The sequence below is a fragment of the Mustelus asterias genome, chromosome 13 (genome assembly GCF_964213995.1).
Source record: "Mustelus asterias chromosome 13, sMusAst1.hap1.1, whole genome shotgun sequence".
Lineage (NCBI taxonomy): Eukaryota > Metazoa > Chordata > Chondrichthyes > Carcharhiniformes > Triakidae > Mustelus > Mustelus asterias.
In genome coordinates, this window is record NC_135813.1 from 68812721 (window position 1) to 68934616 (window position 121896).

The window sequence follows — 121896 nt, forward strand, 5'->3', positions numbered from 1 at the left end:
ATATGGGTAAGTACGCTGGGAGTTAGATCCACTCAAATGCAAAGTATCGCACCCAAAATAAGCGAAATATTGCAGATCCCAGAACCTGAAACAAGAACAGAGAATGGTGGAAAAACTCGACAGCATCCGTAACGAGAGAAAACACAGTCAACATTTTGGGCGGAGTTTTACCGGTACGTCCGCCCAAGATTCGTACGATCCCACCTGAGGCCAACGGACAATGCCGTTTTCCGAGCCTCGCCCACCCCCAGAATCGGGGCGGGCATGCTGGGAAAATTCCGGCCTTTGAGTCCATTTAACTCTTCATCAGAACTGAAGAGAGGGAGAATGTGTTAGATATTACCCTGTCGCTGTGAGATATCAAATGCCCAAATGCCTGGCACACCTAGATCAATTTGTCCCCCTTTCACAGTCCCAACATTTGCACATTTTTGTATAATTGACAAATTTAGGGACCATTCACCCCAAATCCATATCTCTGTCTACTTTTGAAGATAATAAAAAGGAATGACCCGAACATCAATCCCCATGTGACACTAGTCCAAGCAGATCCACACTGTTTGTAACATGTTTCAATGAATACAGCCCATCTTTAAACCTTTCTCGCAACTTCCCACTGATTCCACAAATATTGTATTGTAAGTAATCCATAGTGAAGTAATAAAAGGCATTTTCCAAATCCAAGTAGATGGTGTTACTTGAACAATTCTAGCATATTGCTAAGACTCAGACATCTTGTCCACAAGTCATGTTGAGTGTCCATGATGGTCTTCTCAATCTAGAGCATTTTGTTTTCCTTATGGTCCCTTCAAACAGCTTAGCGGAAGCCAAAGTCAGATTTACAGTTCTAATAGTCCATGTCATCTCCTAGGCCGGCTTTGATCATCCGAGGTTAATGCGAATAAATTTCCCAGATTAGCTTTTCTCTTCATGGTAGGTCTCTCCCAGGAGATTACATGGTGGCAGGAGGAATTATCTAGTCATGATGCTCCAGCCATTTTGAGAGTGGGACAAGCAGATTGATTGACCAGTGAGTCTTTTCCTGTCCAAGAATTAATCATATTTCTAGTTACCCTAGATCTGACCAAATGAAACTCACAAGCAAATTGAACTTGATAATATTTAGATAATATTTTAAAATGGAAGTTGTGGTGAAAAAAATTTGTGACAGTTTTTTCCACACACTTACCCCTTAATTGCATGTTTAATTAACTGCGAATGGCTCTGGCAAGAAACATAACCAATAATTAACAGTGCAGGAAATAAATTCCAAACTGGTTGTAATGATGCTTTCAACACATTTACTGCAAAAGGGAACACTACAACTAGTGCAGAATCAGCTAATACATTAATGGTTTAAGATTGAGGGGCATGCTTTCTATAATGTACTGAGGTTATTGAAAAATTTATCATGATTATAAAGTGGATTACCTACAATGATCTATTTCACTTGCACAAGAAAATGAAGGAAATACTAATCTCTAATTTGAGAGCCGAGATATAACAGCAAAAAAGCAATGTTCAACTTTCAACATTAATAAAGCCAGAATTTCCTCCAATAAGCGATGAATGTTGGAGAATTTCCATCCCAATTCATGTTAAAATGGCTCTCTGACAGATCATTTCTACTTAACAGTATGTCAGTCAATTGCCTCAGTTTGTATCAGTCTTCCCTCTGAGACAGATGATTTGTTAGTCACCATCCCCTTGAAATTCTTGAACTCATGAGCTTGTTAGACCGTCTACTGCAGTGCTCAGTGAGTGCTGTCCGATCAAAAGTGGTAACTTACAGATGAGATGTTCGACTGGGACCATCGTGCCACAGCTCAGGTGAAGATGCTGTGCGCTCATTTCCTAAGTATCCTGACAGCCTTTCTCTCTCACCAACACCATCTGCCAGGGAACAGTGCTGGGGGTAGTGACAGAGGACAGTGCCAGGGGACAGTGCTGGGGCAGTGCCAGGGCAACGCCCAAGTAGTGTCGGGGACAATGCCGGGGACAGAGTCATGGGGCAGTGCCTGGACAGTGCTGGGGGCAGTACCAGGAGGAAGTGCCCAGGTAGACCCTGGGGCAGTGCCTAGGCAGTTCAGCGGGCAGTGCTGGGGCATATCCCTCTCACCCTTGAGCGATGCACTCACCTGGGCTCCTTCAATGGGTATGCCTACCAGTTGCACGCCATGGGAGACCAGTCATAATTCATGCCGGCGTGCCCTCACACCAACGTGAATGGATAATCTAACAGCAGGGGGTTTGATCAGGCATACAGGCCTGATAATTAGATTCAAATTTATTATAATGAGGCTCCTAACATTGAACATCAGGATTCCTGTTACGTCACTGGTAGGGGTGGGGGAGGGGGCAGGGACAATCATAGAACATATAGAACATAAAACATAGAACAGTACAGCACAGGAACAGGCCCTTTGGCCCATGATGTTGTGTCAAATAGGACACCAAATTAAACTAATCCCTTCTACCTGCCCTTGGTCCATATCCCTCTATTCCTTGCGTGTTCATGTGCGTATCTAAAAGCCCCTTAAACACCCCTATCATATCTGCCTCTACCACCACGCCTGGCAGCATGTTACAGACACCAACCACTCTCTATGTAAAAAAAAAATTGCCTCCCACATCTCCTTTGAACTTTCCCCCTCTCACTTCATGTGCACGTCCCCTAGTATTAGACACTTCAACTCTGGGAAAAAGATTTTGACTGTCAACCCTGTCTATGCCTCTCATAGTTTTATAGACTTCTATTAGGTCTCTCCTCAGCCTCCGCTGCTCCAGAGAAAACAACCGTAATTTGTGCAGCCTCTTCTTATAGCTCATACCCTCTAATCCAGGCAGCATCCTGGTAAACCTCTTCTGCACCCTCTCCAAAGCCTCCACATCCTTCCTGCAATGTGGCAACCAGAACTGAACGCAATACTCTAAGTGCAGCCTGACCAAAGTTTTATAAAGCTGCAACATGACATCCTGATTCTCGTACTCAATGCCCCGACCAACAAAGGCAAGCATGCCATATGCCTTCTTTACCACCCTATCTACTTGTCTGGCCACTTTCAAGGAGCTATAAACTTGAATCCCAAGATCCCCCTGTACATCAATGTTGTTCAGGGTCCTGCCATTAACTGTTAGCACTGCTGCCTCACAGCGCCAGGAACCCAGGTTCGATTCCTAGCTTGGGTCACTGTCTGTGCAGTTCTCTCCGTGTCAGTGTGGGTTTCCTCCAGATGCTCCAGTTTCCTCCCACAGTCCAAAAGACATGCAATTTAGGTGCATTGGCCATGCTAAATTCTCCCTCAGTGTACCCGAACAGGCGCTGGAGTGTCGCGACTAGAGGATTTTCACAGTAACTTCATTGCAGTGTTAATGTAAGCCTACTTGTGACACCAATAAATAAACATAAACTTAAAACTTATACTTACTCTTAACATTTGATCTCCCAAAATGCAGCACCTCACACATGCCCGGATTAAACTCCATCTGCCATTTCTCTGCCCATATCTGCAACTTATCTATATCCCGCTGTATCCTTTGACAACCTTCCACATTATCCACAGCTCCACCTAACTTTGTGTCATCTGCAAACTTACTAACCCACCCATCTACATTTTCTTCGAAGTCATTTATGTAAAGCACAAACAGCAGACATCCCGGTATGGATCCCTGTGGAACACTACTAGTCATGGACCTCTAGCCAAAAAGACACCCTTCCACCACTACTCTCTGACTTCTATGGGCAAGCCAATTCTGAATCCAAGCGGCCAAGTCACCGTGGATGCCATGCATCTTAACCTTCGGGATAAGCCTACCATGAGGGACCTTGTTGAAAGCCTCGCTAAAATACATTTAGACAGCATCCACTGCTCTATCCTCATCGATCACCTTTGTCATCTCCTCAAAAAAATCAATCAAGTTAGAAAGACGTGACCTGCCTTGCACAAAGACAAAGCACAAATCGCAGTGAGACTTTGCGCTGGCGTAAAACTCGATTTGGGCCTCTCATAAGATTTTCCAGTCATAGAATCCCTACAGTGCAGAAGGAGGCCATTCAGCCCATCGAGTCTGCACCGACCACAATCCCACCCAGTCCTATCCCCATAACCCCACATATTTACTCTACAAATCCCTCTGACACTAAGGTCAATACAGCATAGCCAATCAACCTAACCCACATGTCTTTGGAGTGTGGGAGGAAACCGGAGCACCCACGCAGACACGGGGAGAACATGCAAACTCCACACAGACAGTGACCCAAGGCCGGAATTAAACCCAGGTCCCTGGCGCTGTAAGGCAGCAGTGCAAACCACTGTGCCACCGTGCCGCCCTATATAGTCCCATTGTCAGTCACACCAAACAAAACACGAGTGGAAAATACCAGCCTATATGCATGTTTTCACTCTGTAAGGAATTAATTTTTTTTATTCGATTCTATCTAAACTATAGCATGAATAAGCTTTTCTCTTGGTGCCGATGTACTTTATCAAAGTTTGTTGAAGAAATCAGTTTTCCAACAGCAAGCAAACTTGGCTGATGAAATCATACAAAATCAGGAACTAATTTTCCGACTCCATCCTGGGGATTTCGGCTTTTTAAACTTATTCCATCTGAATATTCATAAAATTGTGCAAAAATTAACTCAGCAGATTCCTGGTACATCCATTACTGGACAAGATGATAAAGGTGATGAATGAAACTTGTGGAATATTGGAGCGGCCAAGAGGAAAATGGAACTCCTGTATGTTTTCTTTTTTATTTTGGTGTTTGTTACTTCATTTTCATGCATTAACCCCCACCAGGCATTCGGACCAATAAATTAGTGTTAATGTGGAGATGTCCAATTTCCTATAATGCTGTTTATTCAGCATGAAATGAAAATCATGCATCTCCATCATTCAGCTCATGTAGAGTAATGTTCCAAAGCCAAATGAGTTTCTGCAGTTTCTTTGTTTCAAATTTTCTGCAGAATTTTACCTCAAAGGTTCTCTTTCCTTCAGAAATGACATGGAGATACCCCATTGGACTGGAATGGGCACAATAAGAAGTCTCACAACACCAGCTTAAAGTCCAACAGGTTTATTTGGAATCACGAGCTTTCGAAACGCTTCCCCTTCATCAGCTGAGTGGACTTCAGAAACTATTGGAAGGTTAAAATAACACAGCTTTCACTGCCTATTATAAATGTTTTAAAAAACCTTTCTAAAGCATTGCAAGAGCTCCAAAATCTCCCTTATCTGACAGGCGTATTATAGAAGCTTCAATGGAATATCTCACCATCAAGCCCAGATTTTCACCACAGGCTCTCCGGCATGACAAAAATCCTGGAAGTGGCTGAAAATTCTAAGTTCTGTCACTGAACCTGGCATTTCCTATCTCCGCGGGGGCACGACTGGAGTTAGGCTGGGGTTCTCGCAGCCGAAGGCAGCTGACCATTTAAATAGCCAGCTGCCTCCACTGAAGTGGGCTGGTGGAAGAGGTATGGAATCCGAAGTGTGCAGAACGGAGCAGGTAACAGGAGGTCTGAACTTGTTAGATAAGATTGGATGACCAAGATAGGGGCCTGGGATACATTTAGGAAAGATAAGGCACCATCTGGGATAGTTAAAAGCGAACACCATTGTGCATTTCTCACACACAAATCATTTGGGAACTATCGAGCTGTCAAAAATCTGCCCAACTGTCAAGGAACTGTCAGAGTTCTCCAGCTGTTAAGTAACTGTCCAACTGTCAAGGAACTGTTAATGGGTTGTCCTGCTGTCAAACCTGTCAAAGCTTTCCAGTAAGTGTCAACATTACACCTCTGGAGTACTGTGTGCAGTTCTAGTCGCCACATTATAGGAAGGAAGTGAACCCACTGGTGGAGGTACAGAGGAGACTCACCAGGATGGGATGGAACATTTAAGTTATAAAGAGAGGTTGGATAGGCTTGGGTTGATTTCTCTGGAGCAGAGAAGACTGAGGGGCCACCTGATTGAGGTGTTCAAGATTATGAGAGGCATGGACAGGGTTGGTAGGGAGCAGCTGTTCCGCTGAGTTGAAGGGACAGTTACGAGGGGACACAAGTTTAAAGTGAGGGGTGGGAGGTTATGGGGGGATTTGAGGAAAAATGTTTTTACTCAGAGGGTGGTGACGGTCTGGAATGCGCTGCCTGGGAGGGTGGTGGAGGTGGGATGCCTCACATCCTTTAAAAAGTACCTGGATGAGTACTTGGCACGCCATAACATTCAAGGCTACAGGCCAAGTGCTGGCAAGTGGGATTAGGTGGGCAGGTCAGGGCATTTCATGCGTCAGTGCAGACTCAATGAGCTGAAGGGCTTCTTCTGCACTGTAGTATTCTGTGATTCTGTGACTGTCAAGGAACTGTCCAAGGATACTAAGTGAGTTGGCATGGGGCTGATAAGGGCAAATGGTGGGATGCATGGTTTTGCATGAATTAATATTAAGTTGCATGGTAGTATGGAAACATGGGGGTCAGCAGAGGGGAATTAAAATGGAATAAGGGGTATGAGGGCTATCAGGAGTGGACGTGGAGGATATGGGTTGGTAAAAGGAGTTTAGGAGCAAGAGGGGTGGGTGGGTGGCCTGATTTGGCATTGGTTGGCATGGATTGGGCATTGGGGTGGTGGGGCAGGTGAGGGCTGGAGGAACATTTTTCCTTTATTACTATTTCTTTAAACACAGCCCCAGGGCACAGAAGCAGGCCTTGAGTCCAGCCATCTCTGCACCCAGAAGCCTGAGCGTTCATTCTGAGGTCACCCATCCCCACCACTCCACCAAAAATCTGACCCACTGCAGACACTGTTAAAGGTTGGGTTTGCCAAACTGGAAATCTCCTGACTCAGTGAAAATCTGGGCCTCAGCTACTGAAATCTAATTTCTAGCTGCTGCCCAGGCTCTCTGTTGCCAAGATGATCTGAAAGATCCAGGAATAAAGAGTATACTGCACACAGACACTGGGCAGAATGTTCTCAGTCTGGTGGGGGCAGTTTCAGGAGAGCTAGTGATAGGAAAGTCCCACATTTTGACTCCCAGAGTTGGGGGTGGTCCTGCCCTGCTCTGATTTCCCCTGGTTGGGACTGAAGGAGAGTGAAGAACCTCCTTGAATATGTTGTAAATCGTTGAGAAATATTTGAGCTGTTTCAATCCTGGAACTGGTAGTGGGTGGGCTTGGATAAGATGCTCTTTTGGGGAGGCGGTGCAGATTTGATGGGCCTAATGGCCTCCTTTTGCACTGCAGGGATTCTATGATTTGCCAAGTGTTTGGAAAGCAGTTCACCTCTCTAGCATTTCACTTACCTTCAACTACACGTCCTCGCTGCCAGCCATCCCCATGGCACGAGAGCAGCTTACACAACTTTCACCTTTGTTAAGGGTCAAGAGCAGAGGCCGCACTACCGCCACTAACCACTGGCCTGCCAAGAGAGTCTGAGCCTCCTGAGGCACTGGTATTCGGAGTGTGGAGAGAGCGGATCCTCTGTCTGTAGACCCTGTGCTGGGATCTCACCTCCTTCCAGTTGGATCTTGGTTTCCATCCCCTCTATCCTGTGGAGGGGCTTGAGCTGAGAGTACAATGGGTGCTAGTGTTGCTATTATATGACCCTATAATATAAATATTCCAATGTGTATTAGTGGCTCAGTGCTTTGGTATCTCATGTAACTAAATGCACTGAGTCACATTTAACCCCTACTAATTCTTACTCACCAGTTCTAGGCAGGGCACTTCCTCATCTACTTTATTGAACAGACCAATAGTGCATTTAAACAGATGAACTTTAAAGTGGATGCCACATATGTTTTTTATACCTATATTTTAGAAACACTATTTAGAAACATTTAGAAACTGGGTGGCACGGTGGCACAGTGGCTAGCACTGCTGCCTCACAGCGTCAGGGACTCGGATTCAATTCCAGCCTCAGGTGACTGTGTGGAGTTCGCACTGTCTATGTGGGTTTGCTCCGGGTGCTCCAGTTTCCTCCCACCATCCAAACGATGTGCAGGTTAGGTGGATTGGCCATGTGTTGATGGGGTTAGTGAGATGGCCGGTACTGCCTTAACTTTAGACAATACAAGACTTACAAAGCAAGTGTCTCAGTTTAAAAACATAACTTTATTTAGACCAGCAGCTGCTAGGAGACCATCAAAGGGTTAGGGCAGCTCTGAGATAGAGCAGTTGGACCTCTCCGATGAAATCTGACGTATTCAATTCAAAACAGATCAATTATAGGTTTTTCTTATCAATTACGCCTGCTTTTCATTAGATTTAAATTCATCAACTTCAGTATAATAAATCAACAATAATGTCTGTCATATACCTTAGCCAATTGCATCTTACTGTCTGGTATTTGATTATTCCACAGAATCCGAAAGCTAACTCCTGTCTTGGCTGACCCCACTTCCCGTGTTACCTAGTAACCTCAGACGCTAGCCCAAAGTTCAAGTGAACATTCCCATGGGTTCCCTTAAAGGTCACTGCCAAACCAGATTAATGATGTGGAGATGCCGGCGTTGGACTGGAGTAAGCACAGTAAGAAGTCTCACAACACCAGGTTAAAGTCCAACAGGTTTATTTGGTAGCACGAGCTTTCAGAGCACTATCCCTTCATCAGCTGAGTGATGAAGGGGCAGTGCTCCGAAAGCTTGTGCTATCAAATAAACCTGTTGGACTTTAACCTGGTGTTGTGAAACCAGATTAACACATGACTCCACATCTGGGCATGAATCTGTCTTGACTGGATAGTGAATAAACCCTATTCATGAAATGTGATTAAGTGTTCAAAATGTTCTCTCCATCCGAAACTTTACTGATAAAACTCGTACGTTCTCAAGGCTTAAACATTCTCTTGGAATATGGCTTCATCCTAATGCCTTTTACCATGATGCTTAGCAGCAAATTGCTCTCGAATAAAGTGAACTATATACCTTAACAATGCATTAATACATTCAAAAGATCAGCATATGTGTTTTAAAATCATAATCACTTGTCTAAATCTCTTACTGCATCTCATATGTGTAAATTGCTTTCTTGTTAGCTTATAAGCTTGTTTTAAAAGTCATTTAGCTTAATACTGGTCTGTCAGTGCCTTAATGTCTAAGTTTAAAACTCTTACTAACCTATTAAGGTTCTCCCACTTACACCATGCAAAATTGCCCCTTATTATCCAAAGATGTGTAGATTAGCCATGGTAAATGTATGGGGTTATGGGGTAGCGTGAGGGAGAGGGATACTCTGTCAGAGAGTCGGTGCAGAATTGATGGGCTGAATGGCCTCTTCTGCACTGTAAGGATTCTATGATATGATATTTAAGTCATGAAAAGGGAATAAGAGACCCACCCCATCTCCTTCTGAAATATGACTTTGCAAGAAGGCCTGGAAAGAGATGCTGTTGTTTTTGCCAAGGTTCGCCCCAAGCAGCAGTGTTGCAGGACTATGTGCTATATGGGTTGTTCCCAGGGATGCACATTGATAGAAACACCGATTGTTGTTGGAGGACCATCAACTCAGTGAAAGAGCTCTCTGGTCAACCTGAAACGTATTGGTCAGAACTTATACAGAAGAAAGGCTGTTCACAACTAAGTGTTGGAGACTGGCACATTCTATGGTCCAGGACTAGGTACTGAGGGGTGCAGTAAAACCCGGGGCAGCCACTGCAGAGATTCAACATGGGAAAAGGCCACAGTCTAAGACCCTCCCTCTATCGTATACAAAGGAGCTGAAAACCATTGAAAGTCCTTTGGACTATGTATTTGACATGAAATAGTTCTTAGTCAAGCAGACGCAGCACGGATTCATGAAGGGAAAGTCACGTTTGACTAATTTACTGGAATTTTTCGAGGATATAACAAGTGCGGTTGACAGAGGGGAACCGGTGGATGTGATGTATTTAGATTTCCAGAAGGCATTCGAGAAGGTGCCTCACAAAAGGTTGCTGCATAAGATAAAGGTACATTGAGTTGGGGGTCAAGTGTTAGCGTGGATTGAGGATTGGCTATCTAATAGAAAGCAGAGAGTTGGAATAAATGGGTGCTTTTCCGGTTGGCAATCAGTGACTCGTGGCGTGCCGCAGGGATCGGTGCTGGGGCCTCAACTATCTGGAGGAGGGGACCGAGTGTAGGTAACAAAGTTTGCGGATGACACAAAGATGAGTGGGAAAGCAAATTGCGTGGAGGACACAGAGAGTCTGCAGAGAGATTTGGATAGGCTAAGTGAGTGGGCAAGGATCTGGCAGATGGAGTATAATGTTGGTAAGTGTGAGGTTATCCACTTTGGAAGGAATAATAGTAAAATGGACTATTATTTAAACGGTGAAAAATTACAACATGCTAGTGTGCAGAAGGACCTGGGGTCCTTGTGCATGAATCACAAAAACTCAGTTTGCAGGTGCAGCAGGTAATCAAGAAGGCAAATGGAATGTTGGCCTTTATCGCGAGAGGGATGGAGTATAAAAGCAGGGAGGTCATGCTGCAACTGTACAGGGTACTGGTGAGGCCGCACCTAGAGTACTGTGTACAATTTTGGTCCCCTTATTTAAGAAAGGATATATTAGCTTTGGAGGGGGGACAGAGAAGGTTCACCAGGTTGATTCTGGAGATGAGGGGGTTAGCTTATGAGGAGTGATTGAGTAGACTGGGCCTGTACTCATTGGAGTTTAGAAGGTTGAGGGGAGATCTTATAGAGACATATAAGATAATGAAGGGGCTAGACAGGGTAGAAGCAATGAGGTTATTTCCATTTACAATGAAAACAAGAACTAGGGGGCATAGCCTCAAAATACGGGGGAGTCAATTTAGAACAGAGTTGAGGAGGAACTTCTTCTCCCAGAGGGTAGTGAATCTTTGGAATTCTCTGCCCAATGAAGCAGTAGAGGCTACCTCACTAAATGTGTTTAAGTCACAGATAGATAGATTTTTAACCACTAAGGGAATTAAGGGTTATGGGGAGCGGGCGGGTAAGTGGAACTGAACCCACTATCAGATCAGCCATGAACTTATTGAATGGCAGAGCAGGCTTGAGGGGCTAGATGGCCTACTCCTGCTCCTATTTCTAATGCTCTTATGAAATGTATATTGTAAATGTAACCTGAAATTCTATGTGTAGCGAGGCAACTCAGAGAGTCAAATGCTGCATTGAAAGAAAGCAACTCATCCACAAACATTTGCTCTCTCCAACACTGATGCACAATGGCAGCAGTGTGTACCATTCACTAGCTAGACTGCAGGAACTCACTAAGCCTTCTTATAAACCCTTCCAAACCCATGACTGATACCATCTATCCGTGGGGCGACACAGTGGCAGAGTGGTTAGCACTGCTGCCTCACAGCACCAGGGACCCAGGTTCAATTCCGGCCTTGGTTGACTGTGTAGAGTTTGCACGTTCTCCCCATGTCTGTGTGGGTTTCCTCTGGGTGCTCTGGTTTCCTCCCACAGTTCAAAGACATGCAAGTTAGATGGATTGGCCATGCTAAATTGCTCCTTAGTGTTCCAAGATGTGTAGATTAAACGAATTAGTCATGATAAATGTGTGGGGTTATGGGGATAGGGTGGGGGAGAGGGGTTGGGTGAGATACTCTGTCAGAGATTCGGTGCAGACTTGATGGGCCGAATGGTCTCCTTCTGCACTGTAAGGATTCTATGATTCTATGGACAACGGCAGCAGACACATGGGGTGGAATTCTCCCATCAGGGTCTAACTCCTGTAGCAGGGACGGGAATGTGGTGTGTTTCCTGTGCTGTACTGTTCTATGTATCTATATGTATCTAAGAATCTACAGATGACCACGGAACCATTGTCAATTGTCAGGAAAACCCATCTGGTTCATTAATGTCCTTTAGGGAAGGAAATCTGCCGTCCTTACCTGGTCTGGCCTACATGTCACTCCAGGGCCGCAGCAATGTGGTTGACTCTCAACTGCCCTCGGGCAACTAGGAATGGGCAATAAATGCTGGCCAACCAGAGACACCCATGTCCCACAAATTAATTAAAAAATGTGTTCATTGCTTTACAGATGTCAGTTTTTTGGGACTGTCCATTTATACAGATTTCAGATTATACAAAATTCCTTTCAATTCATAACAGTGTAAGTAGCAATTAAATAACGTTGCTTCAAAACAAACCAAACTACTTTTTTCTTAATAATTCTGTTGTTTGGATGTAAACAGTGTGGATAGAGAGAGCCAGAAATTGTCTGAAGAAAAGGAGATTCTCTTTCTCAAAAGCATTACTTCCATACTTGGGAAGCACGGTATTGTAAAGTTGTGCAAAAGGACTTTTCAGCTTTCCAAATATAATATATTCCATGATTGCAATAATTATATTTCACATGCGGAAAGAAACAAATGACACAAATATGGGGAGATGTCTTTAACCCGTGCGCCATTTAACTGAATGCCTCATTTTTCACAGCTAATATGACACTGACCTTTGATTAAGAGTACTGGGTCTGCAAGATCCACGATAATAACTCTTTGAAAAGGCAGTGACTAAACCCCAATGGATGTTCCATCAGACCACATTAACCTTGAGCTTAAAGATCGATTTGAGTTCTCTGTTTAGTTTATGACAGCCAAGGTTCTCTGATCCTGACAAAATTTAGTCCAGAGTGGCTAAAAAGAGTGTAGAAGGCCAACTTTCACTGATACGGCTTGTGTGCACCAAAGCAGGAAATTTGGCAGACATTCACCCTACAGTTTATTTATTGTCGCAAGTGGGCTTACATTAACACTGCAATGAAGTTACTGTAAAAATCCCCTAGTTGCCACATTCCGGTGCCTGTTCGGGCACACTGAGGATGAAACTAGCATGGCCAATGCACCTAACCAGCACACCTTTCAGACTGTGGGAGGAAACTGCAGCACCCGGAGGAAACCCAAGCAGACACGGGGAGAACGTGCAGACTCCACACAGACAGTGACCCAAGCCGGGAATCGAACCCAGGTCCCTGGCGCTGTGAGGCAGCAGTACTAATCACTGTGTCACCGTGCCGCCCTCGGTTGCATTCGATGCACATTTCCACTGGCAAAGGAACTGGCCAGACCCTCACCAGACATGCTATGTATACAAATTCTGACATGGTACTCTTTATGCCATATATAATGGTCATCTAGGGCTACAAGGTGCTAAGCTGCATATGGAAGTACCCTTAAAGGGTGCACTGCTTTTCTCTTTGTTCTGCTGCCACTTTGGTTTTCAGGATCCTTTGGATGACTGTTTTGCTCTTTATTTTATCCTTTGTACAGCTCTGCTCGGGGTGGTAAATGGTTTTTTTGCATGCAAATTCCCATATACCTGAGGCTTTTAAATGAGGTGTTCTCTAACTACCTGTCAGTATCTCACACCTGTACCTGTAGACAGAGGTGCACATACTTTGCTATGACAGACAATCACTATGTGCAGAGCTTCTTAATGCTAAGAAAGGCAGTAACACTAGATTGGATGGCATAGATATTAAATATGAATGAAAGACTAACTATAATTCTGAATGCTTCCTTAGAAGTGCCCCAATTGTACAACGTTTGCACATTCAGTGGTAATTAGTGGATATTTGAAAATCTCGGCATTTTGATCTTGGTACTCTAGCCAAGTTGATAAGTATAATCCAAACAGTGTGCTTAGAATTCAATCTTTTTTGGGGGTTAGGAGACTCCACATAGTAGACAGAACTTGATTAATGTTAGTAACCTAGGCAACAAAGTATTAACTCACACAAAAGTTTTGATAATTAATCAGGAAGGTGAATAATTAGAAGACAGAAAATCTAATTCCGCAAGTGTGATCATTGATACAATTAAAATATTATAGGGCCTTATAGGCTCTCGTTACCCATTCTGAACGCAATATTTACTTTGTATAATATTTTTAAACTCCTGCCAAAGTTTTATTTTAACTTTCAAAAGGATGTATAAACACTGGACACATTGAAAACACAAAGTAAGTGTGATCAGAAGGTAAGGGTGCAAATTGACTATATGAGTGGGATTTTGCGCACAGGATTTCCGGCACGGTTTTCCTCACCGGCAATGTCACGAGATGCCTCAGTCTCAGTGGAGTCGGTCTTGCCGGGTTTATGAGGCCCTGCCTCGCCAGAGTGAAGGCGTAAACCACACCCACTCATTTTTGACTAAAAGGCTCAAAATCCGGAGAGAAAACTGGTCTGTGGAACTGGAGAGTCTCACTCCGGTTTTCTGCCTAAAGCTGACACTTAGAGAAATTCTGGTGAGATTCCACCCACCCCACCCCCACCTGGAGTCCTGAAATTGTTCCCTCAAGGGCCACCTTGTTCATTAGTGCTATTTGAAGCTTTCAGATGCAGTTTCAGAGTTCTGGTGTGAAATCTCCAGCAGATATTCTGTTCAGGAAGTAAGGCAGCAAAGCCTGGAATCTATTCAAACAACCATTCTCTGTGAAGCTTATTCTGGTTCAATAGATGAACTAAATAAATTTCAAAGGCTGAAGCTGTGCCTGGATTCCACTGAGTACATAATGTAGGAATGTTGATTATATTGATTATTGCCAGGTCCAGAATTTGACATTTGGTCATTTCTTACACCGCTTCCTACTGTATCACATTGCCAACATTTGTCCACTAACTACATTTAAAAACAACACATCTATAACAAATATATAGATATATGATGATACAAGTGCAACTAATATAAATATGTAAAATGTTTTTTCTTCTTGTTTAAGGGGAATGTTTAAAATTTCAGATTTATTCTGCCAGTAACCTGTGTGTCTCTGGAAAATATTTAGCTCAAGGCTGTGAAAGCAAGTTAAATAATTCATTTTCAGCCAGGAATTTGTTACTTAGATAGAGCTAATTGACTCTTGTTTGTACAAGACGTTCCCCTGGGATTTCTGATTAAAGTTGATTGACAGGGTCGTGTGATCAACTGGGCCTGTAGCAGAGAGAAAGGAGCTTTTGCAGATTTAGAGTTGCTGTTCTAGCTGGGAGTCTGCTGAAGATAGAAGTTTGCAAGTTGTCTAAAACTCATTTTTTCTCTGAAAGCTTCAAGGCTGATAATAGTCTTTTATAGCAAGTATATTTATGTTTGCTAACTGTATTTAAAGTGGCATTTAAAGCTTTAAGAGGAATGTTGCTTATTTGGAACTGAAACAGTCATAAGCGAGAAAGTAAAGTTGCTTCCTTTCACTTTTCCATATTGGTCAATTGTTAACAGTTAATCTGCTTCATTTGTTGGAATTAGATTTAAACTATGTCATTAGATAAAGTTTGTTTTACTATTTTTAAAAATCCCTACTTTATCATTGGAATCAATCCTGGAAGGAAGTATCTTTTCCTCACATTTATGCCTAAATAGAAATATTGTTGGGGGCTAGTCTGGGGTTCTGGTTCAGTACCCTAACAAAAGCCACTTTGATATTGGATACTATCTGGCTAAGCATGATGCACATAAAGTACTACAACATTAAATGTTCATTGTTTTCTGAAACGGTCATTGTAAAGCACCTTTAAAATAGGAAAGCACACCAAACATCTATCTCACCGGTGGGTCGATCGGGCATCAGGGCCGTGATGGGACATGACCAAGGTTGGTAAGATAGGTTTCAGGGAGGTTGTTGAAAGTGGGCAGTGAAGCAGAAATAACTTTTAAGATAGGGAATTCAAAAGTGGAGGGTATTGGTAATAGGAGGTTCTGTCAACAGTGCTGGAGCAGAGAGTGGACATGCAAGAATGGAGGGAGGAAGCACTTTATACAGGAGTCAAGAGTCTAAAGAGAAGATGCTGCTCACTGAGACTTAAGGCTGGAGTGCTTGGTAAACCAGTAACCTTTGTCATAACATACTCTTTAACCATTTTGTCTCAATATTTCTATAATCCCAGATCCAAAGCAAAATAATAGGAAAGGTGAACCAAGCTGGAGATAGCTGCCAGTAGTACAGACGAGTTAATTTGGAGGGTATTGGGGGTCGGGTGGAGTGGAGAGGGTTTACATAAAAGCACAAAAGAGGATTTATATGCTTGGCAACAATGAAGGTTGCTAGAACTGGGATGGGGGTACTGCAGTTTTGTAGCACAGGCAGCCCTCAGGGTTTGGTAAAGGAGGGGTCCTGTTTGTAATGGGATAGGGTGGGTTGATGGCAGGGTGTGAAAGGTCTGGGGGTTCTGGAAAAAATTAGGAATCGGATAGATGGGATCACTCATTTTTCCTGACCTCGCTCGTCCTGCAAACGTAAAATCCCGCCCGAGGTCAACAGATATTTCCATGGTTTGCCCCTCGGCCACTCCAATTCCCAAGACAGGCGGGATGGTAAAGTTCTGGCCCATGTGTGTCATTCTGTGAATATCTTTGAGTGGAGCGCAATGAGGAGAATATTAAATTAAAACCAAAAAAAGTCATGATTTATTAAAGTAAGTAATTTGCAAATTCCTTGTATCCAAATCATATGTGTTACAGTAATAAACCTTTTGGCTAGGTTCTTAATGTCTACTATCATTCTTCTCACATCGCTCACTGCAGGCCAAGTGTGTTGTGTCACTCAGTTTCTCAATGGTGCCTAAAGGGACCAAACTCTCCACGGCTCAGCAAGGCTTTCCTGATGATTCTCCTCCAGACCCTCCAAGAAAGGCCCACTCTCCTCAGGCTGGGAGACTGAGGACCTCCCACTTGACCAGCCTGGGAGGAGGTCACGGGGAGGCCAGTGCAGATGGCCAATAGAAAAGGAGACCCCTGTAGGAAAAGCATAAATGATCTGATACATCCCACCGGGGTATGCGAAACTACTCATTCCAAATGCACTCTTGTAAGGGCCTCAGGCAGTCTAAGATTTACCCAGAGGCATGTCACACATGACCAGCAGATAGAACATCAGCACTGCATGTCTGCCAGACATGTAAGCTCACCATCTCATGTAAAACTTTGAACAAGTGGTGTCTTAATCCCTTACTGAGGAGGGCTTAGCACACACAATAGGCACGCTTGTCTCTGAACTGCTCTTCCATCCATAGTACTTACAGTCAATTCATCTGTACTTATGCAGGGCACGATCACTCACAACAAAAGAGAGCTTGAAGACCAGAGGCAGTGGTGTTGGGAGGTGGTGGGGCGGGGGGGGGGGGGGGGGGGGTGTTGGGGGGTGCGGCAGTGTTGGGGGATGCAGAGTTGAGGACATTCTCCACTGCAAGGTACAGACTACAAAGCTGGCTGGAGAGGATAGAGATTGTTCCTGTGTGGAAGGTGAGAGAGAGACAGGGAGATGTATGGTGTGTGTTTGCGGTTGGGAGAGAGGGGTGGGTGGGTATTTGTGTGGTTGGGAGAGAGAAAGGATGAGTGTGTGTGTGGTTGGTTGAGGGAGAGAGAGGGGGTGAGCGCGTGTGTTCTTTGTTGGGAGAGAGAGAGGCTGATCAGCATGTGGAATGTTCTACTACAAATAGGACAGGATAATGCAAACTATTTTGGGTGAGTTGTTGGCTCAGTATTCCCTCACCTCTCATTTTCTCTCCACCTTTGATATTCGCTTGCTTTCCAAGGAGGGTGTGCTGCTCTTTATTTGGTTGCCTCAGTTGCAGCAATTCTGAGAAGAACTTCTCCCAGGAACCAAAGTGGTGCCGGTCCCAGACCGGACCCCCAAATTTAGTTAGCGCCCCAGACAACACCCGCAGTTTTGCCATGATGCAGTTAGGGATCAGTAACCTTTTTCTTTAGCCTCCATTGTAGAAGATCATTTATCCTTTGATAAACATAAAGTACTGCAGATGCTGGAATCTGAAACAAAAGCAGAAAAATGCTGGAAAATCTCAGCAGGTCCGACAGCATCTGTGGAGAAAGAGTACAGCCAATGTTTCAAGTCTAGATGACCCTCCATCCGAGCTCTGACGAAGGCTCGCATCATTTATCTTTTGCCTTACTCAGACCAAATTTCTCAGAACACTGATCCCTTCCTTCCAACAGTCGAAAGAGTCTCAAATAAAATCCTTTAGGTAAAGATTTGTCTGCTTGAGCGTCCATGTAATGACATAATAATGCTTCATTTTGAAAATCTAGATGCTATGCTCACCCTTCTCCTTTATTTATAACCTTTGCATTTTGTTCCCACTCCCTTACTGATGAGATGTATGCAAATACACTCTCAGGACGACTCTGTCGTTAGCTCAGTGAAATCTTTAATTGGAAGACTGAAATGTATTTAGGCAGCAGCTCCGTGAAACATTGTTTATTCCATAAAATACTCCGCTGATAATAACATGAAGCGTGGAAAATTTGCAGATATACAGATATGAAACCCCTTTGCTTAGTCAAAAGGTTGAATAGTTAAGAATAGGAGCTGCTGTGAAGTCTCCATAATGTGCTGGAAACCAGCTTATCACATGGACATGAAGGTTCTGTGTTTGAACAGATGTTTTGATTGTGTACAAAGAAGAACATCTGTAGCTTACTCCTGTCACAGAGAGACCCCAGTCTGTGGTGACTTTGACAATCATTCTAGTTGGAAATGTCTAGACATATGTATTAATGTTACATTAGTTACCAAGACACAAATAGCTTTAAAACTTGAGGGTTTTATCAGTGTCTATTTTATGAATATTTACGACACTCGGGGGAGAGGAGTGCAGGCTGATAAGTAGAAACATGCAGTTAAGAAAAATTGAGTGAAATCGTGAAGGCTTTGAGAAAAAGGTCAATCGACATCATAGCAGTCAGGAATAAAGAAAATATATGTATTCAAACAGCAAACACCTCATCACACCCTCGGTGTCCTGAATTATTTCACATCCAATTAATTAATTTTAGCAATGTAGTCATTGTAGGCAAATGCTGCAGCAGATTTTATCGACAGCAAGTGCAGAAAGCAAGAAATAAAAAGAATGACAATCTATTTTGGAAGATGCAGGCTCAGGGAAGACTATTGGTCAGGAGCTCAGAAGGGCTATATGATCATGAAGTGCAGGGAGCAGTTGTATCCACTTGGCGCTGTGAGGCACTGTTGCCTCACACTGCCAGGGAGCCGGGTTCAATTCCCGGCTTGGGTCACTGTCTGTGCGGAGTCTGCACATTCTCTCCATGTCTGCGTGGGTTTCCTCCGGTTGCTCCAGTTTTCTCCCACAGTCCAAAGACGTGCTGGTTAGGTGCATTGGCTATGCTACATTCACCCTCAGTGTACCCGAACAGGCACCGGAGTGTGGTGACTAGGGGATTTTCACAGTAACTTCATTGCATTGTTAATGTAAGCCTATTTGTGACACTAATAAATAATCTTAAAACTCAATTTATGTTGCATCCTAAAAGAAGAAAAAGAAAAGAGTTTTCATTAAAAAAAACACACAGCTTCTCTTAGGGAACTGTCTGAAGGTTTACCGTCCATGCCTGGGAATATTGCCTTAACCTGGTGTTGTGAGACTTCTTACAATATTGCCTGAGCCATTATAAGCCATAACATAAAATTCTGGCCTGTGTTACAGTAAATGTTAAGGTAGACAATGGAATCATGAACAAACTTCTTTTCAAACACTTATGCTAACATGATTTACTGGGCCTTAATACCAGAGAGAGTTGGGTATGTAAACTAAATTAGACATCTAGCAATCTGCAATTTCAAATATCAAATCTAGCTCTTTACCACAGGGTAGGCCTTGGAGCTGCTCCCACTCATGACATAACCTTTGTCTAAATAGCCACAGAAATTCCAAGAAAATTTCTACTTACTGGGCTCAATTGCCTGACGGGGAGAAGTTTACTTTGGGGTGGTTGTGTGGCACAATGGTTAGCACTGCTGCCTCACAGCACCAGGGACCAGGTTCAATTCTGGCCTCGGGTCACGGGCTGTGTGGAGTTTACATGTTCTCCCCGTGTCTGCGTGGGTTTCCTCTGGGTGCTCCAGTTTCCTTTCACAATCCAAAGATGTGCGGATTAGGTTGATTAGACATGGTAAATTGCCCCTTAGCATCAGGGAGATTAGCAGAGTAAATATGTGGGATTACGGAAGGGGACTTCTAACCAGTAATAAGATTTATAGGCAGAATGCAGTCTTTCAGTGGACAAGGGATCAGTAAAGAGTTAAATCATTATTGGGCAAGCTAACACAGACAGCTTACACATATGTGAATGCAATAAATGAACCAAAACAAATAATTATGATTTTAAAACATAATTTTAAATGTATTTTTAATGTATTGTACACTTTAGTCAAGCAAGGTTACTGAAAGACATGGTGATAAAAGTCAATAGTTTAAAGCCAAAGGTCTGGGAACAAGTTAGTCAGAAAGTCTTATTGGGTGTAATTCCTGAGAGGAGGCATATTATGCAACATTAATGAATAGATGTATTCATTGCCCAGACACAAGAATAGATAAGCCCCTGGACGCAGGAACACATGTCTATTCAACTTGTCAGTGAGCTGTTGGAAATGTCCATTTTGACCTTGTGGTAGTGTCTGCCGTTACCAGGCAACAGGAATGTAGTTAGTGCCAAGAGGGGAGAATATGTCTGGGATCAGTTGGATGATTAAGATATCACCATGCTATTAAGTATCTTATAGTTGGCTGAGGTACTTGACAGAGATTTGTATTGATGTATAACTGTTAAATGGAATTGATTTTAAGCGAATGAAAGGCAGAATTATTGATTAGAAAAGGTATAATTGATCTGTATTTGACTCTGTAATTCAGTTCTTTCAGAGAGATTCTTTCGCTCTGCTTGTGGAGCTATTTAACCCTTCATGAGACTCCATCAGTTGTACGCTTGTATTGTCTTGTTCTGTGTTTTATGTTAAATAAATTTTGTACAGCTTTGCACAGAGATATTTGCCTTGCAGGTTTTGAACTGTCTTAGTTTAAGACACAATTGCCATCTTTTGAAATTTCCCCACAACACGGGGATAGGGCCTGGGTCGGATTGTTGTCAGTGCAGACTCAATGGGCCAAGTAGCCACCTTCTACACTGTAGGGGTTCCATGATTCTAGTGTAGTCTATTATAAATGGAGAACATTTAATCCTGTCAAGGGGAAGGCTTATGTCTGGTGAAGAGAGTCTCCAACTGGTTTAGTTAGATGCCTTAAGGCTTCTTGGACACATCTACTTCTAAAATATCATTACTTTCTGTGGTGAACCATAGATGGTTACCACTATGGGTACTTGTACATATGTTACTCTTGTTACTGTTGGGGTTAGGGTTGGGGTGTTCCACCTGTTAGCATTGTTCTGTGGTACACTCCGTTTGGCTCCGCCTTCTTACAGGAGTATAAAGGTCACTGCTACTTCCTAGTGGCCCTTAGTCTGGGATAGTATTGTTAAGCAGTATGCTCTATTCTTGTTGCGAATAAAAGCCTTTATTCCCGGGTACGTCCTAGCCTCCCGAGTGAATTAATCGCGCATCAATTTTATTCGCAACAAAATACCAAAATTTTGTTCGGAAAAAAATGGAGCAGATGCTGAAACCCGATCGGCTAACCTTGGATCCGCGTGCCGCGGGAGCATCGAACACTTTCGACCATTGGTTGAAGTGTTTCCAGGATTACATCGACGCCTCGACAGCAGTCCAGACCGACGCCGACAGATTGCGGGTCCTCCACGCAAGGGTGAGCGACACTGTGTATGCAACAATCAGTGATTCCCAAGATTACAAAGAGGCCATCGAATTACTCAAGAAGCTGTACCATAAACCGCTGAACGAAATTCATGCTCGTCACCTATTAGCCACTCAATGGCGGCAACCCGGCGAAACGACGGGACAGTACCTGCGCGAACTTCAACAGCTAGCCAGAGCCTGCAATTGCAAGGAGGTGTCGGCTACTCAATACACCAACGATCTAATCCGAGATGCGTTCGTGGCGGGAATCGGCTCATCCTATATTCGCCTGCGGCTGCTAGAGCAGGGTAACTTGGACCTGGCTAAGACGGTAGAATTGGCCGAGGCAATGGAAACGGCCTCCAGCAGTCTTGAAATCTACCCCACCGACCACGTGGGAACATCATGGCAAGTACAGCCACCGCCTCAACTGTACCCGGCAGCTCCTCGGAACTGCGCGATAATGCTCTCAACTTCAGACCTGACGGCTGCGGCAGCTCCTGGAGGCCCACGGTGCTATTTCTGCGGATTGGCGAAGCACCCTCGTCAGAGATGTCCGGCCAGGACGGTGTTTTGCTCCGCCTGTGGGAAGAAAGGGCACTATGCAAAAGTGTGCCGAGCAAAGACCCCTTCCAAGCCCAGCAGTGCTGCGTGTGACTCCCCAGCATCCATCTCCTCATCTCCGGTCTCGTCGATGTCTTCAACCACGTGCGATTCACGGGCGCCGCCATTTCCGATGACGACGACGCAAGCCATGTGCGACCTGCGGGTGCCGCCGCTTTCAACATCTTCGACCACGTGCGATTCGTGAGCGCAGCCATTTTGGTTGACACCGGCCGCAGAAGACCAGCAGGGGTCCTCATCGTCGACTATCTCAGCTGCCTGCAGTTACACTTGGGATCCAACAGTGGCTTCAATCATCCTTGACCAGGCCAAGCCTCACAGACTCGACAAGTCCATGATGGACATAGAGGTAAACGGGCGCCTGACACATTGCTTGTTTGACAGCGGGAGCACGGAGAGTTTCATCCATCCAGATACAGTGAAACGGTGCTCTCTCCGTGTGCAAGCTGTCAGGCAGACAATCTCCATGGCGTCGAGGTCCCGATCTGTTATCGTTCTTGGGAGCTGTGTGCCAACCTTAACGGTGCAGGGCACAGTTTACGAGAACTTCAGGCTCCTCGTGTTACCGCACCTTTGCGCTCCGGTACTCCTGGGGCTAAACTTTATGGTCCACCTGAAGAGTGTGACCCTGCAGTACGATGGGCCACTCCCTCCACTTTCAGTGGGAGAACAGCAGCCTCCAAATTGTCCAGCGCGCTCCACATGCAGTCTCTCGACGCTCAAAATTACCCCGCCTTCCCTATTCAAAAATCTCGTGCCAGGCTGCAAGCCCATCGCGACTAAGAGCAGGCGTTACTGCGGTGAGGATCAGATCTTTATTCGATCTGAGGTTCAGCGGCTCCTCAGGGAAGGGGTCATTCAACCTAGCACTAGCCCATGGAGAGCACAAGTCGTGGTGGTCAAGACTGGAGACAAGCCCCGGATGGTCATAGACTATAGTCAGACCATTAATAGGTACACGCAGCTGGACCCGTACCCTCTCCTGCGCATATCTGACATGGTCAACCAGATTGCGCAGTACCGGGTGTTCTCCACCATCGACTTGAAGTCAGCCTACCACCAGCTCCCCATTCGCCCAGAGGACCGAAAATACACGGCCTTTGAAGCGGATGGCCGTCTCTACCACTTTTTAAGAGTCCCTTTCGGCGTCACTAATTCGGTCTCGGTCTTCCAGCGTGAGATGGACCGAATGGTGGACCAAAACGGGCTACGGGCTACCTTCCCATATCTGGACAACGTCACTATCTGCGGCCATGACCAGCAGGACCATGACGCCAACCTCCAGAAGTTTTTACGCACTGCGTCTCTCCTGAACCTGACCTATAACAGGGAGAAGTGCGTATTTAGCAAGCACCGCCTAGCAATCCTCGGATACGTGGTGGAAAACGGGGTCATCGGCCCCAATCCAGACTGTATGCAACCCCTCCTTGAACTTCCCCTACCCACTAGCATCAAAGCACTGAGAAGATGCTTAGGCTTCTTCTCGTACTATGCACAGTGGGTCCCCAATTACGCGGACAAAGCCCGTCCGCTCATAAAGTCTACCTCTTTTCCCCTGACAGCAGAGGCTCGCCTAGCCTTTGAAGGGATAAAAGCCGACATCGCGAAAGCCACGATGCACGCTGTCGATGAGTCCATCCCCTTTCAGGTGGAGAGTGATGCATCTGATTTCGCCCTGGCCGCCACACTTAACCAGGCGGGCAGGCCCGTCGCCTTTTTCTCTCGCACCCTCCAAGGCCCTGAAATTCGGCACTCCTCTGTGGATAAAGAGGCTCAGGCCATTGTGGAGGCCGTCCGGCATTGGCGCCATTATTTGCCTGGCAAACGATTTACCCTGCTCACGGACCAGCGGTCCGTGGCTTTCATGTTCAACAACACGTTAAGAGGAAAAATTAAGAATGATAAAATCTTGAGGTGGAGAATCGAACTCTCCACCTACAACTATGATATCATGTACCGTCCGGGGAAGCTCAATGAGCCCTCAGATGCCCTGTCGCGTGGAACATGTGCCAGTGTGCAGGAGGACCGGCTACAGGCCCTCCACAATGATCTCTGCCATCCGGGGATCACTCGGCTCTTCCATTTTGTAAAGGCCCGGAATCTGCCCTCCTCCATAGAGGACGTCAGGTCGATAACTCAAAGCTGCCAGGTATGTGCAGAGTGCAAGCCGCACTTCTACCGGCCTGACAGGGCACATCTCATTAAGGCCACTCGCCCTTTTGAACGACTGAGTGTCGATTTCAAGGGCCCCCTTCCTTCGACAGATCGGAATGTGTATTTCCTCAACGTGGTTGACGAGTACTCCCGATTCCCCTTTGCCATCCCCTGTTCTGACATGTCCTCTGCCACGGTCATCAAAGCCCTGCGGAGTCTTTTTACCCTGTTCGGCTACCCCAGTTATATCCACAGTGATAGGGGTTCGTCGTTTATGAGCGACGACTTGAGGCAATACCTGCTCTCTAAAGGAATTGCTTCAAGTAGGACTACGAGTTACAACCCCAGGGGTAACGGACAGGTCGAGAGAGAAAATGCTACAGTCTGGAAGGCTGTTTTACTGGTGTTAAGGTCTAAGGGTCTCCCAGTCTCCCGTTGGCAAGAGGTACTTTCTGATACGCTCCATTCAATCCGGTCCCTCCTGTGTACGGCAACCAACGCTACCCCACATGAACGGATGTTTACCTTCCCCAGGAAGTCTTCCTCTGGGACCTCACTGCCATCTTGGTTGACGTACTCAGGACCTGTCCTCCTGCGGCGGCATGTTAGGGCCCGCAAGTCCGACCCTTTGGTTGAACAGGTCCATCTCCTCCACGCCAACCCTCAATATGCCTATGTGGCATATCGTGATGGGCGAGAGGACACGGTCTCTATCAGAAATCTGGCGCCTGCAGGGGACCTGGAAACCCCCGTCACTCCCGCACCCCTGGTTAGGATTCCTTTGCCCATTCTCTCCCCTCCTGACACGGCGCGGGCAGCATCGGGACCTCCACTTAATCCTCTTACTCCCGTGTACAGCTTGCCTGAGTCCAGGAGATTGTCGCCACCTCGAGGTCCACAGGCGTGTGAGGAACTGGAGGAGTCACTGGACACCACCTCGGCGAGAGGGTCGTTACCACGGTCACCAGAACCAGCACTGGAGCCAGTGCTGCGGAGGTCGCAGAGACGGTGCGGACCTCCGATACGACTGAACTTGTGAATATATGGACAGCTCATATTGTCTCTTTACCCCACCGGCCTTTGTTTTTAAAGGAGAGGTGAATGTGGTGAACCATAGATGGTTACGTGACGTCAGAGGGAAGCTGTGATCTGATTGGTTGATAGCAAATCTGCCCCAAATTTAAAAAAAAACACAGCTAAACTCATAAACTTAAATTAAACTAATTAATTAATTAGAGATGGCTGGTCAGGTGATGTGCTTGAGCTGCTTGATGTGGGAGCTGGCAGATCCCATTGCGAGCAACAGCGACCACATCTGCAGTAAGTGTTGGCTGCTTGAAAAACTCCGGCTCAGAGTTGATGAGCTGGAGTCTGAGCTTCAAACACTGAGGCACATCCGGGAGGGGGAGACTTACCTGGACACTGTGTTTCAGGAGGCAGTCACACCTGTCAGAGTAAATAGTTTAAATCCTGCCAGTGGCCAGGGACAGCAGGGTGTGACTGCAAGTCAGGCAGGTAAAGGGAACCAGCAGTCAGGAACTCGGGAGCCTCAGCCCTTGACCCTGTCCAACAGGTACGAGGCACTTGCTCCCTGTGTGGATGGCAAACAGGGCTGCAGGAAGGATGAGTCAGCTGACCAAGGCACCATGGTTCAGCAGGCCATTCAAGGGGAGGAAGTAAATAGGCAAGTTGTAGTTGTAGGGGATTCTATTATCAGGGGGATAGATAGGATCCTTTGTGAGCAGGATAGAGTGTCCCGCATGGTATGTTGCCTGCCCGGTGCTAGGGTGCGGGACATCTCTGACCGGCTTGAAAGGATACTGGAGAGGGAGGGGGAGGATCCAGTTGTTGTGGTCCATGTTGGTACCAACAACATAGGCAAGTCTAGGAAAGAGGACCTGTTTAGAGATTATAAAGAGCTAGGATTCAAATTAAAAAACAGGTCCTCAAGGGTCATAATCTCCGGATTACTGCCCGAGCCACGTGCAAATTGGCATAGGGAGGCAAGAATAAGGGAAGTTAACACGTGGCTGAAAGAGTGGTGTGGGAAAGAAGGGTTCTTTTTCATGGGACACTGGCATCAGTTTTGGGGCAGGGGGGACCTATACCGTTGGGATGGTCTCCACCTGGACCGAGCTGGGATCAGTGTTCTGGCGAAGAGAGTAAATGGGGTGGTCAATAGGACTTTAAACTAGAGATTGGGGGGGAAGGGAAAGTCAGGGAACCAAGAGGTGAAGGAATCAGTGGGAAGCGTAGCTGCTTAGGATTACAAAAAATCACGAAAAGACAGCACTCAGGAGAGGTTACGATAGTCCCCATCTCACAAAATATGACACAGTGTCTGGAAAGGCTCAGTAGACCAAGGTCCACCACACTACGAAAACAAAAAGGGACGGTCAATAGGGAATTAAAGGTGCTATATTTAAATGCCCGCAGTGTCCGGAACAAGATAGATGAGCTTGTGGCCCAGATTGTGACTGGCAGGTATGATGTGGTAGGCATCACAGAGACGTGGTTGCAGGGGGTTCAGGACTGGCAGTTAAACATCCAGGGATTCACAACCTATCGAAAAGACAGAGGGGTGGGTAGAGGGGGCGGGGTTGCCTTGTTAATTAGAAATGAAATTAAATCAATAGCACTAAACGACATAGGGTCAGACGATGTGGAGTCTGTGTGGGTAGAGTTGAGGAACCACAAAGGCAAAAAAACCATAATGGGAGTTATGTACAGGCCTCCTGACAGTGGTCAGGACCAGGGGCACAAAATGCACCACGAAATAGAAAGGGCATGTCAGAAAGGCAAGGTCACAGTGATCATGGGGGATTTCAATATGCAGGTGGACTGGGTAAATAATGTTGCCAGTGGACCCAAAGAAAGGGAATTCATTGAATGTTTACAGGATGGCTTTTTGGAACAGCTTGTGATGGAGCCCACGAGGGAACAGGCTATTCTGGACTTAGTGTTATGTAATGAGCCAGACGTGATAAAAGATCTTAAAGTAAGGGAACACTTAGGAAGCAGTGATCATAATATGGTAGAATTCAGTCTGCAATTTGAAAGAAGGAAGGCAGAATCAGATGTGAAGGTTCTACAGTTAAATAAAGGTAATTACAGGCGCATGAGGGAGGAACTGACAAAAATCGACTGGAAGCAGAGCCTAATGGGAAAGACAGTAGAACAGCAATGGCAGGAGTTTCTGGGAGTAATTGAGGACACAGTGCAGAGGTTCATCCCAAACAAAAGAAAGGTTATCAGAGGGGGGATTAGGCAGCCATGGCTGACAAAGGAAGTCAGGGAATGCATCAAGGCAAAAGAGAGAGCCTATAATGTGGCAAAGAGTAGTGGGAAGTCAGAAGATTGGGAAGGCTATAAAAACAAACAGAGGATAACAAAGAGAGAAATAAGGAAGGAGAGGATCAAATATGAAGGTAGGCTAGCCAGTAACATTAGGAATGATAGTAAAAGTTTCTTTAAATACATTAAAAACAAACGGGAGGCAAAAGTAGACATTGGGCCGCTCCAAAATGACGCTGGTAATCTAGTGATGGGAGACAAGGAAATAGCTGAGGAACTTAATGAGTACTTTGCGTCAGTCTTCACAGTAGAAGACATGAGTAATATCCCAACAATTCAGGAAAGTCAGGGGGCAGAGTTGAATATGGTTGCCATCACAAAGGAGAAAGTGCTAGAGAAACTAAAAGGTCTGAAAATTGATAAATCTCCGGGCCCAGATGGGCTACATCCTAGAGTTCTAAAGGAGATAGCTGAAGAAATAGTGGAGGCGTTAGTTATGATCTTTCAAAAGTCACTGGAGTCAGGGAAAGTCCCAGAGGATTGGAAAGTCGCTGTTGTAACCCCACTGTTCAAGAAGGGAACAAGAAAAAAGATGGAAAATTATAGGCCAATTAGCCTAACCTCAGTTGTTGGCAAAATTCTAGAATCCATCGTTAAGGATGAGATTTCTAAATTCTTGGAAGTGCAGGGTCGGATTAAGACAAGTCAGCATGGATTTAGTAAGGGGAGGTCGTGCCTGACAAACCTGTTAGAGTTCTTTGAAGAGATAACAAATAGGTTAGACCAAGGAGAGCCAATGGATGTTATCTATCTTGACTTCCAAAAGGCCTTTGACAAGGTGCCTCATGGGAGACTGCTGAGTAAAATAAGGGCCCATGGTATTCGAGGCAAGGTACTAACATGGATTGACGATTGGCTGTCAGACAGAAGGCAGAGAGTTGGGATAAAAGGTTCTTTCTCAGAATGGCAACCGGTGACAAGTGGTGTCCCGCAGGGTTCAGTGTTGGGGCCACAGCTGTTCTCTTTATATATTAACGATCTAGATGACAGGACTGGGAGCATTCTGGCCAAGTTTGCCGATGATACAAAGATAGGTGGAGGGGCAGGTAGTATTGAGGAGGTGGGGAGGCTGCAGAAAGATTTAGACAGTTTAGGAGAGTGGTCCAAGAAGTGGCTGATGAAATTCAACGTGGGCAAGTGCGAGGTCGTACACTTTGGAAAAAAGAATAGAGGCATGGACTATTTTCTAAACGGTGACAAAATTCATAATGCTAAAGTGCAAAGGGACTTGGGAGTCCTAGTCCAGGATTCTCTAAAGGTAAACTTGCAGGTTGAGTCCGTAATTAAGAAAGCAAATGTAATGTTGTCATTTATCTCAAGAGGCTTGGAATACAAAAGCAGGGATGTACTTCTGAGGCTTTATAAAGCACTGGTTAGGCCCCATTTGGAGTACTGTGAGCAATTTTGGGCCCCACACCTCAGGAAGGACATACTGGCACTGGAGCGGGTCCAGCGGAGATTCACACGGATGATCCCAGGAATGGTAGGCCTGACATACGATGAACGTCTGAGGATCGTGGGATTATATTCATTGGAGTTTAGGAGGTTGAGGGGAGATCTGATAGAAACTTACAAGATAATGAACGGCTTAGATAGGATGGACGTAGGGAAGTTGTTTCCATTAACAGGGGAGACTAGGACGCGGGGGCACAGCCTTAGAATAAAAGGGAGTCACTTTAGAACAGAGATGAGGAGAAATTTCTTCAGCCAGAGAGTGGTGGGTCTGTGGAATTCATTGCCACAGAGGGCTGTGGAGGCCGAGACGTTGAGCGTCTTCAAGACAGAAATTGATAAATTCTTGATTTCTCGAGGAATTAAGGGCTATGGGGAGAGAGCGGGTAAATGGAGTTGAAATCAACCATGATTGAATGGTGGAGTGGACTCGATGGGCCGAATGGCCTTACTTCCGCTCCTATGTCTTATGGTCTTATGGTCTTATGGTTACCACTATGGGTACTTGTACATATGTTACTCTTGTTACTGTTGGGGTTAGGGTTGGGGTGTTCCACCTGTTAGCATTGTTCTGTGGTACACTCCGTTTGGCTCCGCCTTCTTATAGGAGTATAAAGGTCACTGCCACTTCCTAGTGGCCCTTAGTCTGGGATAGTATTATCAAGCAGTATGCTCTATTCTTGTTGCGAATAAAAGCCTTTATTCCCGGGTACGTCCTAGCCTCCCGAGTGAATTAATCGCGCATCACTTTCATCATGAACCTCTGAATGTTTTTATTTCCACAGGGTGCTTCAACAAGGTCTCCGCTTCTCAAAATAATTTATTTTGGCACAGAAATGGTTAACACACAAGAACTCACTCTAAATCCTATGCAAACCCAGTGAACTCAACACCTAGAGCATAAATTATGTTCCAGATGGAGAGAACGTTATTTAAAACATTTTACAGTTTTGCATGCTGCAATCTAAATGCCAGACAATTAGGCTATTTTATTTTATGCATAAAACGTTTGGGGTTTTCTTTTTGAGGATGCCTGAATCACAGATTTGACTGCAACTGAAGTGAGATCACTGGAACATTTAATTGTGCATCTCAATCTGTTCTTCCTCAACACAGAGGCACAGCGGTTAGCGCTGCTTCCTCACAGGCACCAGGGACCCGGGTTCAATTCCGGCCTCAGGTCACTGTCTGTGTGGGGTCTGCACATTCTCCCCATTTCTGGGTTTCCTCCGGGTGCTCCGGTTCTCTCTCTCTCTCTTCCCCCCCCCCCCCCCCCCCCCCCACCACTCCAAAGATGTGCGGGTAAGGTTGATTGGGCATGCTAAATTGTCCCTAATGTCAGGGGGATTGGCAGGGTAAATGAGGGTTACGGGAATAGGGCCTGGGTGGCCTTGTGGTCGGACAGACTCGATGGGCCAAATGGCCTCCTTCTGTACTGTAGGGACTCTATGAACATCATTGTAAGTAATGCTCCCTTACACTAGCAATTCTAAAAATTATGAACAGCAATTAGGATTAAACGAAAGCTAATAAGTGACCAAGATTTATGTTGCAAAACTCCAGTAGGAAGGATTTTCCCCTGTAGTAGCTGGCTTTGTACACACAGCAACCTCTGGGTAAAACCATTTTTTTTAAACAAATATGTATGAAGCCCAAAAATTCTGGCATGATTTAAGGAAGGAAAGAAATATGCATGATACTGAAACCCAACAGTTTCCCAGCTCCAACACTGTTGATAATACAATTCTTGAGAGAAATCACATTCTAGGTCTGAGACTGCGGTGTAATTTTGTGATCAAACTGGTCCTCATCATTAAAAATAACGTTTTATATGGCTTTATTCCTTGGATCATAAGAACCGAATCCATGCAGAACAATTTAATGATCAGACGTAATTTGAATATCAAAACAACTTTCATAACCACATATTTAAATTCTGCCATGATCTGTAATGCACAGAAATTTCAACACACCATTATTTTCTGATAATAATTAGCTCAATCAGTAAAGTGGCATCTTTTCACACAGTCTCAAACAAAAAATGATTATCATTAATAATCAGAGCCGATTTGATTCGGAACAAGGGCGGTATTATGTAACAGTGATTGTTGCAGATTCTCCACAAGGTTACGTGAAGATTTTTAGTTGAGGTCATCTCCTGAGAAAAAGCAGAATGACTCAGTTCACCTTCATTCTACTGCGTCATCGCCATTCTTCCTCCAGAAAGCAGCCAAGAATCACACAGGTCCAGAAACAGGTCATCTATCGATGCACCCTTCTGGCAGAGGGGGTGGGTGCACACATTTTGGGTAAGGAAATCAATAATTGAGAATGCAAGGGCAGGAGGTAGGGGACAGGTCAGCTTAAGACGTCAGCCGAAGATATTTTTTTATACAGCTTCGCAATTTCATACTGCACATAATGATGTAAAATCTACAGGAGCATAAAGACATCACATTGCCCAAAGCTGGCCAGATTCATAGGCATTTTAACGAAAGACACATCTATAATAAAAGAATTGCATCTGCCTATGCAGACTTGTCAAGCTGTCATTACACCCCACCACTGGTGGTTTAGCATCTCCCAGCTCCTCTGCCTGAAATCCAGGCACTGCTAAACCTCCAGGCAACTCTGCTTCCCAAATTGCCTCAAGTTTTGATATTTAATAATACAAAATATGTACAATTACATACAAATAAATTCAGCATGCATGATTTTAAAACGCAGACTGAATTATGTCAATTCTAATTATTTATTCGGTAGACAGGAAGGTGGGTTGAAGTGTGTCTACTTCAATGCAAGGAGCATCCGGTACAAGGTAGATGAACTTGGGGTGTGGATTGGTACTTGGGACTACGATGTTGTGGCCATTACGGAGACATGGGTAGAACAAGGACAGGAATGGTTGTTGGACATTCCGGGGTATAGATGTTTCAGTAAGTGTAGGGAAGCTGGTAAAAGAGGTGGAGGAGTAGCATTGTTAATCAAGGATAGTTTAACGGCTGCGGAAAGGCACTTCGAGGGGGATCTGCATACTGAGGTAATATGGGCTGAAGTTAGAAATAGGAAAGGAGTGGTCACGTTGTTAGGAGTTTACTATAGGCCCCCAAATAGTAATAGAGATGTGGAGGAAGAAATTGCTAAGCAGATTATGGATAGGTGTGGGGGTCACAGGGTAGTTGTCATGGGGGACTTTAACTTTCTAAATATTGATTGGAACCTTTGTAGGTCGAATAGTTCGGATGGGGCAGTTTTTGTGCAGTGTGTGCAGGAGGGTTTCCTGACACAATATGTGGATAGGCCGACGAGAGGTGGGGCTACACTGGATTTGGTACTGGGAAATGAACCGGGCCAAGTGATAGATTTGGTTGTGGTAGAGCACTTTGGAGATAGTGACCACAATTCGGTGTCTTTTGTTATTGCAGTGGAGAGGGATAGGGCCGTATGGCAGGGCAAGGTTTACAATTGGGGGAGAGGTAATTATGATGCGATTAGGCAAGAATTAGGGGGCATAAGATGGGAAGAGAAACTGTCAGGGAAAGGCACTAATGAAAAGTGAAACTTTTTCAAGGAACAAATACTGGGTGTCCTTGATAGGTATGTCCCTGTCAGGCAGGAAGGAAAAGGCCAAGTGAGGGAACCATGGTTCACAAAAGAGGTGGAATGTCTTGTGAAAAGGAAGAGGGAAACTTATGTAGGGATGAGGGAAACTTATGTAGGGATGAGGAAACAAGGTTCAGATGGCCCGATTGAGGGTTAGAAGTTAGCAAGGAATGAGCTGAAAAAGGGGCTTAGGAGAGCTAGGAGGGGACATGAGAAGTCCTTGGTGGGTCGGATCAGGGAAAACCCCAAAGCTTTTTACTCTTATGTGAGGAATAAAAGAATGACCAGGGTGAGGTTAGGGCCGGTCAAGGACAGTAGTGGGAACTTGTGTATGGAGTCAGTAGAGATAGGAGAGGCGATGAATGAATACTTTTTTTCAGTGTTCACCAAGGAGAGGGGCCATGTTTTTGAGGAAGAGAAGGTGTTACAGGCTAATAGGCTGGAGGAAGTAGATGTTCGGAGGGAGGATGTACCAACAGTTTTGAATAAACTGAAGGGTGATAAGTCCCCTGGGCCTGATGAAATATATCCTAGGATTCTTTGGGGCATAAGGGATGAGATTGCAGAGCCTTTGATCTTTGGGTCCTCACTGTCCACGGGGATGGTGCCAGAGGACTGGAGAGTGGCGAATGTTGTTCCTCTGTTTAAGAAAGGGAATAGAAATGACCCTGGTAATTATAGACCGGTTAGTCTTACTTCGGTGGTTGGTAAGTTGATGGAAAAGGTCCTTAGGGATGGGATTAACGACCATTTAGAAAGGTACAGATTAATCCAGGATAGTCAGCACGGATTTGTGAAGGGCAAGTTGTGCCTCACAAATTTGATAGAATTTTCTGAGGAGGTAACTAAGTGTGTTGATGAAGGTAGAGCAGTTGATGTCATATACATGGATTTTACTAAGGCGTTTGATAAGGTCCCCCATGGTCGGCTTATGATGAAAGTGAGGAGGTGTGAGATAGAGGGAAATTTGGCTGATTGGATAGGTAACTGGCTATCTGCTCAAAGACAGAGGGTGGTGGTTGATGGAAAATTTTCGGACTGGAGGCAGGTTGCTAGCGGAGTGCCACAGGGATCAGTGCTTGGTCCTCTGCTATTTGTGATTTTTATTAATGACTTAGAGGAGGGGGCTGAAGGGTGAATCAGTAAATTTGCTGATGACACCAAGATTGGTGGAGTAGTGGATGAGGTGGAGGGCTGTTGTAGACTGCAAAGAGACATAAATAGGATGCAAAGCTGGGCTGAAAAATGGCAGATGGAGTTTAACCCTGATAAATGTGAGGTGATTCATTTTGGTAGGACACATTTAAATGTGGATTACAGGGTCAAAGGTAGGGTTCTGAAGACTGTGGAGGAACAGAGAGATCTTGGGGTCCATATCCACAGGTCTCTGAAGGTTGCCACTCAAGTGGATAGAGCTGTGAAGAAGGCCTATAGTGTGTTAGCTTTTATTAACACGGGGTTGGAGTTTAAGAGCCGTGGGGTTATGCTGTACAGGACCTTGGTGAGACCACATTTGGAATATTGTGTGCAGTTCTGGTCACCTCACTATAAGAAGGATGTGGAAGCGCTGGAAAGAGTGCAATGGAGATTTACCAGGATGCTGCCTGGTTTGGAGGGTAGGTGTCATGAGGAAAGGTTGAGGGAGCTAGGGCTGTTCTCTCTGGAGCGGAGGAGGTTGAGGGGAGACTTAATAGAGGTTTATAAAATGATGAAGGGGATAGATAGAGTGAACGTTCAAAGACTATTTCCTCGGGTGGATGGAGCTATTACAAAGGGGCATAACTATAGGGTTCGTGGTGAGAGATGCAGGAAGGATATCAGAGGTAGGTTCTTTACGCAGAGAGTGGTTGGGGTGTGGAATGGACTGCCTGCAGTGATAGTGGAGTCAGACACTTTAGGAATATTTAAGCGGTTATTGGATAGGCACATGGAGCACACCAGGATGATAGGGAGTGGGATAGCTTGATCTTGGTTTCATATAAAGCTCTGCACAACATCGTGGGCCTATTCTGTGCTGTTCTGTTCTATGTTCTATTATTCCTTTTACCCTGCTTCACCAGAATTATAAACACTTAACATTTTGATCGTTCATACCACACCTCGACAGATTGACTAATAAAGTATTCAAAAGTATATAGTTGGCACTTCCTGGAACATGATCCTATCACTTTGTGAAAGTCAGCCCCGTTATTTTCAGTCACCATGAGAAATTACACAGGAAAGCAGCTAGTCCTCCCAGAAACATATAAACTACATGCTTGCGTTGGGCTGTGTGTGTGTGTGTGTGTGTGTGTGCGTGTGAGAGAATGAATGCATATGTATGTCATGGGTGGGAAGAGAGCTGGGCAAGAGAATAGAAAGGATGATTCCACAACATTTGGTAAATCTCCATTTGCAACATGCTTTACACAATTCACAAGTATTTTTCCCAATCATACTCCATCACACGATAAACTGTACTTGCTGAAAGCCGTCATGAGTTCAATAGTTCCTCCTGTGATGATATGTGCTTGCATGCGTTATAATGTAAAAGTGCTCGATTAACATGGAATGTGGATGGAGTGTGTGCACTATCCACAATGTGATGGTATGTAGTCGCATGGTCAAAGAACAGAACTCCGTAAGCAGTTAGCCTGCATGGTGAGCAACACCATGAAGACCATACCTGGAACTGCAAATAGTTAAGCCTACCAATAAAGGTACAGTGGAGCCCCATTATAACACGATGGTTGGGGTCCATAAAAGCGGGGTCGCGCTAAATTTGCCAATTATTAGCGGGGGAAAAAGGGTCCAATGACACCATCGTGTTATATGCGAATTTGCGCTAAATAGGGGCACGTTAAATCGGGGCTCCACTGTATTTACGTTTAAACACACAAGCCTCAAAGTCTCATCAATGAGCCACAACCACCGCAACATAAAGAATCCATATTATGGCATAGAACATTACAGCGCAGTACAGGCCCTTCGGCCCTCGATGTTGCGCCGACCAGTGGAACCAATCTAAAGCCCCTCTAATCTACGCTATTCCAATATCATCCATATGTTTATCCAATAACCATTTGAACGCTCTTAATGTTGACGAGTCCACTACTGCTGCAGGCAGGGCATTCCACGCCCTTATTACTCTCTGAGTAAAGAGCCTCTAACATATGTCCTACATCTCTCACCCCTCAATTTAAAGCTATGTCCCCTCGTGCTAGCCATCACCATGACACAGTGTCATAGAATCATAAAATTCTATAGTGCAGAAGGAGGCCATTCGGCCCATTGAGTCTGCACCGACCACAATCCCACCTGGGCCCTATCCTCAAAACCCCATGTATTTACCCTTGCTAGTCCCCTTGACACTAAGAGTCAATTTGGCATGGCCAATCAGCCTAACCCACACATCTTTCGATTGTGGGAGGAAACCGGAGCACCCGGAGGAAACCCACGCAGACACGGAGAATAAGTACAGATTCCACACAGACAGTGACCCAAGCTGGGAATTTAACCCAGGTCCCGAGGCAGCAGTGCTAACCACTGTGCCACCGGTGTCAGAATGGGATTTGGTGATAGCACGTTGGAGATCGGCAGTGGTGATCAATGGCGATAAGAAAGGTGACAACTAAATAAAGGCATGTCAAACAATATCCGAAGTTATGGAACACTGATGCCTAAATAGAGGGATGCGCACCCAAGAGGAGATACTGCCAGACCCCAGGTAATGTAGAGTCAAAGAAGGCAGTATGTAGATGAGCAATGGAGAGAACACTGCAAGAACGCTGATTTAGAATCTAGAAGAAGGGTGAGCAAAATGTATCTGTATTTATGTTGTAGACTAGATAGTGGGAAGAAGCTGAAGATAGGTGCAAAGAAACCTGCACCAAAAAAAAGCAGATAGAAATGAAAGACAACCTGTAAAACTGACCAGAGTCAAAAGTTTAAACTAGAAACAGGATTTTACGGCCTCGTTTGTCCCAAAATCGTAACGTGGTGGCACGGTGGCACAGTGGTTAGCACTGCTGTCTCACAGCACCAGGAACCTGGGTTCAATTCCCAGCTTGGGTGACTGTCTGTGTGGAGTCTGCACATTCTCCCCATATCTGCGTGGGTTTCCTTCGGGTGCTCCGGTTTCCTCCCACAGTTCAAAAGATGTGTGGGTTCGGTGGATTGGCTATGCTAAATTGCCCCTTAGCGTCAGGGGGACTAGCTAGGGTAAATACACAGGGTTATGGGATAGGGTCTGTGTTGAATTGTGGGTTTCCTCCAGTTTCCTCCCACAGTATGAAAGGTGTGCTGGTGAGGTGCATTGTCCATGCTAAATTCTCCCTCCTTGTACCCGATCAGGCGCCGGAGTGTGGCGACCAGGGGATTTTCACAGTAACTTCATTGCAGTGTTAATGTAAGCCTACTTGTGACTAATAAATAAACTTGAACTTTAACTTTTAAGGTCAACGGACCTTCCCAGTATCTGCCCCTTGCCTGCTTGAATACCCCGGGGAGGTAAAATTCCAGCCTAATTAAAGTCGAAAGAAAAAATAACCATGCGGAGATGATAGCTGGAAGAACTGTGGCTTGAAATTTTAAAAAGAAAAGTAAAAAAAATCAAACAGTTTCTGAAAAAAAACAGCCGCAGAAAGTGGTGCCACAACTTTAATTGTAAAAAAATGCCCCAATTGAACCAAAATAATGGCTCATTCAAACAAAACCTCTCCAAACAACCAGGAAAGGTTAAAAAAAAGCAGAGTCACTGCGATCGCCTTCCATTTGAAAATGTTTTAAAAATTCAGAAAGAGCAATCATGTTCCCGCCGAAACACCAAAGGGTTGGGAGAAACACAGACCCAACCGGCAGCTGCTAACAACAGTGAAAAAAATGGTGGAAGTCTTAAAGCAGCAATACATTTATCAAGAGGTAATACATTTAAAGTGGAAACACACACAAAGTGACAACCACGAGGAACAAACGGGCTACGGACGGGAAAATTGGAGAAGACCCATATAGAGGGCGACTCTCAAATAAAAGGTCCAGAGACAACAAAGACCTCAAAAAGAAAGGCAACAGACAATCCCACAAAGAGGGCAATGGAAGGCCCCAGAGTACAGGGTTGGGGGGGGGGGGGGGGTGCAATGAAAAACCCCAGAAAGGGGAGGCAATGAAAGACCTCAGAAGGTGAGGGGGTAGCGGGAGGGGGGGGGAGCAATGAACAAAATTAAGGCAATGAAAAAGACACCAAATGACAGACAACAAACAACCCCAGAAGGAGGGCACCAAATGGCAGGCAATGAGAAAATTATAGAATAGAAACAAGTCAACACTTCACCAGAGTCAGACCTGGCCCACAGTGAAGCCAGAAGGGTTCGGTTGAAGTTAAGACACGTGGAAAGGAAGGGTCCATTTGTGAAATGTAGATGTCCAGTAAGAACATGATTTCCCTCAGGAGAATCTAGAAATTATTGAACATCGAGGAATCCGCAAAAAGAATTAAAGTTCCAGAGAAGACATTGCTGTCAGCCATTTCATTTGATTTCAAACTTGGCAGAAAAAAAGTTGCAAAAATGTGCAAAATGAAGTTAAGGAGAATGAGAACTTAATGAGACAATGCAAATAAACTGAACTCTATGCAAAGCAACTAGAAAATAAGCAGTCCAGTGAGAATTGAATCAGGAGAATTCGAGCTTGAAGAAGAAATTTATAGAAGAAACTAAGCAGTGCAGTGCTTATAGAACTGAGTACGACTACCATTCCTTCACACGTGACAAACCCAGATGTGAAAGAACTGCCAAGACATAAGACCATTTTGTATTCTGATAGGGAAGTAAACATTGTCTTGCATTCTCTGTTAGAAAGCAGGAATGTTTTTGAAAAAGGGGGGTTGTGAGGATGTGCCTGCATGCATTAGAATATAAGAGGTGCTCAGCAGAGCAAGGGTTAATGTGGGGCTGGTGAGCAGCACCACCCAGTGTGATGATTGCAGTCACATGGTCAGAGAACAGTCTAGAACAGAATTTTAAGCAGCTATCCTACATGGTGAGTGACACCATGCAAGGCTACACTTGGAACTGTAAATAGTTAAAGCCTACTAATAAATGCATTTATGTTTAATGCACAAGCCTTGAGATCTCATCAATGAGCCACCATAAAGAACATGCAACATAGAGAACCCATATTATGACAGTTCCTAAGTAAGTGATTCAATTGAAATATTTCCCCTGAAGAAAATTCTTTTTTTTTAAAATGCCAAACTTTGAAATTGCGGCTGTGGAAAAGGGCTGTACAATTAATGTTGCAACAAGTTCCTTCCTATTCTAAAATTTCACAATGAAATAGTCCCAAAATACAGGAAAGACAGTGGGAGGTTTGAATAAAGAAAACATCTATGAGGTCACTTAAAAGCTTCCTGCACAACCCGAGATAAAAGGAATGCTTTTAAGAAGTATTGATCTGCATTTCCTAATGGGCCAATAACACCTTTGCAGGATTTACAAGTGCATACATAGAGCTGCATTTTGCCAGTGTATGCCACAGTTAAACAAAGCTATATAGCTTGAACATAGGAGATATTTATAATCATAATACAGGTTGAAAATGTGTCTGAGAGGCAGGTAAGCAGCATACACGTTGACAATCTATAAACATCAAGGAAAGACAATTATGATCTGTCTGTTTGGGCTGTTTAACATACCCCCATGACGTCTGGTTCAAAGCTCCATTAATTCTAATTACTTATTCTGAATCAAGACAAATGCGATCTCCTCGATTAGATTAGCGTGTTCCATTGTCATTTAAAGTAATTGCACATTAAGGATACTTCTGTCTTTCAAAGATTTACTGTTGATGCTTTTCTTCCAACCAACGATTTTGAATTCATTCAACAATTTTTACCAGAGGTGTCGTTTTGAAACTAAAAGATGCAATTAAGTCAAACATCATCGGTAATCACTGCTGAAGTTCAATACCGAGAAGTGTAAAGTGATCTATTTTTGTAGGAAGCACATGGAGAGATAATATAAACTACAGGGTATAACTCTAACGGGGGTACAGGAGCAGAGGGACCAGCGTAGATCTACATAAATCATTGGAAGTGGCAAGACAGCCTGACAGTAGTTAATAAAACAAATAGTATCCTTTATTAATATGGGTATAGAGTAGAAGAGCAAGAAGGCTATGTTGAATTCATATAAGTCACTAGATCAGCCTCAGCTGGAGCATCGCATCCAGTTCTTGGTGTCGCACTTTAGGAAGGATGTAGAAAAGTTTCATGAGAATGGTTCCAGGAATTAAGGAACTTCAGTTATGAAAATGGACTGGAAAAGTTGGGACTGTTTTCCTTCGAGGAGGCCAAGAGGAGATTTGATAGAGGTGTTCAAAATCATGAGGCGCCTGGACAGAGTAGATAGGGAGAACTAGTCCCATTCAAGCGAAAGGATCGAGAATGAGAGAGCAGGGTTTGAAAGTAATTAGTAAAAGAAGCAAAATAAGTGACACAAGGAAAACTTTTTTGCAGCAAATCGGCTTTAGTAGCCTGATGGAGGCAGGTTCAATTGAAGCATTCAAAAGGGGTTTAGACAATTATCTGAAAAGGAAGAATCCCCAGGGTTACTGGGAAAGGTACTAGGTGAGTTGCTTATTCAGAGAGCTGGTACAAACAATGGGCCAAATGGCCTCCCTTCTGCACCACAACGATTCTGTGATTCCGTGCAAAATATTCCAACTGATTAAAAGTAATGTCCACCTATATTTTCTGCAAAATCTTTCAAATTTATGAATATGTTGTCAAATTAGAAAAATTATAAAGCAGAAATGTCAGGGTCAGCCTCATTAGTGGGTAATATTCATCAAAATCATTGCCAATTGAGATGCTGAATGGTACCCAGTTGAATGTGGACTTTTAAAAACTTTACAGCAAGGAGGTCCTTTCCTCCATCAAACGTCTAAAAGCACTATTCACTCAGTCCCATTGCCCTGCTTTTTAAATGTTTATTTCTCAAATATTGCACTACTTTTTTTGTAAATATGATTATCAATTCTGCTCTAGCACTGTTTCTGGTAGGATTTTACATGTCCCAATAATATTAGCATAAAATATACTCATAAGCTCTATTCTTTTGGTGATCTTAAATTTATGGTCTCTAGTTAAGATTTCACTGACCAAAAGGAAATAGGTTTTTTCCCATTTCCTATATTACAATGACAACCTCTTTTCCAAAGCTCTCCATTGGCTATAAAGTGTTTTGGGACATCCTTTGATCTTGAAAGGCATTCTGTATGCAAGTCTTTCTGTCTTTCATTTGCTTTATCAAAACCCTTCATAATTTTGATATCAGATCTCCTCTTTACATTCTCTCCTTTAATAAAAAGAACCCGTTTCTCTAGTTTCCAGAATTACCCTCCCATTTGTGTTGTCCAGTGCAGACGGAGGGGTTAACAAGGTCTGCAATTCAAATTGTCTAAGATCCTGCATACCCAATAGCATGCAGCATAAACTATAATTTCTGAAAATATAATTCCAACCTAGTAAAGAAAGCATCAACTTGCAGCTCAATATAGCAGCTTTAACAATGGAAAGTGAACTTCATAAGAGTAATCAGACAAAAACTGACACTGATCCAGGAGGTGTTTGGGACAAACAGCTTCATCAAAGAACATAGAATTCCTGGTGCTGTAAAGCAGCAATGCCACTGTGCCAACATGCCACCCTAAAGGTAAGGTCGTCGTTGTCCCAGATTGAGGGGGAGAGCTGACTGGTGGTGATTTTAACTTAAAGATCACCATGCCTCAGGCAAGGGACAAGGTTTAGAAGGCAGGCATCCGTGAAGGACCTTAGCTGGGACAGCAATTGAATCCACGCTGTTGGCGTTGCTCAGCATCACAAACCAGCCGTCCAACCAACTGAGCTAACTGACCCCAAGAGGTCAATTGTAATCAGGGTCGTAAATGAGCAGGGAAAGTAGTAGAAATTTATCGGGGGGTGAATCCAAAGCTTAAACCACAGCCAGCAATTGTGGAGGTGGCACAAGGTCAAAATTAAAGAAATAGATTCCTTAAGAGGGTTGAAGGGCTGGAGGTTGCTGACAATGGGAGGGACAATGCCACATAGATTTGAATTTTAAAACTGAGCAAAATAATCAGTATTAATGATACTGATTAAAATTAAAAATTCTGAATACATCCAGTTCTCTAACTTGTAATTACTGACTTATAAAATTTATTCGCAGGATGAGTTTGTTGGCAAGGCCAGCATTTATTGTCTATCCCCAATTTCCCTTGCAGGTGGTTGTGAGTCACCTTGAATTGCTGCAGTCCATCTGGTATTTGGACTTGCCACAGAACTACTTCAGGCATCAGTTTCCTTATGTTTCAATATCCTAACTCTTGTAACATTAAGCCATTTTTATTAGTACTGACTAATGGTGCCAGGAACACCTACATGTTTCTGAGTGCTTTACCAGCGCTAGTTAGTCACAAACACATAATAGAAACTAGCAGCCCAACAATAATTGGGGCATTTAACTGATACTGCTCCAGGGACTGATGGGGTTCATTTTTCTGTACTTACTAAGATCCGCATCTAAACAAACGGTGCTAATAGATCATAGCCAAAATTTATAAATGCTATCTACAGCAGTACAGGTGGTCCGTAAGTTTAATGTAATGCCAGTACAACTGTAGAAATAAAAAAAATCCCCATAACCAATAGCCAGGATAAGCAGTAGTTATTATGGCTGGCTGTCATTACAATTGCAAGTTTAAAGTTTATTTATTATTGTCACAAGTAGGCTTACATTAACACTGCAATGAAGTTACTGCGAAAATCCCCTAGTCGCCACACTCCGACACCTGTTCAGGTACACTGAGGGAGAATTTAGCATGGCCAACGCACCTAACCAACACATATTTCGGACTGTTGGAGGAAACCGGAGCACCCGGAAGAAACCCACGCAGACACAGGGAGAACGTGCAGACTCCGCAAAGTGACCCAAGCTGGGAATCGAACCCGGGTTTCTGGCGCTGTGAGGCAGCTGTGCTAACCACCGTGCCACAAGCTTGGCCCAGTGATAGCATTCTTATCTCAGAACTTCAGCACAATCTAGTCTGAGGAATTCCTGCTTTGTTGGAGATACAGATGAGATATTAAAATGAGGTTTACCCATATTTACCCACTATTCAAAGATGACTTTGAGTTATAAACCTAAAGTCTGAAGCATTAACTATTTTTCTCATCACAGATGCTGCCTGATGTACTGAGTGTTCCCAAGAGTCTGTCTTTAGCAAATATTTTCAGAATCTGGAGCATTTTTTGGGCAGTTTCAGAGTCCTGGCTTACAACTATCCCTGAATCAATGTTATCTTCAAACAGATTAACTGATCATTTATTTCATAGTAAGAAGTCTCACATCAGGTTAAAGTCCAACCGGTTTATTTGGAATCACAAGCTTTCGGAGCGCTGCTCCTTCAGGAGCGGGATGAGTGGATGAAGGGGTAGCGCTCCGAAAGCTCGATTCCAAATAAACCTGTTTATTTGGAATCATGTTTAACCTGGTGTGAGACTTCTTACTGTGCCCATCCCAGTCCAATGTCGGCACCTCCACATCATTTATTTCATGCCACATCTGTCTCCTTGCAACAGTGATCATACTTCAAAAGCAACTAAAAAAACAAAAAATGCCAGAAATCATTGATCAGGCCAAGTAGCAACTGGAGGAAGAAAAGAGAGTTAATGTCTCAAGTCAATGACTTTGGTTGTGAAGCACTTTGGAATGCCCCGAGGACATGAAAGGTGCTATTTAATGCAGGTTTTTTCTTATGGTCATTTCAATTTTTATGTACACAGTGAAATAATACAACACTACACTATGTCAATAACCCAATAGTCCCACATGGTTGAACAGTATTTAAATTACACGCAAGGATATAAACTTAAATGGCAACTTTTCATAGATGTTGGTAATATTGTTAAACTTTAGAAAAAAATGCAGTTTTTAACTAGGAAGATCCTGTAGGCAAAGTATTCACTATTCTATAACATTCTGGTTGAATTATTTGGGATTCATAAGCAATATATCAATTTCTTGAGATACCTTTATCTGACAAAATATCAGTAAAAATTCAATAAGGACTTAAAAACAGCAGCATCTCCAAAGTTAGCAGGCATCTTGTTTGTTACACCATTTCAAAAATAAAGAACAAATTCCTTTGTTGTAATCAAAAATAGACTGTAAAGAATAGCATGAGCAGTACAAAAACTTTTTATTTTGATTGTTAAAGATGAATAAACGCAGTTGCAGTCTTAATTGTATTATTCATTGTACTGATGTAGCATGGTATCCCTCCATTATTTGTCAGTAATTGCATCTGTAACTCAAAAGTTCACCATGGGCCATATACGTACAGTAATTCCAATCTCCAACGTCCTATAAAAAAAGTCTAAATGGACATTTATGAAAATGATGCCATCACATTGATAAAAAAACAATTTGAGCAACACAACTACTAATAAACTGTGGGCTTTTAGAGTACGTACCCAGCCAAACAGAACAAGTTTTGTTGGACATATAATCAATTGAATTCCCTTATCTTGCATGGAGAATTCAAATGATTTCAGACTTAACATTATTTTGCTTTTGATAAATAGGATTTAGACACAGTGTCATCCTACTAAGAAAACTAATATGCTTTCAAGTTCTTTCGAGAGGTTGAAGCAAAACAAAAACTAAGTTTACTCGAGGTTTATTTCCCAAAATGAGGTTCGTATATCAAATGTCTTACTTGGATGATACTGCTGCTAAATCCTATTTGTCAAATAATGTCTAAAGCCCACAATTCGATTTTCCCAACTCAATAATGCCTCCATTCAATTGCAGAATTAAATGATAGCGAGGAAAGTGGAGGCAACAGCAAAAACTCCAACGGATGCTTTTTGCACAGCAGTTATAGAGATAATGCATTCGTTACTAGTTTTAGGGATCACTTGTGACTGCTTACAAAAGGTTTTTTTTTTATTTAATCTAATCTCCCAAATGTTGTTTCTGCAGGAGCAAAACACTTCAAGTATTTCAAACCCTTCTTGAAAGTCAAACCAAACGGAGGAGGCTCTAGGCTTATTGAATCACCTGTCATTTACCATGTGTCCTTAGGGACAACTTCAAAATATAGTTTGCACACCGGCAATCAGATTAATAGAATGAAATTAGAGCAGCATTTGACTGGATTCTGCTCCAATATTAAAGGCTATGAAATACTAATTTAGAGGAAAAGAGAATACAACTTGGTAATGTAGATCATAACACAGTGTTAACCATAATCAGGCTTTCACCACCTTTTTCAATTTTATTAAAGGTTACAGAATACTATAAAACATAAACTCAGGTTGATTTGTTCAAAGAAACAAGGTTATTTAATACACTTTTTAAAACAAAAAAAAATACATGTTTTTGGCCTGTGTCCAATAGTGACTATGGTAAAGTATTCTATTACAAAATAAACAGCATGTACAAAACATATTCCTCGCAAAAAAAAGTGACTGAATTGTTCAGATTCAGCTGTCCCAGATTGTCCAGCAAGGAAGCAAAACTGCTCGTCATCCTTGTTGTTCGGAATAAATGTAACAATCCACAAACTGGCAGTTTCCAGCTGTAAAGTATGGTCAACTTCATCTTGAAGGATGATGAAAATAAAGAAAATCCTTGAAAAGACAAATTTTATTCTTAAAAATATACACAATCGTCAGAACTGGCATTGGAAAGAGTCTTCAAATTGCACGTTCTCCAGTCTGTCACTAAGTTTGTATTAATACAGATTTCCATACAAAAACCAGGGAGGATTCACTCTCTGGGCAGAGAGACAACAGGAAGGTCTCAGTCTCCAACGTGTTTTGGCAAGAGTGCTAGGCAGCAGATCGTCTCCGTAAAATGAATACTCCTCTATGTAGCTGTCCCAGATATATACGCATCTTTGTGCTATCACTTGTCTTCCTCACCCATATCTGAAAGAAACATAAATACAACTGGATCAATAGATATGAAGGAGCCAAAAATGCAAAGTTTTAAAATTAAATACAATGTCTGACAGGTTAAAAAAGTTTTTTTTTAAAAAGTTGCTACCACATAAGATTAAGCATGCATGGAAAAACAGAATACTTTGGATGCTGGAAATTTGAAACGAACACAGAAAATTCTGGAAACACTCAGCAGGTTATGGCAGCATCTGTGGGGAGAAACAGAGTTAATGTTTCAGGTCTGTAAACCTTCATCAGAACTGCGAAAACTAAGAAATTTAATAGGGTTGGACTCAGGATGGAAGTGTGTCACGGAAGGAACAGTCCTTTCGTAATAAAGATGTTTTTGGTGATGGCTTCACACTGGAGGTAGCAGAAATAGCAGAAAATGATCTGTTAAATACGGAGGCTGGTGAGGTGGAGAACAAGGACAACAGAAACCCCGCTGGGTTTCTAGGAGATAGGGAAAGGGGTGAGAGCAGAAGTGCGGGAAATGTGGCGGATACGGTTGACGGCCTTTCAACCATAGCAGAGTGGATTCCTCAGTTGGGAAAAAAAAACAATTCAGAGGCACAGATTCCCTCCCTAACAGCACTGGGGATGTACCTACAACTCGGGGACTGCGGTTCAAGAAGGCAACTCACCACCACCTTCTCAAGGGTAATTAGGGATTTATAATGAATGCTGGCCTAGCCAGCAAAGCCTACTTCCTTCGAATAAATATAAAAAAACATAATGGAAAGTTGCATCAACAAAACATGCAATGGAGGTGGAAGAACTGGGAGAATGGAATGGAATCAATACAGGGTGTAGAGTTATAAGAAAATGTAGTTGAGGTAGCTGTGGGAGTCAGGGGAATATAAATTGAGATCGATCCTGCGGGGGCGATGGCCTAGTGGTATTATCGCTAGACTATTAATCCAGAAACTCAGCTAAAGCTCTGGGGGCCTGAGTTCGAATCCCGCCATGGCAGGTGGTGGAATTTGAATTCAATAAAAAAAAAATCTGGAAATACGAATCTACTGATGACCATGAAACTATTGTTGATTTTCAGAAAAACCCTTCTCGTTCACGAATGTCGTTGAGGGAAGGAAATCTGCCTCGTCTGGCCTACATGTGACTCCAGGGTCACAGCAATGTGATTGACTCTCAATTATCTTCTGGCAACCAGGGATGCACAATAAATGCTGGCCAGCCAGCGATGCCCATGTCCCACAGATGAATAAAAAAAGAAATCCCAGAAAGGGAGACAGAGAAGTCAAGGAAGGGAAGGGACAAGTCAGGTGGATCTTGTAAAACTAAAAGAAAAGTGGAAATTGGAATCAACATTGATGACTTTTTCTAATTGATTTTAATTCTTCACCTTGCTTTGACGTTGACATTTATGTCCTTGGTCAACTTATTGCAGTGAATCTCAACATAAGCTTGAAGAAAAGCACCTCATGATTAGGCACGTTATAGACTTTTGGACTTCTGCTCTGAGTTCAACAACTTCAGACCATCATCTGTGCTCCATTTTGTTTCCTTTCCCTTGGCATGTTTTATTCTTTTTTCAGTCAGCAACACAGCTGCTCTAGGTTCATCTTTTGGTTCTTTGCTACTTTTCTTGCTATGCTGGAAAACTAACTCTCCAGAATATCACAGGCCTTCCTTTTGTCCTTGTCCCATCCATCCCTTCCTCAAAACCTATTATTTCTCCAACTTTACCTAGTTCTCTGATGAGAGGTCACAGCCCTGAAACGTTAACTCTGTTTCTCTCCACAGATGGTGCCATAAGTTGCTGAATGTTTTCAGCATTTTCTGTTTTTAACTGAACATGCATGCTTAGATCCAGGGTATTTAGCTGGCAGTAGAAAAGTGAAATCCTTTAAAATTGCCAGAATATTAGAACATCCAAGTAAAAAAAAAATTTTGAGATACTATAGCTAGGAATGCAAGAACCCCAGAATGTGCAGATAAAACTTAATACATTCAAACATAAAACTGAACTTTCCAATGTATCATTCAACTACTAAGATGAAATATTGCTGTCACTCTGGCTTACGTTGCTCCCAACGATTCAACTTGCAAGCATCAGCCCTTATTATTTAAACGCCAGATTTTTTTTTCGTAGTTCTGCACAATTTATATCTGCTCTATTTAAATGATCAGACATCAGATTTTTGTAGCAAACTCCTAAAGGTCTGTAGAACATCCAGTCAATTCATGAAAACTATTCCCCCACATCCTCCCCCACCCCGCCTCAAAAAAAATCATTTAGTCACTGTTGTGATGTGGGAAAACATGGCAATCAATTTTCAAAAACAAGGCTCCATGAAGTAGGAATGAGATAATGACCTGCTATTTCTGTTTTCGGTGATACTGATAGAGGGATAAATGTTGGTCAAGGCAGCAGGCCTTTGAATAGTGCCTTAAGAGGTCAAATGTGGCCTCTTTTTAATATCTTATTCATTCCTGGGATGTGGTGTCACTGGCAAGACCAGTATTTATTGCCCACCTTTAACTCCCCTCAAAGAGGAGGTAGTGAGTCACCTTAGTGGTTTGCTAGGGCCATTTCACAGGACAATTATCAACTACATTGATACAGGTCTGGAGTCACAGAGACCAGACGGAATAAGGACAGCAGGTTTCCTAACCCGAAAGACATCATGAACTAGTTGAGGTTTTCCAATAACCCAATTTGGATTCAGAGTCATCATTACTTTTACTAGCTTTTTGGTCCAGATTTATTTAATTACTAGAATTCCTGTGAGTGTGATATGAAGGTAAACTTTCCCTTCTGGTTCTTCTCAACCCGTCTGTAGCCTTTGACATGGTTGAGCCTCGTTGAACACTTCTTCACTCTTGTCCAGTTGGGTGGGAGGCTCCATTCCTATCTACCTAATCATAGCAAGAGAATGACTTGCAATGCTGGGTCTTTTTGCTCCCGCACCATCACATCTGGTGTTTCCCAAAGAGTATTCTTGGTCCCCCCTCATATTTCTTATCTACGTGCTGTGCCTTGGTGACATCATCTGATGGCACAGCATTCTTTTCTTTGCGTGTGATGGCATCCAGAGCTTCCTCACCGCCACCACTCTTGACTCCTCCACTGTTGCTAAATTGTCAGACAGTTTATCCAACATCCAGTACTGAATGAGTCGATATTTCTTCCAATTAAATATCGGATAGACTGAAACCATTATTTTCGGTCTCAGCTTCATACTCTGGTCCCTAACTATCAACTTGAGCCTTCTTCCTGGCAACAGTCCGTTTCAACCTAGGTGTCACATTTGATCCCAAGATGGGCTTCCGACCACATGTTCTTCCCATGACTAAAACAGTCCATTTATTTCCACCTGCATAACATTGTCAAACTATGTCCAAGTCACTCCTCACCTTTTTTAGAAACCCTCAATCATGTCTTTGTTACTGCTAGACCACACTCCCGACAGGTTTCCTACATTCTATTCTCTGTACACAACAGGTCATCCAGAACTAGCTGCCCTTATCTTAACTAGCAGCAAGTCCCGTTCCCCTATCACCCGTGCTCATTGACCTACGCTGGCTCCTGATCAAGCAACGTCTTGATTTTAGAATTCTCATCCTTACCTTTAAATTCTTCCATTGCCTTGCTCCTCCCCTAACTTGTAATCTCCTCCAGCTCCACAACCCTCCAAGATATCTGCCCTCATCTACTCCAGGTCTCGTGCATCACCAATTTTAATTGCCCCACCACTGGTGGCCATGCCTTCAGTTGCCTAAGCCCATAACTCTGGACTCTTTCCTAACCTCTCTACTTTCCTTCCCTCTTTTAATTCACTCCATAAAACCTCTCTCTTTGACAAAGCTTGGCTATCTGACCCAATATCTATTTGTGTGGCTCAGCGTCATTCTTTTTTTTAACAACGCTCCTGATAATACAGCGTCTCAAGGTGCTTATGTTAAAATTGCTATACAAGTTATTCAACTCCCAAGCTGGAATTGTAGCTTTTGAACACATGCCTCTGGTTTTAGTAGTCAAGGCCTCTGCATTACTAATCCAGCAACATCACCATTATGTTATTGTACCCATATAACGCATGATTTAACGCCTTAACCAAACCGGGTGCTACACTTAAGTATCAGCCTAGATTCTGTGCTCAAGTCTCTGAAATGGGGCTTGAACCCACAACTCTCTGACTCAAGAGACAAGAGTGATCTTCTATAAGCTCTCAACAGAGATTGGTACAGCAAATAGGAACAGATACTAGGCAGGGATTTTCAAATCTGTGCTCACTGGTCGTGATTTTCATCCCAATGACTTTAATGGGTTAGAAAACACAGAAGCATTAAACTTTGATCATTACATTGAAAAACTCACCACAAACATTCAAAGTAATCAAGATCAGAAATGTATTGTATCAGCGTCTGAATATGATGCTTTCTTAAATGTAATAATTTCAGCTGATTACATCAGAGTTTTGTTCCAGCAAACAAGATTTTGCTGCGAAAGCCTACTCTGCATACCAATTGCATCAAGATGCATTTTTGAATCACAAAACAGCAATGAAACTGAACAGCAAGTGTCATGCTAATCTGAATTAATATATTTTATAGAAGAACTGAACAGTTGGACAAGTTTACATCCATTCAAAACTATTTCCAAACCTGTTAGTGTGAAATGTGAAATATTTAAAACAACACTAGATGGAAATGGTCAATAAAAGGTCAATTAATAAATAAATAAGATCTATTGATTAAAGTGAGGGCTTTAAAAATGTGACACCAGTTTACTTTATGGATTTTGCTATATAAAGGAAATGTCTGTTATTGAATTTTGACAATAAAATTGATGTAATTATTTATATGGATTAAAGATGCATAATGAGATTAAAGATTTGTTTTTCAACTGTAAATCATTTTGATATTTAAAAATTCTTTCACAGGATGTGGATGTCACTGGCTAGGCCAGCATTTATTCACCAGCCCTAACTGCCCTTGGAGAAGGTGGTTGTGAGCTGCCCTCTTGAACCACTACAGACCGTCTGCGGCAGGTACATCCATAGAGCTGTTAGGGAGGGTGTTGCAGGATTTTGATCCGCTGACTGATGGAACGGTAATATTGTTCCGGGTCAGGAAGGTGTGGGGCTTGAAAAAGAACTTGCAGTTGGTGGAGTTCCCATGCATCTGTTGCCCTTGTCCTTTTAGGTGATAAAGGTCACAGGTTTAGACAGTGCTATCAAAGGAGCCTTGATAAGTTGCTGCAGTGCATCTTGTGTATAGTACACATTGCTGTCACTGTGGGTCGATGATGGAGAGAGTGAATGTTTAAGTTAAGTTACCCAGATTGTGCTTTAAAGAGAAAATACCCAAATTAAAATATCTGCCAGAATGTTAAAACATCGCAGCACACTGGTTAGAAGAAGAAACAGTACCTCATTTGTTCCAACTGAGCTAATTACACAGCTGATCTTCGTATTATCCTTGGATTCCAGATAAATAGCTTGACTTTTATGATACCTAGAGAAGGAATGGTAACATTTGTAAGCATATCTCGAATTATTGCTTTCAACTGAAACCTCATTTCCAGGGCGGATTTCATTACTAAGGAAGTGCTGCACTTGTCATAGGTACGGTTCCTTTGGATGAGATGTTAAATCAAAGACTTTGTTTGTCTATTCTGCTTACTCAGATCAAGGGCAATGAGGATTTGCCCTCTCTTGCCAACATTTCCCCCCAGCTACCATTAAAAAAATGAACTGGTTATTCAATTCATTGCTGCTTGTATGCCAAAATGACAACAGTAACTGCACTTTAATCATGTCTCAGTGATTGAATATTTTAGAGTGCATCTAAATACAAGGCTCATTCTGCCTTGTTCTTTTACAAGTTTGATTGCAGAAACAGATGTCAGCCCAGTGTCCTACATGATCGAGTTTAACAAAAGTAATAACCGAAATTAATCATCCTTCACATAAATGGTACCATTTATTGAGGGAACATATTTAAAAGTAAGCACAGGCATGGGAAGTATCTGCCTCAGCCTCTGTCAGTTCAGGTTAGTAGAGTTTTAGATAAGTAATTTTACATTTCTGGGAATATTAAAATTCAGAAATGTACTTAAAACTATTAAGTCCCTTTGAATTTCATCCTTTGCTATTTCAATTCCATTAATGGAACACATGCATTGATAGGTTAGTTTTCACATTCAATGCTTAAGAATAATGAAAAAACGGTGACAGGGTCCAATAAAGAATGTCACAGAGCTGCACAGGGTGGGTGAAGCGCAATATCATAGAGAGCACCTTAGATACCTAGTCACAATACAAGGAAGCTACTCAAAGGCTCAAAGTCAGAGATGGACCAGAAGTACAGTACTTGATTTCTTCATCAAAAAAAGTGCATCTTTTTTTAAGTAGCTAAATTGAGTTAATGTTAAATGACTACCCTTGAGATTCTTCCACATTCCCAACCTCCAACATACATGATCAAAAGGAGATAACAGAGTTAAACTCTTTGAATTAAGCCATTGCCAGCCTCCAGCTAAATGCAAATTAGACTGGCTTACAAACTTTATCCTGTTCCTCTGATGTAGGTGAAATTAAGAATGTATGGACATAAACCTGCCTGCGTCCCACTACATGCTATGGTTCATTGGAACACCAGCAACACTTAAACAGATGTGTTTGTGTATCTCTCTACACCACCCATATAGTGGAGTTATTGTTGTGAAACTACAATATAATACTTCCACTTAAGGCTTAGATTTCATTCAATTTCACACAATGATACAGGGATGCCAAGGTTTTGAGTTAAAGTCCTCTCTTCAAATTTTGTCAGTGGAAATTCAAAAGGCAATGTATAATGATTAACAGTAGCCTTGTACTTCTTCAAATATTTCAAAGCCTTGGGTTTTGTTTTCATGCTGTGTAGTGCCTTACTGGTAACAATACCATCACAAAAAACAGGGTATGATACAAGTCTGACTCATAGCAGGCATTCAGCAAATATTGTTAGTTTGGTGCTCTTGATATTTGGAACATCCATCTCTCAATTCTCAATCAATGCCTTAAAGCAGTGTGGATATGAAGAACTTCAGTGATTTAAAACCAGAACACTTCTGAAGTCAAACCCAAATCAAATGTTTTTGAGGAAATATAATGGAATGGACAGTGCGGTGGCACGGTGGTTAGCACTGCTGCCTCACAGCCCCAGGGACCCGGTTCAATCCCAGCCTCGGCTGACTGTGTGTGCAATTTGCACATTCGTCCCATGTCTACATGGGTTTCCTCTGGGTGCTCTGGTTTCCTTCCACACTCCAAAGATATGCGGGTCAAGTTGATTGGCCATGCTAAATTACGCCTTAGTGTCAGGGAGATTAAAATCTTAGAAATCTTAGAAACCCTACAGCGCAGAAAGAGGCCATTCGGCCCATCGAGTCTGCACCGACCACAATCCCACCCAGGCCCTACCCCTATATACCTACATATTTACCTACTAATCCCTCTAACCTACGCATCCCAGGACACTAAGGGCAATTTTTTTATCTTGGCCAATCAACCTAACCTGCACATCTTTGACTGTGGGAGGAAACCGGAGCACCCGGAGGAAACCCACGCAGACACGAGGAGAATGTGCAAACTCCACACAGACAGTGACCCAAGCCGGGAATCGAACCCAGGTCCCTGGAGCTGTGAAGCAGCAGTGCTAACCACTGTGCTACCGTGCCGCCCACTGTGCTACCGTGCCGCCCACATATTAACAGAGTAAATATGTGGGGTTACGGGGATAGAGTCTGGGTGGGATTGTTGTCAGTGCAGGTTTGATAGGCCAAATAGCCTACTTCTGCACTGTAGGGATTCTATGAAAATTTGGAATTAATTAACATGGTTATTAAGGGGTCGCCATGCAGCCTGATGAGAGTTTTGGGGGGAATAAATAAGCAGGAGATGCTTCATTTGTACAAAGCCTTAGTCAGACCTCATCTGGAGAACTACTGCATTCAGTTCTGGGTACTGCGCCTCAGGATTGATAAAATGTCCTTGGACTAGACATATGCCTAAATTTAAAGGGTTAGACTGCTACATGAACTTGGATTGCATTCCTCCGAGTGCAGACAGTTAAGGGATGAGCTAATTAACTATTTAAAAAGATACAATAGAGTAAAACATATTAGCTATTCCCTGTAGCGGGAAAATCAAGAACCAGTGGTAACAACCTTAAAAATTAGAACGAGACAACTGTGGACTGAAATATAGTAACGGAGATGTGGAATTCTCTCTCTCGAAAAGCTGTGGAATTAGTGTCAATGAAAATTTTCAAAACTGAGAACACATTTTTAATCAGGCAAGATTACCAAGTGATAGAGATCAAAGACAGGTAATTGGAGTTAAGATGCAGATCAGTCATGATCTAATTCAGGGTTCAGAGGCTGCATAGCCTACGTTTTGCTCCCAACAATCAGCAGATAACTTTACCTTACCTTACACAGCATTGACAATTAACCTTTGGACTGCTACATATCCAAGAAAACCACTACCTTCCCAGGTCAGCCATCTTAGTAACCATTCCATTCGCAAACTTTATTACTGAAAAATATTACAGGAGCAGTTTTATACCTGTCATATTAATTTTGTTGTATCTTCTCATCTGAATTCTATTTTGGCTAGATAGTTCAATGTTCTTCAATATCGCTCTTCATTGGTTGGATTCATTGAGTGTCCCGTCTAAGATTATTAGACAAATCCCTTGCAATTTTATCCTTAGCTATTTCAACTTCATTAATGGAGTAGGCGTGTTGAGTTTTCACATTTAATGCTCAAGAGTAATGAAGGTAAGGTGGGAAGGCCCAATAAAGAGTGTCACAATGCTGCACAGGGTGGAGACTGGGGCAACATCACAAAAGTGTGACTTAGATGTCGAGCCACAATACAAGCAAGTTACTCAAGGGCTCAAAACCAGAAACGAGCAATCAGAATCCCACAAACAGAATTGCAGACAAAAGCAAACTTGCTGAAGAAAGACAGTGAAAGGTGTATGATGCGCGATTAAATCACTCGGGAGACTAGATCGTACCCGGGAAATAAAGGCTTTTATTAGTAACAAGAACGAAGCATACTACGTAACAATACAATCCCAGACTAAAGGGTCACCAGGCAGTGCAGTGACCTTTATACTCCTACAGGTAGGCGGAGCCGACCGGAGTGTACCACAGAACAATACCAACAGGTAGAACACCCCAACCCTAACCCCAACAGTGACAACAGTAACATATGTACAAGTACCCATAGTGTTAACCATCTATGGTTCAGTACCCATAGTGGTAACCATCTATGGTTCACCACATTCACCCCTCCTTTAAAAACAAAGGCCGGTGGGGCAAAAAAACAGTACGAACTGTCCATATATTCACAAGTTCAGTCGTATCAGAGGGCCGCACCGTCTCTGCGACCTCCTCAACACTGGCGGTAGCGCCGGTTCTGGTGACCGTGATGACCCTCTCTCCAAGGCAGTGTCCAGTGACTCCTCCAGTTCCTCACGGACAGGTGGACCACGAGGTGGCGACAATCTCCTGGACTCGAGCACGCCCCGAGGTGGCGACAATCTCCTGGACTCAGGCAAGCTGTACACGGGAGTAAGAGGATTAAGTGGTGGTCCCGATACTGCAGGCGCCGTGTCAGGAGGGGAGATAAAGGTCAAGGGGTCCCTAACCAGGGGTGCAGGAGCGACAGGGGTTTCCAAGTCCCCTGCAGGCGCCAGATCTCGAATAGAGTCCGTGTCCTCTCGCCCGTCAGGATATGCCACATAGGCATATTGAGGGTTGGCGTGGAGGAGATGGACCTGTTCAACCAAAGGGTCGGACTTGCGGGTCCTAACATGCCGCCGCAGGAGGACAGGTCCTGAGTACATCAACCAAGACGGCAGTGAGGTCCCAGAGGAAGACTTCCTAGGGAAGGTAAACATCCGCTCATGTGGGGTAGCGTTGGGTGCAGCACACAGGAGGGACCGGATTGAATGGAGTGCATCAGAAAGTACCTCTTGCCAACGGGAGACTGGAAGATCCTTAGACCTCAACGCCAGTAAGACAGCCTTCCAGACTGTAGCATTTTCTCTTTCAACCTGCCCGTTACCCCTGGGGTTGTAACTCGTAGTTCTACTTGAAGCAATCCCTTTTGAGAGCAGGTATTGCCTCAAGTCGTCACTCATAAACGACGAGCCCCTATCACTGTGGATATAGTTGAGGTAACCAAACAGGGTGAAAAGATCCCGCAATGCTTTGATAACCATGGCAGCGGTCATGTCTGAACAGGGAATGGCAAAAGGGAATCGGGAGTACTCGTCAATCACGTTGAGGAAGTACACATTCCGATCTGTCGAAGGAAGGGGGCCCTTGAAATCCACATTCAGTCTTTCAAAAGGGCGAGTGGCCTTAATGAGATGTGCCCTGTCAGGCCGGTAGAAGTGCGTCTTGCATTCAGCACATACCTGGCAGCTTCGGGTTATTGACCTGACCTCCTCTACTGAGTAGGGTAGATTCCGGGCCTTTACGAAATGGAAGAGCCGAGTGATCCCCGGATGGCAGAGATCATTGTGGAGGGCCTGTAACCGATCCTCCTGCACACTGGCACATGTTCCACGCGACAGGGCGTCTGAGGGCTCATTGAGCTTCCCCGGACGGTACATGATATCATAGTTGTAGGTGGAGAGTTCGATTCTCCACCTCAAGATTTTATCATTTTTGATCTTACCCCGTAACGTGTTGTTGAACATGAACGCCACGGACCACTGGTCCGTGAGCAGGGTGAATCGTTTTCCAGCCAAGTAATGGCGCCAATGCCGGACGGCCTCCACAATGGCCTGAGCCTCTTTTTCCACAGAGGAGTGCCGAATTTCAGGGCCTTGGAGGGTGCGAGAGAAAAAGGCGACGGGCCTGCCCGCCTGGTTAAGTGTGGCGGCCAGGGCGAAATCAGATGCATCACTCTCCACCTGAAAGGGGATGGACTCATCGACAGCGTGCATCGTGGCTTTCGCGATGTCAGCTTTTATCCCTTCAAAGGCTAAGCGAGCCTCTGCTGCCAGGGGAAAAGAGGTAGACTTTATGAGCGGACAGGCTTTGTCCGCATAATTGGGAACCCACTGTGCGTAATACGAGAAGAAGCCTAAGCGTCTTCTCAGTGCTTTGGTGCTAGTGGGCAGGGGAAGTTCAAGGAGGGGACGCATGCGGTCTGGATCAGGGCCAAGGACCCCGTTTTCCACCACGTATCCGAGAATTGCTAGGCGGCGTTTGCTAAATACACACTTCTCCCTGTTATAGGTCAGATTCAGGCGAGACACAGTGTGAAAATTTTTTAGGAGATTGGCATCGTCGTCCTGCTGGTCATGGCCGCAGATAGTGACGTTGTCCAGGTACGGGAAGGTAGCCCGTTTTGGTCCACCATTCGGCCCATTGCACGCTGGAAGACCAAGACCCCATTCGTGACGCCAAAGGGGACCCTTAAGAAGTGGTACAGACGACCATCCGCCTCAAAGGCCGTATATTTTCGGTCCTCTGGGCGAATGGGGAGCTGGTGGTAAGCTGACTTCAAGTCAATGGTGGAGAACACCCGGTACTGCGCAATCTGGTTGACCATGTCAGATATGCTCGGGAGAGGATACGCGTCCAGCTGCGTGTATCTATTAATGGTCTGACTATAGTCTATGACCATCCGGGGTTTGTCTCCAGTTTTAACCACCACGACTTGCGCTCTCCATGGACTAGTGCTAGGTTGAATGATCCCTTCCCTGAGGAGTCGCTGAACCTCAGATCGAATAAAGATCCGATCCTCAGCGCTGTAACGCCTGCTCTTAGTTGCGATGGGCTTGCAGCCTGGCACGAGATTCTCGAATAAAGATGGCGGGGTGATTCTGAGTGTCGAGAGACTGCACGTGGAGCGCGCTGGGCAATTTGGAGGCTGCTGTTCTCCCACTGAAAGTGGAGGGAGTGGCCCATCGTACTGCAGGGTTACACTCCTCAGGTGGACCATAAAGTCTAGTCCCAGGAGTATCGGAGCACAAAGGTGCGGTAACACGAGGAGCCTGAAGTTCTCATAAACTGTGCCCCGCACCATTAGATTGACCACGCAGCTCCCAAGAACGTAACAGCTCAGGACCTCGACGCCATAGAAATTGTCTGTCTGACAGTCTGTACTCGGAGACCGCACCGTTTCACGGTGTCAGGATGAATGAAACTCTCCATGCTCCCGCTGTCAAACAGACAATGTATTAGGCGTCCATTTACCTCTATGCCCATCATGGACTTGTCGAGTCTGTGAGGCTTGGCCTGGTCCAGGATGATTGACGCCACCGTTGAGTCTTGAGTGCAACTGCAGGCAGCTGAGATGGTTGATGATGATGACCCCTGCTAGTCGTCTGTGGTCGGTGCCGACCAAAATGACTGCGCCCATGGATCGCACGTGGTCGGCGGCGCAGAAAGTGGCGGCCCCTGCAGGTCGCATGTGTCTTGCGTCGTCGTCGTCAGGAATGGCGGCGCTCGTGAATCGCACGTGGTGGAAGACCTCGATGAAGCCGGAGACAAGGAGACAGGTTCTGGAGAATCACACGCCGCACTGCTAAGCTTCGAGAGTGGTTTAGCTCTGCATACTTTGGCATAGTGCCCTTTCTTCCCACACGCGGAGCAAAATACCGTTCTGGCCGGACATCGCTGCCAAGGGTGTTTCGCCAATCCACAGAAATAGCACCGCGGGCCTCCTGGAGCTGCCGCCGTCATCAGGTCCGAGGTTGAAAGCACAATCGCGCAGTTTTTCGGAGCCGCTGGGTAGAGTTGAGTCGGTGGCTGTACTTGCCACAATGTTCCCACGTGGTCGGTGGAGTAAGTTTCTGGACTTCTGGAGGCCGTTTCCATCGTGTCAGCCAATTCCACCGTCTTAGCTAGGTCTAAGTTACCCTGCTCTAGCAGCCGCAGGCGAATATAGAATGAGCCGATTCCCACCACGAATGCATCTCGGATCAAGTCGTTAGTGTATTGAGTAGCCGACACTGGCTTGCAATTGCAGGCTCTGGCTAGCTGCTGAAGTTCGCGCAGGTACTGTCCCGTCGTTTTGCCGGGCTGCCGCCGTCGAATGGCTAGAAGGTGTTGAGCATGAATCTCGTTTGGCGGTTTGTTGTACAGTTTCTTAAGTAGTTCGATGGCCCCTTTGTAGTTTTGGCATCGCAGATTGATGAGTATACAGTGTCGCTTACCCTTGCGTGGAGGACCCGCAGTCTATCGGCGTCGTTTTGAATGGCTGTTGAGGCATCGATATAGTCTTGAAAACACTTCAACCAATGATCGAAAGTGTTCGGCGCTCCAGCTGCACGTGGATCTAAAGTAAGCCGATCGGGTTTTAACATTTGCTCCATGGTTTTTTTTTGTTTTAACCAAAATTGTTACTAATAAAATTGATGCGCGATTAAATCACTCGGGAGGCTAGATCGTACCCGGGAAATAAAGACTTTTATTAGTAACAAGAACGGAGCATACTATATAACAATACAATCCCAGACTAAAGGGTCACCAGGCAGTGCAGTGACCTTTATACTCCTACAGGTAGGCGGAGCCAACCGGAGTGTACCACAGAACAATACCAACATGTAGAACACCCCAACCCTAACCCCAACAGTGACAACAGTAACATATGTACAAGTACCCATAGTGATAACCATCTATGGTTCAGTACCCATAGTGGTAACCATCTATGGTTCACCACAGTGTAGTAGATGCTTACTTTGAGGAGGAAGGTTTACATGTGTGGGCAGGGAAAGGGCTCTCTGCCATAAGTGGGCTATCTCACATGTTGTTTCTGACATGGAGATCCAAGTTAAAGTAAATCAACATCTTTATTATTAAAGGTCTGTTTATGAAAAACCTGAAAATTGCAGGGAACAAGCACAATTCTTAAAAGACATCCGATTGAATACCAGAAAGTTGATTACAGATTAAGGAAAAGAAAAGTCATTTGCTGCCCCCAACTGGAAAAGGAGCAGAATTACAACTTGAAGATTACCGAAGGAATGAGCAGGATAAAGTAAGATCTAGCACAAAAGGTTTCCAAACAGCTGCATGTGTGCAAGGACAACTCAGTGTGCACGGTACATCTGTTTATTGTATCTACTTATTAAGTTAGCCCTTACAGTATTAGTTTGGAGCATTTAAAATTGCTTAGCTTTAATTGCAAAAGTAAAATTAGTGTCTTATATCAGAAGGATATTTGCATGGGTCAGGACGTGATGGGTTGGTCAACATCCAAATTTATTTGCCCAACAAGCATAATGGTTCCCTTCACCCGTAAGGTTGTTCTCATGGGAAATTTTGCACTCCCAAATAACCCATTATCTACAATGTTAGCATACAAGTTTGGGTGCCAGATCAGAAACCTCAGGGTATATTATGAATCCAGACCAGAACCCAATAATTTTTCTACTCCACCATAAATGTGCGGAAAGAATACTTTATTCCAGGAGTAATTTTACTGACAAACTAGGGATCTTTATCAAAACAAGCTTTAGTCATAACACAGTTTAAGTGTAACTCTTAACAAAATGAAACAGTTTAACTCTTAACCATTGAACAATCTTTAAACATGAAGAAAAAACTCTGCTTTAACTTATTACTATTCAGTTCCAATGAAGCATTATTTCTCTTATAGACTTAAACCCCACTTTAAAAATAGTTAGCAAATCCAGGCATACTTGCTTAAACCTTTGTTAACAGCTTTGGAGCTTCCAGGGAGATTTTGTAGAGAGAACTGCTGGTAGGCTTCTATCTTTAAACAGCCCTCTCCAGCAACTGAACTCAGAAAGCTGTTTTTCTCAGCAACAAACCTCCAATTTCCAGTATCACATGACTAAATGACTCTGTATACCTAACTCACTCTTCCATTACTTTTATCAAGAAAACATCCCACGGGTCCTTCCTCCTCTTTGGTAAACAAAGACTCCTTAAGTCATCTTACATGGCTAAAATTAGTAATTATCCTGCTTTCCAGAATCTCACTCCAGATTAACTGACTGTTTGTAACAAAACACAATCTTGAAGCAGATCCACCCTTAAACATAAAATAGATTAATAGCACAGTATCATCACATACATACTTCTGATAGTCCCCAAGTCCCAGCATTGCCATTTGAAAATTAAGCTGACAACATCACTTTATCTGTGGAAATGCATCAGTCAATGGGAACAAGTTAAATTTGAGAGTAGCAATTTAGAGTGGAAGAGGATCAATGTTGTGCAGACCTCAAGCCGAGCCTCCCTCACAACCCAAAAGGGAAATGTAGTTGGATGCTGAATTTGCACCAAATAAATAAAGGCTGAAATTTTCCAGCTGTTCCAGCCGGCAGGATCTTCCAGTCCTGCAGGCACCCCAGTGGCAGAGGGTGCGAACAATGGGAAAACCCGCCAGCCAATAGTGGGCCGCCTCCACCGCCGCAAAACACATCGCAGAGAGAGCAAAAAATCCTACTCAAAATGTTTAAGGAAAGTGTAAAATAGACAGTGAAATCCATTCATAACAATTTGGATAAATAAATCTCGAGTACTTGTTTAAATACGTAACAATGAACCATAGATACAGGCATCTACTTTGAGAATTTCAGCAGAATAGCCATATAGTATATCTATGTTCTATCAGAAAAAAGAAAACATCTACTTTTTGTTTTATTTATGGAGGGGATGTGGCAAGATGGCTTGCGCCTTTTCTCCATGCCATGTACATATCTTTTAGACAACCAATCACATAACCTCCATGCCAAGAATATCACCCTTAAAACAGTCATTTTGTTCCTCTGTTGATGTTTTTATAATTTCCGATTCGTTTTTTTTTTAAAACTTGCATATAAAACTGGACCAGACAATTTAAACATTTCATCAAGGAAGCATATATTTGCAGAATGTTGCGCACGTAATCAATATTCCTAGAGAAAACAACTAGAGTATTTTTGGGCAATTGTTTCAAAGAATTTTAAGGGTGCACAGCAGTTAAAGATGCTCATGTTGAAAATTTGGAAATACTGGGCTTATACCACCATCTAGTGGCCTTTGAAGTTTACATACAGAAAGCATCAGATTTTTTTTAATTATCCAATTTAAAGGAAGATTAAATTTTTACAGGAATTAACATAGAACATTAGAATTTAGCTATGATCTTTCAAAGTTTTAAAAATATAGATTATTACAGTCCAGCAGTGGGACAAAAATGAGAATTCAGAATATCTGCTTGGTCATTTCTTCAGCAAATTCAAGAATCAATGGCCAGAAGCACCCCAAGTTTATATCACAAATATAAAGCTGTAGAACATCAAGAATGCATCTGTTAGTGACCAATTCTTATGCTGAATTATAGCCACAGCAGTAAGTGGTGAACAGGAAAAATAAAAAATCCTAACTCACCATCTCTTATCATAATACAACTTTCCATCTTCTATTCGTGCTTCATATCTCTGTGCTGGTGATTCAGCAGGAGTGCTAGGAAGGTGCTCAGGAGAAGATGGAGATGCTGTCCAAATAAAACATGCACATGGTTACAGGATAGACTGCATCAACTGTTGTTTCAAATTCTCTTGTTTTCTCTTGGAAGAATTATTTTGGAAAGAATGGTTCTGGAACCAGGTGGGAAACGATTAGAAGAAGCATAACTACCTGGTCTTTTTGGAGATTTGAGCTGCAGGGAATGAAAAGAAAAAAAAATTACTCTCCTTGAAAATCAAACTTTTTCAGACCCCTGTCACCTTCAGCAATTAATTAACAAGTGGGGACATGCATTTACAGTTATGTCACTGCATCGGGGTGTTTGTCTTATTCATTAGTAATCGCTTACCACTGCTGAAACAATAGTTAAAATATCCAAACTATCTTGCTGATTAAACCTTGTATGTCAGTGTGATCCACATCAAACACATCTCCAGCCTATATTGCGAGGGGGATAGAATATAAAAGCAGGGATGTCTTGATGCACCTGTACAGGGCATTGGTGAGGCCGCAGCTGGAATACTGTGTGCAGTATTGGTCCCCTTATATGAGGAAGGATATATTGGCATTGGAGGGAGTGCAGAGAAGGTTCACCAGGTTGATACCGGAGATGAGGGGTTTGGATTATGAGGAGAGGCTGAGGAGATTGGGTTTGTACTCGTTGGAGTTTAGAAGGATGAGGGGGGATCTTATGGAGACTTATAAGATAATGCGGGGGCTGGATAGGGTGGAGGCGGAGAGATTCTTTCCACTTAGTAAGGAAGTTAAAACTAGAGGACACAGCCTCAAAATAAAGGGGGGTCGGTTTAAGACAGAGTTGAGGAGGAACTTCTTCTCCCAGAGGGTGGTGAATCTCTGGAATTCTCTGCCCACTGAGGTGGTGGAGGCTACCTCGCTGAATATGTTTAAAGCGCGGATGGATGGATTCCTGATCGGTAAGGGAATTAAGGGTTATGGGGATCAGGCGGGTAAGTGGTACTGATCCACGTCAGATCAGCCATGATCTTATTGAATGGCGGGGCAGGCTCGAGGGGCTAGATGGCCTACTCCTGCTCCTATTTCTTATGTTCTTATGTTCTAAATGTCTACAGCTTAAGGAACTTCAGCTCAGAGTTAATGAGCTGGAGTCTGAGTTTCAGACACTGCAATACATCAGCGAAGGGGAAAGTCGTCTAGACACTTTGTTCAAGAAGGCAGTCAGACCCCTTAAGTTATGGTCTTCTTCAGTGGTCAGGGACATATGACTGTGACTGCACAGGTACAAGGTGGCAGAGGATAAGACTTTGCAATTGTCCAACAGAATTGAGGTTCTTACAGTTTGCACAGATGAGAGCAGCAACTGCAAGATGGATGAGTGATATGAAAATAGAAAATGCTGGAAAAACTCAATGTCTAGCACTATCTGTGGAGACAGAAACAGAGTTAATATTCCAAGTTAAATATGACTCTTTTTTGAAACTAGGAACTCAGTTCCAAAGAAGTGTCATATTGGGCTCGAAAAACTAACCGTTCCTCTCTCCACAGATGCTGCCAGACCTGCTGAGTTTTCCCAGCACTCTACTTTGAATTTCAGATTCCCAGCAAAAGCAGTAATTTGCTTTTATAGTAAGGTGAATGAGTGAACTGACTATGGCACTGTTGTACAGAAAGCCATTCAATTGGGGGAAGTAAATAGAAATATAATGGTAATTGGGGCAATATAGTCAGGGAGATAGGTACCATTCTCTGTAACTGATAGCAAAGCCCAGTAGACTGTGTTACTCTGCCCGGTGCCAGGGTTCAGGACATCTGCTTGGGACTGAAGATGAACTTGCTGTGAGAGGGGGAGGATCTAGTTGTTGTGGTCCACGTAACTGCCAATGATGTCGGGAGAACTAGGAAAGCAGATCTGCTTAGGGAGTATGAGCAGCTAGAGATCAAATAAAAAAGCAGAACTTCAAAGGTAATAATCTCCAGATTGTCACTTCAGCCATAAACTAATTGGCATAGGGTAAATAAGATTAGGGAGTTGAATGTATGGCTCAAGGACTTGTGTGGGGGAAATGGGTTTAATTCATGGGGCACTGGTACAGTTAGGGAGAAAAGTGGGAACTCTCCCATTGGTACGGTCTTCACCTGAAATTAACTGACACCAGTGTTCTGGCAAATTGTATAACTAGGGCAGTAGGAGGGCTTTAAACTAAAGAATGGGGAAAGGGATCATGTGAAGGGAGATATGATAAATTAGAAGAAAACAAGATAAAAGAGGATAGTAATTCTGGGAATTACTAGAGTCCGCCAGGAAGAAAAAAACTACAATTCTGCAGAGATTAGTGGTTGGTTGGAGAGATTTTAAGAACCAGCAAAGATAAGATTAAAACAACAGAGGAAGAAATTGGTGTATGAGAGTAAGTCAGTTAGAAATATAAAAACAGATCAAGTAAAGTCACCATAGTCCCAGATGACCATAGGCTGATCTCCCCTTTGAGGTGATTCATCCTGAGGATCACCACACCTCCAATGAGGGGAAAGGTTGAGAAGACAGGCCTTCATGAATAACCTCAGCTGGTACAGGAATTGAACCCTCACTGTTGGCATTGCTCTGCATCGCTAACCAACTGCTCAGTCAACTTAGCTACACAGATAATAAGAGTTAAAAAGGAAAAGAGTAACTAAAGCGAGTGCTAGTCCTCTACAGGGAGAGTCAGGGTAATTACTAATGGAAAACAAGGAAATGGCAGAAGCATTCACCAGATATTTTGTATTGGCTTTCACTGCAGAAAACTTTGCAAAGATACTTGAAAATCAACAGGTGAGGGGGAAGAACTTAAAAACAATTACCATCATCAGGGAAGAGGTACTAGAAATACCAAGACCTAAAGCCTGACAAGTCCCCAGGATCTGATGGCCTGCATCTAAGGATCTTAAAAATGGCTGCAGAGAGAGTAGAGGTATTGGTTATAATCTTCCCAGATCCCTTCGATTCTGGTAGAGTCCCAGCGGCTTGGAAAATAGCAAAAATAACACCTTTATTCAAGAAAGGATGGAGGCAAAAAGCAGGAAACTATAGGCCAGTTAGTCTAACACCTGTCACAGTAAAAGTGCTACAATCTATTATTAAGAAGGTTATAGTAGGATACTTAGAAAATCATAATGGGATCAGGCAGAGTTGACATGATTTAAAAATCACCAGTACAAAGAGAATTGTTTTCATCTTGACCACTAACTGGTGCCTAGAACATTGGCCTTGCATTCTATGGAAGATGTTTATCACTGGAAGATCAAAGGATCGTCTAATACACAGGCCAGCTTGTGTACAAGTATTTATGGCAGTAAGAATAGCTCCATTATAAAATTACTGACACTTGTTTCCTATGTATTTTCTACTTTGCAAAGTTTTACACGTTAACGTAATAGGCACAACTCTCTCCTCTCAGAGTATACATAGATTCCATCAAGCAGTACATAAATGCATAAGATGTCCCATGCACCTATCAATCTTCTTTTAGAAAAACGTGAAACATAATAATTTAGTCCCTTTATCTCTAACATGCACAAGTAAATCACCTTGTTGAGAGTTCGTAGATCCTCCATAATCTGTTCATCTGTTAACAAATAATTTAACTGCGGTATTGCCGGTTAAGGAAAACACAAAATATGTTCCCTACGCCTTGGCTTAACATATAGCAATAGAACAAATTTAAAAGATATTCTGTGATCATGTGAAGAACTAATGTAACTTGGTTTTTCTTTCCCTCACTGTGGGTTGTGAATCAGTAGATAGAATGCTCATATCTTGAGCTTTGGGATTAAGTCCCATTCCAGGATTTAACAATCTAGGTTGACACTCCAGTGCAGTATTGTGGAAGTTCTGCACTGTCAAAGGTGCTGTCTTTCAGGCGAGACATTAAATTGAGGCCCATCAGCTAACTCAGGTGAACCTAAAGATTCCATGGCATGATTTTGAAGAGCAAGAGAGATATCCCCAATGTCCTGGCTAATATTAACCCCTCAAATCAACATCACAAAAACAGGATTATCTGGTGCGGACCCCTTTGCTTTCAGTAAGAGTTTGCGGTGTGTAAATTGGCTGCCAAGCTTCCTAAATTTCAATGATGAATCCACTGAAGATTGGAGGGTGGCAAATGTTGTGCCTTTGTTTAAAAAGGGCTGCAGACAAAAGCCTGGGAACTACAGACCAGTGAGCCTCACATCTGTGGTGGGCAAGTTGTTGGAAGATATTTTGAGAGACAAGATCTACAGGCATTTAGAGACGCAAGGACTGATTAGGGACAGTCAGCATGGCTTTGAGTGGAAAATCATGTCTCACAAATTTGACTGAGTTTTTTGAAGGGATAACCAAGAAGGTAGATGAGGGCAGTGCAGTTGATGTTGTCTACATGGACTTTAGCAAAGCCTTTGACAAGGTACCACATGGTAGGCTGTTGCATAAGGTTAAATCTCGTGGAATCCAGGGTGAGGTATCTAAATGGATACAAAATTGGCTTAACAGAAGCCAGAGGGTGGTTGTAGAGGGTTGTTTTTCAAACTGGAGGCCTGTGACCAGCGGTGTGCCTCAAGGATCAGTGCTGGGTCCACTGTTATTTGTCATTTATATTAATGATTTGGATGAGAATATAGGAGGCGTGGTTAGTAAGTTTGCAGATGACACCAAGATTGGTGGCATAGTGGACAGTGAAGAAAGTTATCTCCAATTGCAATGGGATCTTGATCAATTGGGCCAGTGTGCTGACAAATGGTAGATGGAGTTTAATTTAGAGAAATGCGAGGTGATGCATTTTGGTAGATTGAACCAGGGCAGGACTTACTCAGTTAATGGTAGGGCATTGGGGAAAGTTATAGAACAAAGAGATCTAGGGGTACATGTTCATAGCTCCTTGAAAGTGGAGTACATGTTCATAGCTCCTTGAAAGTGGAGTCACAGGTGGACAGAGTGGTGAAAAAGGCATTCGGCATGCTTGGTTTCATCGGTCAGAACATTGAATGCAGGAGTTGGACGTCTTGTTGAAGTTGTACAAGATATTGGTACGGTCACACTTGGAATACTGTGTGCAGTTCTGGTCACCCTATTATAGAAAGGATATTATTAAACTAGAAAGAGTGCAGGAAAGATTTACTAGGATGCTACCGGGACTTGATGGTTTGGGTTATAAGGGGAAGCTGGGACTTTTTTCTCTGGAGCGTAGGAGGCTGAGGGGTGATCTTGTAGAGGTCTATAAAATAATGAGGGGCACGGATCAGCTAGATAGTCAATATCTTTTCCCAAAGGTAGAGGAGTCTAAAACGAGAGGGCATAGGTTTAAGGTGAGAGATACAAAAGTGTCCAGAGGAGCAATTTTTTCACAGAGGGTGGTGAGTGTCTGGAACAAGCTGCCAGAGATAGTAGTAGAGGTGGGTACAATTTTGTATTTTAAAGAGCATTTAGATAGTTACATGGATAAGATGGGTATATAGAGGGATATGGGCCAAATGCGGGCAATTGGGATTAGCTTAGGGGTTTAAAAAGAGGGCGGCATGGACAAGTTGGGCCGAAGGGCCTGTTTCCACGCTGTAAATCTCTATGACTCCAAAAATATTTTGACAGTAAATGCTTTCGGACATCGAGTGGTCATGAAAGGTGCTACATGAAAGCAAGTCTTAAAGGAAGGAATGTACAGGGATATGGGGAGAGAGGAAGTACATGAATTGCTCCTTACAAAAGCCAGCAGGGACACAGTGTCAAATAGCCAGCTTCTGTGCTGTAATGACTCTGTTCCAAGTCCTCCTTCCTTTTTGTTTATCCCGCTTGTCCAGTCACCAGACACGATTCCCAGTCCTCCTCTGCTTTAGCCAATCATAAAGTGTAATATAATGATATCCTGCATTTGGATTGTGTTCAATTCTCAAAACCTATTTAACCCAGATTCAGGATCTCTGCTATCTCCTGCACAAGCAATCTTCCTTGTGGGAAATTGGCACAAGTACGATTGTCATGTTCTGGGTCTTCAATTGAGGGTAAAATGGAGGAATGAAAGGGGTTATTAAATCTGTTTGGAATTCTACCCAATAGCAAACTTGGGTGGCTTAGTTGTTAAAGGTTAATGGGGATCACATGTAAACAATGACACAAGTAGCTGTGCCGACAGTGGTTAAGCTGCTGATTTCAGAGAGGTGTCAGTGCTGACAGGTTTGATAAATATAATAGTTTTCAAAAAAATCATTTGATGTCGAAAAATTATATGAAAATGAATAACCATGACATTCTGCACTATTTGGATTTGCTTACTTTGATTAAAAAAAGTCTGAAATGAACAAGTTTCAAAAACTGAAACATTGAAGTTTTGAATTTTAGTAATGCAACAAACACATTTGTAATAATTTAAAAATACCAAATAATCACGGTGGCACAGTGGTGAGCACTGCTGCCTCACAGCGCAGGGATCCTGGTTCGATTCCTGACTTGGGTCACTGTCTGTGTGGAGTCTGCACGTTCTCCCCTTATCTGTGTGGGTTTCCTCCAGGTGCTCCGGTTTCCTCCCACAGTCCAAAAGACGTGCTGGTTAAATGCATTGGCTATGCTAAATTCACCCTCCATGTACCCGAACAGGAGCCAGAGTGTGGCAACTAGGGGATTTTCACAGCAACTTCATTGCAGTGTGAATGTAGGCCCACTGGTGACACTAATAAATAAACTTTAAACTTTAACTTTTAATCCTTAATTTTACAACAAGCCAATAGTGATTGGACCATTCCAAAAAGTAGATATTTTATTTAATAAAAGGATATCAGGTGCAGGTTTTCTTCTTTTGTCTGGAATTGGAACAGGATCATTAGGTCTCCTTCTCAACTTCCTGGTCATAATTGGTTTAACCTCCATTGAATCTGTAACAGTAAACAGATGTGCTGTGATTGATGTTGAGAACTAACTGCAAACAGAGGATAAATCTACAGCACAATGCATGTAAAACAATCCAAACTGCACAGAATGCACGGTTTCCAAGTATTGCAATAGAATTCTTAATGCCTTATTGAAGAATTTCATAGAACGCATCCCTTGCTGCACAATACAAAGAAAATCCATGAGGTATTACGGTAAGTTTCCAGCCAATACATATTTTGAAAGTCAATTATTACTGGACAAACAACTCAATCAGGTCAAAATCCAAAACTACTTGTTAACAGTTCAATTTTCCTTGGTACATTGAAAATAATGGAAAATATTTCTGCTACACACCTCCAGTGAGTTCCATTGTTAGTCTCTCGTTCTCAATCATCTTTTTCTTTTCTTCTAATTCAGCAATCAGATTCTCTTTCAACTCAATCTTTTTATCTTCAAATTCCTTCACTGCTGCCTTTTTCTCTTTAATATAATTTCTTTCCACTTGTTCTGTCTGGAAAGAAAGAAAAATAATATTGATGACTCATTGCAACGGCTTTGAAAGAAAAAAAAAATCAGCAAGGACAGAATAATCCAATCAAAACCTTCAGAGGTTTTTGTATAAGCTTTGTGTGTGCAGATCAAGAGAAAGTAACAACATATTTAGGCTACAAGTTCTCAGGATTTGATAGATTATCAAAAATCACAGAAATGGAATGCATCAAAAAATTGTCAAAGTAATGCGGCACGGTCGCACGGTGGTTAGCACTGCTGCTTCACAGCTCCAGGGTCCTGGGTTCGATTCCCGGCTCGGGTCACTGTCTGTGTGGAGTTTGCACATTCTCCTCGTGTCTGCGTGGGTTTCCTCCGGGTACTCTGGTTTCCTCCCACAGTCCAAAGATGTGCGGGTTAGGTTGATTGGCCAGGTTAAAAAAAATTGTCCCCGAGATGTGTAGTTAGCGGGTAAATATGTGGGGGTAGGGCCTGGGTGGGGTTGTGGTCGGTGCAGACTCGATGGGCCGAATGGCCTCCTTCTGCACTGTAGGGTTTCTGTTTCTGTTTCTAATACAAAAGAGGGGAGAGCCGTGCTGAAATGAAGCTCTTTCATTGACTTTTCATTGCATCTTGTATCAAAAATATGCACTGATGCTATAAAGGGCTATCATATAATCTTGAGCAATACAATAGTTCATACTAACTCAAATATGTTAGAATTTGCAAATGAGCAATTTGAATTGGCGTGCACTGCAAAAAGAACTCAACTGCAGCTATCACTCAAATGTGCCGCAATGTTTCAAATATGAGAAACAAATACAATTTATTTTACAATTAGCATATTTAGTAGTGCAAAGAACAGAGAAAGGGCAAGAATTCCTAGAGTGAGATCAGGAAAATTTTCAACAGCAGTATGTTTCCAGTCCAACAAGAAAGGAGGTACTGCTCGAACTCATTCTTGGAAATGAAGCAGACCGAGTGGATCAAGTCTCAGCAGGAGAACATTTATGGGAAAGTGATCATTGAATCATAAGGTGCAGGTTGACTGTTGAAAATGGCAAAGGGCAATCCCGAGTAAGAAAATGTAATTGGGGCGAGACTGGATCTGGGCCAGGAATCAGATATTAGCAGGCAAAACTGTAACCGAACGATGGGCTGCCTTTAAATAAGAAAATGTCCAAAGAGGAAAGGCAGGGCAAACAATTCCAGAGCTCACTGGATGACGAAAGACAGAGGTTAAGATAACTTATGCTAGATAACAGATGAATAATACACAAGAACCAGGTTGAATATAGAAGATGCTGCAAGGAAATGAAAAAGAAAATAAGAGAAGCAAGGAGAGAGTATGAAAAGAGACCGACAGCCAACATAAAAAGGAATCCCAATGTCTTTGATAGACACATAAATAGTAACAGGGCAGTACAAAGAGTGGGGCTAAATAGGGACCAACAAAGGAGATTTACACATGGAAAGGGGGAGCATAACTGATGTATTAATTGTCTTTACAAAGGAAGATGTTCCTCAGATGAATGAATGGGGAGGCAATTAATATGCTAGAAGGATTTAAAATTGATAAAGAGGTATTGGGTAGGCCGTTTGTACCTAAAAAGGCACTAGGACCATATGAGATAAATCCAAGGATACTGAGGAAAGTGAAAATGGAAATTGCTGCAACGCTGGTTATAATTTTTCAGCCTTCCTTAGAATAAGGGGCGATGCCAAAGGACTGGAGAATTATTAACGTGCACTCTTGTTCAAAAAAGGGTGCAAATATGAGCAACTACAGGCGAAACAGTTTAATTTCAGTGGTGAGGAAACTTCCAGAAACAATAATTCGGGACAAAATTAATAGTCACCTGGACAAGTGCAGGCAGATTAAGGAATGCTAGCAAAATTTGTTACAGCAAAATTGTGTTTAACTAACTTGTTGGCATTTTTTTGACAAGGTAACAGAGAGGGTCGATGGAGGTAATACTGTTGATGTTATGTATATGGGCTTCCAAAAGCCACTTGCACAGTGCCACACAACAGACTTGTGAGCAAAATAATAGATCATGGAATAAAAGGCACAGCAGCTGGCTGAATTGCAAGAAAAGATGATTTATGCTAATACATATTTTTTCAGACTGGAGGTTGGTAAACCAGGGGTCAGTATTGGGACTCTTGCCCTTCCTGATATATATTAATGATGTAGACCTTGGTGGACAGGGCATAATTTAAAAATTTGTGGATGACATGAAACTTGGAAATATTGTGAACTATGAGAAGAATAGCGTGGAACTTCAAAAGGACACAGGCAAGTTGATGTAATGGAGGACAATGGCAGATGATGTTCAATGCAGAGAAGGGACAGAGGGTACAAGAGCAAGGAGGTTATGTTGAACTTGTGTAAAGAGACTGATTCTGGGCAATGCACTTTCAGAAAGATGTGAAGGTATCAGAGAGAGTGCAGCAAAGATTCACATTAATAGTCAAAGGTACGAGGAACTTCAGTTATGAAGATCAATTGGAGAAGTTGGGACTGTTTACTTGGGAGTAGAGAAGGCTGAGAGGAGATCAGTTAGTGCTATTCAAAAACAGGAGGGGGTCTGGACACAAAAGACATCAAGAAACTGTTCCCACTCATAAAAGGATTGAGAATGAAAGGGCACAGATTTAAGGTAATTAGCAAAAGAAACAATAGTGACATGAAGAAAAACATTTTCACACAGCGAGTGGTTATGATCTAGAATGTACTGCCTGTGGTGGAGGCAGATTCAATCAAAACATTCAAAGGGAATTGGATTATTACCTTAAAAAGAAGAACGTGCAGCGTTATGGAGAGAAGGCAGCAAATGAGACTACATGGATTGCTCATTCAGAGGGCCAGTGCAGACACAATGGGGCGAATGGCCACCTTCTGCACTATAATAATTCTGCTGCATTTCCTTTTTCAAATCCGAAAACAGAAACCAATTTGAACGATGGTGTAAGGGTCAAGTTACAGCAAAATTAATGCCAACCATTTTACTACCATCTTGTAGAACTGGTTTCTGAAAGAGATTAAAACCTTTGCGATAAACATCAACATCTAGATCTTGCCTTCATTTATTTTTAAAATCTATCAACACCTGTGGTCTAGCATGACTATAATGCATAATTTCTTTCTTTAAAACATGATTTTATAAGTTGCAGGAAATAAAAAGGCTCTGAACTGTGTAAAATAATTTAAGTGTGTCAGCAATATCTTAAACTAAAAGGACCTTGAATTGAGGAAACTACGTAACAGCTAACATTTTCCTAACACTAACAGAGATATGGGAGCAGATTCACAAGCATCTATCCACAGTCCATATATGCCACAGATTCAAAATACTTTAGTTAAATAAATTGATAATGCAAGTATTTTCATCTTTTATCGTTTTCCTTGTTCTAATGACATGCCCCAATCTTCTACTGAGGGACAATGATTTATTTTCCAGCCGTATCCCAATACTGGATCCACCAGACAACATTTTCCTAAGGAAGTCCCATTTTCCACATCGGAGTCATGTGATTAGTTTGGAACTCGCCCTTTCAAAAGTTGTAAGGAAAGTCCCTTTTTTTGATTTATTAGTGTCACCAAAGGCTTACATTAACACTGCAATGAAGTTACCTGTGAAAATCCCCTAGTCGCCGCACTCCAACACCTGTGCAGGTACACTGAGGGAGAATTTAGCATGGCCAATGCACCTAACGAGCACATCTTTCGGACTGTGGGAGGAAACCCACGTAGACACGGGGAGAACGTGAAGACTCTGCACAGACAGTAACCCAAGCCAGGAACCCGGGTCCCTGGTACTGTGAAGCAGCAGTGCTAGCCACTGTGCCACCCTGCCATCTCTATCTGTTGGATTGCTTTAAGCTTGTAACATCCTATTTTGAACAGCATTTGCCCACAATTTTTAAACACATCCTCGATATTTTAAAATCCTGCCACGCCAGTTGCCGTTGCCACTAAAGTTGTAAGTAGTCTGTTACCAGAGCTCTACCAATACTCTTTGTTTATTTCCAGGTGGTCGACCAAAGTTTAATACATGTTCTTTTTCTCCCAACAGAGATCAAAAATCTTCATTCGGAACTCAGCAACTAAGCCCTCTTGCCAAAAAAAGTCAGACTTATAATCCAAAAAGTTGTACTATATTTTACGTCCTTCCAAACAGAACATATGACACCAATAGAAAGGACAATCTTAATGTGCTCATATTTTATTCAATTATCATTATGTTTTAAGGGAAATCAGTTAAGTAAATATAAAAAAAAGATCACTCACCTCCAGTTGCAGAAAAAGCTCTGGGAAAAAGGGAAAAAATAGGAATCATTGTATGCACTGCATTTCAGTTATCAGTTGGTATCTCTAAATGCAAAATTTTAATACTTCCTAACTTCAGAGAGAACAGATCCGAAATAAACTGGACCATAATTTGCTGTTGAGATAATAGGGAGGTACTTGCAGAATTGCTACAGCAATTCCAGGTGAGCAGCAAATGCACAGTTCATCGAGTCATAGAGGTTTACAGCATGGAAAAAGGCCCTTCCGCCCAACTTGTCCATGCCGCCCTTTTTGTTTTAAAACCCCTCAGCTAGTCCCAATTGGCCGCATTTGGCCCATATCCCTCTATATCCATCTTACCCATGTAACTGTCTAAATGCTTTTTAAAAGACAAAATTGTACCCGCCTCTACTACGACCTCTGGCAGCTTGTTCCAGACACATTCCACCCTCTGTGAAAAAATTACCCCTCTGGATACTTTTGTATCTCTCCCCTCTCACCTTCAACCTATGCCCACTAGTTTTAAACTCCTCTACCTTTGGGAAAAGATATTAACTATCTAGTTGATCTATGTCCCTCATTATTTTGTAGACCTCTATAAGATCACCCCTCAGCCTTCTACGCGCCAGAGAAAAAAGTCGCAGTCTATCCAGCTTCTCCTTATAACTCAAACTATCAAGTCCCGGTAGCATCCTAGTAAATCTTTTCTGCATTCTTTTTAGTTTAATAATATCCTTTCTATAATAGAGTGATCAGAACTGTACACAGTATTCCAAGTGTGGCCTTACCAATATCTTGTACAACTTCAACAAGACCTCCCAACTCCTGCATTCAATGTTCTGACCAATGAAACCAAGCATGCTGAATGCTTTTTTCATCACTCTGTCCACCTGTGACTCCACTTTCAATGAGCTATGAACCTCTACCCCTAGATCTCTTTGTTCTGTAACTCTCCCCAACACCCTACCATTAACTGAATAAGTCCTGCCCTGGTTCAATCTACCAAAATGCATCACCTCACATTTATCCAAATTAAACTTCATCTGCCATTCGTCAGCCCACTGGCCCAATTGATCAAGATCTCGTTGCAATCCGAGAAAACCTTCTTCACTGTCCACTATGTCACCAATCTTGGTGTCATCTGCAAACCTACTAGCCATGCGTCCTATATTCTCATCCAGATCATTAATATAAATGACAAACAACAGTGGATTCAGCATTGATCCCTGAGGCACACCACTGGTCACAGGCCTCCGGTTTGAAAAACAGCCCTCTACAACCACCCTCTGGCTTCTGTCATCAAGCCAATTTTGTAGTTAAAGGCAGAAAGGCAAACGTTTCTGTTGGATTTGCACTGTTCTGTTAGATACATATAAAAAGAATCTCACTCTCTGCCTCATCACTGAAATGCACCGAATGGCTTGTACTTATGTTTACTAGTTAATTCAACCACACAAAGTTACTCTTGTCCATTTGCTGCTGAGTGTTAATTACTATCTTCCAATAGAATATCTGGAACATGTGGACTCTCATTTCTTCAGTTTAATTATACTTGCAGATCTTTAAAAAAGTATTTTACTTTCCTTTCTGCCTCCTTTATCTATCTTAAACCAGTTTTTCTTCTTTCTGGATCCGATTTGATACTGAATTCACCCTCTCATTTAGAATTCCTTCTCGATCCTTGCTTAATTCACAATCCTTCAATCTGAATGGTTAAGGGGATGTTTGCCTTATTCATTTATGCCCCAGACACCCGCTTGCCCTCACTGTGCCCTCATTGTCAGCTTGCACTCTCAGCAACTTCAAATTTAAAACCTAGATGTGCAAGGTCAAGTCCAACCAATAGTAGACTATCATCTACATGCTTTTCCTTTTGTTGATGAGATTTTTATTAAACTCATGTTAAGTATGCACAACAGGTCTTGTCTTTAAGCTAATGCTTTTTCTTTGAGGAATACTGTGAGATTATGAACCGCTTACAAGCGGTTTCTGTCAATACAAAATATAAATTTAAACCTCAAGACAGGAAAAGTATATTTGTCAGTGTGGACATTGAGCTATGACAGCATCATGCTCAGCTGTGATACCCTGATAACCACTTAGTAAGGGCTGTCAGTAATTGTGGAACCAAAGCCACATCAACAATTGGGAACTGCAGGAGAGAAAATTGTTGAAACAAACATTGTCACCTTAAGATAAAGGCAATTCAAGAACTAACCTGCATTTCTTATTCTTTCTTTGTACTGCTGATCTAGTTTCTTCATCCGTTTCTGATATTCCTGCAATGTACCTATATTACCACATGGTAGAAATAGTTACAATCAAGGATTCATTTATATTTTAATACATTACATGGAGCATTCCTTTGTAATTCATCACTTGAGCAAAATCTGTTTTCTTAGCTCAAGGAGTTGGTTTGCAGGTGCAGCAGGTAATTAAGGCGGCAAATGGAATTTTGTCCTTCATTGCTCGAGGGATGGAGTTTAAAAACAGCGAGGTTATGTTGCAGCTGCATAAGGTGCTGGTGAGGCCACACCTGGAGTACTGTGTACAGTTTTGGTCTCCTTACTTGAGAAAGGATATACTGGCACTGGAGGAGGTGCAGAGGAGATTCACTAGGTTGATTCCGGAGTTGAGAGGGTTGGCTTATGAGGAGAGACTGAGTAGACTGGGACTATACTTATTGGAATTCAGAAGAATGAGGAGAGATCTTAAAGAAACATACGAGATTATGAAGGGAATGGATAAGATAGAAGCAGGGAAGTTGTTTCCACTGGTGGGTGAAACTAGAACTAGGGGGCATAGCCTCAAAATAAGGGGAAGCAGATTTAGGACCAAGTTGAGGAGGGTTGTGAATCTGTGGAATTCCCTGCCCAGTGAAGCAGTTGAGGCTACCTCATTGAATGTTTTTAAGGCAAGGATAGAAAAATTTTTGAACAGTAAAGGAATTAAGGGTTATGGTGAGCGGATGGGTAAGTGGACCCGTGTCCACAAAAAGATCAGCCATGATCTTACTGAATGGCGGAGCAGGCTCGAGGGGCAGATGGCCTAGTCCTGCTCCTAGTTCTTATGTTCTATATGTTCTTTTTTTAATTATTTCATAGGATGTGGGCATCACTGGTAAGACCAGCATTTGTTGCCCTAATTGCCCTTGAACTGAATGGCTTGCTAAGTTATTTCAGAGGGAAGCTAAGAATCAACCACATTGCTGTCGGTCTGGAATCACATGGATGGCAGATTTCCTGCAGACGGATTATGACAAGAATCAATGATAGTTGTCACGATTTCCATTATGGAGACTAGCTTTTAATTTAAGATTTATTAACTAAATTTAAATTGCACCAACTGCCAACACCACCAGAGCATTAGCCTGGGCTCCTGGATTACTAGTTCAGTGACATTATCACTATGCCACCATCTCCCCCATGATGTCAACTGCATTAAGCATCATCATTCAATGCTTGCAACATAAAAAGTAACTTGGAGGAAAATTCAATATAAATATAGGAGTGGTAACATAGGATTATAATCATGCAGTTCATATAACTAACAAATCACTCTGGCATAATCCGAAATGGACCATTTCCTTGCAACGCAGTTCAACCCATTTTATATAGTGGATGTCAGTTTGAATTTTGGACTGAACTTTGAATAAAATATCCCACTATAGAAATGCAACCAGTTTTGCAACTCCTGTATACTTAAAGATCCAGTGCTGCCCTGTGAATGTTGGATGGTTACGCTCTGCTTCTCTGCTCATCAGATATGATGCATTTCAGACATTGGATGACGCAAGTCACATTACTTGCATGCAAGAATGAGTTCGCATTTATACAATGCCTTACATTTCTCAGGCGAAGACAAAGGAACACCAGCACCTGGAAGTTCCCTTCCAAGTCTCTCTCCACCCTGACCATCTTGCCATTCCTTCACTGTCGCTAGTCAAGATCCTGGAACTACCAGCACAGTGGGTGTACCTACACTACAAGGCTGCAACAGTTCAAAAAGGCAGCTCATTCCCACCTTCACAAGGATAATTAGGGATTGGTAATAAATGCCAGTCGAGCCAGTGACGCCCACATCCCGTCAAAAATTAATTTTTAAAAATGCACTTCACTGAAAAAACATTCAGCCACTGTTGTTGAGTTAGCAACATGCCAGCCACTTTTTACACAGGAAATTCACCAAAACAGAAGTGAAAACCGTTTCATGAGTCAGTGGAATTTCTCAGTTTTTTTCCTGATTGCCTTTGGTTTTTTTCTCTGGCTTTTTGTTTTATACATCATTATTGCAGGTGGTGGAGAATATCAGACATTATTTCCATAGAATCCCTACAGTGCAGAAGGAGGCCATTCAGATATCGAGTCTCTGACAGAGTATCTTACCCTGTCCTATCCCATAACCCCATACATTTACTATGGCTAATCCATCTAACCTCTACATCTTCGGATACTAAGGGGCAATTTAGCATGGCCAATCCACCTCACTTGCATGTCTTTGGACTGTGGGAGGAAACTGGAGCACCCAGAGGGAACCCATGCAGACATGGGGAGAACGTGTAAACTCCACAGACAGTCACTCAAGGCCAGGATTGAACCAGGGTCCCTGGCGCTGTGAGGCAGCAGTGCTCACCACTCTACCACCGATTGGTGTAACATCTTTCCATTTACCTCCTCCTTCCTCACTGTCCAAGGCCCCAAATACTCCTTTCAGGTGAAATAGTGATTCAATTGCACTCCCTTCAATTTGTTCTACTGTATTCACTGCTCACAATGCAGTCTCTCCTGTACATTAGAACATAGAACAGTACAGCACATAACAGGCCCTTCGGCCCACGATGTTGTGCCGAGCTTTATCTGAAACCAAGATCAAGCTATCCCACTCCCTATCATCCTGGTGTGCTCCATGTGCCTATCCAATAACCGCTTAAATGTTCCTAAAGTGTCTGACTCCACTATCACTGCAGGCAGTCCATTCCACACCCCAACCACTCTCTGCGTAAAGAACCTACCTCTGATATCCTTCCTATATCTCCCACCACGAACCCTATAGTTATGCCCCCTTGTAATAGCTCCATCCACCCGAGGAAATAGTCTTTGAACGTTCACTTTATCTATCCCCCTCATCATTTTATAAACCTCTATCTATCCCCCTCATCATTTTATAAACCTCTATTATGGAGGCTTAGCGCAGACTGGATGACTGCTTTTGCCGAATACCTTTGCGCAGATCCCAAACATGACCTTGCCCGTCCTGTCACTTGCCATTTTAATTCACCACCATGCTCTCATGCCCACATTTCTACCCTTGGCCTGCTACTACTGTCCAGTAAATTTCAACACAAGCTGGAGGAACATCACCTCATCTTTTGATTTGGTACTTTATAGCATTATGAACTTCTGAATTCAACAGCTTCAGACGATGAATTCTGCCCTCTATTCTGATTTTTTTTTCCAACCTCCCTCCTTGCACAAGGGTCAGTATGTAACTTGTCCTTATGTTTTGCTTTCAAAGAGTGCTGACCCTTGTCAAAACTCTCCTGAGCCCCTACCTATCCCTAACATGCCAGTTCGCTGCACCCCTCTCCTCAACTGGATAAAACCCATCAAATTTCTCCCTCTCTTCAGCTCTGATGAGTCACAAGGACATGAAAAATTAACTCAGGTCTGACAGCATCTGTGGAGACAGAACTTTTCGAGCATTTTCTGTGTTTATCTCAATTATTTTTTTCTATGTATTTAGCTTTGTCCATTCTTACTATTGCCTCTCGTTATTCTTCCCACTCTTCTTTTATCTTACTAATATCCATTCCAATTTTATCTTAGTGATTTTTGACAAGCGTAGGGATCAAATGATTGAATAAAAAATGGGCATTTAATAAGCACTTTTCCCAACCTTGGGATATTAAAAGTGCTTTACAGCAAAGGATTACATTTGAAGTGTAATCACTACTGTGTCATGTACTGGTGTACAGAAATTTGCACAAACAACAATGAGATAATAGCTAAATTGACTAATCTAATGTTGATTAAGGGATAAATACTGGCCCGGGGAGAGCTCCCTAGCTTTTCTTCAAACAGTATAATGGATTCATCTGTGTCCACCTGAGAATGCAGATGGGTTCTCGATATCGTATCTTATTCGAAAGATGGCTTCAGAATATTGCGAGTAATTGTTAAAACTTTCTTTCAGCTTGCTTTAATGTCTCACGTCAGCAACACGCTTTCAGTCTCTGGAATGAGACGAAACACATAACCTTTTGACAGAGGACCGAACCAGTGGAACATTATGAAAACTAAATCATGACTAAAACTATCAGTACAACAGACTTTCAAAGTTTCTAGTTACCAAATGGCTTATTTTCCATAATTCACAACTGCCCTGTGCACGCACTTCATTTCCAAAGTGCAAGAAAAAGGGGTACTCACCTTCCTGCAACTGCTGTAGCTGCCTCTTAAGAGAAGTTAATTTTTCCTGGTACATCCTATGAATCAAGATTAATAAAAAAAATATTTTAGTTTTAATGAAAGCCAAATTTATGCATTGTACAAAATACAGTACTTTTCTAAGTTAACACTTAATATTACCAGTTTATTACTGGATATTTGGTAAGCACCTTCCTTTACAAATCCATAGAACCATAGAAAATTACAGCTCAGAAACAGGCCTTTTGGCCCTTCTTGTCTGTGCCGAACCATTTTTTGCCTAGTCCCACTGACCTGCACTTGGACCATATCCCTCCACACCCCTCTCATCCATGAACCCGTCCAAGTTTTTCTTAAATGTTAAAAGTGACCCCGCATTTACCACTTTATCCGGCAGCTCATTCCACACTCCCACCACTCTCTGCGTGAAGAAGCCCCCCCTAATATTCCCTTTAAACTTTTCTCCTTTCACCCTTAACCCTGCCCTCTGGTTTTTTTCTCCCCTAGCCTCAGCGGAAAAAGCCTGCTTGCATTCACTCTATCCATACCCATCAAAATCTTATACACCTCTATCAAATCTCCCCTCAATCTTCTACGCTCCAGGGAATAAAGTCCCAACCTATTCAATCTCTCTCTGTAACTCAGCTTCTCAAGTCCCGGCAACATCCTTGTGAACCTTCTCTGCACTCTTTCAACCTTATTTACATCCTTCCTGTAACTAGGTGACCAAAACTGTACACAATACTCCAAATTCGGCCTCACCAATGCCTTATATAACCTTACCATAACACTCCAACTTTTATACTCGATACTCCGATTTATAAAGGCCAATGTACCAAAGGCAGTCTTTACGACCCTATCCACCTGAGATGTCACTTTTAGGGAATTCTGTACCTGTATTCCCAGATCCCTCTGTTCAACTGCACTCTTCAGAGTCCTACCATTTACCCTGTACGTTCTACTTTGGTTTGTCCTTCCAATGTGCAATATCTCTCACTTGTCTGCGTTAAATTCCATTTGCCATTTTTCAGCCCATTTTTCTAGTTGGTCCAAATCCCGCTGCAAGCTTTGAAAACCTTCCTCGCTGTCCACTACACCTCCAATCTTCATATCATCAGCAAACTTGCTGATCCAATTTACCACATTATCATCCAGATCATAAAGATGACAAACAACAATGGACCCAACACCGATCCCTGCGGCACACCACTAGTCACAGGCCTCCACTCAAAGAAGCAATCCTCCACAACCACTCTCTGGCTTCTTCCATTGAGCCAGTGTCTAATCCAATTTACTACCTCCCCATGTATACCTAGCGACTGAACCTTCCTAACTAACCTCCCATGAGGGACCTTGTCAAAGGCCTTGCTGAAATCCAGGTAGACAACATCCACCGCCTTCCCTTCATCCACTTTCCTGGTAACCTCCTCGAAAAACTCTAATAGATTGGTCAAACATGACTTACCACGCACAAAGCCATGTTGACTCTCCCTAATAAGTCCCTGTCTATCCAAATATTTGTAGATCCTATCCCTTATCACACTTTCCAATAACTTGCCCACCACCGATGTCAAACTTACTGGCCTATAATTTCCCGGATTTCTTTTGGAACCTTTTTTAAACAACGGAACAACATGAGCCACCCTCCAATCATCCGGCACCTCCCCCGTGAATACTGACATTTTAAATATGTCTGCCAGGGCCCCTGCAAGTTCAACACTAGCTTCCCTCAAGGTCCGTGGGAATACCCTGTCTGGTCCTAGGGATTTATCCACTCTGATTTGCCTCAAGACAGCGAGCACCTCCTCCCCTTTAATCTGTAACGGTTCCATGACCTCCCTCCCTCCCTCCCCTGTTTGCCCTATTTCCGTAGACTCCATGCCCATTTCCTCAGTAAATACGGATGCAAAAAAACCATTTAGTATCTTCCCCATCTCTTTTGGTTCCATACACAGTCTACCACTCTAGTCTTCAAGAGGACCAATTTTATCCCTCACTATCCTTTTGCTCCTAACATAGCTATAGAAGCTCTTTGGATTTTCCTTCACTCTGTCTGCCAAATCCATGTAGCTAATGTTCAAACCTTAAAAGTATTTACAAATATTTATTTTCCTATTCATTCTTGATGTGTGAATGATGCTGGCAACACTGGCATTTATGGCCATTCTGTCAGAGTCAGTCATACATCACAGAAACAGGCCCTTCGGCCCACCATGTCTATGCTGACCATCAAATACCAATTTACACTCATCCCATTTACCAGCACTTGGTCCATAGCCTACTATACCTTGGCAATTTAAGTGCTCATCCAGATGCTTCTTAAATGTTGTGAGAGTACCTGCCTCCACCATAATCACAGGTGGCGCATTCCATATTTCCACCATCCTCTGGGTGAAAATGTTTTTCTTCATATCTCCTCAAAACCACTTACTCCTCACCTTAAACTTATGCTCTCTGGTCTTAGACACCTCTGCCATGAGGAAACGATTCTTATGATCTACCCTATCTATACCTCTCATAATTTTGTACACCTCGAACAGATTCCCCCCCCCCCCCCCCCCCCCTCAGCCTCCTCTGCTCCAGAGAAAGCAAACCTAGCCTATCCAGTCTTTGCTCATAGCTGAAACTTTCCATCCCAGCCAGCATCCTGATGAATCTCCTTTGCACCCTCTCTAGTGCAATCACATTCTTTCGATAGTGTGGCAACCCGAACTGCACACAATACTCCATCTGTGGCCTAACCAATGTTTTATAAAGTTGTATCAAGACTTCCCTGCTGTTATATCTATGCCCGGGTTAATGAAGGCAAGCATTCCGTATGCCTTCTTCACCACCCTATCTACCTGTGCTGCCGCCTCCAGGGATCTATAGACCTGTACACCAAGGTCCCTTTGTTCCTCAATACTCCAGAGGGACCTATAGTTCATTGTGTATATCCTACCCTCATTAGAACTCCCAAAATGCATGATGTCACACCTAACAGGATTAAATTTCATCTACCATTGCTACCAATTTACCAGTTGTATCCCAAGACTATCCTCTGCACTAACAACATCACCAATTTTCATGTCATCTGCAAACTTAATCATACCTTCCACATTCACATCATATAACAAACAGCAAGGGTCCCAACACCGATCCCTGTGATACACTGCTGGTCACAGGCTTCCAATCACAAAAGCAACCCTCCAGTTGGATGGATACCAAGGAGTAGCTGGCAAGCCAATTTCAGAAGGCCATTTAGGGTCAGCCACATTGACGCAGGACTGCAGTTACCAGTTAAATTTTGTTTTTAAAAATAATTCAATAACTCCACGTTCACTTTTATTTTCAGATTTTTAAAACTGAATTAAAATGCCATGGTGGAATTTGAAATAACATTGTCTGGATCACTGCAGGTCATTGGATTACTTGTACAGTAACATAATCATAGACTTCTGTACACTCGTACAATCATAGTAATAAGTCGGAATTCTACAATGTTGTACGCGTCGCCACTGCTGTCAGCGAGAAGGGAGAATTTGGCACTCAGCCAAATCTCCACGCACAGCAGCGGGACTGGAGAGTCTCAACCACGGACAAGGTTGGAGAATCCCGGCCATAGTGTTGCTGGATGAACGACCCAGAGGCCTGGGCTAATGTTCTGGAGGTGAGAATTTAATTACCATCACAGCTGCTGGGAGAGTTTAAATTCAATTGATTAAATAAACCTGGAAATGTTTTTAAAGTCTTAGTAATGGTGACAATGCAACTAGCAATTAAAAACCCAACTGGTTCACTAACGTTCTTTAGGGAAGGAACTCTGCTGTCCTCGCGTGCCCGATCAACATGCGACTCCACATACTCAGCAATGGCTCAGTCTTAACTGGCCTCTGAAATGGCCCAGCAAGCCATTCAGTTGTGCCAAAAACTGTTGTAGAAATTAAAACAAGAATGAAAACAAAGGGACAATCCAGCATCAACCTGGGCACTATAAAGAACAAAAGCACACCCCCAGGCCAGTCTATCCTGTAAACTTCTCCTCACTAACATCTGGTGACTTTGTACAAAAGTTGGAAGAACTGTCTCAGTATCATCAAGCAACAGCCTGACATAGCTGCACACACTGAATGAGATCTTAAACCCAATGCAACTAACTCCTCCATCACCATCCCTGGATACGTCCTAACCCACCAGCAAAAAAAACACATTCTTATTTTACTTTCCACAACAGGAGAGTGATGAAATAATCTCCACTTGCCTGGATGAGAGGCAGCAGTGTGTACCATCTACAAGGTTCCTTGGATAGCACCTTCCACAACAACTACCATCTAGAAGGACAAGGAACACCACCACCTGGAGCTTTCCTCTAAGTCACTTTCCTGACTTGGAAATATATTGCCGTTCCTTCACTGTCACTGGGTCAAAACTCTGAAGTTCTCTCCCTAATAGCACTGTGGGTATACCTACACCTCAAGGTTTGCAGCAGTTTCATCATCCTTTCAAGGGCAACTGGGGGTTGGACGATAAATGCTGACCGAGCCAATGATGCTCACATCCCATAAAAAAAATTTTTTTTTTTAAATGCACATATCGATGACAGTATTGGTAGGAGTGACCACCATCCTGTGGAGATGGAAGTCATAATCATAATGAAGACACCCTCCTTTGTGTTGTATGGTACTAGCATTGTGTTAAATGGAATAGTCAGATCCACCTGAGATGCTTTGAGCCATCAGAAGCAGCAGAGTAATACTCCACCAGAATCTGTAACCTCTTGACCGAATGAACACTTCACTCTACCAATACATCAAGCCAAAAAACCAATCAAGAGGAGTGCAGAAGAGCAAGCCAGGAGCAGCATCAGCCATACCTGAAAATGAGGTACCAACCTAATGAAGCCACACAGGACTACTATTATGGTAAACAGTGGTAGTACACCATAGACAGAGCTAAGCCATCCCACAACCACTGAATCAAATCAAAGTTCTGCAATCATGCCACATCCAGTTGTGGACGGCCATTGACAAGAAAAATAACTGATGGGAGGAGATGGCTCAACGAACATTTTCAACCTGTGATGGCAGAGACCAGCATATGAGTGCAAAAGACCAGGTTGAAGCATATGCAATAAACTTCAACAGAATGATGCATCTCAGCCTTTTCCCGAGGTCCTCAGCATCACAAATGCCATTCTTCAGTCAGTCCAACTCATTCCCACGTGGTATCAAGAAATGGCTGAGTGCACTGGACACATCAAAAACCATGGGTTCCAACAGAATTGCTGAAGATATGTGCTCCAGAACTAGCCACATCCTGTGCCAAACTGTTTCGATATAGCTGCAACACGAGCATCTATCTGAAAGTACAAAAAATTGCCCAGGTTTGTCCTGTCCACAAAAAGTAGGCCAAATTCAATCCAGCCTATTACCACCCCATCAGTCTACTCTCAATCATCAGCAAAATAATGTAAGGTGTCGTTGACAGTGCTTAATTTACTCCACAATAACCTGCTCACCAATGCTCAATTTGGGTTCCATCATAACCACTCAGTTCTCGGCCTCATTACAGCCTTGGTCCAATATAGAATTAAAAAAAGGAATGATGACTTCTTTTCATAGCTTAGAATCATGGACATCAAGGCAGCATTTAACTGAGTGTGACAAAGGGCTCCAGCAAAACTAAAATCAATGGGAACCAAGGTGAAAACTCTCCACTGGCTGGAGAGTTAGTACAAAGAAAGAGGGTTGTGGGCATTGGAGGCCCATCATCTCAATCTCAGGACATCATTGCTAGAGTTTTTCATGGCAGTGTCCAAGGCCTAACCATCTCGAAGTGCTCCATCTTTCCTCCAACATAAGGTCAGAGGTGAGGGATGTTCACTGATGTTTTCGCATCATTCAATACCATTCCTAACTTCTCAGATAACAAAATAGTCTGTGCATGCATGTAGCAAGGCCTGATCAACATTCAGGCTTGGGCTGATAAGTGCAAACACAAGTGCCAGGGATTGATAATCTCCACCAAGAGAGAATCTAACCATGTCTCCTTGACATTCAACAGCATAATCATTGCGATCCGTCCACCAAAACCCTGGGAGTAGCCACAGGCCAAAAACATAACTGGATCAGCCAACTAAATATTGGGACTTCTGATTGCCCAAAGCCTGTCACCATCAATGGGCACTAGTCAAGAGAGTGACAGGATACTCCTCACTTTCCTGTTCTAAATGCAGCACCAACAACACTCATGAAGCTCAACACCATCGAGGCAAAACAGCCTGATCAATTGGCATCCTATTTACCACCTTAAATATGCATTCCTTCCACACAGTGACAGCAAGGTGCACCATCAACAAGATGCACTGCAACAATTCACCAAACCTCCCTCAACAGCACCTTTCAAATGTCACAACCTCTACCATCTAGGACAAGGGCAACCGACGCATGGGAACATCACCAACTGTTCCGTCCAAGCCATGCATTACCCAGACTTGGAAATATATTGGAATCCACTAAGTCAAAATCCTGGAACTCCCTCCCTAACAGCACTGTGGGTGTACTTAACCACAAAAGATGACAATGGTTCAAGAAAGTAGCTTATCATCAGCTGCTCAAGGGCAATTCCAGATGGGTATAAATAATGGCCTTGCCAACGGCAACACATCCCATGAGCAAATTCTAAAAATACCGTATCAGCCTTTTTTGCTGGAATTGAATGGCAAGATCAAAAAAAACTCAAGAGTAAATGGAAACAAAAGAAGTCACCAGATACTATTTGGAATATTTAGGAGAGCAAGTGGTTAGAGATTACCTGACCAATTAGGCAATTATCATACAAAACTCTGAAATGGAGTGTCTTATTTGACTCTCAATCTATTCATCAGTATGTGGTGATCGAACAATATTCAGAGAATGAGGAAGCTCAGATCTACACTATGGAATGTAAGCTGCATTATTCTAATCTGTAAACGGGGATGGTGCCAGAGGACTGGAGAGTGGCGAATGTTGTTCCTCTGTTTAAGAAAGGGAATAGAAATGACCCTGGTAATTATAGGCCGGTTAGTCTTACTTCAATGGTTGGTAAGTTGATGGAAAAGGTCCTTAGGGATGAGATTTACGACCATTTAGAAAGATGCGGATTAATCCAGGATAGTCAGCACGGATTCGTGAAGGGCAAGTCGTGCCTCACAAATTTGATAGAATTTTTTGAGGAGGTAACTAACTGTGTTGATGAAGGTAGAGCAGTTGATGTCATATACATGGATTTTACTAAGGCGTTTGATAAGGTCCCCCATGGTCGGATTATGATGAAAGTAAGGAGGTGTGGGATAGAGGGAAAGTTGGCCGATTGGATAGGTAACTGGCTATCTGATCGAAGACAAAGGGTGGTGGTTGATGGAAAATGTTTGGACTGGAGGCAGGTTGCTAGCGGAATGCCACAGGGATCAGTGCTTGGTCCTCTGCTATTTGTGATTTCTATTAATGATTTAGAGGAGGGGGCTGAAGGGTGGATCAGTAAATTTGCTGATGACACCAAGATTGGTGGAGTAGTGGATGAGGTGGAGGGCTGTTGTAGGCTGCAAAGAGACATAGATAGAATGCAAAGCTGGGCTGAAAAATGGCAGATGGAGTTGAACCCTGATAAATGTGAGGTGATTCATTTTGGTAGGACTAATTTAAATGTGGATTACAGGGTCAAAAATAGGGTTCTGAAGACTGTGGAGGAAGAGAGATCTTGGGGTCCATATCCACAGATCTCTGAAGGTTGCCACTCAAGTGGATAGAACTGTGAAGAAGGCCTATAGTGTGTTAGCTTTTATTAACAGGGGGTTGGAGTTTAAGAGCCGTGGGGTTATGCTGCAACTGTGCAGGACCTTGGTGAGACCACATTTGGAATATTGTGTGTAGTTCTGGTCACCTCACTATAAGAAGGATGTGGAAGTGCTGGAAAGAGTGCAAAGGAGATTTACCAGGATGCTGCCTGGTTTGGAGAGTAGGTCTTATGAGGAAAGGTTGAGGGAGCTAGGGCTGTTCTCTCTGGAGCGGAGGAGGTTGAGGGGAGACTTAATAGAGGGTTATAAAATGATGAAGGGGATAGGCAGAGTGAACGTTCAAAGACTATTTCCTCGGGTGGATGGAGCTATTACAAGGGGGCATAACTATAGGGTTCATGGTGGGAGATATAGGAAGGATGCCCGAGGTAGGTTCTTTACTCAGAGTGGTTGGGGTATGGAATGGATTGCCTGCAGTGATAGTGGAGTCAGACACTTTAGAAACATTTAAGCGGTTATTGGATAGGCACATGGAGCACACCAGGATGATAGGGAGTGGGATAGCTTGATCTTGGTTTCAGATAAAGCTCGGCACAACATCCTGGGCCGAAGGGCCTGTTCTGTGCTGTACTGTTCTATATTAATCAGGATCATTTTTGTTGATGGCTTGAAACAGTGTAAGTAATTTGAAAGATGTTTTCCTGCTCTGAAGAGATCACTGTGGTGAAAGGCTGTTAGAACTAATTAGCAGTGAAATTTATAGTATGAAAGGTATTCATTTGACCCATCGCGTCCACTTTGGTCGATAAGGAACCATCCAGACCAATCTCACTTTCCTGCTCTTGGTCCTTAGCCCCCTAGGTATAGTATTTCAAGTGCATATCAGAGTACTTTTAAAAATGTTATGAGGCTTTCTGCCTCTACCACCATTTCATATCCTTATCACCCTCTGGAAGAAACAATTTCCCCTCTAAACTCCCAACTTCACGCCCTGAAATCTATGCCACCTGGCTGTGGACCCTTCAATCAAGGAGAAACTTCCTGTCCACCTTCATAATTTTATATACTTGAATTAAGTCTCCCCTCAATCCCCTCTGCTCCAAACAAAACCTAGCCTATCCAATATTCCTCATAATTAAAATTCTCCAGTGCAGGCAACATGCTCATCACACACCGCCCCCATTCCTCTCTAGTGCATTCACGTCTTTCCTATATTGACCTGCATGCAGTACTCCAGGTGTGGCTAACCAGTGTTTCCAGCATATTAGTGAAGGAAGAAACCAGAGCCAGTCTTTACATGGAATAGATTTATTCCGAGTGAAATATTATTGTATCCTCCTAATCTGTAGAAAGCAGGAACATTGACTACCAACAATCAAGCCCCAAGGTTGATTGTCAAGCTAAAAGACTCAAAGTTAAAGGCGACAAAATTATAGCGTGGTTCTGCAAAAGAATGTTTATCTTCTTAATATTAACAAGCGGCCAGGAGGCACAAGAAAAGGGTATTGAAATTATTAATTGAGAGTTATCAAAAATGACTGCAAACTTTTCTGTTCTTTTGTTGTTGAGTTTACTATGTTTAATACAGACAGTCCATCGGGAACCGAATACTAATACTTATATGTATATGGCAAACACATTTGCTAAAACTGCTGATGTATCTGGGTGTTGGGTATGCTCACTCATATATATGCTGAGGGAGGGATACCTCTGCACCCAGTACTTTTATCATGGGCAGATTTAATTGTGCGGGATCAGCTTATTCAGTCTTTTGGAGATCACAGGGCAAGAGCAACAGATTTTCCTGGGGAATGTGACAGAGTAAACTTTTATAGAAATAGATCCTGTACAGGTGGGCCAGGTCACATGAATAGGTCTTCACCCATCTTCAACACATCCAGTCCAGCCCCCAGCCTTATTTTAAATGGAGCAGAATAAGAGCCACAAGGAATATTGTGTGTTGAGAATAAAAGAGGCCCTGGAGGGAACTTGGGCACCAGCAAGTGTCAACGCTCAGTAGATGCAATCAACCAAATTTGTCTGAATCCACCCAGTAATGAACAATCTTGCAATATTCCATATTGCTTCAGGGGGAAAAACACTCAATGGAACCTATTGGATTTGTGGAAGTAAGGCATCCCATGTTGCCTTTTGGATGGAAAGGGTCATGTTACCTTGGATATGTAGTCCCATATATTTATCATTCTTACCAGCTTCCGGAGAGAAAACAACGTGCCCTTGTGGGACAAGACAACTTCCTTGGTATAATACCCCGTATGCACATATAAGACCATCAATCGAGATTGAAGCCATTATCTCGATTTTGGAACAGGTCGTCAATGATACTGCTACAGCCCTTAGAGATCAGTGATGAGATGGTTACAATACAGAATCAGATGGCATTAGACTTCATCTTGGCAACTAGGGGTGGAACGTGTGCTTTAATTGGACCAAAATGTTGCACATATATACCAGATATTTCGGAGAACAAAACTAATTTGGTGACACACATTCGGAAAGAGATCGAGAAACTTAAACAACCAACATCTTTTTCTCTATGGTATTGGGCAACTGGCTGGATGGGGTCACTAGGGACAAGTATAATGCAAGGGAATAATGCTTTTCTTCACTTTCATTCTAATGATTATTGTGAGTGTGCAAATGTTCAAATGCTGCTGTTCCTTAACAAAGTCAATGACGAGTGCGGCAGCTGTGGCATCGATCCAGGTGAACAAAGGGATGACTACACTGCCAAGTGCTCCTCCAGCATATAAGAAAATGGACTGACAGACATCCATTGAGTGACATACATGAGATGACATTACTTTTCCTGATGACTTTTAGCATTAATGAGGATTAAGATTCAGATGCAATTACATACAATCAATATAGAGGTGATGATAACAATCAAGGATGAGTGGGGAGACATTAAGATTTAAGCTATTCTTATTTACTGGCCTAGCATTGAGCTAGCCAATGGCCAGGGGGGACGTTGCCGGGGGGGGGGGGAATTCCTAACTAACTAATAACATTTTTTTTAGACAGAATGCAGTCTTTCAAAAGACAAGACATGAATAAAGAATTAAATGATTCTTGAAACAGATTAATAGCTAACAGGAGCACAGTTTACACATGTGAATGCAGTGAGAGAATCAAAACAAGTAGTTATGATTTCAAAGCATAAATGCTGATATTTTAAATGTATTGTTCACTTTAGCCAAGTTACCGAAAAGCATGGTGGTAAATGTCAATAGTTTAAACCTAGAGGTCTGGGAACCGGCTAGTCAGCAGCCATCATATCGGGAGGATTCCAATGGGGGAACGTACTTTGCAACATTAATGAATAGGTACATTCACTGTCCAGACACAAGGATAGATATGTCCCTGGATGCAGGACCACATATCTATTCAGCTTGGTAGTGAACTGGTGGGAACATCCACTTTGACCCTATGTTACCAGGTAAGAGAGAAATAGTTAGAGCCAAGAAGGGAGGCAACGTCCAGACTTGTTAGACAAAAAAGATATCACCATACTATTAAGTTTCATATGGTTGGCTGAGGAACTTGACAGAGATTTGTATTGATGTATGACAGCTAAATGAAGTTGATTTCAAGCTAATGAAGGGCGGGAATTATCGATAAGAAAAACTATAATTGATCTGTTTTTGATTGTACATGTCAGAACCACCCGAGAGGTTTTGCTGCTCTGTTGGGAGCTGCTTAACCCTTTGATGGCCTCTGGGTAGCTGCTTGCTTGCTTGTTTGTCTTTTGTTTTAAATAAATGTTACGTCTTTATGCAGAGATACTTGTCTCATGAGTTTTGCATTGTTTAAGTTAAAACATAATTGGCCATCTCAAAATACCCCACAAGACCAACCCCATATATCAATGAATTATCAGTCACCTGTATAAGAAAGTCCATTCAAGAGTTGTGTGTAGTTACTGCCTAATTGGTCATATAGTCTTCAGTCTCCTGAATTTGCAGAACAGGCTTTATCCTGTAGGTGCACTTCAGTTGTTTCACATTGCAAAGGAGTATTTTGTCAAGATTTCACCAATTCAAAGGGACACAAACAAAATCCCAAATTAAATAGGCTAAGCTCCAGAAATGGAGGAGAAAAGCTAATGACTAAATTCAGCAATTGGTCACAAAAAATAACCAAAAATCAAGTGGTTATTGGAAAAACAGATGGAACTGGATTTTTAAGACAGCAATATCTTACTCTGTGGTCTGTATTGCATAGGGCAACTGCGTCACATGGCAACAATACTCACTGCTCTTTCACCTCCAGGTAGTCTTCATCATCTTGCTTATTAGCAATATCTGTCTCACTTGCATCCTCTGTATCTGTCAAATGTAAAGGAAACAGAATTCCATTAAATCATAGAAACATACATACATAGAAAATCAAAGCAGGAGTAGACCATTCGGCCCTACAAGCCTACTCTGCCATTCATTATCATGGCTAAACATTAAATTCTATACCCTGATCCCATTTTCCCCACCCATATCCTTCGATCCCTTTAACCCAGGGGTTACATTTAACTCCTCCTTGAAATCACACAATGTTTTGGCCTCAACTACTTTCTATGGCAGTGAATTCCACAGATTCACCACTACCTGGGTGAAGAAATTTCTCTTCATCTCAGTCCTAAAAGGTTTATCCTTTATCCTCAAACTATGACCCCTAGTTCTGGACTCCCCCCATTGGGGGCATTCTTTCTGAATTTACCCTGTCTAATCCTGTTAGAATTTTATAAGTTTCCAGGAGTTCCTTCTCACTCTTCTAAACGCCAATGAATATGTTCCTAACCTTAGTCTCTCCTCATAACACAGGCCTGCCATCCCAGGAATCAGCCTGGTAAACCTTTGCTGCACTCCCTCTATAGCAAGAATATCCTTCCTCAGAAAAGGATATCAAAACTGCATACAATACTCCAGATCTGGCCTCACCAACACTATACAATTGCAGTAAAACATTCCTATTCCTAATAGATGTGGAGGAAACTCAAATCCTCTCACTATGAAGGCCTTCTTTACTGTCTGCTGTACCTGTGCAATTACCTTCAGCTATTGATGCACAAGGACACCAAGGTCTCACTGAGTATCCGCCTTGCTCAATATACCCATTCAATTAATAATAATCTGCCTTCTTATTTTTGCTATGGATGGCAAAGAGTGGGAAGCAAGTGGACACCAAATCCCTTGAGAAAAATAGAAGAATTTTACAAAATACAAACACTTAGAATCATATATAGAACGGTCATAGCACAGGACTATTTAGCTGTCTGAAGGAGCAATTTGCTGACCATCATTCTCCACCCTCTCCCCAAAGCCCTCATATTGTTCCTTTTCAGATCATAGTCCAATTTCCTCTTGAATGCCTCAATTGAACCTGCCTCGACCACACTCAAGCAGTGATTCCAGATCCAAACCACTCACTGCGTGCAAAGGCTTTTCCTCATGACTCCATTGCTTTTGTCAATTATTGTAAATCTGTGCCCTCTAATTGTCAATCCTTCCACCAATGGGAACAGCTTCTATCTACTCTGTCCAGTCCTCTCAAGATTTTAAATGCCTCTATAAAATCTCCTTTTAACCTTCTTTTCTCCAAGTAAAACAATCCCAATTTCTTGAATGTACCTAACTGAAGTTCCTCATCACTGGAATTATTGCAAATCTTTTCTGCACCCTTTCTAAAGCCTTCACATCCTTCCTATGGTGTGGTTTATTGGATGTTATACTCCAGTTGAGGTCAAACCAGTGTTTTCTTCAAGTTCAACATAATTTCCTTGTTTTTGTACTCAATGCCCCGATTAAAGAAACCCAGGATGATGTGTTTAATGAACTGCTCTCTTAACCAGACATGCCACCTTCAATGATTTATGCACAAATACACCCAGAATCTTCTGGTCACACACACTCTTTAGAATTGTACCCTTTATTATATGTTTTCGCGCCTCGCTCTGCATACCAAAATAAATCACTTGGTGGACACCAATATCGAAACAGTAGTGCGACCATATTTTCCCCAAATGACCTTCCATAAGTGCTACGCACGCGCACCTTCCTCCCCCCCTCCCACCCCACCCCCACCCAAGTTTCCAGTAGGAATTCGGAAGCTTGGGTTTTCCACAGGTGTGCTGGATACACACATAATCTGAATGCAAAGCAGTTACGAGGCTTAAAAGATCACGGAATCTTTGGGCCTAATGATTAACTACTATACATCCAAATCTCTGATTTTTGACATCCATCCATGAAAGCTGTCCAAACAAACAAACCCTCAAGGTCACCAATGTCCCACTTCCCAAATTCAAGTATTCTCCAATTGCTTTTCGGGGTTCTCAAGTTTCATCCAGCTGGAAACAGTCATTTTGCCAGTTTTTTTTTTACATGCTCTTTTTAAAAGCTTTTTTAAACTTATCCTGTTAAGACCTGCACTGTATTATCCATTTCCTTGTTATTGGGAAGTATGTTATGTCAAAACTCAAAGAAAGGTCACCTTTCACAACTACGAGGCATCCCAAAATTAGCTTTGCAGCTAATAAAGTATGTTCGAAGTGTAGTCACTGTTGTAATGTGAGAATGCTGCAGTCGTTTTGTACACAGCAAACTTTCACAAACAGCAATGTGATAACGACCAATCTTTTTTAAAAAATGTTGTTTGAGGGATAAATATTACTGAGATCAAAGGGTCAAACTCCCCCGCTCGTTTGAAATGGTGCCATGGAGTCTTCCAATATCCACCCAAAAGGACAGTTGAGACCTTAGTTTGACATCTCATCCAAAAGCACGTCATGAACTGGACTGCCAGCCTTGATTTTTGTCTTCAAGCCCTAAAATGGGACACAAACCCACAACCTTGTGACTCAGTGAACCTCAGCTGAGCAGCTTATCCATACAAATCCTGTGCCTGATGTGCTTGAACTGTTATGAAATGCATTGAAACCTTGAATCTTAACACTCAAAAGTAAACACACTGTTGGTAGGTTCAGCATTTCCCAAGGCCCTGATTGTTCATGCTGATTTCTGCCTATTTTAGTTTTGGCTACATTCACATGAGATTGGGGAATACTTGGGTGCAATTTAAGATTGGCGAAAAGGCTGAGTTTCTGGCACAATTTCAGGGACAACTTCTGGATTGCATCCCTTAAAGGTTAATGAGACTGTCCTGAAGTCCATTAATGTTATATTAGAGTCATAGAGGTTTACAGCGTGGAAACAGGCCCTACAGCCCAATATATTCATGCTGTCCAGTTTTTACCATTAAGCCAGTCCCAATTGCCCCCGTTTGGCCTATATCCCTCTATACCGATCTTACCCATGTAACTGTTTAAATGCTTCTTAAAAGGCAGAATTGTACCCACCTCTACTGCTGCCTCTGGCAGTTCGTTCCTGACACTCACCACCTTCTACACTATTGATTACTATTGATTCTTCTTCATACTGTCATAATTTTAACCTTCTGACTTCATCTGTTAAGTGGGAAATTAAAAGCCACCTTAAAAACCGTCACCACAGAACTGTTGAACTCAGAGTGACCTTTCAGCAGTGAACAGTTCAACAAACCTATTTGAAAGGCATACCAGTGCAATTTGATTCATATATTCCAGAGAACTTTAAAGATTATCCCAGAAAAGAAGAATCTCTGAGTTTGCATCACCTTTTTAATTTGGGTTTTTGTTGATATAGGAAACAAGGCTGTGTTAGGAACCGTGACATGTTAACATCCCATCATTTGAATCAGGGAGGTTCTGTTGTAAATACAGTGAAACCGGTACAAATGGGCACTTACAAATTATGAACAATTGATTGCCGTAAATAATTTAAAGCACAGGACAGGCAGGTCAGCACAAGGTGACAAAGAATGGTTTTGTGAAAAACTGCCTTTTGCGGAATGGGATTGAATGCTTCCACTGCTCTCAAGGATAGACCAATTTCTTTGCCGCTATGTATGCTGGGTAAAGAATGCACCATTCAATAAAGCTGTTTCTTATGACCCAGTGCTACCCCACACTGTCTGTACACAATGATTTCACCAGTATCCCAAATCAAGGAAACTGCATGCCAACAGTAAAGGGGCCATCATTTCCTGCCCCTGCCCTGCAAACATGTGCTTCCTCAGGCACTACTTCTCTCCCTGACCCTGCCATTGTCATCTTAACCTTATTTTCTAATGGTAAATCTGCTTCTTTGTGAGCCTTAAGCAAATGAAGATGACGCCAGGTCTCCCTGGTTACACAGATGTCCCCGCTCCTCTAAGTGATGGTCAAGCTTTATTCAGTCTCCTTGCCGACTCACTACTTAGTGAAAAAACTGTAGTTCCACTTGTATAATGTTCTCCTATAATGCACTATGTTTTCCCTCTCAATCCATTCCAAGATCAGTCTTTGGAAGCTTTAATATATTGGCATAACCTGCTATCATATCTTTTTCTTTAATCCTGAGACTGACCTAATGCTCGTAAACGAAACAAAGAAATGCAGTTCATTACTGAAGTTACACTCTGCTGAAAATGGAAATGAGAACTGTTTGAAATGAAATGTGAATTGACTGCAAAACCATTAAGTGAATAAGAGCTAAATATTGCAATGTGAAAGAGGGATTCTTAGCATCCAAATAGGTGCAATCATAATCACACCTGATGCTTCAAAACTATTCGGATTTTTACCGTCCATCATCAGTTTCCCTTTGTTATCAAAGATGGTCATTTCTTATGTGCATAGTGTTGTCTGCTAAACGTTCTAGCACTGTGTAGCCCCAGTGCAGACGTAAATGGCTTTCCACAGTACAAGCAAGGTTGAATTGTCTGATTTGTTGGGTCTGCCTAGTCTTTCCAGCTTGCCTTTTGTCCTAACTTGCCTGTATCCTTGACTGAAGGAAATCACGCTATAACTTCAGTGTCCCCAGTTAGTTCTTTATGCATTTGTCTCCCAGTCTGTGGTGAACATGCCACATTTCCTGAGGTTTACCTTCAAGGAGCCCTTGAACATTAATTAGCCTACTTCGCAGGTGGGTGTCCACGTTTAAGCTGTAAATACACAACCACCTTATGGATTTTATGGTCAATCATATGTACTGCATGTCCACTCCATCGGAGCTGGACTCCGATGATCAGTGTCTTTATTCCTAGCATTTCTGTTCTTTAAAGTATCTAATTGTTAAGCACTTTCTCCTCCCATTTAAAGCTCATGAAGTTCAGAATGCACCTCGTGTAAATCTGTCCAACTGTTTAGTTTGCCTGTGCTAGACAGCTTTAATTTAAACACCTTACAAGCATTCCAGTTTACTGCGACAAACAAGGACAGTAACTCAATCATTTCTTTATTTAACACTTCTAGGACCAACTCAAACATAAACAGTTGCAACTCATTAACTCTTTATTGCACTTTAACTCAAACTGAACATGAACTGTAACTAGTTAACTCTCAAACTGCACTTAAATAATTAAAATTGATGTTCAGTTAGAGTTAACTAAAATTAGATACTACTGAGTTTAGGAAAACCTTGGCCAAGAAATATCTTCGCTGTAGAATCAATCTTCTCTCTGAAGCATTCTGCAGGGTACAAGTTTTGTTGCAATGGTTGGTCTCTTCCGAGTTATCGCTGCCAAACAAAGGACTCATGTCATTTACCCACAATTCTCCACTTGCTTCCGGAAGATTCTCTAACTCCCAGCCAACTGTGTCACCAGAAATTGATCACATGGCTCGAACATCCAGAGAAAATTACTTTTGAATGAAGCCATGATGCTTAGTTCATTTTACATGTCCCATAGATAGCAGCCATAAATTGGAGCCACGCTGTCTCAGTTAATGTAAACAACTTCCCTGGTCTGACCAACACAGGAAGCTTCAGATCAAGTTCACAGATTAGAGCTTCTTTACAACCTGCATCTGGTTTTAATCTATAAATTGACCAAAAATTCCCAGCATGCTTAGCTCTCAGCCAGAATAGTCATTTTAAAGCCACTATTGCCATTAAGGTTGTTAAATCATTGTTGTAGCCGTTCTTTCTCCGTTCACACCTGAAATAGGTAGTCCATGTCCCAAAGGCATACAGGTAGATAAGTACTACCATAGCTTTGTACACTGCCAGTTTCGAAGCAAATTTGATACCTTGTTGCCTCCGCACAAATAGGCAAATGCTGAGCTTGCTCGAGCAATTTTATTTGCCTCCTCACTGCCAATGCTGACATTTTTGGATATTGTGTTTCCAAATTAGGTGAAGTTATCTACAGCCTTCAGGATTGTATCATTGATGGTTAATAGGAGGTGTAGTATAGTCAAAATTTGATCATGGTTGGTAGAGTATCTGTCTTCCTTAATTTGATGTTAGCCCATGGTCATCAACCACTTTTGAAAACAGTCCAATGATACTTTGAAGATCATGCTCAGAGTGTGACACAAGGGCAGCCATCTTCCCCAGTACACTAACTGAAGATTTCAGTTGACAGATAAAGAGATTGAATATACGTCTAATTGAGAACAAATGGCAAAGTCCACAGAAAGCACAGTAGTAAAGAACATACTGAAGAGCAAAGGGACCATACACACCTCTGCTTTAAACCATCTATGAAGGAAGTCAGTGTTTTCATCACAGTCAGTGACTCAAGTCCTCATTCCATTGTGAAACTCCTGCAGCAGATTTACAGCTCTCCAGACATCCATGTTTGGCCAAGATTTCCCACAAGCCCTCTCTATGTACTGTGCCAAAGGCCTTCTATTAGGTCAAAGGCACACTAGAGTCCCATCTATTGCTTGCAGCACTTCTCTTGTATTTGTTGAAGTATAAAGATCATATCACAAGTGCCTCTGCTTTTCCGGCAGTGCACATTCTGCTATGTGGCTTGCCAGTCTGTTTTCGCTAGAATCTTACCAGTTATCACGAGTAGCAAGATTCCTCTGTGGTTACCACATACAGATTGTGTTTTTCCTTTATTTAAGTGCACAATTGTGGCATCCCTGAACTCCTGAGGAATGGTTTGTTGATCCACATTCTGTGATTATAACTGTGTGAATCTGATAGCTAGTGGGGGTCCCCAGATTTGTAAAATTCTCCTTGGATCCTATCTGAGCCTGCAACGTTCGTTCAGTATGGATTTGATGGTTTTGTTGACCTCCACAACAGAGGATTTTCTGTCCGGGTTTTCACATTTGGGCAGACTGGAAGCTTTTCTGAAGCAACCACATTTACAGTGGACAGAAAAGTGCTCATCCCAGTGCTCGTTGATAACTGCCCTGTCCATCAGAGTGAGATTCTCCATCAGTGCTGAGAACAGCTACGTAGCTGCATAAGGGAAGACTACACAAAGTTTGATAGAAATTCCTCATGTCATACAGATCATAGTTCTCTGGCTTATTTCTTTACGGTGGACAGAGTACCCTTCGTCGTCCAGTACTTCCCTGGAGCGGAGAAGCTACGGCATCTCCTCCGGAGCCTTCAACATGTCATTGATGAAGACGAACATCTCGCCAAGGCCATCCCCACACCCCCACTTCTTGCCTTCAAACAACCGCGCAACCTCAAACAGACCATTGTCCGCAGCAAACTACCCAGCCTTCAGGAGAACAGTGACCACGACACCACACAACCCTGCCACAGCAACCTCTGCAAGAGGTGCCGGATCATCGACACGGATGCCATCATCTCACATGAGAACACCATCTACCAGGTACACGGTACCTACTCTTGCAACTCGGCCAACATTGTCTACCTGATACGCTGCAGGAAAGGATGTCCCGAGGCATGGTACATTGGGGAAACCATGCAGACGCTACGACAACGGATGAATGGACACCGCTCGACAATCACCAGACAAGACTGTTCTTTTCCTGTGGGGGAGCACTTCAGCAGTCATGGGCATTCAGCCTTGGATCTTCAGGTAAGCGTTCTCCAAGGCGGCCTTCACGACACACGACAGTGCAGAGTCGCTGAGCAGAAACTGATAGCCAAGTTCCGCACACATGAGGACGGCCTAAACCAGGATGTTGGATTTATGTCACATTATCAGTAACCCCCACAGCTTGCCCCCTGGACTTGCAGAATCTCACTAACTGTTCTGTCTGGAAACAATACACATCTCTTTAACCTGTGTTTAATGCTCCCTCCACCCACATTGTCTGTACCTTTAAGACCTGGCTGGCTGTAGGGATTCATATTCTAATTAGTATTCTGTAACTTGATTTCTGTGTCTCTGTGCACTGAAAGCACATTTCCACTCCATCTGACGAAGGAGCAGCGCTCCGAAAGCTTATGGTATTTGCTACCAAATAAACCTGTTGGACTTTAACCTGGTGTTGTGAGACTTCTTACTTATTTCTTTCATGCCAAGCAGCTCCTGTTACAGGTTCTTTTGCTCTCCTGGACGGATTTCTTACCAGCATAAATATATTTGTTCCCCAGCCTTTCTAGGAATGCTGAATTTTTTTCCTAGAGCAATTCCTTAATGTGATCATCACTTTGACTGAACCAATCTCAGCCGTTTATTTTGTGTTCCCAGGACATCACGAGCAGCTTTCAGAGCTGATGATTTGAAGTTGAACAATGACAATTGTTCATCAGCTGGGTTTCTTTAGAGGAAGCTGGTCCTCAATTCTGAGTCTGAATTGTTCACAGCATTCTGTGAATGCCAGTTTCTGTGCATCTAACTTTCTTGGGGGTCTAGTGTCTGTTGGTCTTTTTGGTGCAATTTTGTACATATAGACCAAAAAGTTCTAAAAGAATCAGTAAACTTACAAGTTTCACTTGTTCTGGACTCGAAACATCAGTTCTTTTCTCTCCGTGCAGATGCTGCCAGACCTGCTGAGATTTTCCAGCATTTTCTCTTTTGGTACAAGTTTCATTTTCTTGTCTTTCAAGTGTTTATGTTATGTTATGCTGAATAAATCTGGGATATCTGATATTCAATGTTAAAAGGAAGGAAAGGCAAAAGGAATGGGAAGAAGAAAGCATTGCATTTATGTCACATCATTCATGACACCTCAATGCATTTTACAGCCACTTTTTGAAGTAACAATTCTGTTGTAACATAGGGAATGCAGCGGGCATTTTGTGCACAGTGAATAGAAAGAAGAAGCTTATTGATTTGAGAATTATGACCCGGAATTTGCAGTTGTAATGACAATAAAACTATCAAGAATTGGCTGTCATCACTCCTCTAAAACTGACTGCAACTTTGCATGCAACTAAACGTGGAAATCTAAAAATTGCTGTCAGTGATATGCTTCTCAGTGAGGTACACTGAGGTACCCCCAGGCTGCATCAATTAGAAATCACACAAGGGCGTTTGCACTTTTCTATGTTAATATCACTGTCAAAAAGCCACAAAAAAGTTGAACCTTGTTAATGAGATATATCTGGGTTTTCAATGGCAGACTATGTCACAATTGATGCGGAACAACCTCTCTGGTCCTGGAAAATTCATTTTATATTCGTGAAAAACCAGACTTTTTTCATTCTGATAAAAAAAATTTTTGGCATTTTTCTTTAAAGTTTGTGATATTTCAGCTTTCCAATAGTTCCAATAATTTATTACATTCTTTTTAATTGAATAAAAAGTGAAGGATAATCAGTGCATTTTACTTCCTAGTTTATTTTCTGTAAGAATACTTCAAATGGATTGGCTGCTTACCCACCTTGATAACATCATTTTGCTGGATACCTGGTGATCCCATAGCCAGATTCAATCTAGCAGCAGGAAATGTGAAACTCATGCCGTATACTTCACTAACTTTCGTCAAAATTAGCAGTGAACACAGTTGCTTCACCACTGACCTCAAATATCCAGGCCATCAAATGAGAATACCTTTCCACCAACAGTGCCAAAGGAGCCAAACTCTGTCACGATTAACCCCCCCCTCCCCCCCCCCAACAACATTTAACCACAAAAAGCTAAATTAAAATGCAAGCGCCTCTAATGAGGTCAAATAACCCAGTATTTAACCCTTGGAAAAAAATTGTAAAATTTCCTATATCCTGATGGAGGAGTTTTGATCAAATATTTAAGACATCAAAGACTCAACTGCAGCATACGTCAGCAGCACATCCCAAACATGATACTTATGTGGGCAGATGCACAAGGACGCTATCGTCTCTAAGTTCTCCTCCAGGTCACCCCCCATTCTGGCTTGGACACATATTACCACTCCTCCATCGCTGGGCCAAAATCCTGGAACTCATTAGCTAACACCATTGTGCGAGCACATTGACTGAATGAACTACAATCAGTTTAGGGGTTAACTGCATCTTTGGTTTATATGCAAAGGCAAAAATGTTGATGGGAATTGACACTTTTCCTATATTCAAGAGAATGGCTTTTACTGAAAAATTCTTCCGATTAATTGTTAAACAACAGCTACATCAGATTGCAAGACAAAAGTAAAATATTGTCGATTCTGGAAATCTGAATAAAAACAGAAAATGCTGGAACTACCCAATAGGTCAGGCAGGATTGATGGAAAGAGAACAGAGTTAATATTTCAGGTCAATGACTGCATCAGAACACTCAATAAATGCTGACTGACCTGCAGAATACTTGGCATACTCTTTTCACAAGGCAGTTGTCCCAGTTGTTTTGGAAAACAAACAAATTAACATATTATTGTGAAAATAAATATTCTTCCAACTGGACTCACAAAATTCCTCCTGACATATCCGATACACAGAGTTCATGCTCAGATTATGCAAGCTCCTTTTAACTAACGGAGGCATAGTTCAAAATACAGACAATGTTTAAGTTCAAGGTCTTGAGAGAGGTTGAAGGCATAAAGTAAAAACATCAAGAGCAACTAAAGTTTATGTATAGGTATATTATATGTTTTTGATCAAGATGTAGAGTTGCCGGCGGTGGACTGGAGTAGGCACAGTAAGTCATCTCACAACACCAGGTTAAAGTCCAACAGATTGATTTGGTAGCACGAGCTTTCGGAGCGCTACTCCATCTTCACTCATCCGATGAAGGAGCACTCACTCACCTGATGAAGGAGCAACGCTCCGAAAGCTCATGCTACCAAATAAACCTGTTGGACTTTAACCTGGTTTTTGATCAAGAAAGTGGATACATTTCAAACACTCATCGTGATGAATTCTTTAGATCACTAGATAAACAATGATGTTCATTTTGTACATATGTTGATGGCAAAATGCAATAGTTAACGATAAGCAGTGCAAAGATGCTTCACTGGACTGATTTCTAGGATATTGAGGGTGTCTTGTAAAGAAAGGTAGAATGGGTTGGGCCTCTATCTACTGGAGTTTAAAAGAATGAGAGGGGATTGTATTGAAACATACAAGATCCTGAGGGGAATTGACAAGGCGGATGCTGAAAGGATGTTTTCCCTTGTGGGAGAGACCAGAACTAAAGGGACACAGTTCAAAAATAAGAGGTGTCCCATTTAACACAGAGATGAGGAGAAATTATTTTCTCTCAGAAGGATGTTAGTCTGTGGAATTCTCTTGCCCAGAAACAATGGAGTCAGGGTAATTGAATATTTTTAAGGCTGAGTTAGATAAATTCTTGACTGACAAGGGAGTCAGAAGGAAGAGATTGTAAACAGAAAAATAGAGATGAGGCCACAATCAGAACATGATCATCTTATCAAATGGCAGAGCAGGTTCAAGGGGCCAAATGACCACTCCTGCTCCTGATTTCTATGTTCACTCAGATAAAATAGGTCATAAAAACTTTAAAATTTGGCACGGTGGCACAGTGGTTAGCACTGCTGCCTCACAGCGCCAGGGACCCGGGTTCAATTCCCGGCTTGGGTCACTGCCTGTGTGGAGTTCGCACGTTCTCCCTGTTTCTGTGTGGATTTCCACCGGGTGTTCCAGTTTCCTCCCACAGTCCAAAGATGTGTGGGTTAGGTGGATTGGCCATACTAAATTGCCCCTCAGTATCAGGGGGAGTAACTAGGGTAAATGCATGGGGTTGTAGGGATAGGGCCTGGGTGGGATTGTGGTTGGTGCAGACGCGATGGGCCAAATGGCTTCCTTCTGCACTGTAGCATTCTATGATTAACAATCTCTCAACTTTTAAGACACAAGGAACATTATTTTAATTGCATTCAATCGCATTTTATACTGGCAAGCCTGTTGCTTCATCTATCATCAACACAAGAGATCAAGTCTACAGATGACAGTGTTGTCTTAGAAAGGTGGATTCTGAGAAAAAAAATTCAAAAAATTTTCAATTACTTAACTATTTTATGTTTATTGGAAAAGCAAATATCAGACACTCCAGATCACCAAGATCCAGTTCAACAAATGCTCAAACATCAAAATACTTTGTCACAGTGCAGGCAGTTATTCCGTCACAGAAAAGCTTGGATTCTGTACAATCAATTTGGCACCATATTTAACAAGGGGTCAAAAATAATGAAAGTATTTAAAGCACAATCAGATATGACAACATTTTAGAAGTAGTTTGTTTATTTATTTATTAGTATCACAGGCCGACTTACATTAACACCGCAATGAAGTTACTGTGAAAATCCCCCCGAGTCGCCACACTCCTGCGCCTGTTCAGGTACAGTGCGGGAGAATTTAGCATGGCCAACGCAGCTCACCAGCATGTGTTTTGGACTGTGGGAGGAAATCCATGCAGACATGGGGAGAACAAGCAGACTCCGCACAGACAGTGACCCAAGTCGGGAATCGAACCCGGGCACTGTGCCACCATGCTGTTATTACAATGAACCAAAAAACTTGACATTCAGTAAATCAATACAAAATGCATTTAATTAATTTCAGCAATGTTGAGGAAATAATTAGCTCTAGCAACCCCCTGGTTAGGAAGCAGGGGCATTTATTTTTGATGCAAATCAAATTAAACAAACAAAGCAAGAAGGGCAGCCCACAAAGGGAATCACCCAAAACAAAAAGCGAAGCAGAAAGAAAACTTAAAACATTAACCAAAATGTGATTAAAGGGTCAATAATACACCCCAGTCCCTACTGTGCCCAATGGGCAAGGAAAGCCTCAATGGTGACCTCGGACACAACATGCTCCCTCTCCAGGAACACCCATCTGCGAATATAGCCATGGTAGAGGGGCAGACAGTCAGGTTGAATGACCTTCTCAGTCGCCCAGTGCCTGGAACTGTTTATAGCACGTTTGGCAAGGCCCAGAAGCAGGTCCCCCCCCCCCCCTGCCCCGCCCCAACTCCCCTGTAAATCTGGAACGTGGGACTAAAATGCAAACAGAACATCAGTAAAAGGTTTTTTAGATAACTAAAAAGGAACTGGAGCCTTGACCGTAACATAGACATAATCCACAGACTCTGCGAGATCACAAAAAGGGGCAAGTTTCTGAGGAAGTTTACTGTTGCATGGTACTGCTGTGTGCCGTAACCTCCACCCCAGGTCCCTGATGTAGTGGGGGAGGATCCCTCTGTAGAGGGACCTCCACTGCTGGACGACAACAAGGCCCACCAAGACTTGTCCAGGTGGCAGGTGAGGGTACAGTAGTGGAATGCGTGCAGCACATACAGAAAATACCTCCGTGCAGTGGCAAAGGGCACGGAGAGTATTTCTGCCAACTGACAAACTGTGGGGCGTCAGCCCCGGGAAGGAGGGTCTGGGTTTAAGGCTAATGTGAAATTCCATGCGAGCAGGGGTACACTCAGATGGGATTGCACTGCACGGTTTTGCCTCCTTGAAATCACGTGACGTGGGGTTCGAACACAATTGTTTTGAGTTCATGGATGGCATCGGTCGCAAGCTGAACGCCCACCGCCGCGCATGAAGCCAACTCATGGTGCATCATCCAGCCCACTCCACCAAGTCCCCAACCTAGGAAGCAGCAGCAGGGGAAGGACAACAAACAGATAATCTCTCTCCCTCAATGTCAACAAAACGAAGGAGACTGTCATCGACTTCAGGAAGCATAGTGGAGAACATGCCCCTGTCTACATCAACAGCGATGAAGTAGAAATGGTCGAAAGCTTCAAGTTTTCAGGTGTCCAGATCACCAACAACCTGTCCTGGTCCTCCCATGCCGATACTATGGTTAAGAAAGCCCACCAACGCCTCTACTTTCTCAGAAGACTAAGGAAATTTCAGCTACGACTCTCACTTTTACACTTGTAACATAGAAAGCATTCTTTCTGGTTGTATCACAGCTTGGTATGGCTCCTGCTCTATCCAAGACCGCAAGAAAGTACAAAAGGTCATGAATGTAGCCCAATCCATCACGCAATTCAGCCTCCCATGCATTGACTCCCAAGTCTACACTTCCCGCTGCCTCGGCAAAGTAGCTAACATAATTAAGAACCCCACGCACATTCTCTCTTCCACCTTCTTCCATCGGGAAAAAGATACAAAAGTCCGAGGTCACGCACCAACCGACTCAAGAACAGCTTCTTCCCTGCTGCCATCAGACTTTTGAATGGACCTACCTTGCATTAAGTTGATCTTTCTCTACATCCTAGCTATGACTGTAACTCTACATTTTGCACTGTCTCATTTGCTTCTCTATGAACGGTATGCTTGGTCTGTATAGCGCGCAAGAAACAATACTTTTCACTGTATACCAATACATGACGATAATAAATCAAATCCAAATCAAATCAAATATCAAAGATGAAGTCCACACTAATCACCACGAGGTAACCTTTGCTATAAAATCCAATATGTAGATTCCAGGTGAGAAAAGGACAGCATCAGTTATGATAGAGTCTTAAATCAAATGGACAACATTCAGTATCCTTCCGACTGGACTGGACATTAGGCATCAAGATAGGATGAGATGTTTGTGCGTTTAAGCAGAGGACACCACAAATAATCTTAAAAGCATTCTCTTCCTCCTTGTTTGACCAATGCTCAGCAACAAATTCAGATATGCTCCACGACTGCTGCTCTACATCAGAATCTCTCTTGTTTTCTGTCCTGATCACTTCCCCAGCTCAACATCATCCCCTTGTCAATTTCCTAACTTCTCCATTCCACTGCTAAACTCCAATTATGCTGCCATCCCAGGGTTTCAACACTCCTGGACAGGTATAAAGGGCCAACATATCCTTCCTGAAGTTCAATGTTCAAAAGTGGAAACAGTACTCCAAGGCTCTATACAACTGAAGCATAACTTGCTCTCTCGTCTTTCACCCAACTTGAGATAAAAGTCAACATTCTACTTGACATTTTGATAGCTTTTTGAACCTGCCGCTCTTTTAAATCTCTTTGCTCCCCCACAGTTCTTAGCTTCACACCATTCAGAAAATACTGATTTGTTTTTCTTAGATCCCGAGTGGATGACTTCACTCTTTTCCATGTAGAAGTAAATTGAAATAAATTAAATACTCCCTGTACCTCTCAACATGGTACTTGGTGCAAACTCTGATATTCAACTTTCTATTCATTCATCCAAGTTATTGATAAATACGGTGAGAAGCTGAGGCCCCAGTACAGCTCACAGTGGAAAACAATTTGTCACATTCTGCCAATTAGAGTACATACTCGTTATGGGGTGGCACGGTGGCACAGTGATTAGCACTGCGCCAGAGACCCAGATTCGATTCCTGGCTTGAGTCATTGTCTGTGTGGAGTCTGTACGTTTTCCCCGTGTCTGCATGTGTTTCCTCCAGGTGCTCTGATTTCCTCCCACAGTCTGAAAGACATGCTGGTTAGGTGCATTGGCCATGCTAAATTCTCCGTCAGTGTACCTGAACAGGCAACCACGCGATTTTCACAGTAACTTCATTGCAATGTTAATGTAAGCCAACATGTGACACCAATAAATAACTTAAAACTTTACTTCCAATGTCTTTGGAACCAATTTCTTACCAACGTCAATTGGCTGCATCCAAACTCTCTGCATTTGCTATCTTGCTACCACTCATGTGATATTAAATGTCTTCTGTCAGTCCATTTAACAACATCCATAAACACACCCTTATTTACAACATTAACCTATTAAAAAATCAACTACAATAGTAAGACAAGGCACACCCTTTACAATCTTTGCTGACCTTTCAGATTAGTTTGAATTTAGTTAAGTGCTCAATCACTCTGTCACAAACGACAGATCCTTTCTCCAGTACTTTCTCCAGAAATCTCTTACTAACAAGTTTGTACTTGCATAGTTTCTTTCACACTCTCTTCTTAAATAATGATGAGATACTTGCAATTTTCCAACCCAATAGCACAATTGCAGAATTAAGAGCTCTTTCGAAGATTACGAAGGCAATTTCATGTCCTGGATATTTGTCTACCTCAAGTATTGTTGTTTTCTCTTCTCATAAAAACTGTGCATCAAATTCAAAAACCTCTTCCCCATGATTGAATTTTAAGGCTTTCCTTGCACAGCTGGTATTTTGAGTTCTTCCTCCACTGTGAATACAGATGCCTTTTGCTGCTCTCAGCTTTTGCTCCTTTTCCTACTCCACATCTACCATTCCACCATCATCTAGTCTGGTAAACAAATGAAGTACCGAAAGAGTGCTGCATTATCAAAGTGCTGTCTCCTCTGTATTGAACAAGTGTCTTTTCTCCTTGTCTTTACAGTTCAGGTGGACACTCAAAGTGCTGCAGCATTTTTTTTAAAGTAGGAAAGTGTTGATCAATATTACCCCCTTGACTATTGGTACTGAAACAAACAATTCACCCTTGCTGTCAACACACTGGTTACATTTGCCTACATCTGCAATTTCAAAGCAATTCACTGTATATAAAATTATTTTGGACATTTCTAAAAGACATAGTGGCAGTGGTTAGCACCGCTACCTCACAGCGCCAGGGACCTGGACTCAATTACAGTGTTGGGTGACTGTCTATGTGGAGTCTGCACATTCTCCTGGAGTCTGTTTAGGTTTCCACCAGATGCTCCAGCTTACCCCCACAGTCCAATGATGTGCGGGAAAGGTGGATTGGCCATGCTAAATTGCCCCTTAGTGAGGGGGATTAGCTAGGGTAAATGTGTGGGGTTACAGGGATAGGGCTTAAGTGGGATTGTTGTTGGTGCAGGCCCAATGGTCTCCTTCTGCACTGTAGGGATTCTATGATTCTTCTATGGCAAAAGATGCTACGTGAATGCAAAAAGCAATGCCAGAGAGGAAGAAATTGAATGGAATCCTGATTGGTGTCCAGGAAACCTTGCTACACAGTGGTGTAGGCACCAAGTGACATGCAATTCCCTTCCATGTCACACCAATAATTTTAAGTTTATTTATTAGTGTCACAAGTAGGCTTACATTACACTGCAATGACGTTACTGTGAAAATCCCCGAGTCACCACACTCATAGAAACATAGAAACCCTACAGTGCAGAAGGAGGCCATTCGGCCCAACGAGTCTGCACCGACCACAATCCCACCCAGGCCCTACCCCCACATATTTTACCCGCTAATCCCTCTAACCTACGCATCCCAGGACTCTAAGGGACAATTTTTAACCTGGCCAATCAACCCAACCCGCACATCTTTGGACTGTGGGAGGAAACCGGAGCACCCGGAGGAAACCCACGCAGACACGAGGAGAATGTGCAAACTCCACACAGACAGTGACCCGAGCCGGGAATCGAACCCGGGACCCTGGAGCTGTGAAGCAACAGTGCTAACCACTGTGCTACCGTGCCACTCCAGCACCTGTTCAGGTACACTGAGGGAGAATTTAGCATGGCAAATGCACCTAACCAGCATATCTTTCGGACAGTGGGCGGAAACCGGAGCACCCGGAGGACACCCACGCAGACATAGGGAGAACGTGCAGAATCCGCACAGACAGTGACCCAAGCCAGGAATCGAACCTGGACCCCTGATGCTGTGAGACAGTACTGCTAACCACTGTGCCACAATCGAATAATCAATACCTAGGCCCACAAATACTTGACCAATGTCCTGGAGAATAACAAAACGGCTCATGTAATTCTGCCCTAAACTTCAGTCTGCGAGAAGGGGAAAGCAAAAGGAAAGACCCAGGACATTGCAATTGTACATGTAAGTAGGGATTTTCACAGTAACTTCATTGCAACATTAATGTAAGCCTACTTGTGACACTAATAATAAATAAGCATTTCATGGAAGAGCAAGGAGTGCAGCTAGCACAATGGCAAGCATTGCTGCCTCACAGTGCCAGGGACCCAGGTTCGATTCCCGGCTTGGGTCACTGTCTGTGTAGAGTCTGCACGTTCTCCCCATATGTGTGTGTGTTTCCTCCGGGTGCTCCAGTTTCCTCCCACAGTCCGAAAGACGTGCTGGTTAGGTGCATTGACCGTGCTAAATTCTCTCTCAGTACACCCGAACAGGCGCCGGAGTGTGGCGATGAAGGGGTTTTCACAGTAACTTCATTGCAGTGTTAATGAAGTTGTGACACTAATAAATAAACTTAGCCTTAGTTGGCTAGCTAGCAGTCTGTCTCCAGCAGATGTTGTGAAAGTTTGTGCCGGCTCTCTCCCTCCTCACCTTCTTCTCCTCCAACTAAGATGTAAACAAGTCATCCATTTTATACAGCAGCACCTCCCCCGGGTCTGTCTCTGGGGCCGGTTTCCCAGCGAACAGCCTCCCTCCATCCCCCGGTTCTCTCACATGAGGCCTCGGCCATCAGGCGGCAACAACCTCCCGCCTTCCAGCCCCCGGTTTTCATCCAAACTCACCTTCGTCCGAGTCGCGGCCCCGGACACTGCGCTCGTCCTCCTCGTCCACGCTGTCCAGCTCCTCCTCATCGTTGTAATAATCTACGATGGGCGAGAGGAGAGTGGCGGACATCTTCCCCGCCAAGCCGCCCTCCCCTCCCCCACAGCAACCCGCGGGCCGCCGCCCGCCCGCCTGCCTGGGCCTCGCACAACCAACCACAGCGGACCACCGGATTGGCAAAAAAAAACCACACAACGACAACCCTCCACCACTCGCACCCTGGTGACAAGAGGGAGTTCCCTCACCTCCGGTCGCCGAGCTGAGCTCCGGCTGTCAGGCAGTGATCGGGCCACCTAAGCAAAAGGGGGGAGGGGGGGGGCACCAGCATGTGGGGCTCCAGGAAGCGAAGCCCCGGCAGCGCGAGCCGGAGCTGTCAATCATCAGCATTGTTACTGTTACTGTTGCTGGCTGGGGCTACTGCTCGAGCTGTCAATCATCAGAATTGTTACTGTTACTGCTCGAGCTGTCAATCATCAGCATTGTTACTGTTACTGCTGGAGCTGTCAATCATCAGCATTGTTACTGTTACTGCTGGAGCTGTCAATCATCAGCATTGTTACTGTTACTGCTCGAGCTGTCAATCATCAGCATTGTTACTGTTACTGCTGGAGCTGTCAATCATCAGCATTGTTACTGTTACTGCTGGAGCTGTCAATCATCAGCATTGTTACTGTTATTGCTGCTGCTGGCGCTGCTGCTCGAGCTGTCAATCATCAGCATTGTTACTGTTACTGCTGCTGCTGGCACTGTCAATCATCAGCAGTGTTATTGTTACTGCTGCTGCTGGCGCTGCTGCTCGAGCTGTCAATCATCAGCATTGTTACTGTTACTGTGTTGCTGCTGCTGCTGGAGCTGTCAATCATCAGCATTGTTACTGCTGCTGTTGCTGGAGCTGTCAATCATCAGCATTGTTACTGTTACTGTGTTGCTGCTGCTGCTGGAGCTGTCAATCATCAGCATTGTTACTGCTGCTGCTGCTGCTCGAGCTATCAGTCATAGAAACATAGAAAAAGTACAGCACAAAACAGGCCCTTCGGCCCCACAAATTGTGTCGAACATATCCCTACCTTTTAGGCCTACCTATAACCCTCCATCCTATTAAGTCCCATGTACTCATCCAGGAGTCTCTTAAAAGTCCCTATTGAGTTTGCCTCCACCACCACTGACGGCAGCCGATTCCACTCGCCCACCACCCTCTGTGTGAAAAACTTCCCCCTAACATTTCCCCTGTACCTACCCCCCAGCACCTTAAACCTGTGTCCTCTCGTAGCAGCCATTTCCACCCTGGGAAAAAGCCTCTGAGAGTCCACCCGATCTATGCCTCTCAACATCTTATATACCTCTATTAGGTCTCCTCTCATCCTACGTCTCTCCAAGGAGAAAAGACCGAGCTCCCTCAGCCTATCCTCATAAGGCATGCCACTCAATCCAGGCAACATCCTTGTAAATCGCCTCTGCTCCCTTTCAGTTTTTTCCACATCCTTCCTGTAATGAGGCGACCAGTACTGAGCACAGTACTCCAAGTGGGGTCTGACGAGGGTCTTATATAGCTGCATCATTATCCCCAGACTCCTAAACTCAATCCCTCGATTGATAAAGGCCAGCACACCATACGCCACCTTAACCACCTCCTCCACCTGCGGGGCCGATTTTAGAGTCCTATGGACCCGGACTCCAAGGTCCTTCTGATCCTCTGCAGTACTAAGAGTCTTTCCCTTTATATTGTACTCCTTCATCCCATTTGACCTGCCAAAATATCTGGGTTGAAGTCCATCTGCCACTCCTCCGCCCAGTCTTGCATCCTATCTATGTCCCTCTGTAACTTCTGACATCCCTCCAGACTATCCACAACCCCACCAACCTTCGTGTCGTTGGCAAACTTACCAATCCATCCCTCCACTTCCTCATCCAGGTCATTTATGAAAATGACAAACAGCAAGGGTCCCAGAACAGATCCCTGGGGCACACCACTGGTGACCGACCTCCATTAAGAAAAAGACCCACCTATACCCACTCTCTGCCTCCTTTGGGCAAGCCAGTTCTGGATCCACAGGGCAGCAGCCCCTTTGGAACCCATGCCCTCTCACTTTTTCTAGAAGCCTTGCATTGGGGACCTTATCGAACGCCTTGCTAAAATCCATATAAACCACATCTACCGCTTTCCCTTCGTCAACGTGTTTAGTCACATTTTCGAAGAACTCCACCAGACTCGTAAGGCACGATCTGCCTTTGACAAAGCCATGCTGAGTATTCTTGAGCATACTAAACCTCTCTAAATGCTCATAAATCTTGTCCCTCAGGATCTTCTCCATCAGCTTACCAACCACTGAGGTTAGACTCACCGGTCGGTAAATTCCTGGGCTATCCCTATTCCCCTTCTTGAAAATAGGAACCACATCCGCAATCCTCCAATCCTCCGGCACCTCACCCGTCTCAATCGACGACGCAAAGATCATCGCCAGAGGCTCTGCAATCTCTTCCCTCGTCTCCCACAGTAACCTGGGGTACATCCCATCCGGACCCGCAGCAGTGTTATTGTTACTGCTGCTGCTGCTGCTGCTGCTGCTGCTGGAGCTGTCAATCATCAGCATTGTTGCTGGGGCTGGCTGGTGCTGCTGCTGCTGGCTTGTGCTGTTGCTGGAGCTGCTGCTGTGCTACTGTCAAAGTTGCTGGTAGCTAGTGCTGCTGGGGCTGCTGGAGTTATGATTACTGTTGCTGGCTGGTGCTGCTATGCTGCTGCTGGTGCTGCATGTCCCTGTGCTGCACCTCCACCAGTCATGTTTGCAATCATTTCAATAACTAAAGTTTAAAAGTTTATTAGTGTCACCAGTAGGCTTACATTAACACTGCAATGACGTTACTGTGAAAATCCCCGAGTCGCCACACTTCAGCGCCTGTTCGGATACACTGAGGGAGAATTTAGCATGGCCAATGCACCTAACCAGCACATTTTTCGGACTGTAGGAGGAAACCCAGGCAGAATATGCAGACTCCACACAGACAGTCATCCAAGCCAGGAATTGAACCCGGGTCCCTGGTGCTGTGAGGCAGCAGTCCTAACCACTGTGCAACACTTGGATATGGTCTTTGGATTAGGCACTTTACGGCCTTCCCAACTGAACATTGAGTTCAACAACTTCAGAGTGTGAACTCTCCCCTCCATCTCCACCCTATTTCCATTTATTTCATTCATTTCTTCTTTTCATCCCATTCGTCCCATTTTTATTACTTCATATTCTTAATTTTATTTTTCCACTCTTGAAATCTCACTCCCTTGTCTTCCAACCTCACCGCCGCCCCCCCCGCCCCCCCCCCCCGCCGCCCCACCCCCCAGGCCAAATGCTACATTCCTCAGGAAGCTTCTAACAATCTGTATCTTTGTTCTGCCATCCACACATTCCGATCTCTTAAAAGATGCTCTGAGCACCTTTCTCAACCTTTATCATCACCATTTCCATTCCCTTTGTCCCATTATAGCACCCACTGCCCCTCCCCCCCCCCCCCCCCCCCCCCCCCCGCCATAGTACAAATCTTGTCCTATTGTCTTTGCTTTATTTCTGTCAAGACTCGAAACGTTGGCTCTATTCTCTCTCCACAGATGCTGTCAGACCTGCTGAGTTTTTCCAGCATTTTCTGTTTTGGTTTCAAATTCCTGCCTTCCTGCCTTTATCTTGATACTGGTCCGACTTGTGGGGACCATGAATTGGATTCAATTTGAATTTTGTTTTTGGAGGAAGCAAAGGAATGGATTTGGGTTTGCCCGGTCCATTCCAGGCATTGGCTTTGTAACTTGATTCTGTGCATTGACATAATAATCCCCGCAGCCCATTTTGCATGCCTTGATTTGATTTGATTTGATTTATTATTGTTACATGTATTAACATACAGTGAAAAGTATTGCTTCTTGCGCACTGTACAGACAAAGTATACCGTTCATAGAGAATGAAACGAGAGAGTGCAGAATGTAGTGTTACAGTCATAGCTAGGATGTGGAGAAAGATCAACCTAATGCAAGGTAGGTCCATTCAAAAGTCGGATGGCAGCAGGAAAGAAGCTGTTCTTGAGTCGGTTGGTGCGTAACCTCAGACTTGCGTCTTTTTCCCGACAGGAGAAGGTGGAAGAGAGAGTGTCCAAGAGCGTGGAGTCCTTAATTACGCTGGCAGCTTTGCTGAGGCAGCAGGAAGTGTAGACAGTCAATGGATGGGAGGCTGGTTTGCGAGATGGATTGGGCTATATTCACAACCTTTTGTAGTTCCCTGCGGTCTTGGGCAGAGCAGGAGCCATACCAAGCTGTGATACAACCAGAAAGAATGCTTTCCATGGTGTATCTGTAAACGTTGGTGAGAGTTGTTGCTGACATGACAAATTTCCTTAGTCTTCTGAGAAAGTAGAGGCGTTGGTGGGCTTTCTTAACTATAGCGTTGGCATGGGGGGACCAGGACAGGTTGCTGGTGATCTGGACACTTAAAAACTTGAAGCTCTCGACCCTTTCTACTTCGTCCCCGTTGATGTAGACAGGGGCATGTCCTCCTTTACGCTTCCTGAAGTCGATGACAATCTCCTTCATTTTGTTGACATTGAGGGGGAGATTATTGTTGCTGCACCAGTTCACCAGATTCTCATCTCATTCCTGTACTGTCTCGTCATTGTTTGAGATCCAACCCACTATGGTGGTCTTGTCAGCAAACTTGAAAATCGAATTGGAGGGGAATTTGGCCGCACAGTCATAGGTGTATAAGGAGTATAGTAGGGGGCTGAGAACACAACCTTGTGGGGCACTGGTGTTGAGGACGAGGATGCCGTGTTTGCTATGTAAGGTAATTAGACATACCCACTGACCATGGGCATCTCTGATTCAGGTGGTTATAAAGCTAAAGGGCTCCATTCCATATCAAGCATAGGGCAAGACAAGGAGGAAAGCTCTCCAAAACGAGGATTGAACCCATGCCATTGGCATTATGCTGCACCACACTCAAGCCATTTTTTAAAGATAGATTTTATGACGGATTGTTCTTCACCATCGATCTGAAACATAACTATGTTCCTCTCTTCACAGATCTCGCCTGACCTGCCAAGTGCTTTCTGTTCTTTTATTTTTTTCAGGTTCCTACTTCTACAGTATAAGATTTCAGATCATCTTGGGGGACAAATTCTGTGCAACATGTCCCCAGTTTATTGGAATTTATTATCTTCCCTTTGGTTCAAGTATGACTGACTGCTTATTGGTAGAATCTCCCTTAACCCTGTCCCTACATAAACAAAATTGTAAAGCAAATAAATTGTAATGCAACACTAATTAATAAGTTTGCTTAATTTGAAATGCCTTGAAAATAACATGACATCTGAATTTAAAAGGTCATCTCAGTTCTTTGGCCTGTGACTGATGCATCCTCAACATCAGTGAAGATGATAGTAAGATGACTCCATCCCCCAATTATAGAAACTTAGAAGATAGGAGCAGAAGGAGGCCATTTGGCCCTTCGAGCCTATTCCGCCATTCATTACAATCATGACTGATCATCCAACGCAATAGCTTTCTCCCCATAACTTTTGTTCCCATTTGCCCCAAGTGCTATATCTAGCCACCTCTTGAATACATTCAATGTTTTGACATCAGCTACTTCCTGTGGTAATGAATTCCACAGGCTCACCACTCTTTGGGTGAAGGACTGTCGCCTCACCTCCGTCCTAAATGGTCTACCCCAAATCCTCAGACTGTGACCCCTGGTTCTGGACTCCCCCACCATTAGAAACATCCTCCCTGCATCTACCCTGTCTCGTCCTGTTAGAATTTTTAAAGTCTCTATGAGATCCCCCCTCATTCATCTGAACTCCAGTGAAACCTAGTTTATGGGATAAGTGGTGCCCCATTGTGGTTCCCAAAACTTCAAAATGATCACACTTTTAGACACAAAACACTGCAGTTTTCTTCAAACTTATTTCACAGATCTCACCATGTATTGTGGACTTATACATCATTGCTGGGCACTGGACTGTCGTGCTGTAGTGAGCAATGAAGCACTTAGGATATACGTGCAAATAACAATCTAGCTCCTAATTATTTACAAATTATATAACACCCGTAAAATTCTTTTAAAGCCAGTTAAAGGAATGCTTGCATTTCCTGCAGTGTGTAAATTTTAGCTTGGGAGAAAAAATAGTAAAGTATAATTTTAGTCATGCTGTATTCCAGTGAAGCCATGGCAAATATGCAATTTGATGTTGAATGCCTTTCTTGCCTCCAAAAGGTGTGTCAACCACCTTGTTACTGTGTGCCTCATAATGTTCAGAGTTTCTGGGGCGAGGCCAGAAATTCTCTGAAGAAACCAGTTGCTCAGCCATAATCTCATTGCTCTGAAGCGAGTCTGTCTTTCTTTGCGATTTTCTTATTTGGTTGGTTGAGAGGGGATGTATTTCTACCCAATCACATTTATTGACGAACCAATTTAGGCATTTTGTTACACCAATAACATTCAAATCTTCTGTTAATCATATTTATTTTCACTAAACTTTTCTGCGCATTTTCCTCTTCTGGGGGAGGGGATCATTTTGATTTTTGCTATAGCATAAAATGAGAAATGTTGGAACAAAGTCAATCATCCAAAAATGAGTTGATTTTGCAATCCTACAAGCTCTCTCTCCTCCATTTTTGCCCTTTTGAGCATTCCCAATTTTTGTTGCTCCGCTATTGTTGGCCATGTCTTCAGATGCCTACGGGCCGTGGGCTCTGGAATTCCCCTGTTCTATCTCTTGCGCCTGTACCTCTCACTCCTGATTTTAAAATGTTCCATAAAACCTCTTTGACCAATTGATTACTGGTTCAAATAGCTCATTCCGTGGTTTGGTGTCACATTTTGTCTGATGGTGCTCACATGAAGCCGTGTGGGATATCTTTAAGTCGCAATATAAATGCTATCTGTTGTTGTTGAATAGATTGGCAGAAACTTGAAAATCCTTACACCCTGCACCAGGGTGTGTTACTCCGATACCCTGCCTTTCTTACACTGACTTGTCCTTAGCCAGGTGGACCTGGATAGGGAACATGCTTTGTTTGCTGCAAGCCTTTTGCAACTGCGGACACTGCAGTTGTATAATCACTTGAAATAATGAAATATCCATCTAATAAATGTTAATCCTCAATTAGTTTGGTTCAACCTCATTAGATTATTATTAGTGGTGCATTCTTAAATGGGGCTATTAGCGTACTGATTTATGTCCATACACATTCAGGAACATTGTTACCTTGCCCAGTTTAATTAAAATAAGCAAAATCCTGCCTCTTGTGGCTTTGGGAAATATGTCAATGTATCAGAGGTGGAAAAATTGGGTTTGTTTTCTGTATATATTTTTGCATTTCCAGTCTAAAGCGTAGTTCACAAATGCTAGACAGAAAACTTAAGTTTTGCAACAATGTTCACTTCCTGTTCAGAAGCCTTACTTCCTGTTGTCACAATCTGAGTATAATTTATCCTGAGTTCAATGCTGCATGATTCAATTTAAGGGTCAATTTCTCACTTAGCTGTTCTATTTACTCCACCTAATTCAAATGTTTGGATTTTGTTTAGTTAAAGCAGCTTTGAGTTATCAGAAATAGATTGTCATGTTAATATTTATCATGAAAATTTCAATGAAATAATTCTGTTTGGAAAAAACTAAGTAAATTAACATTTTATAGAATAGAAAATTCCTGTCTAACAATCCCACTATTGTTCCAAAGCAATAAATTAAAACCATTTAGGCATTAATGGTTTGACAACATGAGTGACCCAGCTCTGCTCACTGCCTTATTATACCATTTTCTCAGGCATTTTTGTGACTCACTACATGGTTAAAATTCCGTGAATTAATTGAATTATTGTCACTAATACATATGCAGGTTTCCATGTCATCACTCATGTCAGTCAGATTTTACACAATGAAAGTCACAGAGCTTGATACTTCTGATGAGGTCAAAATGACTTTTAGGATCACAAAGGCTCATCCTCATCGTCTTTGGCAATCTCTTTTGTCGAGAATGATTCCTCCTTGAGAATGGTTGGGTTGAAGTGAGATGCCGATGTTTGATGTGGGTTTGCACATGAGCCCTATTTCAGCCTTGCAGACTCTCCTACAAGAGGACAGCGGTTGTCGAACAGTGGAGGTGGAAAAATGTTGGCTCGACCCTCTCTTTCCATCTCTCTGGCCATTGTCTCTCAGTGGCCGCTCTTTTTGATTGGAAGTTCTTGATGATGGATCACCACTTTGGTCACGAATGGGCATTAAGGTTCCCATGTGTTGATTTTAATAGAGCAGATCTTCAAAGAGATTGAAGTTGTCTTTGAAGTATTTCCTTTAGCCCCCACCTGGATGAGCTCCCTGGCATATCTCTGAGTAGACCATCTTTTTGGGTAGCCTTGAACTGGGCATTCTGACAATATACCCATCCATTTCAGCTGATGTGAGATTGTCATGATCTCCATGTTTGACATCTCTGTGTTTTAGAGGATGGTAAGAAGTCTCACAACACCAGGTTAAAGTCCAACAGGTTTATTTGGCAGCACAAGCTTTCGGAGTCTCAGGCTCCTTCATCAGGTGAGTGAGGAGCTGTGTTCACAAACAGGGCATGTAATTGTGTATATGCCCTGTTTGTGAGCACAGTTCCCCATTCACCTGATGAAGGAGCCTGAGACTCTGAAAGCTAGTGCTGCCAAATAAACCTGTTGGTCTTTAACCTGGTGTTGTGAGACTTCTTACTGTGCTTACCCCAGTCCAATGCCAGCATCTCCACATCTTTAGAGGATGCTCATGCTTGCTCTTGATTTGCAAGATCTTTCTAAGATGGTGCTAATTATTTTATTCTCGGGCCTTGATATGGCATCTATAAGATATCCAAGCTTCAGCACCATGGAGAAGCATGGGAAGAACCACTGCCTGATGGACTGGGTTCGAGGGATTAGCAGGATAAATATGTGGGGTTACGGGGATAGGGCCTAGGTGGGATGATTGTCGATGCAGACTTGATGGGCCGAATGGCCTCCTTCTGCACAGTAGGGATTCTATGATTCTATGACTGAATGTCGTCTGAAATCACGATCCTTGAAAACTTTAGTATGTAATTTAGTTACTACATCGTTGAGTTATTACTGAAAAGCTGAACTTGTTACATGGGGATTCAGTGGTGTACCTCTACATCAACACCAGCTTTTTTGGGATAGGCAACTTCCAAGATTTGGGAAGAGAAGGACATTTTCCAACACTCCAGCATGAACCTGAATTAAAGGTATTGGATTTGGTACAGGTTGGTAAAAGACCTTGGCCTCAGTGGTGTTTGTGAAAAGTCCAATGCTCTTGTGGGCTTCAGTGAAGAGGCCAACTATCTGTTGTATTTCTTCTTCAGAGTGAGCACTAATTTGTGCATTATCAGCATATTGTGGTCCTATTACAGAAGTATGTTAGTTTTGGCCTTCAGCACATTAAGGTTGAATATTAATAGGATATAAGCTGATTGGTGAAGCCAAAACCCTTGAACTGAATGGCTTGCTAGGTTATTTCAGAGGGCATTTGAGAGTGAACCACATTGCTGTAGCTCTGGAGTCACATGTAGGCCAGACCAGGTAAGGGTAGCGCATTTCTTTCCTTGAAGGATATTAGTGAACCAGATGGATCTTTACGACAATCGATAATGGTTTCACAGTCCTCACTAAACTTATTAGATTTATTGAATGCAAATTTTATCTTCTGCCATGGTAGGATTCAAACCCAGTCCCCAGAGGATTACCCTGGGTCTCTTGGTTCAGTGACAAAACCACTGCCTCTCCCTTGGAGGGAGAGCCTCCAGGGCTCTTGCTGGCAAGAATCACATGCAGTCTAAGACATTAATAGTCTTGACAGCAGCAGTGCCTGTGTTGGTTTGCGCGCCAGCTACATGAAGACTAAGACAGTGACGGTTGGAAGGTAACAAGGTACTTGCATCACCATCGGGCAAAAGAACATCAATGACGTTGACCACTTCCCCGAGGCAGCAAGATCTCCATGGAGGGCTGACCTGCAGCACGCTGGTTATTCCCCTGGTAGGCTGGAAGGCACAATGGGATTCTGGAAGGGCCTCTGCAATTGGTAAGAGGTTATTAAGAAGTACCCCAACTTTGCCAACAATTGAGAGTAATTGTTTCAGTAATTGTGTTGTTCCTGTATAGTCTAACCTGTCTCCTTTCTAGAAGATTGTGATCACTTGAAAATTCTTCATTCAGCTAGAGCTTCATAAAGATGGCAGGCAGCTGAGAGATCAGCATGTCCTCTCTATGTTTCAGTACTTTGCAGTGATATATTTCAGGGCCAGAAGCTTTGTTATTTTTCATCTGGTTTGACAGCAGTTATTACTTCATTCAATGTTGAATCACCATCTAGTTCACTTCTGATTGTATGTTGTGGGAGGTTCTGCAGCAGGTGCATATCCACTATGGAGTCCTGATTCAGTGGTTTTACATAGATGTTAATCCTGTCCCTATCTTTGAATAGAGCCTTGTCCTCTTTCAATCTTACCGGTGTTGGTCTGTGTGTTGAGGATCCATAGATCTCTTTGGTTGCCTTGAAAAAGATACATATTCCCTGCACATCGACAAGGAGTTGAATTTGCTCAGCCTTCTCTGTCCACTCTTTGTTCTTCAAATCATGGGTTCTTCTTCAAAACCTCAGCTTTATCTGCGTGGTGGGTGGGCTTCTTTTCTGTAGAGTTTGGATCCGGTTGCCAGGTTTGGATTGCTGTCCATTTACAATCCACGGCTTTGCATATATCTGCATTGCCATCATCAAACCAGCCTTGCTGCCTTTTAATGATGTGTCCAAGGATTTAGTCACATGCACGAGTGATGACCGATTTCAATGATTATTCAAAATCTTGGACGTTGCTGGATGGTGTGACCATTAATTCCTATAGTTTCCAATTGATTTCCTCTTAAAATTCTTGAGCTTACTGTCATTTAACAAGCCTCAAGCCACTCACAGGCTCCCATCGACACCCATTCAAAATGGACTGACATGAGACCTCAACCTATTGTGGACCTTTTATAAACTGTGATGCCTGGAGTTGGGCATCTGCATTGACAATCATCCCAATTTTAATCTATTCTTTGGAAACCTTCCTTTTAGTGAATTGAATGTTTTGAATGAAAGGAATATTTTGGCAAATGTTCCACAATATATTGTGCTAAACCAGTGAACATTTAAGATGTACTATTCCCTAAAGGTCAGAAAGTCTGAATTATGTATTAAATTTACTATATATATTGCATTCCTTATTTGTGCATCATC

The 121896-nt window shown here is 43.1% G+C and overlaps 1 protein-coding gene across 3 annotated transcripts; it reads right to left on the reverse strand.

Annotated features, from left to right (window-relative positions):
* Positions 1–44990: 44990 nt before the first annotated feature.
* suds3 (SDS3 homolog, SIN3A corepressor complex component) lies at positions 44991–110906 on the reverse strand. 3 transcript variants are annotated; one of them, XM_078226983.1, is made up of 12 exons: positions 110568–110906; positions 92255–92327; positions 80229–80284; positions 76019–76090; positions 73801–73820; positions 69372–69528; positions 68933–69019; positions 65705–65775; positions 62330–62351; positions 62081–62186; positions 51090–51174; positions 44991–45681 (listed from the first exon to the last, which is right to left on the reverse strand). In XM_078226983.1, the coding sequence occupies exons 1-12, from the start codon at positions 110677–110679 to the stop codon at positions 45583–45585; spliced, it is 960 nt and encodes a 319-aa protein (XP_078083109.1). In that variant the 5' UTR covers positions 110680–110906; the 3' UTR covers positions 44991–45582. The 3 variants fall into 3 exon arrangements, with proteins under 3 accessions (XP_078083109.1, XP_078083108.1, XP_078083110.1); XM_078226982.1 differs by having other exon boundaries at positions 65705–65766; positions 68924–69019; XM_078226984.1 differs by having other exon boundaries at positions 92255–92321; positions 110568–110775.
* Positions 110907–121896: the final 10990 nt, after the last annotated feature.

Coding starts and splice junctions, on each gene's coding strand:
- suds3 (XM_078226983.1), bottom strand. CDS start 110,679: ATGTCCGCCACTCTCCTCTCGCCCATCGTAGATTATTACAACGATGAG. Junction 73,821..76,018: donor AGAAAGAATAAGAAATGCAG/GTTAGTTCTTGA, acceptor CCTTTTTCCCAG/AGCTTTTTCTGCAACTGGAG. Junction 62,187..62,329: donor CAAATCTCCAAAAAGACCAG/GTAGTTATGCTT, acceptor TTATTTGGACAG/CATCTCCATCTTCTCCTGAG.